The sequence below is a fragment of the Schistocerca nitens genome, chromosome 2, assembly GCF_023898315.1.
Source record: "Schistocerca nitens isolate TAMUIC-IGC-003100 chromosome 2, iqSchNite1.1, whole genome shotgun sequence".
Taxonomy (NCBI): domain Eukaryota; kingdom Metazoa; phylum Arthropoda; class Insecta; order Orthoptera; family Acrididae; genus Schistocerca; species Schistocerca nitens.
In genome coordinates this window covers 1,002,244,081-1,002,388,259 of record NC_064615.1, presented here as the reverse complement: position 1 = coordinate 1,002,388,259, position 144,179 = coordinate 1,002,244,081, and positions in this window count along the sequence as shown.

Here is a 144,179-nt window from a genome sequence, read left to right as displayed (position 1 = left end):
TCCACTTCTGTGATGCACGAAGTTTAAAAAGTTTCAACACATGAGTTTGTATCACACTGTTCAAATATTACACAATACTAGCCTTCACCTGGGAAAATACTGAGTAGTGTTGTATACCATACCACTCCATTACCCTTTTGAAAATGTCTATTATAAAATACACCATTATGATTGGTTTGAAGGTTTACAAGACATTTCATCCCTCTCTGCAGCAATTGTTTAAACATCAGTGCAATTTCCTTCCTCATTTTGTTTCCACAGCTAAGGATAGGCAGATTAAGACTGTATATCAATACCCAATAAAATATATTGAAACCTCTATTTTCCCATGAATATTGTCTCATGTCTACAAGATCTGCTTTCCATGTATCATACAGACCTGATACTATAGCACCCCTGCACAGGAATGTTTTGTGCACACATTTGTGGAGTTCTTTAACTACTGCCTCCATAATTATTCAATAATGCATCTTGCCTGAACTTCTGAAATGATTGATGTGACTTCATTTGTGTGAGCTGCATTCCTGGCAGCAGCTGATGCCATGAGCTGCCATCACCATTCTGTTATTTCGTTGGGGTCTTCATAATGCACATATAGCAGAGATCGAGGGTTCTTTTTTATGTTTTGTGTTGGTATCATTACCTGCGTTATGTCTAACAGTTAACTCTGGACTAATAATATTTCTGTATTTCCTACAGTTTGGGCTTTTTATCTATCCATCTGGAATTTGTTTTTCCTGGGTGTATTAGTTACAGATCATTTTAAGCATACATTTGTATCACTTAGATCCACTAAATCAGGCATTCTTTCAAATTTTCTATTCCCAAACTGTATGTATGTATGGTTAAACGTGTACAGGCTGTGGTAAATAAAAGTGGCCCAGATGAGTGGATACAACTGGACTTGAATGTATGTACATAACAACGCCCCATGTATGTACATAACAACGCCCCATGATGCACACGCCATGTGTATGCCTTCCATGTGATCGACACCAGTTCAAAGCCTAATGCAGGCTGTGTAAGTGTGAGTGGAGCAGTGCAAAGGGAACGATAGTGCTCACAGTGGAGCAGCAGATATTCGTTGTGGCAAGTTATGTGACAACCAAGTCTTGGAAATGGTGTGGTCAGTTGTTTTCTGAGAAGTTAAATGGTGTCAAAGTTCCAGCAAAGAGCTCCACGCAACGCCTATTCGGAAGATGGCGTCAGACAGGATCTATTTTGAACAAGTCAAAAAAATTATGAAAAGTGCCCACTCACCGGAAAATGTGGCTGCAGTTCACCAGAAAATGCTGTAGAGTCCTACCAAATCAACCTGATGCCTGTCGCAAAAGACCAGCATATTACGTTGATCATGCGGACGAATATTCCACCTGGACCTGCACATGCCTCCCTTCTGAGTATCTGTGGTTCATACATTAAACCCAGCAGATGCTCCTCAGCGCCTCCAGTTTTGTGAGTGGTTGTTCACTGAGATAACAGTGAATGGCTTGGACATGGGCCTCTTTTTTATGTCTGATGAAGCCTTGTTTCACCTGAGTGGTTATGTCAACTACAGAATCACAGGTTCTGGGCAGTGAAGAATCCAAATAACTTCCATGGAACACTACTGCATGATCAGAAGGTTAGGGTATGGTGTGCACTGTCTGCACGCCGCATTATGGGTCCCATCTGCTTTCATCAGACGCTGACTTTGGCAGGATACATTTCCAACATTTTGAAACCATTTGTGGCAGCGTTGACGGAGGAGGAAAAGATCTACAGTTACTTCCAACAGGATGGAGCAACTGCCCATACAGTTGGCAAAACCTTGGGGCACATTTACACAATCTTCACATTTGACAGAGTTGTTAGCAGACGTCAGTCTGGTTGCAGCCATAGCTGGCCCCCAGGTCACTTGATCTGCCAGTGCACAATTGCTTTGTGTGGGGAGTCCTCAAGTATAAGGTGTATCGCAACGGCCCTAATAGTCATCAAGAACTGCAGCAGAACATTTCCGATGAGTCTGCAGCAATTCCAGCAGCCCAGCTTCGATCCACCTTCAGCAATTTGCCGACTGGGGCCCAGATGTGCAAAGAGATGTATGGCGGTCACTTTGAACATCTGCTATAGTTAGGTTAGTTCTGTATTTCCTTTCCTCTGCTGTTTTTCTTTTTACTCTGTTCCCCAGGCCACTTTTATTTGCTCTATACTGTAGGTTCCACACGAAGCACATACTGTTGTTCCCTGCATACTCCATTTGTTCCATATACCTCAGTATCTCTGAGATATTTAATCAGAACGGTAGTAGTGTGTCCTCTTTCTTCTTATTTTCTGCCTCCCTCTGTCTTACCAGGTATGTTTGTGTGTGTGTGACAGAGAGAGAGAGCGGTTCAAGATTTTCAGTTACAGCTTCCAATGTTTCTGAGAGAGAATTATCTCAATCCGACTGTTCTAATTTGGCCAATCGTAATTTCTGCCAAATAACCTTTCACACCTCGAAAACTTTGCATTGTGTTGACATGCTAAACAGTCTTTGAGACAGTATACAGCTTATATTCTCTCAGACTAGTTGTGCAGAAGATCTCCCGTTACACCTTTTTGCATTTTTTCTTTTTTTCCAATTTCACTTACCGTATTCAAGTGAACCAAAACGCTTCTAGTATTCTTCTCTTCTTGAACAATAATAGCCCTAAGTCTTTCACAATGTAATCAAGTTACAATATGTCCAGAGAATTTCCCTGTTCGTTTGAATTTCCATATTCTGACATATAAGATTTTTGTTGAAAATTTTAACCTCTTGAATTTTCCTAATCTATTTTTTGATGCATTGCAAGTGTCCCAGACTAGGTTTACAGAAGTTCGTCGATCGATTAAAATTTCAGATTCTGATTTTCAATACTATCACTAATCATTTGCATCTCCATAGAGAAAACATTTAACACATTCATTGAAAGGTTCAGTTTTTGCATAAATATACAAACTAACTGTTGGTCTGTCTACTGTGTGTCACCCTGTCAGAGTGACTGCAAATTTGTCTGTAGTGTGAGTGTTCATAAAAGAAAGTCCTGGGAACTTCATCCATATTGCCCTTCATTCAGTTTTGTTGTTTTGCCAATAATTAGAAACCTGTACTGCATGTGATTCTAACAGTCTCTGCATAAGGTCACAAAATTCGTTGAATGTCATGTCAGTTCCTGTATGTTGTGCTTGATAAAAGTGTTTTAAATTATTATTGTTTTGTTTCGGAGCTTTAATAAGGTTTACTTTGTCACTTACCAGCTGTTTCAGAATCCTAGAATATGTGGTTGTTGTGTGGTCTTCAGTCGTGAGACTGGTTTGATGCAGCTCTCCATGCTACTCTGTCCTGTGCAGGCTGCTTCATCTCCCAGTACGTACTGCAGCCTACATCCTTCTGAATCTGCTTAGTGTATTCATCTCTTGGTCTCCCTCTACGATTTTTACCCTCCACGCTGCCCTCCAATACTAACTTAGTGATCCCTTGATGCCGCAGAACATGTCCTACCAACCGATCCCTTCTTCTTGTCAAGTTGTGCCACAAACTCCTTTTCTCCCCTATTCTATTCAATACCTCCTCATTAGTTACATGATCTACCCATCTAATCTTCAACATTCTTCTGTAGCACCACATTTTGAAAGCTTCTATTCTCTTCTTGTCCAAACTATTTACCGTCCATGTTTCACTTCCGTACATGGCTACACTCCATACAAATACTTTCAGAAACGACTTCCTGACACTTAAATCTACACTCGATGTTAACGAATTTCTCTTCTTCAGAGACGCTTTCCTTGCCATTGCCAGTCTACATTTTATATCCTCTCTACTTCGACCATCATCAGTTATTTTGCTCCCCAAATAGCAAAACTCCTTTACTACTTTAAGTGTCTCATTTCCTAATATAATTCCCTCAGAATCAACCGATTTAATTCGACTACATTCCATTATCCTTGTTTTGCATTTGTTGATGTTCATCTTATACCCTCCTTCATGACACTGTCCATTGCGTTCAACTGCTCTTCCAAGTCCTTTGCTGTCTCTGACAGAATTACAACGTCATCGGCGAACCTCAAAGTTTTTGTTTCTTCTCCATGGATTTTAATACCTACTCCGAATTTTTCTTTTGTTTCCTTTACTGCTTGCTCAATATACAAATTGAATAGCAACAGGGAGAGGCTACAACCCTGTCTCGCTCCCTTCCCAACCCTTGCTTCCCTTTCATGTCCCTCAACTCTTATAACTGTCATCTGGTTTCTGTACAAATTGTAAATAGCCTTTCGCTCCCTGTATTTTACCCCTGCTACCTTCAGAATTTAAAAGAGAGTATTCCAGTCATCATTGTCAAAAGCTTTCTCTAAGTCTACAAATGCTAGAAATGTAGGTTTGCCTTTTCTTAATCTAGCTTCTAAGATAAGTCTTAGGGTCAGTATTGCCTCAAGTGTTCCAATATTTCTACGGAATCCAAACTGATCTTCCCCGAGGTCGGCTTCTACCAGTTTTTCCATTCGTCTGTAAAGAATTTGCTTTAGTATTTTGCAGCTGTGACTTATTAAACTGATAGTTCGGTAATTTTCACATCTGTCAACACCTGCTTTCTTTGGGATTGGAATTCTTCTTGAAATCTGAGGATATTTCGCCTGTCTCATACATTTTGCTCACTAGATGGTAGAGTTTTGTCAGGACTGGCTCTCCCAAGGCTGTCAGTAGTTCTAATGGATGTTGTCTACTCCTGGGGCCTTGTTTCGACTTAGGTCTCCCAGTGCTCTGTCAAACTCTTCACGCAGTATCATATTTCCCATTTCATCTTCATCTACATCCTCTTCAATTTCCATAATATTGTCCTCAAGTACATCGCCCTTGTATAGACTGTCTATATACTCCTTCCACCTTCTGCTTTCCTTTCTTTGCTTAGAACTGGGTTTCCATCTAGAATATATTTCGTTCAATTAAAAAGTGTGAACTCTCATATGACAACCAGAAAAGAACAGAAATATTTCCATATTTGATCCTCGTTTTCCACAGCAACATCATCAAATACAAACACAGTGTTCGGCTTTACTCTTCTGCTGTTGAGATATCACTGCTCTTGCTGATGTTGTGTTTGTTACACCATTAATGCTAGAAAATATCTTTTGTAGTAGCTGGTATGAGGGTGGAAATAATGTTTCTGAAAACAGATACACATGCCCGAGATGAATTCCATCATGGTGTGTTAGCAATGACATAATGACATTCATTTTGTCACAGTCAATTTGCTGCACCAACAATTATCACTCCTCTATCATTGGGAAGGAGTGTTCCTGCTCCTCCTCCTCCTCCTTCTCCTCCTCTTCCTCCTCCTTCTTCTTCTTCTTCCTCTTTTGGTTGTCAGTAGCATTGCACGACTAATCAGTTACTACAAAGTCCTTATGATGATATTTCGTTCACTCAGTCTTGGTGATGACTGTATGTTTACATTAGCATACAACAGATTTTATAGAGAAAGAACACATAGATGTGGCTCTTAAAATTTGTTATTTGTATCCTCTTAGATATAGTCTGATATATGAAACTACTTAAATAAGAACATAATTCTGTGCCTATATCTGGCATGTTGGGTTCATACATATTTTCACGTATTAACGCATAGCATGTGTTATTAAGTTGAGCGACGATTTCTTCCGAAAGATGCAGTGTTTGGCACATTAACTCCATCAAATTGATGCATATTTCCTCGTAGAATCTGTACACAAATGGCTGCCAGAACATGCTGGATTGTGTAACTAACATACATTAAATTTTAAATGTGTGCTCTTGCAGAAGAGTGCACAATTGTTCGTGGTAAGTCCTGTGCAGGGACCATATGGTCTCATAATACCACTGATGGGGCTTGAGCACTTCCTCTGAACATGGCAGCAATCGCATTGAAGTATCACATAGATGAACCCAATCACCCAAGGATAATGTTACTTTCGTATAACTATATCAAGCATTTTCGAAAACCACCACTGTGTAGAGCTCACGATCCTTCATTTCCACACTGACACCTTTCTTCTCACTGCTGTTTGAACTGTATATTGAATTAAATAGGATTATTTTCACATCACATGGTTGTGATGGCTTTGTCTCATATACAGGAAAAATATCAGTAATGAGTTATACATTTAAATGACTACATTCTACTAACTCATCATCTTCACTAATACTTACATTGCATTGCAGTACATACTGCATTGAGGATGAAGGTGCATTGCTGCAGCATGTCGCAACATGTTCACCCTTTGACAGTTCTTATGTAACTGAGAAAATGCTTTTTCAGCTACTGTTAATAAATATCATTCGTTGCAGTATATGTAACTTTAAAACTCAAAACCATCTCTGCTTTGGGTATAAAGAAACATACAGTGCGTTCTACAACCAGTTCATCACCATTGCTTGTGCTGCCACTATAGATACTGGTGAAAATTAATAAGATTATGAGAGTGACACCAAACGTGTTAAGAGAAGAATGATAGTATTACTTCTTTATTTACGTGGTGGCAACGAATTTATACTGCAGGTTCTGCACACTGATACATCTTTCAGTACACTGAACTCAACCATTAAGTCACTGCTACAAGAGAATGATGACAGGTAGATGTTAGTGTTTTCATGAAATCTACTAAGCCTAGTGGTACAATTGTATGGAACAAATTATTCCCAAATATGTCATGATGATGCAACTGGAAGATTATGTATCAATAGTGTCAAGCTCAAGAGCAGTTTCCTCAACAGTTACAAAAGGTGACACAAGGGGTATAGGAACTGAGAAAAAGACAAGAAGAAGTACGAATTGCTGTAGCACAATTAACTGGCACATTTACAAGTTTGTCTTGTGATTGTGATCAGCTGATCGAAAAACAGTCTGATGAGTATCAATTAAAATTTTCATCAAAATTAGACGATTGGACATACCTTAAAAAACAACAAGTTGTTCCCTGTGTTAAACAATGTATTAAAGAAGCAGCAGCAAATCTTTCAGCGGCTAATTTACCTTCCACTGATCAAATTGAACAGCATCTTCAAGAAGTCAATAACCAATTAGGATCCTATTTCTTGCAGTAGTAGTTAAAGAAGCTCCAGTCAATCAAAACATTCAAGTAAGACATAGAAAAGATCTGGATGAGCAATAAAAAAATGTAGAAAGGAATTTCGCGATGAGGAATGACAACAGACCTTGCACCCTGGATCTGAATACGGCAATGTATGTTCTTATAAACAGTGTAACAACATCCAGATTCCGCCCATACTATGCCTTCACCAACGAATCTTTATAGGACTATGTTGAAGGAGGAAAAACTTTTGAGACATAGACAGTTACAGCCATTCGCACCTTATAAGAAAAAAGTGAATTCTGGTGTCTTTATATGAGGATTTAAATGAGGATCATCAAGATCCTGGACCAAAGCCCAAAAGATAAGTTATGTGTCAGGATGCATCCAAGGAGATGCTTCATTATGAGTTACAGATATGATGGACTCATGTGAAACATATGAAGAATTCGAACGAGCATTCCTGGCCAAATATTGGTCTCGTGGAATTCAAGAATGCCTGAACAAGGATGTTCTCATTCTGGATCTCTTCTCTTTTAAAACCAGTAGCCTACAGAGATACTTTAAAAGTATTGAAACGAAGCAAGATACTGGGATGAACCCATTACTCGTGAAGACATATTATGAATACTTAATGCGAAACTACCAGCTGACATTCTTGAGAAATTAATACACATCTCAGAAGAAACTCGGGAGGAATTTATGTCTGTCCTCGATTCTATTAACTTAATACAAGGAGATATAAAATGGAGACAAAGCAACTTTTAAGTGAACAGTGGTAGCTCACATAATGGTCATGCAAATGATTCAAAGAAACGTTAAATAAGTGCTAGTTGTACCACCCAGCAAAATTACACCAATGGACAGCGTGATACCATAGACAAAACGGAAACTTTAAAGATTTCCATGCTAACGGAGGTAGACAATAGCGAACGGAAAGAAGATTTAACCCAGGATATAATTCCAATGTCAATAACTCAACTGCAATCGTAACCATAATCAGATTATCAGCCACCACCTACAAATAATAACTGGCGAGAGCAACCATCCATAATAACGGAAGTTTTGGATAATGTGGTTCGTTCAAGTGGTCAGCGTTTGTTAAACGAAGTCATGGTCTGAAATATGGCTTTGAACCTGTCATTCAGTTCTTTCGTTATAATGACGGAATGTATATTAGGGGGGAAATCCATACAGATGTTGATAAATGTGAAAGAGAATATCCATCACAACCGACATCAGCAATTAAAGCTACAGTGGAAAATATTCTCATCAGTAGATATTCCCATTTTGTTGAACACTGGAGCATCAGTGAATACTATTTCTAGCAGCTTCTCTCAGAAAGTGTCCTAAAGGACCAGGTTACACACTTTTCTCGTTCATAACCGTTAAATTGTTGGACACATAGGCACGCAATCACAAAGAATAAGAATACAGATGCAACAGGAGATTAAACTAGGAATTGCAGTGATTAAATGCACATTCCCCGTTGTAAATAAACTGCTAGTCGATAGTCTTCTAGGCCTTGAGATTATCCAGATGAGAGACATAAAAATAGATCGACGGAGCTGTCACCCAAGTAGTCTTGCTATGGTAGGAGGGTGGTCATGGCAGATATTGCTGAAAGGCAAGAATACTTTTGTTTACGAAGCAGAACATGCGAACCCATACATTTCCAGTAAATGTAAATAGTGTATTCGGGTTTTCTGGTCAAGTACAACAGAAGTTAACTGAACCAGAGCACCTGATGACTGAACAAAGAAGTCAGATTGGACCCCCTGAACCAATATTACAAAGTGTTCAAGAAATTACCAGATATTGTGATAGAATATAGCTGCAATTTAGATGTTTTCCCTCATAAAATGTATTGCCACATCTTTTCATGGACAAGGGGCAGGTAGTAGATGAAGAAATGCAGATTATTATAAATGGGATACAAACGAACCATCAAGTAGCTCCTACTGCAGTTACTTGCTAGTGGTACCCAAGCCTGAACTGTGTGTACGACTTGTTCTAGACGCATATGTGATTAATAAAATAATAGCATCAAATAAGCAAGCAGTGTGGATTGATTATTTAAATAGTTTTGAGGAAATCTTGAATAGTCTGCATCACACGTCAACACAGTTTACAACAGCTGAGCTGATGTGTAACTGAGGGGAGACGAGCAAGTGGGTGCAGAAAACTGTGAAGGCGTCAGTTAAAGATTTTCAATAGGATGGGAAAGTTAGAACCGCATTAGTCAATGTGACCGACAAAGCAAGGAAAAGGAAGACTGATTTTGAAACGAACAGGGTGCGGATTCAAAATTTCAAAATAGGAGAAAAGGCTTTATTACGAATTCATCCACATTCATTATTGCTAGATAAGAAGAACAAAAAGTGGCAGCTACTGTTTGTTGTTCCATATTTCGAAAATATCTCACCCTGGATCATATTTGTTAGGATATCCAGATACTCGTGCAAACCGAGTCAATGGACTGTACCCTCATCAAGACCTCAAAATGTGCTATGTTTGACGCAGAGAGGGGAAAATAAATTGTTTTATGATACGGAATAAATATGTCTATATTTCTAATAAGATATATTGTGTTATTCACTGTATAAAAAAATTTCTTTAACTTTGATTCGATTCAAAGCCGGTAATTTTAGTATTTTTTTAATGTAATGTGACTTACAATGTATGGAACTTTCTATTTGTGAAGTCTGTGAAATGAAATGACAAGTGAATGAAAAAAACCAATAACGAACTTTATCTGAAGATGTTGTCAGGTGTAGTACGTGAAAATGCAGCCAATACATGAATACATGTGTCTGCAATGACATGAGAGTATCAGTGCCATCAGTGTGCATAAACTGTGAAGGACTCAGGCTTATTTGTGGCACGTCACTCTACCATTGGCCAGTGCAATAAATATTATTGTTGCCAAATACTTAACCAGTGCATTTACAGTTATAATAAGGGCTGAAGTTGTAAAACTCATGTGGAACATGTCAGTTTAACAAATGGTTTCTTTACACGCCATAATTCAAGGATTTTTTTGTTGAAAAAGTACTAATTTATGAGTGTATCTAAAGATTCCTCTATTGACAAAAAGGAGTTGTCATTCAGAAATTCTTTTAATTTGTTTTTCGCTGTTGGTTGGCTATCTGTCAGACTTTTCATGCTGTTTGGTAAATGACCAAAATTTTTGTGGCAGCATAATTCACCCCTTTCTGTGTCAATGTTAGATAATCCAAAGTAGCGAAGATTGGCCATTCTCGTAGTTTTTAAGCTATGCACATTGCTTTTGTTCTTAAACTGCGATGGGTTATTAATAACAAACTTCATAAGTGAATATATATATTGCAAAGATACTGTAAATACCTCTAGTTCCTTAAATAAGAATCTGCAAGATGATCTTGGCTCGAATCGAGCAACTATTCTGATTACACACTTTTTGTGCAATGAATATTTTTTTCTCCTTAATGCTGAATTGGACCAAAATATGATGCCATACAAAAGCGGTAAATGAAAATAGGCATAGTAAACTAATTTATTTATATGTTCATCTCCAAAGCTTGCAATAACCCTAATAACATAAGTAACTGAACTCAGCCTTTCAGTAGATCATCAACGAGATTCGTCCAATTCAGTCTCTCATAAATACACACATTCAAAAATTTGGAACCTTGGCTATAGACTTATGTTCAGACTCTATATCTATTAATGGTGTTGTGCCATCTACTGTACAGAACTATGTATTCTGTGCTTTATAAAAATTTAATGAGAGTCCATTTCTGGAGGACCACTTAATTATTTTCTTAAATATATTATTTACAATTTCCTCGGTTAATTCTTATTTGTTTGGTACCATTACTATACCTGTATCATCAACAAAAAGAACTAGCTTTGCATCTTCTGAAAATAGACTGATAAGTGGTTGATATATCCACACATCAAAAAAAGTTTTGCAAAATGCCAGTTCCCAAAACTCCTGACGACAGACGTTGACTGTCGATATTGTATCACAGACACAGTTCATTTGGCTGTTCAGAGATGTCACTAAACTCGGCCAAAGATGTAAACAACCATGCATGAGCAGCACCTATTAGACAGAGGGGGGTCCGACAGCCGATCAGTTCCAGTCATTCCATCACGAAGGAGGTATATGGCTCGTGTTGTCTGTAGTTCGACCATGCCTAGACGGTCAGTACCGCGGTTAGATCGCGTCCGCATTTTTACTTTGTGCCAGGAAGGGCTCTCAACAAGCGAAGTGTCCAGGCGTCTTGGAGTGAACCAAAGTGATGTTGTTTGGACGTGGAGCAGATACAGAGAGACAGAAACTGTCGATGACATGCCTCGCTCAGACCGCCCAAGGGCTACTACTGCAGTGAATGACAGCTACCTACGGATTATGGCTTGGAGGAACCCTGACAGCAACGTCACCATATTGAATTATGCTTTTCGTGCAGTCACAGGACGTCGTGTTGCGACTCAAACTGTACCAGTAGGCTGTATGATACGCAAATTCACTCCCGACGTCCATGGCGAGGTTCATTATTGCAACCACAACACTTGGCACGTGGTACAGATGATCCCAACAACATGCCGAATGGACTGCTCGTGATTTGCATCACTTTCTCTTCACTGAGGAGTGTCGCGCATATGGCTTCAACTAGACAATCGTCAGAGACGTGTTTGGAGGTAACCCAGTCAGGCTGAATGCCTCAGACACACTGTCCAGCGAATGTAGCAATGTAGAAGTTCTTTGCTGTTTTGGGGGGGACATTATGTGGAACGGACGTACGCCGCTGATGGTCGTGGAAGGCGCTGTAATGGCTGTACGATATGTGAATGCCATGCTCCAAACGATAGTGAAACCAGATTGGCAGCATATTGGCGAGGCACTCGTCTTCTGGACGACAGTTCGCGCCCCCATTGTGCACATCTTGTGAATGACTTGCTTCAGGATAACGCCATCGCTCGACTACAGTGGCGAGCATGTTCTCCAGACATGAACCCTATTGAACATGCCTGGGATAGATTGAAAAGGGCTGTTTATGGACAATACGACCCAGCAACCACTTTGAGGGATCTACGCCGAAACGCCATTGAGGTCTGGGCCAATCTGGACCAACAGTGTCTTGATGAACTTGTGGATAGTATGCCACGACGAATACAGGCATGCATCAGTGCAAGAGGACATGCTACTGGGTATTAGAGGTACCAGTGTGTACAGCAGTCTGGACTGCCACCTCTGAAGATCTCGCTGTATGGTGGTACAACATGCAATGTGTGGTTTTCATGAGCAATGAAAAGGGCGAAAATGACATTTATGTTGATCTCTATTTCAATTTTCTGTACAGGTTCCGGAACCCTCAGAACCGAGGTGATGCAAAACTTTTTTTGATGTGTGTATTAAGAGCAAAAAGGGACCCAAGTCTGAACCCTGTGGGACTCCATTCTTGATACCTCCCCAGTTTGAGGTACCTGTTGATTTTTCTACATTATGTGAATTGATTATTTCCTCCTTCTGTATTCATCTGGTTAAATATGAATTAAACCATTTGTGCACTGTCCCACTCATACCACAATATTTAAAGCTTATCTAGAAGAATTACTTGATTCACACAATCAAAAGCCTTTGAGAGATCAGAGAAAATCCCAATTGGTGATGTTAAGTTACCTGGAGCACTTAATATTTAATCAGTGAAAGCATATATACATAGCATTTTCTGTTGAAAAGTCCTTCTGAAAGCCAAACTGATATTTTGTTAGTACTTTATTTTTACAAATGTGTGAAGCTACTCTTGAATACATTACATTTTCAAGAATTTTGGACAAAAACAGAAGTGATATTCGAGAGTAGTTGTTGGCATCAGATCTATCCCTCCTTTTATGCAATGGTTTAACAACAGCATATTTCTGTCTGTCATGAAAATGTCCTGTTTCAGTGAGCTATTACATAGGTAGCAAAGAATCCCACTTATTTGTTGGGAACGAGCTTTCAGAGCTTTGTTGAGATGCCATCAATTCCATGTGAGCCATTATTTTTGAGTGAGTTTATTATTTTCCAAACTTCAGAAGGAGAGGTGGGTAGGATTTCAATTTCATCAAACTGGATAGTTATTACTTCTTCCATATATAGCTTTGCCTTTTCTAATGAACATCTAGATCCTGTTTTCTCCACAACATGTAAAAAATGATTATTAAAAATATTTTTAACCTCTGTCTTTTTGTTAATAAATGTCTGATTCAGTTTGATGGTTATAGAGTCTTGTGATCTTGGTTGCCCTGTTTCCCTTTCAACAATTTAATTTTATTGTCAGTGTTGCTAATCTCAGGCACAATACACATATTTCTGGACTTTTGAATGACTTTCTTTAGTATAGTAGTTTTTATATTATTTGACTCTTTCCTGCTATTAGATTCATCTTCCTTTTCTGGTTACAAGATATTTTTACCCCTTCAGGAAGCCATAGCTTTTTATATGGTTTCTTACAATTATATTTCACTGCTTTCTCAGCGAAAATGTTTTCAAAGATTCCAATAAACATACCACGAAATAAGTTATAATTGAAATTTGCGTCAGCTTCCTGGTACACCTCATTTCAGTCTAACTGCTGCAAGCTTTCCCTAAAATTTTCAATTGTTAATTTAGTGCACCATTTTGGAGGACTGTTTTGAATTACTATATGGAGCTATGTCATATACTCTAACTAGATGTGCACCATGATCAGAACGACCATTCTTAACAGGATAAATGTTTATTTGATTGAATTTATCTTGATCTATGAAAGTATTATCTATCAGTGTGCTGCATTCCAGTTCTACCCAAGTAGGAAAATCAAAAACTGATATCAAATTGAAAGAACTGAGTGATAATTTAAGATCATTCTTTCTATCAGAGTCTTTCAGAAAATCTACATTGAAATCCCCACAAATGACAATTTGCTTCCCTCTGTCTGGCAGATAGCACAACAAGCAAATCGAGGTTTTTCGAAATAGTTGAAAATATTCCTGTGGGGACCTACACACATTTACAATTATAAAATTACCAGTGTTTAGTATAAGCTCGCAGGCATATGCTTCTATACGTTGCTCTACACGAAATTGTTTTGTTTCTAAATTTTTCACTCTCTGGTAACTTTTAAGATATATGGCAACTCCTCCTTTTTCCATATTGTATCTACTTATATGTTCTGAAAGCTTATATTCACTTACATTTACCTTTTCCATATCTGTGACTGTATGGTGTTCAGACAGGTGTAATACATGTACTGCATTCTCTACTCCGAAATCTTCCAAACAAACGAGAAATTCATTTACTTTGTTTTTTAATTCTCTGATATTGATGCAAATACTAACTCTTTTTTCACTATGATTTTATAAGAACCTTGTGACATTTTAATTTTCTAGTACCTGCCTCTGAGCTTCGCATTATGCTTGATTCCTTTCGTGTTGTATCACTCAAAGCTGATCTTAGCCGAAAGATGTGGTACTCCCATGAGATTCAATGCCCACCCCTTAAGGACGTTGCTATCAACCCAGCCAGTTTACACTTACCCTTCGTACTGAGATGCATGCCATGCATAGTGAAATCCCACCTACCAATAGCATCAACAGGAACCAAACCCATGTCTGACCAGTAGCTGCCCAAAGCAGCAGGTCCAACTCCATGTTGACCTTCCTTACAGAGTTGATCATACTGCATGAAACCAGGAACCAACCCAACAGTTGTATGGTTCGTTGCAGACGTTATTTTTACCAGGTCACTCTCAACATTGTAGCCCTGATCTCTGTCAGTATTGTTTCCCACTCCATCTAGTATCACAACATGATCCTGCTTTGTAAAGTTCCTGCAGAAAAATCCTACATCCTCAACTATTTAGTTTAAACCTGCACTGGGCCTGAAAAAGTTTGTGACCTGGTACCTGTCACCTAATTTTTCTTGCAAAATCTCGCCTGCACCTCTTCTATGGCTACTTCCTAGCAACAGAACTTTCCTTCCTCCTACTTTCTACTCTTTTTTTTTTGAAACAGTTGGATTGCTAATTAAAGTCTATGGGGTATTCACTATGCCTACATCTACTTGAGCCTCTTCCTTACTCAACGCAGGTAGCAGGAAAATCTATTTCTTGTGCCAATAATGAAACTATCAGATACTGTTCTCTTTCTGTGGCTCATTCCTGAGTACCACATGTCTTCACCCTTTCCCCCCTTTATCCCCTACAGTTCCTCCCTAGCACACCTAGCACAATCCAGTTCAGCCTTAAGGGCTCTAATCTTTCCTTACTGTACAGCCCTTTTCCTGTTTCTTGAGTACGCACTGCAAGAAATACTGCCTCTTGATTCACACTCAAGTAATTTTGTAACAAACTTCTTGCAAATAAAACAACTGATAACAGATATCAATCAAATGAACTGTTTGCACTAACCCATTTTTTCCAACGTTATATGCTAAAATTAAGAAGTTATATATGTATGGAATATGTTAAATGTTCGCACACTTTCCCCATGAGTGTAGCTCTATGAGACTGTGATCCCAGCTATTTCCCCACATGAGGATCAACCCTGTTCCTGTACGATTCAAAGCTGTCACAATTCCAAGAAGGACTCCCTTCAACACCACACCCTGATCTTCTCCAACGATCCTAGAACTCAACCTGGTGTCCTGACACATCGTTTCCAACATATTATGCAAAATAACATAGTGTTTCCATGTGTTGTTTTCACAAATGACTGCATCAAACAGTTTAAACCAAAATAAATTTTACACTGGTTCTCGTCACCCCATGTAACGATGTGAATGCGTACAAACTACTCTAATGTCAATATCTACTATCATAATCATTTTTACACAACAAAGTACTCTGACAAATACTGTTGCAGTAAATGAACTTTTCAAATCTGTTTATAAATTCCAGACATGTATAACCAATCCACATATCTCTTTTGTGAATTACTGAGTGAGGATCAAGGCTGAAAAAGCTTTGTTCCTGGTTTTCAATGGTTTTCCTCAGAACCTGCACCCAAGTGGTAATTAAAATTCCATTCACTTAAAATGTAAATAACGTGAATAGTGCTTCTATTTGTCAACCCTGATAATAAAGTGGTGGTGTGCTATTACTAGGTATCTAATTCAAAGTTCCAATTATTGTCATACACAACCGGGTCAGTAACATTCAGTGAAAAATTTCACACAAATTACAAGCTTAGAAACTTCACGAACCTTAGTGGTCACAAATTGTTGCTAATCAAAATTTCATTACCACAGGGGTCTAGTAATATATCCTATAATCTAATGAGATTAATATTGTTATCATCATTCATTTAATGAGCTAATTTCACTTCTGTGTGACAAAGAACAACAAAATTTTTTCTCTAAGTAAGTATTCGCTCAGCACATACTTCAAATATTTAACACATTAACTCATTTGTAAAGTAATTAGAAGTTTGAAGCCTTTTATAAATTGGAGTTCGATTGTTAAAAGAACTGGGGGTTTACTGGTCTGTAAGAAATCAAACATGCTGGTTTATTTTTTATTTTGCTTCCATACAAAAAGTTATTTGGGGTGTTCAAGATAAATGGGACACCCTGTATACTGGTGTAAGCTGCACCATTTTTTATTTTTTGCCTGATTGTTATGGGGCACACATGCCTTTTATCTGTGGAATACCTATTAATTTCTTAGCACACACCAAAAATATTTGCTGATAACATTCCTGGCAGTTACATAATACACAATATTCAAATTTATACTCTGGTTACTACTGTCATAATTAGATTATATGAGTGTTACCAGAAAACATCTCTGCTATACGCTAAGAAACCAATACACTATCTGATCAAAAGCATCCGAACATCTATTAGTGGACATATGGATTGTCAACCCTTCGCTTTATGCCAGCTTGAACATTGCTGCAGGCACTTTCTTTGAGGTATCTCAATATCTGTGGAGGAATGGTAGTCCATTCTTCCTCAAGAGGCAAAACAAGGGAAGACTGCGATGATGGACGCTGGGGCCTGGAGTGAAGTTGACGTTCTAACCCACCCCATTGAGTTCAGATAAAGATTCTGGGCAGGCCAGTTCGTTTCAGGACTGTTATTGTACACAAGGCCTTGTATCAAAGCTACTGCTTCATGACGGTGTGCATTTCAAGATGATATAATCATCATCTCCGATTTCTTCCTCTACTACATGCAGTTCATAATACTACAAAATGTGTGCACATCCTTCTTCATGTAGCGTTTTCTTTAGTGCTATGAGGGACACAACCACGAAACACATCTACTTACAATGACGCCACCACCTCCATATCGCACTGTTGGCACTATACGTTCTCCTGATGTCTTCAAACCCTTCCATTGGATAGCCACAGGGTACAGTATGATTCATCAATCGAAATCACTCGTTTCCAGTCATTCACTATCCAGTGGTGTCGTTTTTTACACAACCTCAAGCATTGCTAGGCAGTGACTGCAGAAACATGTTCCAAATGAGGAGCTGCCCGACCATTGTATCCCATTCTTTTCAACTCCCTGTGCACAGTCATTGTGCTAGCTGCACTGCTGACAGCTCTTTGGAGCTCACGAGTGAGTCCTTCCACTGATCCCATGCGACTTTTTATAAACACCCTCCATAATATTTGATGATCCATATCTGTCAGTATATTATGTCTGCATGGTCTTGCTTTGGCTGTAGTTGTGTGTTTGCATTTCCATTTCACACTCACATCACCAACATCCGACATGGACATCTAAAATCTCCCTGATGAATTTGTTGCTCAGTGACACCCAAAGACTAGTCCACATTCAGAGTCACTGATCTCTCCTAACAAACCCATTCTGTTATTACTGCTTCTCCACTGACAACACACAGTCGCACTCGGGAGGGACAACCTCCTTAGACTTGAAGTTGCCCATTTTAAATAATCTGGTGCTGTTCTTGCATGCCTGGCGTCTTCCGATGGTTATTTGGGTCTTGATTGGATCGACTGTCATCAGTGATGAGTGCTGGCCATATGGTAATCATCAGATGCTGTAGGCAAAGCTCATGTCTGCAGCAAGCTTGGCTATCGCCATATGGTGATAACGCTTAGATGAACCTGATGACTCCTTTGTTTTTTCATTCTCCACTTATAGGAGTGGGGCAAGCTGTTCTAGATCTGACCCATTAAGGGTTGCAGTTATATTCAACCAATTATTAGAAAAGCTGACAGTGGGATAAATGGGGAATCCCAATTGGGAATAAAAGGGAGAGGACTGTCGGCTCCAGCATACACTTTACAACCAAGGGACACTTTCCAAAAACCTTGGTAGGAACTTGGTGATTGGAACCACATTAATTTATTTCTGAAACATCGTCCTTCGTTGAGGATGTTGTCCCAGCCAAAAACTAAAATTCTGTGTAGTACTCCCCGCCTCCTTTTATACTGGTGGGTCCTTCTTTCGTGACATCTAGTGGTCAATTACGCATAACATAGGGCTGTCAAGATACTGTCAATTATATACTGTATATATAACATGCCACTGATCGTGCGCATGTGAGCCAGCTACTAATCCGGCAATAAATAAATGAAAAGTAGACTATAGTTGGCACCTTATGACATTATACATATTTAATAAAATGACACGTATTCTAAACAAAACGTTTCTGTGCAATTGAAAGGGGCAGCATCATTTGTGAGAGAACATACGACTACGATGCAAAATCTCTTATGGATCCAACGAAGCAGATCATACTCTTATTTTTTCACTGAAATAAAGACAAGGATCTGAATATTTCACTGTAATTCCCTCGCAACATTCATTCACATTTTTGAAAATTCTCACCCGATGATCAGTAAAATATGACTGTGTATTTACAATGCTTAAAATGTAGTTTTCTCGGTGCTCAAACAGCACATTGCTCAAAGAAAGAGTTACACAATTTCAAAAATATATACAAATTTTTATTTCATTATTCCAACAAGTAGATTATTTTACAGATTCTGCATTGCTCAACTTTAACAATTGTGGGATGTCGTTTTCCGTGTAACATAATGACAGCTTCTTGCTCCTCCACATCTTTTGTAAAATTTGTAGGAATGAACAGTTCCTCAGTAGTAACAAAATATTGGGCAGGTACTTCCGGACTCATCTGTAAATACAAAAAATGTTTGTGAAGATGAACAACCATACCACAGAAAAGTATAATATCATGCACAAAAAGTAATTCAGAAAGTTCTCATAATTTTAATTTTCTGTATTTACCACTATCACAGTCGGCTGCTATAATTACGTCAAATTTAGACATATTTACATTTGATTTATCAACCAACTCTGTTAGAATGTTTATATCGGTTCTTACAATAACCAGTGAATATAATAAAGACAGTACAATAAATTTCAGCTGCTTTAAGTACAGTGCGGTTGATTAAAGTTCTCAGATTTATATGATGTAAACTAGATTTATATGACGTAAACTATAGCTAGTTTGGACTCTCCAAACGACAAATTTGTGGATGTGATGTATGAGGGGCAGTTAGGTGAAAACCAAATACCCGCCACAACGAGATCATGGAATGGTTCCATTCAGAAGTATTTACCACAAGCATTAAGACATGTATCCCAATGGGAGACGAGACGATCGAATCTCGTTTCGTAGAACGCGGTCGGCCGCTGACTGATCTACCTCCGCAGCATTCTGACAGCCCGAGGACAAACGGCAAAGCCGACAGTGGAAGCATCCCAAAGAAATCCAAACCTGTTCACACAAGCTCCAGTGAGGTAATGATGACCTTCTTCTTCGACTGCAGGGCCGTCTGTTCGTCGACGTCCTCCAGCATGGAACCACAATCAATACACTATGTGATCAAAAGTATCCGGACACCTGGCTGAAAATGACTTAAAAATTCGTGGCGCCCTCCATCGGTAATGCTGGAATTCAATATGGTGTTGCCCCACCTTAGCCTTGATGACAGCTTCCACTCTCGCAGGCATACGTTCAATCAGGTGATGGAAGGTTTCTTGGGGAATGGCAGCCCATTCTTCATGGAGTGCTGATTGAGGAGAAGTATCGATGTCGGCTGGGGAGGCCTGGCACGAAGTCGGCGCTCCAAAACATCCCTAAGGTGTTCTATAGAATACATACAATATATATAAATATATGACTGTATATACGCTGTCAGAATACAGGTCACGACTCTGTGCAGGCCAGTCTACTATAGAGATGTTACTGTCGTGTAACCACTCTGCCACAGGCGGTGCATTATGAACAAGCGCTCGATCGTGTTGAATGATGCAATCGCCGTCTCCGAATTGCTCTTCAACAGTGGGAAGCAAGAAGGTGCTTAAAACATCAGTGTAGGCCTGTGCTGTGATACTATCACACGTAAAACGACAAGGGGTACAAACCCCCTCCATGAAAACACGACCACATCATAACACCACCGCCTCCGAATTTTACTGTTGGCGCTACACACGCTGGCAGATGACGTTCACCGGGCATTCGCCATACCCACATCCTGTCATCGGATCGCCACATTGTGTACCGTGATTCTCACTCCTCACAACGTTTTTCCACTGTTCAATCGTCCAAAGTTTACGCTGCTTACACCAAGCGACGCGTCTTTCGGGAATTAATGGCGTGATGTGTGGTTTATGAGCAGCCGCTCGACCATGAAATCCAAGTTTTATCACCTCCCGCCTATCTGTCATTGTACTTTCAGTGGATGCTGACGCAATTTGGAATTCCTGTGTGATGGTCTGTATAGATGTCTGCCTATTACACATTACGACCCTCGTCAACTGTCGGCAGTCTCTGTAGGCAACAGACGAGGTCGGCCTGTACGCTTTTGTGCTGTACGTGTCCCTTCAAGTTTCTGCTTCACTATCACATCGGAAACAGTGGACCTAGGTATGTTTAGGAATGTGGAAATCTCGCATACAGACGTATGACACAAGTGACACACAATCAGCTGACAACTTTCGAAGCCCGTGAGTTTCGCGGAGCGGTCCATTCGCCTCTCTCACGATGTCTAATGACTACTGAGGTCGCTGACGTGGGGTACCTGGCAGTAGGTGGCAGCACAATGCACCTAATATGGAAAACGTATGTTTTTGAGGGTGTCCAGATACTTTTGATCACGTAGTGTATGTAGCGCTATGAAGACACAGCGATGCGCCATAAAGAAAAAATGCCCACGAAAGCTGTTGGACGGAACCATTCTGTTGCACAATAATACCCGCCCCGACACCTCCAAACAGATGAAGGCTATGCTTCAGTGGTTTGTTTGGGAAACACTGCAACATCCCCCGTACAATCTTTCATTCTGTGATTTTTACATCTTTAGCGATCTAATGAAAGACGCGTGGATGTTGGTTTCAGTCGGACGAGGAAGTACAAGAGTGGGTGTAGTTGTGGATCCGTTAGCGGCTGACCGCGTTCTACGAAACAGGAATTGATCGTCTTGTCTCCCAGCCTGATAACTTCTTGACCCTTGTAGTGATTACTTTTGAATGGAACCATTCCGTGGTCCCATCGTGGAGAGTGTTCAATTTTCATTTGACTACCTCTTATACTTTTGAAGATGGTTATCCCTTTTGTAACGCAGGTACACTTTCTATAAATACAAAAAATACAATGACTGAAATAGAGAGTGTTACCCCACAAAGCACCAGTTCGATATTTACCAAACACTGTAGAGATCTTCATCTCATAAAGGGTATTAAATTACTAAACTTGCATTCCATTCAGAACTGATGTGCATCAACAACATCCATATGAGGTTTGACCCTCATGGGCACGAATTCACTCTTCAGTTCAGAGTGGCTTGGAATCAAGCAGCCTCCGAATGTCATCTTTAGGAATATCCAGCTACACTCCTGGAAATGGAAAAAAGAACACATTGACACCGGTGTGTCAGACCCACCATACTTGCTCCGGACACTGCGAGAGGGCTGTACAAGCAATGATCACACGCACGGCACAGCGGACACACCAGGACCCGCGGTGTTGGCCGTCGAATGGCGCTAGCTGCGCAGCATTTGTGCACCGCCGCCGTCAGTGTCAGCCAGTTTGCCGTGGCATACGGAGCTCCATCGCAGTCTTTAACACTGGTAGCATGCCGCGACAGCGTGGACGTGAACCGTATGTGCAGTTGACGGACTTTGAGCGAGGGCGTATAGTGGGCATGCGGGAGGCCGGGTGGACGTACCGCCGAATTGCTCAACACGTGGGGCGTGAGGTCTCCACAGTACATCGATGTTGTCGATGTTGTCGCCAGTGGTCGGCGGAAGGTGCACGTGCCCGTCGACCTGGGACCGGACCGCAGCGACGCACGGATGCACGCCAAGACCGTAGGATCCTACACAGTGCCGTAGGGGACCGCACCGCCACTTCCCAGCAAATTAGGGACACTGTTGCTCCTGGGGTATCGGCGAGGACCATTCGCAACCGTCTCCATGAAGCTGGGCTACGGTCCCGCACACCGTTAGGCCGTCTTCCGCTCACGCCCCAACATCGTGCAGCCCGCCTCCAGTGGTGTCGCGACAGGCGTGAATGGAGGGACGAATGGAGACGTGTCGTCTTCAGCGATGAGAGTCGCTTCTGCCTTGGTGCCAATGATGGTCGTATGCGTGTTTGGCGCCGTGCAGGTGAGCGCCACAATCAGGACTGCATACGACCGAGGCACACAGGGCCAACACCCGGCATCATGGTGTGGGGAGCGATCTCCTACACTGGCCGTACACCACTGGTGATCGTCGAGGGGACACTGAATAGTGCACGGTACATCCAAACCGTCATCGAACCCATCGTTCTACCATTCCTAGACCGGCAAGGGAACTTGCTGTTCCAACAGGACAATGCACGTCCGCATGTATCCCGTGCCACCCAACGTGCTCTAGAAGGTGTAAGTCAACTACCCTGGCCAGCAACATCTCCGGATCTGTCCCCCATTGAGCATGTTTGGGACTGGATGAAGCGTCGTCTCACGCGGTCTGCACGTCCAGCACGAACGCTGGTCCAACTGAGGCGCCAGGTGGAAATGGCATGGCAAGCCGTTCCACAGGACTACATCCAGCATCTCTACGATCGTCTCCATGGGAGAATAGCAGCCTGCATTGCTGCGAAAGGTGGATATACACTGTACTAGTGCCGACATTGTGCATGCTCTGTTGCCTGTGTCTATGTGCCTGTGGTTCTGTCAGTGTGATCATGTGATGTATCTGACCCCAGGAATGTGTCAATAAAGTTTCCCCTTCCTGGGACAATGAATTCACGGTGTTCTTATTTCAATTTCCAGGAGTGTATTTCTGAAACTCATGCTGTATCAGTTCATGGAGTCTGGTGTCTGAATGCTGTAATGAATGTATAAGTCTTCCCATCGCATTCCAGATGTGTTCTATAGGTGACAAACCAGAGGACCCGGCATGCCAGTCAGAGATCCATATACTCTTTCTGGAATATGCCATTTAGTACCCTGTTCATGAAGTCTGTGACAACAAGGTTTCCCATTCTTGCCACATACTTGCGATCATTCATCCTCCCTTCAACAGTTATCAGATCAACCCTGTTGTCATATCCAACAGCTTCCCACACCATGATATCAAGGACTGGAGTGGTGTGAGTCTTACGAACCGCTGCTTCCTGTGACCTTCCACCAGGTCGTCTATGGACTCGGAGGCGCCGATCTGACAGCCACAAACAGTGTGAGACTCATCACTGAAAACCACAGAATGACGTTTAATGTAACAAATAGCTCTTATACCATGCGTCTCTCTGTTGTCAATGGCATGCTATCAGCGGTAAACGACGCATGACGACTCGAGAGCTCAATCCAGATTCGAGCAATCTGGTTTCCCGACGGTTCGTGGTGACGCTCTGCCTGTGACCCCTTCCTGGATTCCATCTCGTCTGAGTTAGTCGAACTGTTGTATCTGCCTGGTGGTCGTTTCTTCTGCTCACCAGGAAGACCATGTTGGTAGCTGCCCACGCCCAGGACACGTTTATGCACTGGAGTTGAGACTATATAAAATTATTTTGCACTCTTAAATATAATGTTCAGTCAGAAGTATACAACCAAGTTACTCTTTATCAATCATGTTATAAGACTAAACAACTTTAAACACAATAAATGTACCCAAAATAATTGAAAAATATTCCGAAAAGGAAACCTGCGTAAATGTATCACAAACTCCCCTATGAATATTTAACTTCCTGTCGACAACACGTTTAGAGACAAGCACAAAAAAGGAGATGATGTGTGACCAAGTCCTTCCAAAGAAGGCACCCTGGCAGTCTCCTTTATCTCATGAGCAAAACCACGGTAAACCGAAACCTAGATGGCCAGATAGGGATCTGAACCTCGTCCCCCTTGAATGCTAATAGTTCCTCGAGAGGGAGAACACCGACATTGGCATTGGCTAAGGTCGTGATGAAGAATTCGTAGCAGAATTTACTTGAAAAGATTTGACATATATAACAAACGTAAATCAAGATGGATGGAAGAGGGATTTGAACTGTACTAATTCTGAACGAGTCCAATACATCAACGAAAATTCAGTCTTCCCCCTTACGCAAAAGGCAGCACGGAAGAAGAGGAGCAGATGTGTGTAACTTAGAAACAGCTGTTTGTGTAGCTATTCCAGGCAAAACTGAGATGACAAGAATTGTCTTTCTCTACCCATAATTTATCAGTGTGTAATGAATGGACCATGCAACATAGCCTATTCTTTTTTTCCGTTATCTTCGGATTTATTTTTGAGTTTTTGTGACCAGCAATCTGTTTGGTGTTCATACGAGTGTAAGGATTTTGACGCTTTTCAGGAACTGTATAAAAGCCTACAGTGTCCCCAAAGTATGAAGGAAGTCACGTGTGATTCATATCTGAAAACCTGGAAAATTGTCAGATTAGTCCAAAAACTTGCCGTGCCAATTGATCCAAATCATCGACAGAATATTGCTGAATCGTTTGATTCATGTTTGATTCTGTTCTAACACAAGAACAAGCAGGTTTCAGGTCAGAAAAAATCTGTATGGGTGAAGTCCTCAATCTCAGAAAATTTACTTAGAACAGATTTGAAGCTCAGAGAATTACAGCAGTAGCTGTTATCGATCTCACGGCTGCTAATAGCACCGAGTATAATGACAGAAGTTTTGTGAGATAACTAAAGATTACGTTTCTACCGAACTATTCAAAGCTTACTTCAAAACAGAAGATTTTATGTGAATTTCCAGTATCATCTTAGTCGACGGAGATGTCAAAAAATCGTTACCAAAAGTAAGTGTTCTTTCACCAATGTTATTTAACATCTATACCAATGACCAACCACTTTCGGCAAACACAAGCAGTTTCTTTTATGCCCATGATCTGGGAATAGCAAGTCAAGGGAAATCTTTTCAAGATGTTGAAGCCCACCAGATAGATACGTTTGTAGAGATTATTGTCTATTTCCCTAAAAATCCATTTCATTCAAACCCAGCTAATACCCAACTGAATGCGTACCATTTTAAGCTCAATCAAGGCATGACACAAACTTAACACAACCTGGCAAGGGTACAGTTAGTAAATATGCCCTATGCAAAACACTTGGAAGTCGTCCCTTTGAATCTTATTCCGACATACAGGCAGAACTGCAACGATACGAGAATGAAAGCGAAAGCCAGACACAATATCCTTCGCAACATCGCTGGTAGCTCTCGATCATAAACACTACGGACGACAGCACTAGCAACGTTTTGTGATGCTGCAGAGTATGTGCGCCTAGTCTGGTATAAATCCATCCATGCAAACATAATTGACAAGGCTCTAAATGAAACGTGTTCGCTTATTAAAGGTTACCCACACCACTTGTAAAACTCTATCAAACAGCAGAGATAACACCACCAAATACTCATCGTGAAGCAGCTCCCAACGTGAAAAGAACAAATCAGGCTCATCGGGGAACTCATCCATTACATGGGCATGTGTGTGAATTCCCAAGGGACCAAACTGCTGAGGTCATCAGTCCCTAGACTTACACACTACTTAAACTAACTTATGCTAAAAACAACAAACATACCCATGCCCGAGGGAGGACTCGAAATTCCGGCTGGAGGGACCGGGCAATCCGTGTCATGGTGCCTCTAACCGCGCGGCCTCTCCGTGCGGCACATGGACATGTTCCACCAGACCAAGGTTGAGTTCCATAAGAAACTTCCTCAAGACCACTTCAACCTTGCAAACACCAGCAGCTACAGCAAGGAAACAATAGTGGATTTCTCGACTTGAGAATATTTCCACCTATCATTTGGAGGTTATTCAACCGTTTTTCTTCTGGAGTTGGAAGATCCAGGATTAACCTCCAGAAATGGCACTACCCTGTGGATACCACAAACTGGATCGTGGAACGTCTACTGGACCGTCAACTGTCCCCTGCATCTTGCAGTAAAGATCTTCTGCTTGCGGTTCCCAGCGCAATTGGAGTTGCAAGATTTTGTCCAACAGCAGTGTAACTTGATAATTCTTTCTTTCACTAGCTTTGAAAGGTAATAACCATGTATTGTGTTTGTATCTGAGTCGAACAAATTCTTGTTTGAAACTTTTCAGGGTTTCTATATTTACTTTCCTTTGCAAAGGTGTTATTCAGATTTAACAAAGGCCTATCATAACGATCACCTCTTCAGTAATCACGTATATCTGCACCTTTTCAAGTGGAGCACAAAAATTAAATGTTTGGGTTGAAACGATTAGTTGCATGTTCATGATAATCATAATATGGAATATGGCAAATGAACAAAAACTTTCTAAAAATGTAGAAATTGCTACACACTGGCAATTTACAGATTTTTAATTACTGACTATTTCTATTCGAAAATTCCTCTGCGGTATAAAAGGACTGTTAAGAAGAAATAACACTGATTTTCATATAAAAAAAAAACAATTACTCCTCATGAGATATTTTATTTCCTTGGTTAGATTGTGCTAAAGTTAGATTCACCTGAAGCTAGTACAGATCATTTATTCTTCTAGCGTTGTCCTTGTGAATACATCTACTGCTCTCTGAATAAAATAGATTGTAGTGAAAAAATTACACAACTTCATAACTGTGCTGGTGAAATTTTTTGGGCAACTCACCATTTCAGTTTGAGAGTAATTCAGATATACATGAACCTAATCTTAGAATATTTACGTCAGCTCGTAGTACTTAGCTTTCTTAAAATAAAGTGCATAAGTAAAATTGTGTTTAATCCCGTTATGTGTACCAGTGCTCAGCTTTTTTCATTTAATTGTCTGTCTTAAACTGCACAACTTGTGCTGTCCGTATGAAATATTACACACATACATACCTCATATTAGGTTTATGTGAGCCACATTCAAAGTATGGTACCCAAACCATATGGTAAATGTGATAGATAGTCTAAGTATCCTTGAGCTACTTTTCTGTCCCATTCATAGGTGGAACATAGAGTTAATATACAGTTCTGTTCATGGACGAGTACCAGTTTCAGTACCTATATTTCTCCACATCAGAAAAGTCAAAGGTCAGTGTCCTATTAGGTCAATGTGACTTACCTCCAAGGTCAATCGCCCACCTATCGCCGCTCCCCTCCCCAGTCCCACACCACTGCCTCAGACGAGGGGTCCAAAGTTCTCTATAAGACAGCCACTTGGCCTAGCTTCCTCATCCTTTTCATAAATGATCCGTCACGTTATTGCTATCATTCACTATCCAGTTAGTATAATTTACGTAATTTATTACCCAATTATAATGATTTTTCTCCACCACCACTACCAATGTCTTACTAACCATCACATGTACTCCTACTCACTCGTGTTCTATCTACACTCCTGACATGTGTATCTATCTTCTATGCATTTTTTTTTTTTTTTTTTTTTTTTGCGGCAGAGTGTTGTGTTCAATGCCATTTCTGCAAGCACACCACCACCTTCTTCCAACGGTATTGATAGTTATGAAGCTATTATTTACAATATTTCTGATTTTCCATAATACCCATTTGTCGAGCACATAAAGACGAGATTGTAAATGTTTAACAATGAACACAACCCATTATTTAAACAAATTACACTGAGATACCACATTTAAATACAATCTAAGACAAAAAAGACGCACCACGAAGGAATTACCCGAATGGAATGAAAATCGGTAGATGTGATGTACACGTAAAAACAAACAAATGATTACAATTTCAGAAAAATTGCATGATTTATTCAAGAGAAAGACCTTCAAAAATTGAGCAAGTGAGTAACGTTTCATCGAGTGGTTCTAGGCGCTTCAGTCCGGAACCGCGCGCCTGCTGCTACGGTCGCAGGTTCGAATCCCACCTCTGGCATGGATGAGTGTGATGTCCTTAGGTTAGTTAGGTTTAAGTAGTTCTAAGTCTAGGGGACTGATGACCTCAGATGTTAAGTCCCATAGTGCATAGAGAAATTTCAACCATCCGCCTCCGCCCATTATGCAAGCAGTTATTCGACTTCGTATTGACTGAGTTGTTAGATGTCCTCCTCAGGGATATAGTGCCACACTCTATCCAATCGGCCGCGTTGTATCGTCAGAATACCGAGCTGGTTGGAAAGCCCTTGGAGGGTCCTGGCCGTAATGCTCCTAATGTTCTCAAATGGGAAGAAGTTTGGTTACCATTGCCGTGTGTGAGTGGGCATTATCTTGCTGAAATGTAAGCCCAGGATGCCATAAATGAAGGGCAACAAAACGGGATGGAGAATATCGTCGACGTACCGCTGTGCTGTAAAGGTGCAGCGGATGACAGCCAAAGGGGCTCTGAAAGGAAATAGCACGCCACACAGTTACTCCCGGTGGTCGGGCTGTTTGGTGGGTGACAATCAGGTTGGTGTCCCGTCACTGTCCGGGGCATCTTCAGACACATCTTTGCAGGTCACCAGCACCTAATTGACTAGAGTATAATTGTCTCCAGATGACCAGCGAAGACGTGTCTAGAGACGCCCCAGACAGCGGTGGGTTACCAACCTGACTGTCACCCAACTTATAGCCTGCCAACTACGGGGTGTTCAACATGTCTCTCCGCAGTGCCGTGTGATTGTTAGCCGTGCGTGCCGTCTGCCGCAGTAAATATACCGAAATGAAACTCAGTGAAATACAAGTTATTAATTTATTGAAAATTCATTTTTACTAACAAATTTTCACATTAAATGTTGAAAGTGTCCTCCCTGTTGTTGAATACACAATTCAATTCGTCTAATCATGTTTCCAAATACAAGCTGTAACATTTCTTCTCTAACAGAAGCAGTGAAAGTGGATATTACAGTTTCCAATTCATAGATGGATTTTGGACGGTTTTTATAGACAGTTGCTTTCGCTGCACACCAGAAGAAAAAGTCAGATGGTTGTTAGGTCAGGCGATCGTGGAGACCAAAGTCCCTGCGAAATTATGCGATCACCAAAAACATCAACAAGCAGTGACATTGAAACGCGAGCTGCATGCGCGGTTGCACCATCTTGTTGAAAATAACCGTTCAGTATTTCACTTAACACAAGTTCTCCTATGAATGAATACAAGATATCACTGCAGTATCGTTGTGCGTTTAGTGTTTCGTTGAAAAGTATGGGACCCACAATCCTACGTCTATAAATTGCAATCCAAACTCATATTTTCACAGAATGAAGTGTTCCTCATGAATGCACAATGGATTTGCAGTACTCCACATACGAGAATTTTGCGAGTTCATGAACCCGGATAAATGAAACCACGCCTCATCAGTGAAAAACGTTTCATTTAGAATATCCCTTCCATTTTGTTGAACGAAATTTGTGAACCATTGACAATAATGCAGTCTCTTACCATGATCAGTATTTTTCAGTTCTTGCACAACTGTCACTTTGTATGGGAAAAGTTCTAATTTTTTGCTTACAGCTGTGTGCCCGTTCCGACACTAACATCGATTTCGTGGGCGAGTTTTCTGACTTGTTCGGACTCGTGGACATTTTATCGGAAATATCGAGTAGTTTATCCTCAGACAAAACGCTAGGACGACCACTTCTCGGTGCATCTGTCACTGAACCCGTACTTCGAAATTTGTTAATCAAATTTCGCGCAGTATCGCGATGCGGGAGTGTTGTCTCCGGGAAAACTGAATTAAACATTTGACGAACTGAAAGTGTGTATTTACGACCAGCTTTGAACACTTGTTCGACTAAAAACACACATTCTTCAATGGTTAGCATTTTAACAGTGACAAAAACGAAACAAATGAACAAAGGAACTGAACTTAAATGTTCACGTCAACACGTAACGACACACACCAACGGTACTACTGACGCTGGCTGAGATAAACGAAACAGTGGAATGTTGGGAGAGTCCACTTGAAGGGAAGTAACCCAGGCAGGCGAACAATCATACGGTACGCGCGGCTAACAATCATACAGCACTGCGGAGAGACTTTTTGAATACCCCGTAGGAGTGATGGTCTGGCGTGTCATTTCTTTTCATAGCAGGACCCTTTGATTGTCATCCGCGGCACCCTTACAGAAAGGCGATACGTCGACGATGAACTACGCCCCGTTTTGTTGCCTTTCATTTTATGGCATCCTGGGCTTACATTAAAGCAAGATAATGTCCGCCCGTACATGGCAAGAGTTTCTACTGCTTGTCTTCGTGCTTTCCAAACCCTCCCTTGATCAGAAAGGTCGCCAGATCTCTCATCAAATGACAATGTTTGGAACATTATGGGCAAGCCCTCCAACCACTTCGGGCGCCAATTGAACAGAATTTGGTACGATGTGATCAGGAGGTTCAAATGGCTCTGAGCACTATGCGACTTAACTTCTGAGGTCATCAGTCGCCTAGAACTCAGAACTAATTAAACCTAACTAACCTAAGGACACACACACATCCATGCCCGAGGCAGGATTCGAACCTGCGACCGTAGCGGTCATCATCAGGAGGCAATCAACAACTCCGTCAATCAATGCGAAGCCGAATAACTAGGTGCATTAGGGCCAGGAGTGGAGCAAAGCGTTACTGACTTGCTCAATTTGTAAAGACCTTTCTACTGAATAAATGACGCGCGTTATTAGCCGAGCGGTCTTAGGCGCTGCAGTCATGGACTGTGCAGCTGGTCGCGGCGGAGGTTCGAGTCCTCCCTCGAGCATGGGTGTGTGTGTGTGTGTGAGTGTGTGTGTGTGTGTGTGTGTGTGTGTGTGTGTGTGTTTGTCCTTAAGATAATTTAGGTTAAGTAGTGTGTAAGCTTAGGGACTGATGACCTTAACAGTTAAGTCCCATGAGATTTCACACACATTTGAACATTCGAACTGAATAAATCATCCAATTTTTCTGAAACTGTAATCATATGTTTTTCTATACATGTATATCACGTCTACCGATTTCCCTCCATTCGCATAATTCCTTTGTGGTGCGTCGGTTTGTGGAGTGAGCAAGAAACAAAACGAACAGAAATTACAGAAGAAGAAGACATCAGCTCTGGGAGTTACCTATGAAAACAAAATTAGCAGGGTAAACCAGAAACCAACAAAACGTCGAACACAATTACAAAAGAGATGACCGTTCATACTGCGAACCGAGACGGTTATCGAAGAGGAAAAGAAATGAAGACGAAAGTTCTAGCGAGGAAGAAGAGATAGAAAAGTTCAAACCTGAAGGATCGTGTTGCGAAAGAAGTTCCTGAAGAGGGTGATGCACACTGTTCATTTTGTGACAAGACATTAAAAAAATCAAAATCTGGGGGACTTTGGGTTCAGTGTACTAGGTTATTTAGCTCTTTAGTCACATGAAGTGTTGACTGCTATTGACAACGGATTTCAGATCGATTCCGTATTTCTGGATTTCCGGAAGGCTTTTGACACTGTACCACACAAGCGGCTTGTAGTGAAATTGCGTGCTTATGGAATATCGTCTCAGTTATGTGACAGGATTTGTGATTTCCTGTCGGAGAGGTCACGGTTCGTAGTAACTGACGGAAAGTCATCGAGTAAAACAGAAGTGATTTCTAGCGTTCCTCAAGCAGTGTTGTAGGCCCTTTGCTGTTCCTTATCTATATAAACGATTTGGGAGACAATCTGAGCAGCCGTCTTAGGTTGTTTGCAGATGACGCTGTCGTTTCTCGACTAATAAAGTCATCAGCAGATAAAAAAAATTTGCAAAACGATTTAGAAAAGATATCTGAATGGTACGAAAAGTGGCAGTTGAACCTACATAACGAAAAGTGTGAGGTCATCCACATGAGTGCTAAAAGGAATTCGTTAAACTTCGGTTATACGATAAATCAGCCTAATCTAAAAGCCGTAAATTCAGTTAAATACCTAGGTGTTACAATTACGAACAACGTAAATTGGAAGGAACACATAGAAAATGTTGTAGGGAAGGCTAACCAAAGACTGCGTTTTGTTGGCAGGACACTTGGAAAATGTAACAGATCTGCTAATGAGACTGCCTACGTGTACGATCCTTACCAGATAGCACTGACGGAGTACATCGAAAAAATTCAAAGAAGGGCAGCACGTTTTGTATTATCGCGGAAATATGGGAGAGAGCGTGTACAGAAATGATACAAGATTTTGGCGGACATCACTAAAAGAAAGGCGTTCTTCTCACGAAGTTCCAGTCACCAACCTCCGAATGCGAAAATATTTTGTTGACACCGACCTACATAGGGATAAATGATCGTCACGATAAAATAAGGGAAATCAGAGCTCGTACGGAAAGATATCGGTGTTCATTCTTTCCGCGCGCTATACGAGAGTGGAATAATATAGAATTGTGAAGGTGGTTCGATGAATCCTCTGCCAGGCACCTAAATGTCATTTGCAGGGTATCCATGTAGATGTAGCTGTAGATATCCTGTGGATGTGAGACTAAAATTTTCATTAGCGACTTTTGTCCATGAAGAAATTTAATTGTAAATTGGAATTATGGTTTATAGGTCATAAAACAAATTTATAATAATTTTACGATGTATTTTGTTGTTTTCTATCAGGTTATGCCAATATATAATTTAATAATTTCATTAATAAAGACATAAACCGGCATGTTCTTACAATTTGTTTGAAAATGCATTCTACATTTGCCATTCCAATTCAAAATACTTGCAAATTGGCATGTTAAAGAAAATGTTATAATTACTGAGTATGTTCACTTTTCGTCACGAGTTTTATTAATACTTGATTATAGACAATTAAATTAATGCAGGTGATATTTCTTATGGAATAGCCTTAACTTAAATTCATTACTTTGTTTTAAACTAAAAGGGTGTTTCATACGAGATTACCACCTTCTCCGCTATCTTTATTTTTTTTATATACATTGCCTGACCGAAAAACTGAAGCTCTCAGAAGGGAAGGAGAAAACGAAATGAAACTTCATCGGTTGACAGGGCGTGTGAGGTTGTTTCAGTGATTAGAATAACCAATCACATTTACAAAGAATTTGGCGGTGGAGGCCCTCTTACTGCGGCACGCCAGAAACGGCACTTCTAAATTTTCCCACCGGTGCGCCACCAGGCGAGCATCGCTCTTCCAACGCTGACTGTTCTCTGCCAGGAGGCACCAGGTATACATGCCACTGGAGGACACTAAAATCACGTGACCTCGCTGCGTGTAACTCTGATTGGCCGGTATGTCTTTTTTAAGCAGCCGCACGCGTAGCTTCGCCCAGAGATCCACGGCATCGGTAGGTTTACCAACATCAGTGTAGAAGACTGCAGCGAGGACATTACGTCAATGTAGCTTGACGCTACCAAACATTACTTGTGTCAGTGATTTACACCGGGTGCCTCTACAAAGATTCGTCAGGAAGATGTTCCTCTGGTTTCTCAGCAGATATTTGCAATTGATTATTTATTTCAAGTTTCTGCTACCAGTCACTTTTTATTTTATGCTTAATCTAACACAATTCAACGCGTTTCGAACATGTTCTGTTCATCTTCAGGTGTTTATACATACATACATAGGGAAATGTTACTTAAAAATAAACAGTCTTAAACTAGATTTTTTACTGTAGCTGCTAGTGTGGCATTTTGGGGGGAAGGAGGGGGGCAGTGTATGGCTAGAAATCGAAATCAGTGATGTCTTCTGCTGATTTTCTTCTTTGTGGTTGACTGTGTATATCACAGCAATGTAATCTTCTTGCTGCTTCACTTGCATCACTGGTGTAATGGCTGAGCTGTTGATTGACATTACACTATTGCACATTATATTTGTCACTGATTGCCAACGTAATTCACTGCACAAATTGCTTCGATGTTATATAATGTGCAATAGTGTAATGTCAATCAACAGCTCAGTCATTACACCAGTGATGCAAGTGAAGCAGCAAGAAGATTACATTGCTGTGATATACACAGTCAACCACAAAGAAGAAAACCAGCAGAAGACATCACTGATTTCGATTTCTAGCCATACATTGCCCCCCCCCCCCCAAATGCCACATTAGCAGCTACAGTAAAAAATCTAGTTTAAGACTGTTTATTTTTAAGTAACATTTCTCTATGAACAGGGTGATCAAAAAGTCAGTATAAATTTGAAAACTTAATAAACCACGGAATAATGTAGATAGAGGGGTAAAAATTGGCACACATCTCTTGCGCGCGTCGTTTGGTGATGACAGTGTGCTCAGCCGCCACTTTTGTCATGCTTGGCCTCCCAGGTCCACAGACCTCAGTCCGTGCGATTATTGGCTTTGGGGTTACCTGAAGTCACAAGTGTATTGTGATCGACCGACATCTCTAGGGATGCTGAAAGACCGCATCCGACGCCAATGCCTCACCATAACTCCGGACATGCTTTACAGTGCTCTTCACAACATTATTCCTCGACTACAGCTATTGTTGAGGAATCATGGTGGACATATTGAGCATTTCCTGTAAAGAACATCATCTTTGCTTTGTCTTACTTTGTTATGCTAATTATTGCTATTCTGATCAGATGAAGCGCCATATGTCGAACATTTGTTGAACTTTTGTATTTTTTTGGTTCTAATAAAACCCCATGTCATTCCAAGCATGTGTGTCAATTTTTACCTCTCTATCTACATTATTCCGTGATTTATTCAGTTTTCAAATTTATACTGATTTTTTGATCACCCAGTATGTATGTAAGTATGTATAAGCGCATGAAGATGAACAGAACATGTTCGAAACGCGTTGCATTATGTTAGATTAAGCATAAAATAAAAAGTGACTGGTAGCAGAAACTTGAAATAAATAATTATCCCCCACAGTCACGGTTCACAAACATAGCCATTATGGCTGAAAATAATTTGCAATTGAGTTTTTGCAGTGTGTAGCTGGAGTCAGCCCAAACAAGCTCTGTTCGTCGCGTCTTTCATGCAATGCCTGATGTCAACGGAAAGCGACGATTTGTTTCCGTTTCAAACAAAATTATTTTTAAAGCGGAATTTCACGTGCCTGTTCGATAGATTAGTTTGGTGCGATATACGTTTTATCGATGTGTTTTAGCAGAGACAGTAAAACTGGAGAAATAACGGGTATTGTAGCAGCGCCTGTGTAGCGCTGCTGCACGACAGTAGCAAGCAGCTCGACCAAGGATGGTACACGTGTTCTAGCTGGAGTACTGGTTATCTCCGGTTTTACTGTCACTGTTAATACATATCGGTAAAACGAATATCGTACTAGATTAATTTGCTACCGCTTCATCAAATGGGCACCTAAAATTGCGCTTTTAGAGTCATTTTGTCTGTAACGGGAAACAAACCGACACTTTCCGTTGACACTGGCCGTCGCATGCAAAAACCATGTACCACCAGAGGTCTAAGGTTCTACTGATTTATTTTGCCTTTTGTTTATTCAACATTCTGTCGTTAAGTTGTTGTAAATATTGTTTGATTGTATCGATATCACAAGGGTGTTTGGTCTTTTTTCTTTATTTGTAATAACTTTGATGTCCTGGTTTAATCCTATGCAATGTATTGTCTTTATTAGTTAAACACTTTGCCTCATTTGGAGGGAGGCAAAACTTACTATATATAATTGGAATTTGGGTGAATATTTTTTGGAGACATGTCAATATGTGCAAATGTTCCGTTTTATGTAAAATATTTGGTTGCTGCTATGTAATTACTGACCTTCACTTAGGGCTTTCATTTTCTTGTAAGAGGAAAAGGTGGTGTAGTCCCCATCTGGAACGAAAAGTTGCAGCGCGCGCCAAATGCGGTTGGCAGGGATAGATATGGAAAAAAAGAGCTACCGAACCGCCAACAGCGTATGTTCAAACAGTGTGTTGTGCTGGTGCCGAGAGAGGCCTTTTGTGCTGTTTTCCACTGCGCCAAAGCCTCGAATGGGTGGATTAATTGGCTGGTTCTGTTCTGGAAATTGTATTTAATAATCTGAGGATCATCGCCACCAAGAAATGACAGAGCTTTACATTACCGACTGCAAATCCACCTGTCAAGATGTACTCGCCACCACACTGCGAAATCACTTCAACGAAGCGAAGGAATTGAAGAAATGTAAAGTGAAGGATCAGCTTATATGGATGTTTGTTTGGTTCCAGTAATAAGATAATTTAAAACAAAAACTTTGATAACTTACCTTGAATTATCCCTTATCACATAACCACTCTGGGTCCTTTCCTTGTTAACTATGCTTACCGAGTGTCCTTGTTGTGAAAGTGAAAGTATTAAAGCCCAATTATTAATTGAATAATGCTGTTTGAACACAGTAAAAAGAAAGTACTTAAATTCAATGTAAGTATGGCTAAATTGTGTAAGATAGTTAATGCTGTTTACTGAAAGTATCTCAGTAACTGAAACTGCTTACTTTAAAGTTTTGTGGGCTTTCTAAAGCACAAAGTAAATCATTGATCTTAAAATAACAGTCTGAAGCAATAAAGACAGGCATTCATTCTATTTTAAGTAAGTTTCAAAAGTATTTACTTTAGGAACGTAGGCTTAAAGTGTTCTTCATAGTAATCAATCATTGCATAGTCTGTTGGAAAGAACAAAAGGTGAGTCTGTGTTGTATAAAATTATGTTAGTTTGTGTCTCACAGCAGTAAAGTTCAAATACTCTCACTGTTAAAAACTAATTACTCAGGCTTGCTAAATTTATGTTTCTTGTGAGTGCAGTAAAGGATATTTTGCCAGTTTAAGAGGATCCATATTTTGCCTTTTGTGCTCACTGAGAAAATTATTAACAGAAAGACCATTACCTATGAAAATAGTAACTTCTTTTCTTTAGAAGACAGTGAGAATTTGTTTGGCAGGGAACTATATTTAATTTTCATGCCAAATAGAAAAACGCTTGCTAAAGTGAGACTAAATCCATGCCCAGATTTATAATTTAGCAGTGAAATTTAATAGTAATGTCACTGAAGCTATTCAGTTAGACTAAGCCTTGAATATGAAAGTGTGTGACATTATCTGTTGTGTTAATGAAAATAGGCTTGTTCTGCTATGACTGTCAGCACTTTCTTTAATTTTATCATATGCTTGTGACTCGGTTCATTACACTCTCGTGTGAGAAATTATAGTGAGTGTCTTTCCACTGAATTTACTAATAGCTATATTCTTTGAACAGGAATGTTGCACACTCCTATGTCTAATTAGGCTGGCGACCGTTTTCCTTTAGTATTTGAACAGTTTAAATAGGTAAAAATATTATCTGTTACTTGTTGTATAATTACGTAATTCTGACTTTCACGCCCGATAGGCAACCTCCTTTAGGCACATCACGGTCAAAACAACAAAATTCCTATCAGAGGGTAACATTGCACTGCTTCTTTATACAATATTTGATTAATAAAATAGTTTCATTGCGTATTAAGAGGCAGCATGGATGTCATACATAGTTTTGTTTCCTGGAACAGTACTGCATGTATGTTGTGTTGTAAAGAGCAGTATACGTAAAAGTTAATGATACCACATTTGGTAATACAAACTAACTCAAAAAAAAAAAAAAAAATGGCTCTGAGCACTATGGGACTTTGAGGTCATCAGTCCCCTAGAACTTAGAACTACTTAAACCTAACTAACCTAAGGACAACACACACATCCATGCCCGAGGCAGGATTCGAACTTGCGACCGTAGCGGTTGCGCGGTTCCAGTCTGTAGCGCCTAGAACCCCTCAGCCACCCCGGCCGGCCTACTAACTCAAGCCTGCAGGGTTATGGTAGCAGTGGAAACGTTATAACCATACTGCAAATATTTGCCAAAACACCAGAGAAAATGTGCCTGGAAACTCTTCGGAGAGACACCCTGTATAAGTCAGCATTGGTTTATCTGAGGGAGAGGACCAAACAGCGAGGTCATCGGTCCCATCGGATTGAGAAAGGATGGGGAAGGAAGTCGGCCGTGCCCTTTCAAAGGAACATCCCGGCATGTGCCTGAGCGATTTAGGGAGATCCCGAAAAACCTAAATCAGGATGGCCGGGCGTGGGTTTGAAACGTCGTCCTCCAAAATGGTACCTCCAGTGTAATAACCACTGCGCCACTTCGCTTGGCGGTCAGCATTCAAGACTGTTCGTTGCAATAAAGAATGTGACTCGAATTGGCTATGACTCAGCACCATAGAAGAACCTACACCATTCAAAGTTATTTGTAATTCGATCATTAAGTATATCGAGTGTAAATAAACTTATTAATGTGTTACCTTTTTGTAGATGTCTGACTGTATTTATTGGCCATCTCAACTACAGACATCAACTGGCGACGAGTCTGGTTCTTCTTCCATCAACTGGTGACGAGTCAGCTTTTACCGTGGCAGTGATCGGCAAGTTGTGGGTAACATTTTCATAGTTTTAAGTGGACGTCTTAGCTACTTCAAGCGTCTTTAATTTGTGTATGGAATGGCAGCTTCTGGAGAGCAATCCCTCACTGCAGTTATTCAGGTTCGGAGTTAACAAACTGGATTATTATTAACTGCTTCTGACAAATTGATGGGAGCGCAGCAACCTCAGCACACGACGACGACTGCAGCAAAGAATGCCAGCGGTCAGGTGCTGCCTCTTCCACCCTTCCACTCATTTGATGCACAACAAGTGGAGTGGACGGAGCATCACATGCAGTTACACAACATCTCGCTGCATAAAATACAGGGTGTGGCTCAAATGGCTAAACACTATGGGACTTAACATCTGTGGTCATCAGTCCCCTAGAGCTACTTAAACCTAACTAACCTAAGGACATCACACACAGCCATGCCCGGGGCAGGATTCGAACCGCAGCGCGGCTCCGGACTGAAGCGCCTAGAACCGCTCGGCCACAGCGGACGGCAATACAGGGTGTATCAAAAAGAATTATCCGATTTTAAAATATCATAACTTGTAAATTATAGATTGCAGCGATCAGGCGTCCTTTTTAAATTTTATTGTGAAGTTCTAGATTTCGGCTACAAGCTAGCCATTCTCAAGGCACTATAATTTTCGCTCAATGCATGTAATGCCTGTTGGTCGGGCTTCATCCATAGTTCATTGAATACTGAAAACAGTAGTATTCAATGAACTGTAGACACTATGTCGACGGTGGCCCCACAACCTCCGTCATCAAGGTGAGCGTCGGCTCGAAACGTGCAGCGCACCACGGACCCAGGCTGGTGGGTGCAGTATTATGCTATGAGAGACATTCTTCTGCGCTTGCATGAGACCTGTTGTAGTAATCGAAGCCACTCTGACAGCCGTGAACCACCTGCATCTCTTAATGCTTGACTCTTCTCCGACGGCGATTTCGTCTTTCAGTGGTATAACTGTCCGTGTCTCGAAACCATAACCGTGCCACAGTGGTTTGAGGAGCATTATAGTGAACTCAGGTTATCCAGAAGTGTAATCTTCGCGTTTTCCAGCATCTCTATCCGTTATCGAGAAACACCTCAAAAACATGGTTTTTGTGTACCAAAACCGAGTCGCAGATTCTAAGACGGTTATGCACAGAAAACCGTTGTAATTTTCATAATATATTCCTAAGATCGCGATCTCCAGCAACCTTGAAAATTTTCGTGATATGTGGATCCGTTTTCGAGATACCGAGATTCAAAATTGCCCAACTTCTACATATAAAATCCGGTGTGAGGCGAAAACGTAGTTTATAAAGTGACATGGCACGGAGAAATACGCTGTACTGTGTCTCCGTTATCATCAAAAGGGTTCTGCGAACCCCACGTTCTAGTACTGGAACACGTAAAAAAATTTTTGCTCGTGGAATTTGGTCTAAGGTGTAAAATTAGTACTGTGTTATTTCGATTTAACATAAGTATACCATCAACATTTTACTGACCCGTGAAAAGGAGTAACATGATCTGTCTTACCAGGAAAAAGATGGGAACCAGAGGGAAAAATGCTCCTATCAGAGCACAAAAAGTGTTAATGTGTTCGCCGGCCGCGGTGGTCTAGCGGTTCTAGGCGCGCAGTCCGGAACCGCGCGACTGCTACGGTCGCAGGTTCGAATCCTGCCTCGGGCATGGATGTGTGTGATGTCCTTAGGTTAGTTAGGTTTAAGTAGTTCTAAGTTCCAGGGGACTGATGACCTCAGAAGTTAAGTCCCATGGTGCTCAGAGCCATTTGAACCATTTTGTTAATGTGTTCCTGCTTATTTAAAAGACTGTGAAAAGTGGGGTACCAGATGCCTCATTCACCTTCCTCAGCACCTTTAAAAATTTCCCCACAAAATTTTGGCTTGCGAAAATTTTCGCGTGTTTTTTTTTTTGTGTTGAGAGAGAAGGAGACAGTGGCAGTGGGAAGGAGACGGAAAAGTAATAAACACTGAAAGGTAGTACAAGTGGTTGAGGTATAGAAAGAGTGAAGGAGAATGAGTGAGAGCCAGTGATAACTAAAGACAGAGTCTACGACAAAGACAACGAGGACGAGTGGGATAGTGACAGCGAAAAGCGACAGCAGTAGTGGAAAGAAATGAATGAGATAGTAGCAGTAAGAGGAAGCAAGAGAGAAATAGTGGCAATGAGAGGAGACAGTAGTAGTAGGACAGAACGAAGGAGACTGTGGCTGTGAGATGGGAGACAGTGACAAAGAGACACAAAGAGATAATGACAACGAGTTGGGCTGAATGAATGCGTGAGAACGGGCAATTGTGAGTGGATAGATATGAGCGACTTTCAGCGATGTACTAGAGGGTGTGAGCGAGTTACAGTTAGGGGAGTTTGTGGGAATGAGAAGTGTGCTGCATGTTACAAAGAGTGCAAATAGGAGTGTTCGCATGTTAAAATTTTTAAAGGTGCTGAGGAAGGTAAAATAACGCAGCTAGTACCCCACTTGCTAGTCAGAGTCTTTTATATAAGGAGGAGCATGTTCGCCTTTTCATGCTCTGATAACAGCATTTTTGCACTGGTAGCACTATGATGCATAAAGAATGGTTCCACGCTATGCAGTAAAGAGACAGCTGTTATAATGCTCGAAGTGTGCAGGTCTGCCGGCGATAGTCAACCGAGGTGACCATCTCTTTGGAACAACAGGGTGGAATTGTCCAGGTCTCTGGACAAGATCGCGTTTCTGCACAGAGGTCACGTCAATTTGCTCAAGCTCTAACGGAAATGGCCAGGTAACTTGAATGAAAATCTGTGGAAGACGGCGTTGTTCTCGCGAAATGCTGTTGGGTAAATTTAGAAAACCAATATTCGAGGTAGGCGTCTACGTACATTCGTACGTCGCTGGGAATCGTTGGAATAGGAGATTATGGCGCGGACAAAGACACATACACGACTCAGTCACATTAATCTGACAGCCATCTATGTTCGACGTCATCGTGCAGTAACCACTGACAGACAGCAGGTGGCAGCACTAGCAGAGGAGGGTATACAAATCCCATCTGTCGAACGCGGAACACAGTGCAGTCGTCATAACGCGGAAACGGAGTGATTTATGTGACATCAAAAAGGGCATGATCATTGCCTTTGGGCAAAACGGCTAAGTCTGTAAACAGTTCGTGGGCCGCCGTGATTAAACTATACCATACATGGCAAAATCACATTATCCAAAACCAACTCCGTGGCAACTGTTGTGCACCACAGTCCATAGATGACAAGGTTGAAGGACAGCTGTATAAGGGTGAATAGACGTGCAACTATTGAGCACCTGACCACCCACATAAACCAAGAGGCTACCAACGTTGCCATCTTAATGACCGCTCAGCAAACGTTGCCACGTTTCGGGCTCCGAAGGAGGCGCCTGGCTCATGCAACCATGCCGAGTGCCTGTCATTGGCGACGAAGGCTGAAACTTGCACACGAGTACCGTAACCTTACGTCCACTGAGTGGCGGCAGGTGGCCTTTTCAGATGAGTCACGCTCCATCGGAGTGAAACGTCTGGAAGCAAACACCCTGCAACAATCGTTGGAAGGTTCCGGGACGGTGGAGAGAGCGATATGATCTGGGGAATATTTTCGTGGGACTCCTTGGGTAACCACGTCATTCTTGAAAGTATAATGAACCAGTACAAGTGTGCATCTATCTTTGTGGACTATGTCCGTCCCTACGCGCAGTTTGTTTTTCCTTCTCACAATGGCATCTACCAGCAGCACAATGCAACATGTCATATAGCACACACTGTACATGCGTGGCTCGAACAGCACCGGGAGAGTTTACCATACTCCCCTGGCCATCCAATTTCCCGTATTTAAGCCCAATCAAGAATCCGTTTGATCACCTCGACCGGCTGTATGCGTCATAGAACCTAAACCGAGAAACCTAGGGCAGCTGGCCACCGCATTGGAGTCAGCACGACTCTACATTCCTGTCTGTATCTTCCAGAAGCTCACTGACACTCTTCCTGCACATTTCGCAGCGGTCTACAATGCATAAGGTGTTTATTCAGGCTTCTGACAGGTGGTCACATTAATATGACTGGACACTGTAGTTTACCTAATCATTTTTCCCTTGCGTAATAAGAGGACGGAATAGGATATAAAATCGCTACTTTCGCTACAAATTTCCTCCACAAGACACTGTACAGTGGCTTTAGGATACATATATGTTGATCTACTGCATTGTTAGCAGGTCATTAAGAAAACGTACTTTGTCGTGCTCCACAATTTTCGTTGTTTTCTAATGGGATACACTGACGCTATAGCGTTTACCTTTGGCACGACGGTGTAGAAGGTGTTAAGAAATCAGCTAAGAGAAAAATCTGTGCATTTCACACGTTTATTTACATATACGAGGGTGAGTCAAATGAAAACCTTAAATTTGTAATAACAAATCGAAATTTCGCGCCGTTATCCTGTAAGATACTAAGCATGCCACAAACAGCGTGCAGAATGGCCTGTAGGTGGCAGCATAGTGCAGATGCACACATACTGTCGCAGTGTCAGTATAAAGATGGCCGCCCCACCTGCGACTTGCACCAGGGAAGAACAGCGTTCTGTTATTCGGCTTTTGTGTTGTGAAGGTGTGAAACCGATTGAAATTCATCGACGAATGAAGGTTCAGTACGGTGAAGCATGTTTGTCACAGCAGCAAGTCTACGAATGGAGTAGGAAGTTCCCAAATGGTGTGACTTCAGTGGGAGATGCTCCTCGTACAGGTCAGGCACAACGCGTGGTGACTCCACAGAACATTGCAGCAGTTGAAGCCATAGTGAAGGAAAACCGCCGAGTGACACTGAGTGACATTGCAGCATGTTTGCAGATTAGTCATGGGTCAGCACACCACATTGTGCATGATGTGCTCCAGTTTCACAAAGTGTCTGGAAGACGGGTGCCACGGCAGCTGTCTCCTGAATTGAGAGAACGACGTGTTGATGCTTGTGAAGAACTTCTTCGGCGCTTAGAACGAGTAGGTGATGGCTTCCTTGCGAGAATCGTTACTGGGGACGAAACTTGGGTTCACTTCCACCAACTGGAAACGAAGAGAGCGAGCAAGGAATGGCGCCATTCCTCATCACCAAAACCAAAGAAGTTTCTAACAGAACCATCAGCAGGGAAGGTTATACTGACTCTCTTTTGGGACTAAAAAGGCGTCATTTTGGAGCATTACATGCCTAGAGGGAGCACTGCCACCAGAGCATCAAACACAGATCTCCTAAAAAATCATCTGCGACCTGCAGTCAAATCAAAGCGACGTGGATTGCTGTCAGCAGGTGTCCTTTTCCAACCTGACAGTGCAAGGCCCCACACTGCTCATACAACAGTTGCAACTATCACAGACCTACATTTTGAGTGTCTTCCTCATCCACCATACTCACCAGACCTTGCCCCAAGTGATTTCTATATGTCTGGACCACTCAAAGACGCAGTGGGAGGAAAGAAGTTCCGTTCTGATGAAGAGGTACGCCACGCGGTGCATGAGTGGTTGCACGGACTACTAAAAGAATGTTTTTTCTAAAGGAATTTATGCACTTTGTAACCGCTGGAGGAGTGGCATTGAGCGTGGAGGAGATTATGTTGAAACGTGATACAGCTTTGTACCACTTCTGCACAATAAATAATACTTAAAAAAATATTTAAGGTTTTCATTTGACTCACCCTCGTTTTTAGGTGTATAAGTCGAGTCCTGGTATTCCTTTGTATTCGGGTGAAATCACATGTGTCGAATAATTTCACTTCGGGAAACTATATAATAAAAAAGGAATATTTGGGGCCATCAGCTTAACAATTGTATATTTAGTTATAAGAACAGTCTTTACAGGAGGAAAGCAACATATATCACTGGATCAAAAATAAATGTTCGTCAAATACGACTCAACCAAACGTAGAACATACATAATTCTCTTAAGAATCAGTCTGAACATCATCCATATAAACGTGGTGTGCAGTAGCACAGTTACAGTAATGTATACTTCTTCCCTAGAACTTTACATTTATTATTAAACATGTTATTAAGTGTGAAGTTCTCCGTAAACTATACGTTACTGCTGAAGTACAGCACGTTTATATGGATTATGTTCAGACAGACTCTTATGACTGTTATGTATGCTCTAATTTGGTTGCGTCGTATTTGACGAAAATGTATTTTTGATCCATTGATGTATATTGTTTTTCTCCTGTGAAGATGGCTGTTATAATTGAAACCAGTAGAAAAAATATGTACAACTGTACAGTTAATGGGGCGAATATGCTTTTTTCAAAATACTTAATAGCCATATACGGTCCCGTAAGAAAAGTTTTATGGTCCTTAAAACTTCACCTAAAGTTTACACATGCTTTTCTTGTTGATTGTATCAAAGTTCGTGCCTGTGTCATAAAGTATTGCACATTTTCGAGCGGTACGTGCCGCGAGAAACGTATCTTGTGCTATAAGACAAGTTACAGTCAGCTTTTGCGGAGTTGTATCCTTGCACAAAAAATCGTCCATCCCAAATTTCAGTGTTAATCTATTTGAATACATGTGTATTTTTTAGCAATTTTTGGTAGTTAGGAGGTACAGACGTTATACCAAACCACGGTTTGTAAATTACTGTTACAGTAGTGTATATCACGAGTATTATACCGTGTTACATTTAGTTTTCTCTTTCAAGATAAATGTATATTATCCGCATTATTCGAAAATATTTGCTATTTTCGAGTTTGTTACTGACCATAACCTCGCAGAAAATAAGTAAATTTTATACGTACCAGGTTTTGCTCTTGTCATAATGGAAATACTTTAGTTTGGTGTAAAACAGTTTACTTCTTGAAGGGGGCTTATACCACGTAGTCCATAACACATCGAGAAATGAAAATGGAATCGGCAAGCTTAGTTCGAAGTTATTTGTTTACTGTTCTAAAACACATTGCACCGCCCACAATTTCGTCCCACTGCCAATATTCTTCTCGAGCATGGCATAGGTTTCTACTGTTCATAAGCAGCTGGAAATCGCCCAGATTACTATCACATGGTTGGACGCTGCTGTGAATGGATGTGATAGGAGGGCTACCAATATACAGGACGGAGAAAAAATGCCGCACTTGGCGGACGGCATGCGATTCCTCATCCCAGTTCAAGACAAAAGTGTATCTAGCAAAACCTAGTCCCACCACTATGTTTAATAGAAATGCGATTTAAAAAAACGAGGCTATGGCAATGTTGTAACTGCGTACAGCGTGGCCAAGAACAGGTAGCATGAACTCTGCGCTTTGCCGGAGCTGTTTCCATTAGCTCAGTATGACCAGGTAAGGCCGTGGGGAACAGATATGCGGACTTGCCTATGTCCGAGTGGCGTTCGCGCCAAACATTTTATATCAGTTAAAGCATCAAATTGTATCCAGTTTACACCTCCACAATGTATTTGTTTCTGTTACTGTTACATTAAGATGAACTTCTCACAGATATAAATGACCACATTGTTTCGTCCACGACAGAAACAAAGGTATCAGAAAGTAACAGTGGATACCGTGACATCGTGTGCATCCAGTATGAAGCACAAAAAACGCAATACGTAGGCTACACTGGATTGCACGTTGTGCTATGCAGAATAATTCCTTTCTATGCATTTGACGTCCATGCTTATCTTCACAGAGCTGGTATATACACGTACGAGCAATGTTCACTTTAGAGAAGATGTTCAAAGCGACCACCTTGCATTTGCAAGCACTTCGCCACTCGCTGGATCATAATTTGCTGGACCATATGCAACACACCTGGATTCACCATTGCCGAAGCGGCATGCGCGCGAGCTATTATTTTGTGCACGTCCAGGGGTGGAGTACTACAAACTTGTTCCTGTAAGTGCCCATACAAATAAAAATCTAATGGATGAAAATCCAGGGAATGTGGAGACAAAACATTGGACCTCCACCACCAACCCATTTCCCTGGAAAGGTTTCATTTAAATAGTTACGCACAGTCATTCCAAAATGTGGCGGCGCACCATCATGCTGAAACCATAGCTGTCACAAATACCAAGTGGAACATTTTTAATGTGTCAGGAAGAGTATCGCAAAAAAATGTACAATACAGCGGCGCATTCAACTTGTCCAGCGATAGGTAAAGGCCCAAAAGCGCTCCTCCCACGATTCCAGCCCACAGGTTTACACCAAAGCGTGCCTGAAAGCCACATTCACCGATGACTGTGGGCTGTATTACGACCAACAATGGCCGTTGTGGAGGTTGACAATACCTTCACGAGTGAAGGTAGATTCATCAGTCCACATCACGTTATTTATAAAATGTTCGCATGTTCTACTTGGTGCAAAAGCCATTCACAAAACTGTACTTGTCGAATGCGGTCTTCTGGCCGCTGGCGTTAGTCAACATGTAATGATATGGATGCAGTTCTTCACCATCCAACACTCCCACAGCTAGTCTTGGAGATATCCGGAATTGCCTTGCAATATCACAGATATTTCGCCGAGTTGATTGTTGAACGGTTTCAAGAATCTCGTCCTCAGTTTGTGGAGTACGTCTAGTCCTTTACTTGTGGACGAAGATTGGACGACCTCTGTGCATTGCTTCTGGACGAAGATTATGTTTCCTGAAGGCGTTGCTCCAGGGGGCGAAAAACATTCTTATCGGGATGGCGCCTTTGAAGGTACCGTGCAGCACACGGACGAGGAGCAGCTTGGTTATCAGATGCACCCAGCACCAAAAGCATATCGACGTATTCGCCGTCTGTGTATTCCATCGGGATGCCGTCCTACATGAATTTGACAGGACCAGTTAGCGTTGGTAGAAACATGCACGCAGTGTAATCGATCCGACTGCCACCTCATAGGCTATTGTCAGGTGAAAAAATTATGTGCCGCTTATAAATGACGAGAACTAGCGAACAAATGTCTAGAAATAAGAAAGAAACCTGATGAGGATTCGAACCATAGCTCCATAATGGAGTGAACTACAGCGGCTTATACAGCCGTGCAGGGTGACACAAATTGCTCTGTACATTCCAATTTACTGCACGATATGACAGTGTTGCCAGCTCCTCGTTCTCATACATGCGTTTTCAAAGTGCACCCGATCTGAATTTGCTAGACAAAATTTTGCCTTGAATCTGGATGAAGATTTGCATGCCGACCTCCTAGTGTGGCATTTTTTCTTCAGCCTATGCATATATCAGAGGTGCCAAAGGTACCTCTGTGCTCTTCTCTGCTGTGGATACTGTCTCATCTACGGGCAGTACAGGATCTGTTAACACCCATCCGCTTTTTTGTGAGTGGCGTGTCAGTATTAGGTTTAAAGGACTTGTACAGTGGACACAGGGACCAGAATATTACACCCATTCAGCCTAGCCAATAAGTCTGAGGTGCTGCCTGCTACCGAAAATGAAGCTGAGCCAGTGGGACACAACTCAGCTGTTGAGAAACCTAGCGTGTTGTGATGAGACGAAGCGAATGCAAAAGGGTAGGATGTCTATTAATTGTCTGGCCGAGCGGTTTTAGGCGCTTCAGTCTGCAACCGCGGGACCGCTACGGTCACCTAATCCTGCCTCGGGCATGGATGTGTGTGATGTCCTTAGGTTAGTTAGGTTTAAGTAGTTCTAAGTTCTAGGGGACTGATGACCTCAGATGTTAAGTCCCGTAGTGCTCAGAGTCATTTGAACTATTTTTTTTTCAATTAATTGTCTATCGTTCAAATTTACGGTGAATGACGCTACCACTTACGGAAATGGCGATGAGGAATGGAAAGCGCACATGCCTGGAGGACTCTTTCAACATTCTGAAGATGCCGTTCTGGTTGCAACCAACTACAGATTGTAGTACTCATTGGAATAAATTATGGCTGTCGTCTTGGCTCCAAGGCCACACTTTATCATTCCAGCGTGGCAGGGAAGATAGAGAAGACCACTGACTACCCTTGTTCACAGAATTTCAATGAAATTAACGGTCTGCAGCATTGTCCCCAGAACTAATTGTGACCTCCTGGTTCTGAGTCGAACGGAAGGCTTGAACCAAAGACTTTGTAGGTTCTGTGGCAAGCTACGCTGAGACTTCCTAAACTTCGGCCGTAGGTCTGAAACTTGTGGGGTCCCCCTGAATGTGATAGATGTTCATGTCACATCGGAGGCAGTTATCCAGGCAGCTGACTGTGTGTGTGGAAGGGGGGAGGGGGGGGAGGTAAGGGTGCACACAAGAATGTTTTGGATTAGGCGACTCTGCGTACAGCCCGGGTAATACGAAAGCGGATCGGAAAGTAATGCACAATAATTTTTTTCTCCTCTGGTATTGCAGTTTGTGTTGGAATTTCACAACGATTTGCGCTATGGATGAAATTTTGTTTTCGCGCAGCTCTAGCGAGAGGAGCCTGAACTGCGAAACAAACATGGCCTGCTACCGTCGTGAACTTGTGAAGAGCAGCGAAGTGTAGTTCGATATTCATGGGCCAAAGGGCATACACCGAGTGAGATTCACAGGGACATGAATGGCGTGTATGGGGACGACTGTATGGATCGTAGTAATGTCTCCAAGTGGTGCGCATTCTTCCAAGAGGACCGAGTGAACCTTAAACGATTCGCTACGCTCCGGGCAGCCGGTAACAGCTGCAACTCTGCAGAAAGTCGGAGCCATTGAGGCAGCAATTTTGAACGACCGGCGTGTGCGACTGCGAACCTTATCGCAGCAGTTCAACATTTCCTATGGTGCAGTGTACGATGTTATTCATGAGATGTTGAAAATTCGTAAAGTTAGTGCTCGCTGGATACCTAAGTACCTGACGACAACCACAAGGGCCAGCGAATGATGACAGGCTTGGATCACTTAACTCGTTATGACTTTCTGAAAGGATCGTCACTGGTGATGAGTCGTGCGCATACCACTACACGCCCTAAACTGAGCAAGGCTCTATGGAATGGTAACATGCTGGTACTCCAGAGCACGAAAAAAAAAAAAAAATCAGAGTGACTCAACCTGCTAGGAAAGTACATGTGACAATGTTCTGGGATATGCATGGTGTGTTATTGGTGGACTTTGCTCACAAATTTGGCTGGGAGTTACTCCAGCAACACTGGACTTTCGGCTGTTTGGTCCCATGAAGAAATTCTGGCCAGCCAACACATAGCGTCAGATGTGTAAGTGAAACAAGTAATTCACAGATGGCTATACTCCACTCAAATGGACTTCTACGATTTTGAAAGCATCCCCCCTCCGGAGCTCCAGTGGTGGGTGTACTTAAGTTCGAACATTCCTTCACACGGTCCATTTTGTATTTTTTCCAGTTGAATAACATTTGCAGGCTTTCATTGTGGCAAGGGTTCGACGTCTTCTGAATAGGCATTACATTGAAGGGTGGCAGATTTATAAATACAGGGTGATTCAAAAAGAATACCACAACTTTAAAAATGTGTATTTAATGAAAGAAACATAATATAACCTTCTGTTATACATCATTACAAAGAGTATTTAAAAAGGTTTTTTTTTCACTCAAAAACAAGTTCAGAGATGTTCAATATGACCCCTCCAGACACACGAGCAATATCAACCCGATACTCCAACTCGTTCCACACTCTCTGTAGCATATCAGGCGTAACAGTTTGGATAGCTGCTGTTATTTCTCGTTTCAAATCATCAATGGTGGCTGGGAGAGGTGGCCGAAACACCATATCCTTAACATATCCCCATAAGAAAAAATCGCAGGGGGTAAGATCAGGGCTTCTTGGAGGCCATTGATGAAGGCCATTTAATCTTATCAGCTAGAGACAGTCCTTGAACCAATTTCAGACGATAAGGTTTCATAACTAACCTTTTTCGTAGGACTCTCCATACAGTTGATTGTGGAATTTGCAGCTCTCTGCTAGCTCTGCGAGTCGATTTTCCTGGGCTGCGAACAAATGCTTGCTGGATGCGTGCTACATTTTCATCACTCGTTCTCGGCCGTCCAGAACTTTTCCCTTTGCACAAACACCCATTCTCTGTAAACTGTTTATATCAACGTTTAATACACCACCCATCAGGAGGTTTAACACCATACATCGTTCGAAATGCATGCTGAACAACTGTCGTCGATTCACTTCTGCCGTACTCAATAACACAAAAAGCTTTCTGTTGAGCGGTTGCGATCTTAGCATCAACTGACGCTGACGCCTAGTCAACAGCGCCTCAAGCGAACAAATGTACAACTAAATGAAACTTTATAGCTCCCTTAATTCGCCGACAGATAGTGCTTAGCTCTGACTTTTGTCGTTGCAGAGTTTTAAATTCCTAAAGTTGTGGTATTCTTTTTGAATCACCCTGTATTTTGCATCCATATATACACTCCTGGAAATGGAAAAAAGAACACATTGACACCGGTGTGTCAGACCCACCATACTTGCTCCGGACACTGCGAGAGGGCTGTACAAGCAATGATCACACGCACGGCACAGCGGACACACCAGGAACCGCGGTGTTGGCCGTCGAATGGCGCTAGCTGCGCAGCATTTGTGCACCGCCGCCGTCAGTGTCAGCCAGTTTGCCGTGGCATACGGAGCTCCATCGCAGTCTTTAACACTGGTAGCATGCCGCGACAGCGTGGACGTGAACCGTATGTGCAGTTGACGGACTTTGAGCGAGGGCGTATAGAGGGCATGCGGGAGGCCGGGTGGACGTACCGCCGAATTGCTCAACACGTGGGGCGTGAGGTCTCCACAGTACATCGATGTTGTCGCCAGTAGTCGGCGGAAGGTGCACGTGCCCGTCGACCTGGGACCGGACCGCAGCGACGCACGGATGCACGCCAAGACCGTAGGATCCTACGCAGTGCCGTAGGGGACCGCACCGCCACTTCCCAGCAAATTAGGGACACTGTTGCTCCTGGGGTATCGGCGAGGACCATTCGCAACCGTCTCCATGAAGCTGGGCTACGGTCCCGCACACCGTTAGGCCGTCTTCCGCTCACGCCCCAACATCGTGCAGCCCGCCTCCAGTGGTGTCGCGACAGGCGTGAATGGAGGGACGAATGGAGACGTGTCGTCTTCAGCGATGAGAGTCGCTTCTGCCTTGGTGCCAATGATGGTCGTATGCGTGTTTGGCGCCGTGCAGGTGAGCGCCACAATCAGGACTGCATACGACCGAGGCACACAGGGCCAACACCCGGCATCATGGTGTGGGGAGCGATCTCCTACACTGGCTGTACACTACTGGTGATCGTCGAGGGGACACTGAATAGTGCACGGTACATCCAAATCGTCATCGAACCCATCGTTCTACCATTCCTAGACCGGCAAGGGAACTTGCTGTTCCAACAGGACAATGCACGTCCGCATGTATCCCGTGCCACCCAACGTGCTCTAGAAGGTGTAAGTCAATTACCCTGGCCAGCAAGATCTCCGGATCTGTCCTCCATTGAGCATGTTTGGGACTGGATGAAGCGTCGTCTCACGCAGTCTGCACGTCCAGCACGAACGCTGGTCCAACTGAGGCGCCAGGTGGAAATGGCATGGCAAGCCGTTCCACAGGACTACATCCAGTATCTCTACGATCGTCTCCATGGGAGAATAGCAGCCTGCATTGCTGCGAAAGGTGGATATACACTGTACTAGTGCCGACATTGTGCATGCTCTGTTGCCTGTGTCTATGTGCCTGTGGTTCTGTCAGTGTGATCATATGATGTATCTGACCCCAGGAATGTGTCAATAAAGTTTCCCCTTCCTGGGACAATGAATTCACGGTGTTCTTATTTCAATTTCCAGGAGTGTATTTCTACATTCAGTTCTACTATTAGCAACTGACACTGCAACTACAGCAAGAAAGTTATGTATTCTTTTTACTACTTGATTAGAATAAATTAATATCTGAATTCTTTGTTCATGAACAGCATCTGTTCATTGCCCCTGTATACACTGAAGAACCACGCAACGCGCAAAGGAAGTTATAACACTTCGTACCTGTAGCACATCCCCAAAAATGAGATCCAAAGGAATGCCCCCCAAAGACGTGAGAATTAAAAGCCCAACGAAAACCTGCTGAAGCACTGACGACAAAGTGCCAGAGTTTGAAGCCCTCCTAAGAAGCAGTTAGGTTTATATTATATTAGGTACAGAAAGCTGGTTAAACCTTTAATTAGTAGCAGTGAGATTTTTTTGATCGGAAGGATAAGTTATGGGAAACAGAGGTGGCATATTTGTAGTAGTAGATAATGAACTTAAATCCACCGTGATATAAACTGAAGTTGTATGCGACACTGTTTGGGTAAGGCTCAGTACTTTAAAGTGAAGATAAACTTGTAATTGGATCGCTTGACTCAACCGCATATGTAAACGAAAATTTTAGAGAAAATCTCCGTTCGTTAGTATGTGTGTCTTCTAATCACACTGTCATCGTTGGATGACTCTTTAATAAGGCTGCCAGGTATCCGGACAAGTCCTGCCTTTTATGGTCGTGTCTCGCCAAATACATACAAGTCCGGCTTTTGTCAGGCTTTTTAGGGATGAAGTTGGGAACGCACAAATACGGTGCTGTCCTAGATAACGTGGACTCGCATTCGGGAGAACGACGGTACAAACTCGCGCATCCGACCACCTGATTTAGGTTTTCAGTGATTTCCCTAAATCGCTTCAGGCAAATGCCGGGATGGTTCCTTTGAAAGGGCACGGCCGACTTCTTTGCCCATCCTTCCCCAGTCTGTTGGGACCGATGACCTCGCTGTACGGTACCCTCCCTCAAACCAACCTAGATAACGACGTAGACGCGAGAAACTGGTATAAGGGGGAATAAGGAGATATACCGTAAGGATATATAGGTACACAAACCAATACTACTCTTATGTCTGAATCCTATAGTTGTCTTCGTAGACTCAACGAGCCTAACATGTAGTGTCACAACCACGCTCCTTGCAGAGCGAGAGAAACTAGGCGGAATGTGCCTATCACCCGATCCAATCCCTCCTGCTCCACTACTATCGCGAACCACTCGTGTGCGCACAAGAATTTATCTCTGTTGCGCCTTCGCTAGGAAAGCGTGTTGCCTGTGCTACTGAAATTTGTAGAATACTATTTTACACATCCAGGTCCTATGATGATGATGATGATGATGATGATGATGATGATGATGATTGGGCCGGCCGAAGTGGCCGTGCGGTTAAAGGCGCTGCAGTCTGGAACCGCAAGACCGCTACGGTCGCAGGTTCGAATCCTGCCTCGGGCATGGATGTTTGTGATGTCCTTAGGTTAGTTAGGTTTAACTAGTTCTAAGTTCTAGGGGACTAATGACCTCAGCAGTTGAGTCCCATAGTGCTCAGAGCCATTTGAACCATTTGATGATGATTGGTTTGTGAGGCGCTCGACTGCGTCCAGGTCCTAATGCCAAAGTCGGTGTTCTCTTTCGTAAGCGCTCAAAGAACAAAGGAACGTACTAATTGACAACCGAGACAAATGTAGGTGTTGTTGCTGTGTAACATAAAATTTCTGTCAAGAGTTCCATGAAATGTTGTTCAAGAGTTCCATGAAATATCAAAGAGAAATAACATTTCTGGTTCAAATGGCTCTGAGCACTATGGGACTCAACTGCTGAGGTCATTAGTCCCCTAGAACTTAGAACTAGTTAAACCTAACTAACCTAAGGACATCACAAACATCCATGCCCGAGGCAGGATTCGAACCTGCGACCGTAGCGGTCCTGCGGTTCCAGACTGCAGCGCCTTTAACCGCACGGCCACTTCGGCCGGCTAACATTTCTGATAAAGTGGATTTAAATGATAAATATTAATACTTAACAAAATGATGCAAGTTATTTAATACTTTTCATTTTTCATTGCAGAACAATAGATAATTGTTTCTTTTTAGAGAAGAACTTGTCTTTTATTTTAAAGTAAGATTATCTAGGGACAAGACTAAGCAGTTAAGAAGAATAAGATCTTAGTCGCTGTCATAACAGACAAATTATAAGGCTGTTTACTCAGTGTCCCTATCAATTTAAGATTGAGTTCCAAAAAAAAAAAAAAAAAAAAAAAAAAAAAAAAAAAAAAAAAAAAAAAACGCTAATTCATTGTTAATAAATGGATGAAAACAGACCAACTGACTATATTTTTACTTAAAATACGTAGTCTGGCTTTTAGGGCAAACTTCAACAAATGCCTTCACAGTTGCAAATATAGACAACCATCAGTTGGATAATGGAATTTCGAAAATGAAAATTTGTACCGGATCGGGACTCGAACCTGGATTTGCCGTTTATCACGAGCGGCCGCCTTACCGTTAGGCTATCCGAGCACAAATCTCGTCTCACGGGTAGACAAAACTTTCACATATCGTCAAGCACAGCCTGTACTCGTACACCCATTACGTATATTCCCGTACATGGGAGACATTTTATTTGAAAGTCAAATGGTTCAAATGGCTCTGATCACTATGGGACTTAACATCTGAGGTCATCAGTCCCCCTAGAACTGAGAACTACATAAACCTAACTAACCTAAGGACATCACACACATCCATGCCCGAGGCAGGATTCGAACCTGCGACCGCAGCAGTCGCACGGCTCCGGACTGCGCGCCTAGAACCGCGAGACCACCGCGGCCGGCTTACTTGAAAGTCGTTTGCAGGTGTTGTAGGATAAATACACTGAAGTGCCAAAGATACTGGTATAGGCATGCGTATTCAAATACTGAGATATGAAAAACAGGCAGAATACGACACAGCCGTCGGTAACGCCTAAAAGACAAGTGTCTGGCGCAGTTGTTAGATAGGTTACTGCTGCTACAATGACAGGTTATCAAGGTTTAAGTGAGTTTGAACGTGGTGGTGGTGTTACGGTCGACACATGAGCGATGGCACGCAACATCTCCGAGATAGCGATGAAGTAGGAATTTTTCCGTACGACCATTTCACGAGTGTATCGTGAATATCAGGAATCTGGTAAAATATCAAATCTACGACATCGCTGCGGCCAGAAAAAGATCTTGCAAGAATGGGACCAACGACGACTGAAGAAAATCGTTCAGCGCGACAGAACTGCAACCCTTCCGCAAATTGCTCCAGATTTCAATGCTGGGCCATCACCAAGTGTCAGCGTGCAAACCAATCAACGAAACGTCATCGATATGGGCTTTCGGAGCCGAAGGTCTACTCGTGTACGCTTCATGACTCCACGACACAAAGCTTACGCCTTGCCTGGGCCCGTCAACACCGATATTGGACTGTTGATGGCTGGAAACATGTTGCCTGGTCAGACGAGTCTCATTTCAAATTGTATCGAGCAGATGGTCACGTAAGCGTATGGAGACAACCTCATGAATCCATGGACCCTGCATGTCAGTAGGGGACTGTTCAAGCTGATGGAGGCTCTGTCATGGTGTGGGGCACGTGCAGTTGGAGCGATATGGGAACCTTGATACGTCTAGATACGACTCTGACAGGTGACACGTACGTAAGCATCCTGTCTGATCACCTGCATCCATCAATGTCCATTGTGCATTCCGATGAACTTGGGCATTTCCAGCAGGACAATGCGACACCACACGTTCAGAATTGCTGTAGAGTGACTCCAGGAACACTCTTCTGAGTTTAAACACTTCCGCTGGCCATCAAACTCCCCAGACATGAACATTATTGAGCATATCTGGGATGCCTTGCAACGTGCTATTCAGAAGAGATCCCCACCCCCTCGTACTCTTACGGATTTATGGACAGCCCTGCAAGAATCTGGTGTCAATTCCCACCAGCACTACTTCGGACATTAATTGAGTCCATGCCACGTTATGTTGTGGCGCTTCTGCATGCTTGCAACCTACACGAAACTAGGCAGGTGTACCAGTTTCTTTGGGCCTCAGTGTATTTTGTAAGGCATAACACACATGCCCGCCTGTGACTGGTGCTACTGCAAACCACTTGAAACTTTGCACGTTTCTGACTAATTATGGTCGGTGCACTACAGTGACCTCTTGTTTTACAAGGTCCTGCCCCCCTGGGTAACCTTAACCCTTAAGTCACGAGGTGTGTTCTCTCAGACCGCGTGAAAATTTTCGAATTCACTCTGCAACGCCAGTTGTGATGGAATGATTCTATACTCCCCCTACCCTCCTTAAATTGCCCCGCCTACTATGTTTTGGTGCCGGTTACGTTATCGCCTTCTGTGTTTATTTTTGACACGTGTTATTGGTAAGTGTTGGAGTCTCCTAGACAGCACCTCATGAACTGTGTGTACCATATAGCTCAAAATGTGTTGGCATGAATGTATCATTTTTAACTTTCCTGAGTTGATGAAATTATTAGTCTATGGAGGAAGGTATCAGTGATACAGATCAAGTAATAAACGAAAAAGACGACGATTTTACATTAGCCAGTGATCACAGTTCTGCTATTGAACAAGAGTATCATTCAGAGGAAGAACTTCAGGAAAGTTGTGATGGGGATCTGTCTGTTTCTTCACTGATATACTTGCAGTGTCTGTTAAAATCGAATGTGCTCTGAGTGATGATAAGAAAAATGTAGTTCCCAGCAATGAATGTCAATTTCACAGACTTTCTTTTTGTGTCTATCAGGAGGAATTTTTGTGTGCAGATTTAAACCTGCAATTTAGTTTTATTTGGAAATTTATTTGCTACAGGTATTGTATAATTTATTTGCTACAGATATAATTTATATATGTATATATATATTATAATTTATTTGCTACAGATATTGTATAATTCCCCCCATGAACCATGGACCTTGCCGTTGGTGGGGAGCCTTGAGTGCCTCAGCGATACAGATGGCCGTACCGTAGGTGCAACCACAACGGAGGGGTATCTGTTGAGAGGCCAGACAAACATGTGGTTTCTGAAGAGGGGCAGCAGCCTTTTCAGTAGTTGCAGGGGCAACAGTCTGGATGATTGATTGATCTGGCCTTGTAACATTAACCAAAACGGCCTTGCTGTGCTGGTACTGCGAACGGCTGAAAGCAAGGGGAAACTACAGCCGTAATTTTTCCCGAGGACATGCAGCTTTACTGTATGATTAAATGATGATGGCGTCCTCTTGGGTAAAATATTCCGGAGGTAAAATAGTCCCCCATTCGGATCCCCGGGAGGGGACTACTCAAGAGGACGTCGTTACCAGGAGAAAGAAAACTGGCGTTCTACGGATCGGAGCGTGGAATGTCAGATCCCTTAATCGGGCAGGTAGGTTAGACAATTTTAAAAGGGAAATGGATAGGTTACAGTTAGATATAGTGGGAATTAGTGAAGTTCGGTGGTAGGAGGAACAAGACTTTTGGTCAGGTGATTACAGGGTTATAAATACAAAATCAAATAGAGGTAATGCAGGAGTAGGTTTAATAATGAATAAAAAAATAGGAGTGCGGGTTAGCTACTACAAACAGCATAGTGAACGCATTATTGTGGCCCAGATAGACACAAAGCCCATGCCTACTACAGTAGTACAAGTTTATATGCCAACTAGCTCTGCAGATGATGAAGAAATTGATGAAATGTATGACGAGATAAAAGAAATTATTCAGATAGTGAAGGGAGACGAAAATTTAATAGTCATGGGTGACTGGAAATTGTCAGTAGGAAAAGGGAGAGAAGGAAACATAGTAGGTGAATATGGATTGGGGGGAAGAAATGAAAGAGGAAGCCGCCTTGTAGAATTTTGCGCAGAGCATAACTTAATCATAGCTAACACTTGGTTCAAGAATCATAAAAGAAGGTCGTATACCTGGCACAATGCTGGAGATACTAAAAGGTATCAGATAGATTATATAATGATAAGACAGAGATTTAGGAACCAGGTTTTACATTGTAAGACATTTCCAGGGGCAGATATGGATTCTGACCACAATCTCTTGGTTATGAACTGCAGATTGAAACTGAAGAAACTGCAAAAAGGTGGGAATTTAAGGAGATGGGACCTGGATAAACTGAAAGAACGAGAGGTTGTAGAGTTTCAGGGAGAGCATAAGGGAACAATTGACAGGAATGGGAGAAAAAAATACAGTAGAAGAAGAATGGGTAGCTCTGAGGGATGAAGTAGTGAAGGCAGCAGACGATCAAGTAGGTACAAAGACGAGGGCTAATAGAAAACCTTGGGTAACAGAAGAAATATTGAATTTAATTGATGAAAGGAGAAAATATAAAAATGTAGTAAATGAAGCATGCAAAAAGGAATACAAACGTCTCAAAAATGAGATTGACAGGAAGTGCAAAATGGCTAAGCAGGGATGGCTAGTTGACAAATGTAAGGATGTAGAGGCTTATCTCACTAGGGGTAAGATACATACTGCCTACAGGAAAATTAAAGAGACCTTTGGAGAGAAGAGAACCACTTGTATGAATATCAAGAGCTCAGATGGCAACCCAGTTCTAAGCAAAGAAGGGAAGGCAGAAAGGTGGAAGGAGTATATAGAGGGTTTATACAAGGGCGATGTACTTGAGGACAATATTATGGAAATGGAAGAGGATGTAGATGAAGATGAAATGGGAGATACGATACTGCGTGAAGAGTTTGACAGAGCACTGAAAGACCTGAGTCGAAACAAGGCCCCGGGAGTAGACAACATTCCATTAGAACTACTGACGGCCTTGGGAGAGCCAGTCCTGACAAAACTCTACCATCTGGTGAGCAAGATGTATGAGACAGGTGAAATACCCTCAGACTTCAAGAAGAATATAATAACCCCAATCCCAAAGAAAGGAGGTGTTGACAGATGTGAAAATTACCGAACTATCAGTTTAATAAGTCACAGCTGCAAAATACTAACGCGAATTCTTTACACACGAATGGAAAAACTGGTAGAAGCGGACCTGGGGGAAGATCTGTTTGGATTCCGTAGAAATGTTGGAACACGTGAGGCAATACTAACCTTACGACTTATCTTAGAAGAAAGAAAAGAAAGGCAAACCTACGTTTCTAGCATTTGTAGACTTAGAGAAAGCTTTTGACAATGTTGACTGGAATACTCTCTTTCACATTCTAAAGGTGGCAGGGGTAAAACACAGGGAACGAAAGGCTATTTACAATTTGTACAGAAACCAGATGGCAGTTATAAGAGTCGAGGGGCATGAAAGGGAAGCAGTGGTTGGGAAGGGAGTGAGACAGGGTTGTAGCCTCTCCCCGATGTTATTCAATCTGTATATTGAGCAAGCAGTAAAGGAAACAAAAGAAAAATTCGGAGTAGGTATTAAAATTCATGGAGAAGAAATAAAAACTTTGAGGTTCGCCGATGACATTGTAATTCTGTCAGAGACAGCAAAGGACTTGGAAGAGCAGTTGAACGGAATTGACAGTGTCTTGAAAGGAGGATATAAGATGAACATCAACAAAAGCAAAACGAGGATAATTAAATCGGGTGATGCTGAGGGGATTAGATTAGGAAATGAGACACTTAAAGTAGTAAAGGAGTTTTGCTATTTAGGGAGTAAAATAACTGATGATGGTCGAAGTAGAGAGGATATAAAATGTAGACTGGCAATGGCAAGGAATGCGTTTATGAAGAAGAGGAATTTGTTAACATCGAGTATAGATTTAAGTGTCAGGAAGTCGTTTCTGAAAGTATTTGTATGGAGTGTAGCCATGTATGGAAGTGAAACATGGACGATAACTAGTATGGACAAGAAGAGAATAGAAGCTTTCGAAATGTGGTGCTACAGAAGAATGCTGAAGATAAGGTGGGTAGATCACGTAACTAATGAGGAGGTATTGAATAGGATTGGGGAGAAGAGAAGTTTGTGGCACAACTTGACTAGAAGAAGGGATCGGTTGGTAGGACATGTTTTGAGGCATCAAGGGATCACAAATTTAGCATTGGAGGGCAGCGTGGAGGGTAAAAATCGTAGAGGGAGACCAAGAGATGAATACACTAAGCAGATTCAGAAGGATGTAGGTTGCAGTAGGTACTGGGAGATGAAGAAGCTTGCACAGGATAGAGTAGCATGGAGAGCTGCATCAAACCAGTCTCAGGACTGAAGACCACAGCAGCATTGTATAATTATTCAGAATGTAAAATTCAGTACTCTAACAGTCTATTTATGTGTACTATTTTAAAAAAATTATGTTCTTTTTTGTGATAAATAGTAAAATGCTGCAGGCTTTATTTAGTGCAATAATATAAACTAGAAGCATTTAAACAACACTTAAATAATTGTAAAAATAAATGTTATATACCACAAATTAAAGATTTCAAATGATTTTTGCCTTAAATCTCGGTTTAAACATAGTGGTTGCAGAAACCCCATTTCGCGACATACGTTACAGAAAGTCACCTCACGAGTTAAGGGTTAAACTGAATTACCCATATGCAAACTAGGGTGACAAGTTCCCTGGTGGTTGGTCCAGTTGGCTCTAGTCCACCCTTTACTCAAAACTGTTTCTTTATGAGCTACTTATCCGATGCTTTGTTACTTCCTTTTTAGCTTAACATAACTTACAGTTACAGTTCCTTCTACTCCTCTTAGGTTCTGGGAATCCAATCCAGCAGGACTTGAACAGTGGCTGGGTCCAAACTTTATCCTGTGTTTTGCTTCTTGTACATGCAAACAATGAGTACACTTAGCAGAGGAAGTGTTGCTGCAGTACCTGGTATGACAGTGGTCAAGATTGTTTCTCTCAGGTTCTAGTTATCCCTGTACTGATATACATGCTGCATCAACGTCTGTACTGAGACTCACCCCTACTGCCCATTAATGAATTTGTCTATGGATTGAATTAATTCAGGACCTGAAGCCTGGTTCAACATGCCCAGATTAGCAATGGTAACGTTTCCATACATTCCTCTAGGCAATAGAATTGAGGCTGTGAAATGATCAGATAGGCTGTTCTCAAAATTGTGGCTGGTATACAGAAGGTAGATCCCACTATTTCACACAATGTTCCATTTATTAGTTATTCTGGTTAGCTCTAGCCCTTTTGTTGCCATGAGTTTACCATGTTCGTAGCAATCAGACACTACTATCACTTTATTGAGGGAAGAGCATAGCCACTGTGCCTCAACCTGCTCGAAGTACAACTCTAACCTAATCACCTCTTTCTTGCAATCCTTTTCAGTTTTCTGACTCAGCAATAACTTCACTTTGCATGAGTCCCTTTCTCCCTAACCTATTTAGACAAATTGTAACTACACCACTGTAACACTTTTGCCACTCCATTTCTTTCATTTCCACATGCCCTCTCTTGTCCTCTGCGATTAGTAACAACCTGTGCACCCTTACCCTGACAAACTTCCTTAGCATCTGCCACTTAATGGGATATGCATGGACTATATAATACTGGTACTGTGCCTGCTTCCCTGCTACTGGAAAGGAAACTGAAATGTACATCTTTGCTCCATTGGTCCTTGCTTCCACCATGGCTAGGTTAAAATAGAAAAGACAAGCTTTTGTGACTAGGTCCCAAGACCAAATTTATTTGCATGATAGTTCTTTTTACACTTTCCATAGCCTCTCAAAGTACTAATATGGTGACAACAAGTTTACTCCCAGTCATCCTCAAATAGCCTGTTGGATAGCATACCGCAATTTTGATACTTGTCTCGTGTGCTTCCCCCACACTCTTCTCCAGGGACTGTAACCACTTCATTATCACTACTTCCCTATCCAATATCTGTACTTTGGCTTGTAACCTCTTAATGTTCCAGTTCACTGGTTCTTCTACAGTTGTCACATAGTTCATTACTTCTCCAGTGAGTTGGCATAATAATCGAGTACTGTTAAAAACATCTTTCTCCAAACTTGCAATGTGTGTTGTGTGTCACTCATTTGCTGCCTTGTTTCCTTTTACCCATCGCTTTACTACTTCCACCATGTTGTTCATCCTCCTGATTTTCTCCCCATCAGCTCTCCCAAACACAGTTTCCAGAAATCAGCCTCCCATGTCAGTCCAACATCTCCTCCTCCCTGCATGTGGTATTACTCCCAGAACCTGTTTCATCTCATCTCCCAATTTCATATAAGTCCCATATATCCTCATACATGCCTCATAATGCCTTTATGCACTCTGTGATTCTCCGCACCCTTCAAGAAACTGTTCAATGCCTCCTCTAATCTTCTCACCTTGGTCCGCATTTCCCATGCATTAAATACCACCTGTGTCACCCAGCAGTGACTGGTGATCACCACATCCCTTGCTTCGTGAATGGCACTCCCCCTTCCATGAGCTGGTTTTGCAAAGCTTTTACTCCAACAGTGACCAGTGCCACGGCTATGGTCTGCATCTTCTCCATATTGTCTCCTAACACACCCAAACTGAGGAAAGTAAAAGTCACCTGCTGCCACACAGTTCATTCTGCTTAAGCTAAACATTATGCTTTACTTATACTGTCGTATCGGCCGCCGCACAGCAGCCGTCAACTTGGCGCGGCGTGCTACAACAAGCGCTGCACACAGCGAGTACCGCTGGCGCCGCACACACTGTCTACAACTGGCGCAAGTGAATGCGTCGTCGCGGCGTCAGCGGCAGCGTACACACCACTATCGATACGGATTACCCTGGCGGCGCTGCCCTTGCCACCAGAGTGAGCAACCGTATAAGGGCGCCATCTACCAACACTCTGATTGGCCGGACCTGCGGATTTAAGCGAACTCCCTGAGCTCGTTTAACCAGTTCAATCTTCGCCGATGACTGTGTTACTACCCGGCTGCTGGATTCACGACGACCGAACCGTACTGTGGTCTCCCTGGCTTGAAACTTGCGACTCGTCGGTATCGACTGGTTGGCAGTGGTTTGGACTTGTATTCTCTACTAGTGACTCTGATTTCTCCTTGGCGCTACAGCCAGCGAAGTGTTGTGTAGTCGAACTTAAGTTTTGTTTTGAGTGACAGAAGGTCAAATAAATTTGGTTATCACGGAATATTTGTTGTGTTATGGTGCGGACATAACATATGCCTAACAAACACAAAACATAAATCTACTCTATCTCATAGGTCTTAAAACATATGGATTTCTTCTCTTTGATTCATCTACAACCTCTTGCTCACTCATTTTTTCATATTTTCCTTCTGTTCCAAACACACAATTCCTGGAACAACTTCTGCACTGCCACAAGACAGTTTCAAATGTCCCACATGTCCAACAGTTGTCCTCATTGGCAATTTGATCTTGATGTTCTCTGGTGACATGGTTTCCATGATTTGATATTTTGCAAAAAATTTCTTCGTCTTTCCCTTTCGAGTATAAGAAGTCAATAACATTACACTTTGGCCAACCCTTTACTGTGGCATTCTTGTTGCAGAGCTCACTGCTTCTTCCTGCTTTTCTGGTGCCCTAGTATTAGCCATGTGCATCCGGTTCCATACTTCCCTTATTACTCTCACAAACTGTTTTAACAGATTCCCTTTCTTACTCTTCTTGGCTCTTAACATGTCAAACAGCAATGGCATCTTACAATCACATACCACCTCATACAGTGACAATCCTGTACTTGTGTGTATGACAGTTGACTGAAAAGTAATGCCTCCTCCTTCATAACTCTTCAACAGTTGGCAGCATTGGTATTCGGCACGTACTGACTTGTTCCGTAGCCTCTTCTCTACAGCTCCACTTGGCAGGAAGCCTTAGCATTGAACAGTTGTGTTGTTACAGTGTAAAGTACGGAACCCTGCACAGATGGTCGGTCAATGCGATTTAAGCGACGTGCAGTCATTGAATTCTTGACAGCAGAAGGTGTCACCCCACAGGAGATTCATCAGAGAATGAAAGCAGTTTATGGTGACTGTGTTGATGTGAGTACTGTGCGTCATTGGGTGAGTAAGTTTAAAAGATATTGAGGTGGGAGCATATGACCTGTGTGACAAACAAAGAGTTGGACATCCCGTGACAGCAACCACCGAGTTTAACAAGCATAATGTTGACAGACTGAGTAAGGACGATCATCATATCACTCGGAGAGAAACTGCAAGCACAATCGGCATTTCACAAGAACGTGTAGGTCACATTATTGCTTTGCTTGGCTATCAGAAGATCTGCGCATGATGTGTACTCCGGATGCTGACTCCTGAAATGAAAGTGCACAGATTTGAAATTTGCCAGGAACTCCTCTCGCATTACGAGAATGAAGGTGACGCCTTTATCCATTCAATTGTAAAATGAATAATGAAAGACAATCTGTGGGGTCATCATTATGCTTCTGATGAAGACGAGAACTGTGAGACTGTGATTGCAGAAACAGTGTGTCGACTTCTTCCGTGATGGCTTCAGAAAACTTATTCATCGTTGGCAGAAATGCATGCAATTGGCTGGTGTTTATGTGGAGAAGTGAATATTGGTAATTCAAGATCAAATTCTAAGGATTATTTCTGCGTTTGATTTATTAAAATATTCCCATCCAAACCAAATTAACGAAGGTGGAGGCATTACTTTTCATTCAACCCTTGTAGTTTGAGTTTTACACCTTAAATAAACATTCAAACTGGTACGGTGTTCGTACACACAAGTGTCCTAGCATCTTCCCTACAATTGTATGAACTCTCTGTTCTTCCATTAGCTTGAGGATGTCAAGGAATAATCCTGAGTTGGTTTTTTTTCTTTTTTTTTTCTCCACAAACACAACAGCTGGCATAATTCCTTGAACAAATCTGACATAATGTTGGTTCCCTTATCCATCACTATCATCTCAGATACCCTGACTTTCAATATCCAGTTTTTTACTAGAACTTGTGTCACTGTTGCTGCCTGTTAGCTGGTTACTGCGACCATCTTAAAGTCCTACATATGTTTTGTTATAAGGACCTAAGACATCAATGCCGAGCAACTGAAACAGTGTTAAAGCTTCAGGTAAGCCCTGCAGTGACATTCTCGATCGACAAAAATCCACCCTGTGCACACTATATGCAATTCCGCACACACTTGTGCATACCTAACTTCCTATTCCTCCATCAAAACCTCTACACTACTCTCCTGTTCATAGACCTACATCTGGGAGTCTGCTAACACATGGTGAAGAGTCTCCTGTAATACTCACTCTCTCTCTCTCTCTCTCTCTCTCTCTCTCTCTCTCTCTCTCTCTCGCTCTCTCAGCTTTGCTAGCACCATCACTCATGGTCCCAACTTAGTTTTCCCTCACAGCAACCCACCCTGTACACCAAACTGTGATAGCTCACAAAATTGCTTACATTCGCCATCAGAATCTTGTACTGCTGTCATTGCTTAAGCTCATTATCTCCTATATATAGGAACACTACTTTACTAATCCATCCTTCCATCCATCCATGTTTCTGTGTTTTAAAGTCAGTCAACTGAAGGTGCATTCTGTCAACCTACTAGATGGATCCTTCAACCCTAGAAACCATTTAAACACTGCATGATACATTCATTATCACTTGAAATTTTTCCCATATAGATAACACTTCAAATAGGTGATTCCATAGGTAAGGCTCACTATTTCTTTTCCTGTTGCGGAGTGATTCCTTTATGCGGAGTTCATCCACCTTGTTGTATAGGCCACCCGGTACTCTATGCCTTGAGACAACACACAACTAAGTGCATGGCTGGATGCAGAGCATGATGGAATAAATTCCTTACTGAAATCTGGAAACACAAAAACTGGACTCGATATCTAAGTTCTGAGAAGGAATGGAAAAACTGGTAGAAGCCAGCCTCGGGGAAGATCAGTGTGGATTCCGGATCCACCGCCCGGTAAAATTAGATGCAATATGCAGAAGTGAACTGCATGGTTAAAGGAATCGTGGAGAAAAAGAATTACAGGATATTGTTGGACACAGGGGTACATGCGTCAGTGGAGATCTGGTGGAACATAAGTGAATCCTATCAAATATACCTGGGGCAGATTGAAAAGGGCTGTTTGTGGACAATGTGATCCACCAGCCACCCTGAAAAATCCATACCAAATCGCCACAATCTGGACCAATAGCACCTTGATGAACTTGTGGATAGTATGCCTCGACAAATACAGGCATGCATAAATGCAAGACGACGTGATAATGGGTATTAGAGGTACCGGTGTGTACAGCAATCTGGACCACCGCCTCTGAAGGTCTCACTGTATGGTGATGTAACATGCAATGTGTTGTTTTCATGAGCAATAAAAAGGGCAGAAATGATGTTTATGTTGATCTCTATTCCAATTTTCTGTACAGGTTCTGTAACTCTCCGAACCAAGGTGATGCGAAACTTTTTTTGATGTGTGTAGTAAAATTTTACTTAGTTTGCACATACAGCATAAAATGAAGGATACATGATTATATTTTAGGTGATTTGGTGATTCCAAAATTTAGTATATAGAATTGACACCCATGGCAGCACCAATGGTTCAAACTCAGTTGGGCATCAAGTTCAGCTAGGTTTGGAAGATACATACAGGTACACCATTCCATGCTGCTTCAACTCTATGCCAAATTCATCAATCGTAGTGGTTGCCAAATGGTGGCATGCCATTTATTCTGCAACACATCAGTATTGGTGCTTAGAGGTGAGAGACCTGGAAAAGATGCTGGCAAGGGCTACAGTCGAACACTGTCTGAAACAATTTATTGGATCTTCATCCAGCCATCCTGATTTACGTTTTCCATGGTTTCCCTAAACTGCTTCAGGCAAATGCGGGATGGTTCCTACTATAAGGCCACTGCTGTCTACCTGTCCCAGCCTTGTCATACTAGACCTCTTAGTATCTAAATTTCTGTATATGTGAATTTTATTTTTCAGCAACAACTACAGCTACAACAACAACAACAACAACAACAATAATAATTACTACTACTACTACTACTACTACTACAAGGTAGATCAGGGCAGCATTTGCAACATGCAGTCTGTTGTGCTGTAAGAAAAAACACTCATCAGCACTTTGGTGGGTTCTTAGAATAACAGCTGGAGCAGGCAAATTGGATACTATAACACATACAACCCCCCTATGAACCATGGACCTTGCCGTTGGTGGGGAGGCTTGCGTGCCTCAACGATACAGATAGCCGTACCGTAGGTGCAACCACAATGGAGGGGTATCTGTTGAGAGGCCAGACAAACTTGTGGTTCCTGAAGAGGGGCAGCAGCCTTTTCAGTAGTTGCAGGGGCAACAGTCTGGATGACTGACTGATCTGGCCCTGTAACACTAACTGCAAACGGCTGAAAGCAAGGGGAAACTACAGCAGCTTTACTGTGTGGTTAAATGATGATGGCGTCCTCTTGGGTAAAATATTCCGGAGGTAAAATAGTCCCCCATTCAGATCTCCGGGTGGGGACTATTCAAGAGGACATCGTTATCAGGAGAAAGAAAACTGGCGTTCTACGGATCAGAGTGTGGAATGTCAGATCCCTTAATCGGGCAGGAGGAACAAGACTTTTGGCCAGGTGAATACAGGGATATAAATACAAAATCAAATAGGGGTAATGCAGGAGTAGGTTTAATAATGAATAAAAAAATAGGAGTGCGGGTAAGCTACTACAAACAGCATAGTGAACGCATTATTGTGGCCAAGATAGACACAAAGCCCATGCCTACTACAGTAGTACAAGTTTATATGCCAACTAGCTCTCCAGATGATGAAGAAATTGATGAAATGTATGATGAGATAAAAGAAATTATTCAGGTAGTGAAGGGAGATGAAAATTTAATAGTCATGGGTGACTGGAATTCAACAGTAGGAAAAGGAAGAGAAGGAAACGTAGTAGGTGAATATGGATTGGGTCTAAGAAATGAAAGAGGAAGCCGCCTAGTAGAATTTTGCCCAGAGCATAACTTAATCATAGCTAACACTTGGTTCAAGAATCATGAAAGAAGGTTGTATAAATGCAAGAACTCTGAAGATACTGACAGGTTTCAGATAGATTACATAATGGTAAGACAGAGATTTAGGAACCAGGTTTTAAATTGTAAGACATTTCCAGGGGCAGATGTGGACTCTGACCACAATCTATCGATTATGAACTGTAGATTAAAACTGAAAAAGGTGGGAATTTAAGGAGATGGGACCTGGATAAACTGAAAGAACGAGAGGTTGTAGAGAGTTTCAGGGAGAGCATAAGGGAACAATTGACAGGAATGGGGGAAAGAAATACAGTAGAAGAAGAATGGGTAGCTTTGAGGGATGACGTAGTGAAGGCAGCAGAGTATCAAGTAGGTAAAAAGACGAGGGCTAATAGAAATCCTTGGGTGACAGAAGAGATACTGAATTTAATTGATGAAAGGAGAAAATACAAAAATGCAGCAAGTGAAGCGGGCAAAAAGGAATACAAACGTCTCAAAAATGAGATTGACAGGAAGTGCAAAATGGCTAAGCAGGGATGGCTAGAGGACAAATGTAAGGATGTAGAGGCGTAAGAGGGGTAAGATAGATACTGCCTACAGGAAAATTAAAGAGACCTTTGGAGAAAAGAGAACCACTTACATGAATATCAAGAGCTCAGATGGAAACCCAGTTCTAAGCAAAGAAGGGAAAGCAGAAAGGTGGAAGGAGTATATAGAGGGTCTATAGAGGGGCGATGTTCTTGAGGATAATATTATGGAAATGGATGAGGAGGTAGATGAAGATGAAATGGGAGATATGATACTGTGTGAATAGTTTGACAGAGCACTGAAAGACCTAAGTCGAAACAAGGCCCCGGGAGTAGACAACATTCCATTAGAACTACTGACGGCCTTGGGAGAGCCAGTCCTGACAAAACTCTACCATCTGGTGAGCAAGATGTATGAGACAGGCAAAATACCATCAGACTTCAAGAAGAATATAATTCCAATCCCAAAGAAAGCAGGTGTTGACAGATGTGAAAATTACTGAACTATCAGTTTAATAAGTCACAGCTGCAAAATACTAACGCAAATTCTTTACAGTCAAATGCAAAAACTGGTAGAAGCTGACCTCGAGGAAGATCAGTTTGGATTCCGTAGAAATTTTGGAACACGTGAGGAAATACTGACCCTACGACTTACCTTAGAAGAAAGATTAAGGAAAGGCAAACCTACGTTTCTAGCATTTGTAGACTTAGAGAAAGCTTTTGACAATGTTGACTGGAATACTCTCTTTCAAATTCTGAAGGTGGCAGGGATAAAATACAGGGAGCGAAAGGCTATTTACAATTTGTACAGAAACCAGATGGCAGTTATAAGAGTCGAGGGGTATGAAAGGGAAGCAGTGGTTGGGAAGGGAGTGAGACAGGTTTGTAGCCTCTCCCCATTGCTATTCAATCTGCATATTGAGCAAGCAGTAAAGGAATCGAAAGAAAAGTTCGGAGTAGGTATTAAAATCCATGGAGAAGAAATAAAAACTTTGAGGTTTGCCAATGACATTGTAATTCTGTCAGAGACAGCAAAGGACTTGGAAGAGCAATTGAATGGAATGGACAGTGTCTTGAGAGGAGGGTATAAGATGAACATCAACAAAAGCAAAACGAGGATAATGGAACGTAGTTGAATTAAGTCAGGTGATGCTGCGGGAATTAGATTAGGAAATGAGACACTTAAAGTAGTAAAGGAGTTTTGCTATTTGTGGAGCAAAATAACTGATGATGGTCGAAGTAGAGAGGATATAAAATGTTGACTGGCAATGGCAAGGAAAGCATTTCTGAAGAAGAGAAATTAGTTAACATCCAGTATTGATTTAAGTGTCAGGAAGTCGTTTCTCAAAGTATTTGTATGGAGTGTAGCCATGTATGGAAGTGAAACATGGACTATAAATAGTTTAGACAAGAAGAGAATAGAAGCTTTTGAAATGTGGTGCTATAGAAGAATGCTGAAGATTAGATGGGTAGATCACATAACTAATGAGGAGGTATTGAATAGAATTGGGGAGAAGAGGAGTTTGTGGCACAACTTGACTAGAAGAAGGGATCAGTTGGTAAGACATGTTCTGAGGCATCAAGGGATCACCAATTTAGTACTGGAGGGCAGTGTGAAGGGTAAAAATCGAAGAGGGAGACAAGAGATGAATACACTAAGCAGATTCAGAAGGATGTAGGCTGTAGTAGGTACTTGGAGATGAAGAGGCTTGCACAGGATAGACTAGCATACAGAGCTGAATCAAACCAGTTTCAGGACTGAAGACGACGACGACAACAACAACAACAACACCTACAAGATATTAGATCTTATGTAACTTGAAGATGGAGTGGGGGAGGGGGGGCGGAAGGGAAGGTAAGTGAAGCAACTGAAGACATCAGCTGCATCAGGACTTCATGTGAAATCTGTGGCGAAGAGTGAAAATGTATGGCGGACTGGGACTCTAACCCGGGATCTCCTGCTTAACTAGGCAGTTGAGTTAACCACTGCGCCATCTGGACACAGTGTTTATTGCTAATGTGTGGATATCTTGGTACGCAAACCAGCCAACTCACATTCACATCCAACACAACCTATCTGCAGTCCCTGTCAATATCCTCCACGCTTGCTAATTTTTAGATTCCTAAAGGAAGTCAGAAGTAAATGTGCATATGCACTGAAGGTCATGGATTCATTGCCGATTGAGGTAAATCAATTATATTAATGTCTTGTGGCTGTTCTTCCTAGCGTCCCAAAGAACAGATACCATGCACTCATATAAATATTAGACCAACAATATTATGACAAGAAAAGTTGCCATTCACCATATAGCGGAGATGCTGAGTTGCAGATAGGCACAACAAGGAGACTGTCACAAATATAGCTTTTGGCCATTAAGGCAATAGACCAATAAATGTAGACACACACACACACACACACACACACACACACACACACGACTGCAGTCTCAGGCAACTGAAATCACACTGCTGGTAGCAGCACCAGTGCATGATGGGAGTGGTGACTGGGTGGTGGTACGGAGGAGGCCAGGGGGGGAGGGGAAGGGATAGCATCGTGGGGTGGCAGGCAGTGAAGTGCTGCAGGTTAGATGGAGGGCAGGGGGAAGGTGGGGAGGGGGGGGGAGTGGTGAAAAAGGAGAAAATTAAAAAGACTGTGTGTGATGGTGGAACAACGGCTGTGTAATGCTGGAATGGGAACAGGGAAGGGGCTGGATGGGTGAGGGCAGTGACTAACAAAGATTGAGGCCAGGAAGGTTGCGAGAACCTTTGTTAGTCACCGTCATCACGCATCCAGCCCCTTCCCCATTCCACCCTGGATTTTCCATTGTTTCATTATAAACTGAACAATATGAAATATTTGATTTTGAAACAATCCATGTCCACAGGAATGTCGTGTGTATTTGTTACCGAACTGGACACTACCTTATGATTTGATACAGTGAAACATAATAATCCCTTCTCTATAGGTGCAATTGACAGTAAACTGTGCCACATAGTTCTGTCTAATGCAATTCTCACACTACTTGCTCTGTAGTGAGACAAGGCTGCCATCTTCAGCGATGATTGCCGAGTAAGCTGAGCATCTCTCCACTCTGATGGAAGCAAGTATGTGCAGCAGTGGTGTATGGAATTCTGCTGGTGTGGCTACGTCAGTTTGTTTAATTGTCACTGTGTCTGGCAGTGACTATACTTACTTGTGCTTCAATCATGAGGTACCAATTTTACCTTGGGTCCATGTCCCTTGGATGACACCACATAGCCTTGCATTATCTTGTTGAAAGATGAGGTCACGGAGACCTTGAGTCTAGGAATCGTGCACCAGACATAAAGTGTCCTAAATGTAATGGCCGTTGTCAAAATTACTGGCTATGTAACATGCCAATTTCCATTCCAATTGAAGCCTCCACACATGGATGTATCCATCATAATGCTATACTATATTTTACAAACTATAGACATTACAGACTATAAAATGTGCCTTAATTTTAAGCAATTTTTAAAACAATTACATTTTTATTATTAGATTGCAAAGCCAGACTAAAAAAAATCCTAATTTACGAAACTAAAGTGACCTTTAAAATCCCTTCTTCTTCTTCTTCCTCTTCCTCTTCATCTTCATCATTGTTGTCGTCCTGTTCATATACGAGATGGTCTCGACTGCCATCGAAGTGTTACTTGTGCCACACTTCTTGAAAGATTTAACAATAATGTCTTCTCTCATTCCAGACCATGGCTGGTTTATCCACTGACACACTTGTTTGATTGTAGGTCACTTTAAAGCCCCCTTCACCAGGAATTCATGTTGGGTTTCATCCATTATCCATTTGTTCCATTCCTCTCTCATACCGATATACACTTTGAATTGTTTATTTATCTAGAAATCAAGAGGTCGCAATTTTTAAGTCAGTCCTCCCAGAAGCTCTGTATTTCTCATGTCTCAATTTATCTTTCACAGCATTTTTCAAATGAGTTCTAAACTGATCTAGCACAAGATGAGAACTCGTCTTCTAAAAAGTACCTTTCCTTCTCTCCGACATTCTCTTGATCCATAACTTCATACCACCCTTGTCCATTCAAGTCTTGTCATGTATGGCATTTCAGAAGGTTTTGGCATTATTTTGCACTTGAAAATGGTCATAGGGTTAAGTTTAGTACTGTCAGCACAACATGAAAGGACAATAGTGTAGTGCATTTTTTTTTATATCCACTTGTTTTTATAGTTATAATAATATGAGAAGGAAAGTTGCTACTCACCATATAGCAGAGATGCTGAGTTGCAGATAGACACAAGAAGAAGATTTCCACACTTAAAGCTTTCGACCACTGGTTTTTGTCAACAATAGACACACTTACGCGCAAACACACACACACACACACACACACACACACACACACACACACACACACAAACGCAACTCATATGGTGGGGATGGCGGACAGTGCAGTGCTGCACGCACGGGAAAAAACTGCAAAAAGGTGGGAATTTAAGTAGATGGGACCTGGATCAACTGGCTAAACTAGAGGTTGTACAGAGTTTCAGGGAGAGCATAAGGGAACAATTGACAGGAATGGGGGAAAGAAATACAGTAGAAGAAGAATGGGTAGCTCTGAGGGATAAAGTCGTGAAGGCAGCAGACGATCAAGTAGGTAAAAAGAAGAGGGCTAGTAGAAATCGTTGGGTAACAAAAGAAATAGTGAATTTAATTGATGAAAGGAGAAAATATAAAAATGCAGTAAATGAAGCACGCAAAAAGGAATACAAACGTCTCAAAAATGAGATCGACAGGAAGTGCAAAATGGCTAAGCAGGGATGGCTAGAGGACAAATGTAAGGATGTAGAGGCTTATCTCACTAGGGGTAAGATACATACTGCCTACAGGAAAATTAAAGAGACCTTTGGAGAACACAGAACCACTTGTATGAATATCAAGAGCTCAGATGGCAACCCAGTTCTAAGCAAAGAAGGGAAGGCAGAAAGGCGGAAGGAGTATATAGAGGGTCTATACAAGGGTGATGTACTTGACAATATTATGGAAATAGATGAGGATGTAGATGAAGATGAAATGGGAAATACGATACTGCGTGAAGAGTTTGACAGTGCACTGAAAGACCTGAGTCGAAACAAGGCCCGGGGAGTAGACAACATTCAAATTAGAACTACTGACGGCCTTGGGAGAGCCAGTCCTGACAAAAGTCTACCATCTGGTAAGCAAGATGTACGAGACATGCGAAATACTCTCAGACATCAAGAAGAATATAATAATTCCAATCCTAAAGAAAGCAGGTGTTGACAGATGTGAAAATTACCGAACTATCAGTTTAATAAGTCACAGCTGCAAAATACTAACGCGAATTCTTTACAGAGGAATGGTAAAACTGGCAGAAGCTGACCTCAGGGAAGATCAGTTTGGATTCCGTAGAAATGTTGGAACACGTGAGGCAATACTGACCTTACGACTTATCTTAGAAGAAAGATTAAGGAAAGGCAAACCTACGTTTCTAGCATTTGTAGACTTAGAGAAAGCTTCTGACAATGTTGACTGGAATACTTTCTTTCAAATTCTCAAGGTGGCAGGGGTAAAATACAGGGAGCGAAAGGCTATTTACAATTTGTACAGAAACCAGATGGCAGTTATAAATGTCAAGGGGCACGAAAGGGAAGCAGTGGTTGGGAAGGGAGTGAGACAGGGTTGTAGCCTTTCCCCGATGTTATTCAATCTGTATATTGAGCAAGCAGTAAAGGAAACAAAAGAAAACTTCAGAGTAGGTATTAAAATCCATCCAGAACTTTGAGGTTTGCCGATGACATTGTAATTCTGTCAGAGACAGCGAAGGACTTGGAAGAACAGTTGAGTGGAATGGATAGTATCTTGAAAGGAGAATATAACATGAACATCAACAAAAGCAAAACGAGGATAATGGAACGCAGTTGAATTAAGTCGGGTGATGCTAAGGGAATTAGATTAGGAAATGAGACACTTAAAGTAGTAAAGGAGTTTTGCTATTTGGGGAGCAAAATAACTGATGATGGTTGCAGTAGAGAGGATATAAAATGTTGACTGGCAATGGCAAGGAAAGCGCTTCTGAAAAAGTGAAATTTGTTAACATCGAGTATAGATTTAAGTGTCAGGATGTCGTTTCTCAAAGTATTTGTATGGAGTGTAGCCACATATGGAAGTGAAACATGGACTATAAATAGTTTGGACAAGAAGAGAATAGAATCTTTCGAAATGTGGTGCTACAGAAGAATGCTGAAGATTAGATGGGTAGATCACATAACTAATGAGGAGGCATTGAATAGAATTGGGGAGAAGTGGAGTTTGCGGCACAACTTGACAAGAAGAAGGGACCGGTTGGTAGAACATGTTCTGAGGCATCAGGTGATCACAAATTTAGCATTGGATGGCAGCATGGAGGGTAAAAATCGTAGACGGAGACCAAGAGATGAATACACTAAGCAGATTCAGAAGGGTGTAGGTTGCAGTAAGTACTGGGAGATGAAGAAGCTTGCACAGGATGGAGTAGCATGGAGAGCTGCATCAAACCAGTCTCTGGACTGAAGACCACAACAACAACAACAACAACAACAACAACATGAAAGTATTTATGATAAACCGAATGCCCCAGAGAGCCGTCATTCTTTCACCTACCTAAGATATCCAAGAAAGGCAGACAACCATCTTTCTCTATTTTCACAGTGAACCAAATGTTGTTATGGGCAGGGTTCAGGTGATGAAGAAACTCCATCAATTTATCTTCCCCATGAGGATACACTATGGAAGTATCACCCACGTATGTCCAGAATACAGTTGGTTTAAGGGTAGCTGATTCAAGCACTCTGTCCTCGAAATCCTCCTTAAAAAGGTTGGCCACCAAGGGTAACTGAGGACTGCCAATGGCAATGCCATCAATCTGTTAAAAATTTTCGCCATAGGTCTGCTTCAATTTTTCAGAGGTCACACTCATCAATTCCCCAAGTTTAAAACAAAACCTGATGACTTAACATTGCCCTTAACTTCACCGTTCAGTCTTCATAACACACAACAAAACTACAACTTCACTGATGGTGAGCTGAAATTTGAACTCAGCATTGGGAGGGATGAACACAGGTCTACAAAAGTAAACCAACAGAGCATTGCCAGATCACTCGCAGTGTTGTCAGTCTCGTTACTTTTCTCACGTACCTTGTAGGTGTTTGCTAATGGAACAACTCATTTTGATAGCTGTGCACTGAGCAGCTGTGTCAAATCAAACTAGCAAACATTCATTAATGGCTCCTGCAACATTACTAGCAATTAATTTTTGTGTCATTAAAAGTAGTATCGTACAACACAATGACGTTCTATGTATGAGCAACATAAGTTTTTGTCTTTATAAGAGAGAATATTGAGAAACACCTCAATGTATAACACAAACGGTACTCAGTGTTCATTTGTCAACATGGTACACATAAATAATACACATGTCTGACATTGTAACACAGCTGAATACCAAATTCAGTTTTTTGTGTGTTTCTATGTTTATAGTGAGTTTTATGTGAAGATTGGCTGTAGTATGAAATACATTTCTGTTAACATCTGGCATGAATGTGCACATCGGCTATAGTGTGAAATACTTTTCTGAAAAAGAGGAATTTGTTAACATCTGACATAAATCTAAGTGATGTCTGTGTACCCTTGTGCAGAAGTGAAACATGGACCATGGGCAGTTCAGGCAACAACAGAAAAGAAGTTTTTGAAATGTGGTACATCTACATCTACATTTACATTTATACACCGCAAGCCACCCAACGGTGTATGGCGGAGGGCACTTTACGTGCCACTGTCATTACCTCCCTTTCCTGTTCCAGTCGCGTATGGTTCGCGGGAAGAACGACTGTCTGAAAGCCTCCGTGCGCGCTCTAATCTCTCTAATTTTACATTCATGATCTCCTCGGGAGGTATAAGTAGGGGGAAGCAATATATTCGATACCTCATCCAGAAACACACCCTCTCGAAACCTGGCGAGCAAGCTACACCGCGATGCAGAGCGCCTCTCTTGAGTTTATTAAGCATCTCCGTAACGCTATCACGGTTACCAAATAACCCTGTGACGAAACGCGCCGCTCTTCTTTGGATCTTCTCTATCTCCTCCGTCAACCCGATCTGGTACGGATCCCACACTGATGAGTAATACTCAAGTATAGGTCGAACAAGTGTATTGTAAGCCACCTCCTTTGTTGATGGACTACATTTTCTAATCACTCTCCCAATGAATCTCAACCTGGTACCCGCCTTACCAACAATTAATTTTATATGATCATTCCACTTCAAATCGTTCCGCACGCATACTCCCAGATATTTTACAGAAGTAACTGCTACCAGTGTTTGTTCCGCTATCATGTAACCATACAATAACGGATCCTTCTTTCTATGTATTCGCAATACATTACATTTGTCTATGTTAAGGGACAGTTGCCACTCCCTGCACCAAGTGCCTATCCGCTGCAGATCTTCCTGCATTTCGCTACAATTTTCTAATGCTGCAACTTCTCTGTATACTACAGCATCATCCGCAAAAAGCCGCATGGAACTTCCGACACTATCTACTAGGTCATTTATATATATTGTGAAAAGCAATGGTCCCATAACACTCCCCTGTGGCACGCCAGAGGTTACTTTAACGTCTGTAGACGTCTCTCCATTGAGAACAACATGCTGTGTTCTGTTTGCCAAAAACTCTTCAATCCAGCCACACAGCTGGTCTGATATTCCGTAGGCTCTTACTTTGTTTATCAGGCGACAGTGCGGAACTGTATCGAACGCCTTCCGGAAGTCAAGAAAAATAGCATCTACCTGGGAGCCTGTATCTAATATTTTCTGGGTCTCACGAACAAATAAAGCGAGTTGGGTCTCACACGATCGCTGTTTCCGGAATCCATGTTGATTCCTACATAGTAGATTCTGGGTTTCCAAAAACGACATGATACTCAAGCAAAAAACATATTCTAAAATTCTACAACAGATCGACGTCAGAGATATAGGTCTATAGTTTTGCGCATCTGCTCGACGACCCTTCTTGAAGACTGGGACTACCTGTGCTCTTTTCCAATCATTTGGAACCCTCCGTTCCTCTAGAGACTTGCGGTACACGGCTGTTAGAAGAGGGGCAAGTTCTTTCGCGTACTCTGTGTAGAGTCGAATTGGTATCCCGTCAGGTCCAGTGGAATTTCCTCTGTTGAGTGATTCCAGTTGCTTTTCTATTCCTTGGACTCTTATTTCGATGTCAGCCATTTTTTCATTTGTGCGAGGATTTAGAGAAGGAACTGCAGTGCGGTCTTCCTCTGTGAAACAGCTTTGGAAAAAGGTGTTTAGTATTTCAGCTTTACGTGTGTCATCCTCTGTTTCAATGCCATCATCATCCCGGAGTGTCTGGATATGCTGTTTCGAGCCACTTACTGATTTAACGTAAGACCAGAACTTCCTAGGATTTTCTGTCAAGTCGGTACATAGAATTTTACTTTCGAATTCACTGAACGCTTCACGCATAGCCCTCCTTACGCTAAGTTTGACATCGTTTAGCTTCTGTTTGTCTGAGAGATTTTGGCTGCGTTTAAACTTGGAGTGAAGCTCTCTCTGCTTTCGCAGTAGTTTCATAACTTTGTTGTTGTACCACGGTGGGTTTTTCCCGTCCCTCACAGTTTTACTTGGCACGTACCTGTCTAAAACGCATTTTACAATTGCCTTGAACTTTTTCCATAAACACTCAACATTGTCAGTGTCGGAACAGAAATTTTCGTTTTGGTCTGTTAGGTAGTCTGAAATCTGCCTTCTATTACTCTTGCTAAACAGATAAACCTTCCTCCCTTTTTTTATATTCCTATTAACTTCCATATTCAGGGATGCTGCAACGGCCTTATGATCACTGATTCCCTGTTCTGCACATACAGAGTCGAAAAGTTCGGGTCTGTTTGTTATCAGTAGGTCCAAGATGTTATCTCCACGAGTCGGTTCTCTGTTTAATTGCTCGAGGTAATTTTCGGATAGTGCACTCAGTATAATGTCACTCGATGCTCTGTCCCTACCACCCGTCCTAAACATCTGAGTGTCCCAGTCTATATCTGGTAAATTGAAATCTCCACCTAAGACTATAACATGCTGAGAAAATTTATGTGAAATGTATTCCAAATTTTCTCTCAGTTGTTCTGCCACTAATGCTGCTGAGTCGGGAGGTCGGTAAAAGGAGCCAATTATTAACCTAGCTCGGTTGTTGAGTGTAACATCCACCCATAATAATTCACAGGAACTATCCACTTCTACTTCACTACAGGATAAACTACTACTAACAGAGACGAACACTCCACCACCGGTTGCATGCAATCTATCCTTTCTAAACACCGTCTGTACCTTTGTAAAAATTTCGGCAGAATTTATCTCTGGCTTCAGCCAGCTTTCTGTACCTATAACGATTTCAGCTTCGGTGCTTTCTATCAGCACTTGAAGTTTCGGTACTTTACCAACGCAGCTTGACAGTTGACAATTACAATACCGATTGCTGCTTGGTCCCCATATGTCCTGACTTTGCCCCGCACCCATTGAGGCTGTTGCCCTTTCTGTACTTGCCCAAGGCCATCTAACCTAAAAAAACTGCCCAGCCCATGCCACACAACCCCTGCTACCCATGGAGCCGCTTGTTGCGTGTAGTGGACTCCTGACCTATCCAGCGGAACCCGAAACCCCACCACCCTATGGCGCAAGTCGAGGAATCTGCAGGAGAGTGTTGAAGATTAGATTGATAGATGTATTGATTAATGAGGAGTTACTGAATCAAACTGGGAAAAAAATAGAAATTTATGGCACAATTTAACTAAAAGAAAGGATCACATACAGAGGCATGCAGGAATTTTCAGTTTGGTACTGGAGGGAGGTGTGGGAGTAAAACTTGTAGAGGAAGACCAACGGATGAACACAGTAAACACGTTAAAATAGATGTAGGCTACAGAAGTTATTCAGGGAGGAAGAGGCTTCCAAGGATAGAATAGCACACAGAGCTGCAGCGACCTAGTCTTCAGACTGAAAACTAGAACAACAACATTATATAGTATCAATGATGTTCCTGTATCTCTCATGTTATCATCACCAGAACTCCAAGTAGAGTGTAGTGGCTCACATACATAAACAAATGGCACATAAACCAGTACAAAAACAGCAGAAAAGCCATCAAACTGGTAAAATCTGTTTAACAACAGTTTGTAAAGTGTAACTGAAGATAGAAATAGCTGTCACTTGGAAAAAAAATGATCATTTGAATGAATTAGCATAAATAACGGCCAATGGTCTAGCACACTCATATACTGTTTAATTAGTTTCCAGATTGAAACTTGGATGTAATTTTTTTCCTCGGTGGGTGGTTAATAAGTATGACAACAGCATTTTGAAAATGTTAGTGCTAGAAGAAACCTGAAGGTAGCTCACATTCGAGTGAGTGAAGATCATTGTGTGAAGGATCTGGCAACTTTAAAGTAAATTTCCACCATTTTGCCTTCAGATGGGCCAATCGGACACAACTGACCACCATGTCATCCTCAGCCAATGGCATAATTCGAATATGGTAAGGCAGAGCCTATAGTCAGCACATCACATCCCGATCATCAGCTTTGCAGACCTTCGAGTTGCAAGTAGTTCCTCAACTGGCATAATGAGGCTGAGTGAACCCCGGTTGCCTAACAGCAGAGATAGTAATCTAAAACATGAAGATAATCATTGTATTCCTTCAATTTTGGAAATGAGAAACATCACTTGGTTCATGCTCTAGAATCATGATAGATGCAGCTAAATGAAACATCTAAAGGACCACACCACTTTGTGTGTGCTGTATGTGTAATTTGAATGGATGTTGTTTTACAGAAAACAAAGTACCTGTAACAAAATTCATCACTGTTTGTTGTGAATAGCCTGATGTGATTTGCACAGTCTCTTGCAGTAGCCTTCAGCACTGACAGTGTCAATCTTGAAACAAAGTTTCGATGATTAGTGATCCAATTTCTATCCTATAAAACTGTTAGCACTTTTTTTTTTCCCTAACTTTTTTATGATGTTCAACATGTGTGGTGCCACTCTTTTGAGTGCTAATTATTTTCAGATCCACAGTAAAGTACCCAAGTTTAATCACCCCTCCATAATGTAGTCCAAAAAATCATCTGTTTGTGCTTCATAGCACATGAGAAATACCAGTGTGGCTTTTAAGCACTTAAACGGATTTGGAATTGATGTGAATATATTCTACACACTTTTTGGACACAGTTTGTCATGATTAAGATCTACTGAATAGATGTGCATTATTTAGTCAACAGCAGAAATGCATGAATGTGAGCAGAGAGAAAACAATAACTCACTTCCATTTTTATTAGATACATATCCCTACTTTCCTGATAAAGTATGACCTAAGGTGAAAGCGAGCTAGGGAGTAAATTCTTAACTTAAGAGATAAAATGTTCTATTTTGGTTTATGGAACATAAACATGTCGTTAAGTGGCTACTGAGAAGCATAATCATTTCAGGAAAGAAATGTTTAATATATATTTTTTTTAGAGGAGGTAATGTCATAACTGTTTTCGTGTCACAAATTTACAGTGGAAGGGGAAAATACTATTATCTCAGAGAATTAGTCTGTCTTGGACAACCATGAGTTACTTACTGTACATAAGCTTTTCTCATATCCTATTCTATTCCCAGATAAGCATTACAGATTGAAAGTTATTTAACCATAGTTACTCATATGTATTGAAAAGCATGAATGTAGCTATTTATTTCTGGTCAAAAATTCATTCATGTTAAATTACTGATGACACACACCTTAACTTGCATTTAGGAACCTATTGCTATTTGTGCAATACTAATTTCGAGGATGTACGGTCACACCTATTGACTGTCATACTTGAAGTAGGTGATAACTGAAGACTACTTTCAGAGTGGCTTTCTGTAGAGGTGTGAGTGCATGTTCCAAGACAGAACTGCTAATTGGGTAAGCTACTTTCAACATTTATTTTGTTTTGATATATTTGACTACTTTGCACAGGTAGAGGGCTTTTTCCGCTCTTGTGCATACATTGACAGGGAACTGACAGTTCTTCAAGGCTTAAAACTCACACAAAGAGATGGGGTAAGCAGTGTTAACCCAATGGGGACGTAGCCTTGGTGGGCAGATTTTTTTTTTTTTCCAGTTCTGTCAATTAAACCCTACCAATGATGTGTATGATAACAATATACCAAAAAGGTTAAAAGTTTAGCATAACATATCGAACAGGGAACAGACTACTAAAAATTAATACACAGAATGAAACACAAAGCAAAGTTTATAAAACTGTTGGTCTCCTTACACTAAAACACACAAAAGTGAGTCGCGGTTTTTCAATTATGGAAAAAAGAAATAAAAAGAACCACACGCAGGCACGTTCAAAATGCAGAAACAAAATTTGTCAGAGTTACCAAAGGACATGAAGAACAGATGAAATAATAAATTAGAAATTAAATTCAGACACGGAGTGTCCAAAAGGTTAGAAGAAAACAGTAGAAGATGGACAGAAAACTTGGAGAGAAATGATAAAGAGTGACAGTTAAAAAGCTGATACAGCTCCCTTAATGTTCAAAACCGTTTTGGTATAGGTCTTGCAAATACTGCAGAGGGCATCAAACTGTAAGTTATTTTTGTGAAGATGATTTTTGCACATGCTTTCTATACATTAAACACACATTTGGTACACACACACTACTGAATAACTGAATTGTGATTATTTTCATATCTGTAACACTTACTTTCTCCCCCAATCCCCCTCAAATCTCTCTCCCCCTTTTTTGTGGATAAAAACAATGGTATAGGAAGGAATTCTGAGGTAACTGAGGCTCCCAAATAATAAAATTTAGTATTCTAATGTATGGGAAATTCTGGTTGAGAATTTTATTTAGGAATAGAGGAGACAACTCACCGAAAGGCAGAGGTGCTGCTTCGGTGATAGGTACACAAACGAAAGGTACAGGGACTGGCTAGCTTTCGGAACACATGTACTTCTTCAACTTGTAGGAAACACACACACACACACACACACACACACACACACACACACACACACACAAAATAGGGGAGGTGATGGGGAGGGGACAATGAGTTACCTTGGGTTTAGGACAAGAATGTTACAGGAGTGAAGGATGTGCCGTAAGGACAGCTCCCATCTGTGCAGCTCAGAAAAGCTGTTGGTGGTGGGGAGGATCCAGATGGCATAGGTTGTGAAGCAGCCATTTAAATCTCGCATGCTGTGCACTGCTGCATGTTGTGCCACTGGTGGTCTATCTTGTTTTTGACAACAGTTGGCGGTGGCCATTCATTCTAGTTGACAGCTGGCTGGTTGTCATACCTATCTAAAATGCCGCGCAATGGTTGCAGCAGAGCTGGTGTACAACATGGCTGTTTTCACAGGTCTCCCCATCTCTGATGGGGTAGGATGAGCCTGTGAAGGGACTGGAGTAGGTGATGCTCGGTTAGTTGACTGGGCTGTTCTTGCATCAGGGTCTTCCTAATTGGTACAGTCCTTGTGGCAGGGGACTGGAGTAGTGGGTGGCATAGGAATGACCGAGGATGTTGTGTAGGTTGGGTGGGTGGCAGAACACAACTTTGGGGGAGTTAGAAGCATCTTGGGTAGGATTTCTATCATTTCAAGGCATGACAAAAGATGTGGTTCAATGGTTCCAGTTCGCGGTGGTACTAGGTGACGAGGGGGTGAGCTTGCTTTGTGGTTGGGTCTTGTGATGGAAAATGTGTGTGAAATCTTATGGGACTTAAATGCTAAGGTCATCAGTCCCTAAGCTTACACACTACTTAGACTAAATTATCCTAAGGACAAACACACACAGCCATGCCCGAGGGAGGACTCGAACCTCTGCCGGGACCAACCACACAGTCCATGGCTGCAGCGCCTTAGACCGCTCAGCTAATCCTGCGGGGCCTTGTGATGGATATGAGGATCAGGTGTGTGTGAGGATATGGCATGGGAGACCTGCTTTCGAATTAGGTCTTAAGGTTATTGCCTGTCTGCAAAGGCCTTGGGGAGGCCTTCACCATCCTGGACGAGGGAGTTGTCATCACTGCAGATGCGTCTACCTTAGGTGGCCAGGCTTTATAGGAGGGATTTTTTAGTGTAGAAGGGAAGGCAACTGTCAGAGTGGAGGTACTGTTTGGTGATTGGTGGATTTCATGTGGACCGAGGTGTGTGGATGGATCTGAAGGTGTTGAGGTTGTGGAGGAATGAGGATAAGACATCCTAGCCTTGGTTCCAGATTGTATGGATATAATCAATACACCTGAACCAGACCAGGTGTTTGGGGTTTTGGAATGCTACGAATGTTGCTTCTAGGTGGCCCACTAACTAAGGAAGGTGCCATGCGAGTAAACCCAAGGCCAGGAAACCTTATCCTCATTCCTCCATGACCTCAACACCTTCTCTCTCATCCATTTCACCTGGCCGTCCTCCACCCATCGTGCCACCTTCCTTAATGTCCATCTCCTCCTCTCAGATGGCTCCATCAACACCTCGGTCCACACCAAACCCACCAATCACTGACAATACCAGCACTTTGACAGCTTACACTGCTTCCAACCAAAAAATCCCTCCCATAAAGCCTAGCCACCTGTGGTAGATGCACCTGCAATGATGAGAACTTCCTTGCCCAGTATGCAGAAGGCCCCACAAAGGCCTTTGGAGACAGGCAATATCCTCCAGACCTAATTCACAAACAGATCTCCTGTGCCATATCCTCACACACCTGTTTCTCATACCCGACTGGGTTTTGATTATGTATCATCAAGACCTGAAATGAGAGAAATCCTACCAGAGATACTCCTAACCTCTCTGAAAGTGGTGTTCCACCACCCACCAAACCTCCACATCATCCTAGTCAGTCCCAATACCATAGTCACTCCCTACACCATTACCATGCCACAGAGATCATAGCACCATGCAACACCCACATGCAAGACCTGCAAATATCCACCCAACCAGCACCACCTATTCCAGTCCCTTCACAGGCCTATCCTACCCCAGCAGAGGCCAGGACATCTGTGAAAATAGCCATATTACATACCAGCCCTGCTGCAACCATTGCACGGCATTTTACACTGTATGACAACCAGTCAGCTGTCAACTAGAATGAAAGGCCACTGCCAAACTGTTGCTAAAAGCAAGGTGGATCACCCAGTGGCACAACATGCAGCAGAGCACCACATGGGAAATTTCAATGGCTACTTCACAACCATTGCCATCTGGATCCTCTCTGCACCGCCAACAGCATTCTGAGCCGCGCAGATGGGACCTACCCTTACAGCACGTCCTTCGCTATCATAGCCTTCCTGGCCTAAAATTTAGGTAATGCATTGCCCCCACCCCCAACCTCCACCAAATAATGTGTGAGTATGGGTGGAAGGGGGGAGGCACGCGTGCACCATCCCCTGCCCCCTCTAGCCCCGGCCAATTTGTCCCCTGTATCAGCTACACGTGTGCTGTTATCTCGTGTCCTACTCTATGGCATCACATGCTCAGCTGTCTGCCACCTGGCCTCTCTAGCTGCCTCACCGAGGACCAGGAAAAAAGCTGGCAGTCGACTGAGCATAACGTAGGGAGACGTGTGTGTGTGTGTGTGTGTGTGTGTGTGTGTGTGTGTGTGTGTGTGTGTGTTTACAAGCTCGAAAAAGGAAGTGTACTACGAAAGCTAGCCAATCACTGTATCTTTCGTTTGTTTACCTATTAACGATACAGCACTTCTGCCTTACACCGAGTCATCTCCTCTATTCCTAAAAAAATTAGATTCTTTTGTTGTAATGACATGTGGGTATTGAAATTCTTCAGTTCTCTTTATTGGGTCTTAGTTTTATAAATTACATAATGCACAAAAATTCCAAAGTATTTGGAAGCCACAAAGTTATTCTGATACTGTTAGTGGCACCAGCAAAGGGTTTACAAAACCATTCCTTCTTCCCTTTCTTTCGTTTTTTGCAATTGGGCACTCAACACATACAGTATTGTTTTCCTAGGAATGGTAAACCTGACTATGATGAGAAAAACATACCAAGCAAATGGTGTCTTCGGAGGAAAGAAAAAAATGTATTAGAAACTAGAGAGTGTAATTTTTTGTAACTCTTTTATTTTATCACTGTTTTCTGATTTTAAGGCAGACAAGGCAAATACTGAAATAAATTTCTATTCACAATTTTTCAGTCACCAAATGTTGCAAGTTAATAACTTTTTAAATAAGCTGATCAACAACATGGAATGGCACATCACTGATACAATGAATATTTCAGTGAGTATGGTAATCAAATATGCCTTGCATTCTGACAAGGGTTTAAGTACAACAATCTAATAGATAGTTAAAAAACAGTAAATAAAAAAATTGAAGCAAAGGACAAACACTGACAAACATACAGTAGAAACTGTCATATTCACAAATCTTTAATAGCAGTATTAAAAATGAATAGTAAAATTTTGGCACAAGTGAAACAATTTATAGGAGAAAAATTAGTAACTAAAGTCAGAACTATTTAAGACTCAAGTACAATCAATCATTTCTCAGAGTAAAAAAAAAAAAATAAAAAAAAATATATATGCAGGCAAGTTTGCACCTCAACAGTTGCATAATGGCAACATCACAAAACAGTACATACATCAAGAAGTTATCTATTGTAATTAGCATTAACATCTACTCTATTTCCTAGCATTGAGATCAAGTTAACAGCTTTGTACTTTCTAGGTTGAACACTACATTACAATCAAGGCACACTTCTTCTCTTCATTGACACAAAGCACAGCAATACAATACTATACTGTAGTCATAAACAAACACAACACAAAAAAGATATAATCAGTCCTGTTAAAGTACATTTACATCATTTTGTCAAAGTAATGCATCTTTTAAATTTTGCACACAATGAAGAGTCAATATGTAAATATATATTTTTGAGTAAATTACTATGAAAGTATATCAGTGATTGAGATTCGATTTTCTATGACGACATGGAATAACAATTTGACATAGCAAGTCTGAGTGAAATATATTCATTGCCTTTAATGTTGATTACTTTTGTGCAATTTAGTTAACAATAATTAGAAACTCACTCAAAAAAGCAATATAGCAGAACCCATCAAGGAACTGTTCCGTGAAGAGGACGTTAATAATTTCTTTCATAATAGAATACTACAAACAACTGTGGAACAACTAGAACAACTGAGTTGTTATGAAAGTAAGAAGGGCATTCCTTAAACTTCTGCACTTTGAAATTACTGCAAACATCATTCATAAGTACAGCAAAGTACTGTTTGCAACAAAGAAGCAGTTCTGTTCTTGGAAATACGATCAGAGCACTGAACTAGCAGTTGTTCCATCATAGATTTCTTAATCTTTTAAATCAATCACACAAAAAACTTATCTATAGTTCTATGGCAATGTAATTCAGGATCAAATAAATTCACATCTACACAATGAGGCAAGTAGCAGTCAACTTTCCATCACAAAAGACACAATGAATTTTATTTATAGCTGATAGCTGGGAGGGACAAGGGGGTTCCATTTTGGCACAGGAATCTTTCACATTATTTCCAGTTTCAGTGTCATATTTCCCCCCCAACAGATATTCCTACTTTAATTTATATACATTCTGTTGGAAATTAAAATATAAAATTAATGTGAACATTGGATATTATTTTGTATACGACAGGACTTCTCAAATTTTATGTTTAAGGGTAGGGTAAATCAAAATAGTTGTAGGGCATTATACAACACAGTTTTCCAAATCAACTATACTTTAACTTCTGATAATAAGAAGGTGTAAGAGGAGTTGGGATAAAAAGAATGAAGGAAAGCTAACTGTAACTGTCAATAAGAATGAGTAACCTGGCATGGAAAAACATAGGTTTTACCACTATGGTACCAAAATCAACAGGCCGCGCTCTTCTTTCCTGGCACACTGAGGTTAGATGAGGTTTCCATAACAATTTAAGTTGGATGTTCCATTATGTCTTTGTTGTTGCTTTCATTTAAATATTTTATCAAAATAAAAGCAATGTTAACTGAGTCTGATTCTTCAACCGCCACTCGTTTCACGAGTAGCCAGCCACAAGGAGGAATCAAACAGTGACAAAGAAGCAAACTATACAGTCACCTTATCCTTCGCTCAACCACTGTAAGTACCAGGTACCACAGCCACAGTTCGAGACAACTGAATGTGAAGTTCCTCGATATGCAAGTGAAAAAAAAAGAGAGAGAGAAAAAGTGTACAGAAAACAACAAGATGTTATTGCAATTTTCATATCCCAGAAAACTGCTTGGATACAATGGCTTGTTACAGTCTTTAAATGAGTCTTGTACTCCATCTTCAAAGATGACACCTCTCACTAGGAAACCTATGCCCTCACAAATTTAATTTCTCACAAACATAGAGCTTTTAGTTAATCTATTGTTGAACATATAAACCTAGACACAATACACAAGCCTTGTAGAATATTAGCTCTGAAAATGCTACACAAGTAAGTATCAGACTGTAGAAACACAGTTTTCATCAACAACAGAAAACAAAAGTTCTGTATCTCCCAATCCAAATACATTGTGATACATCCTCAGAGTTTAATATGCCCTAGACAAAATTTGGAACAGTCAGTTTGACAAAGACATTTACAGAAATTTTGTTGTGCACAAGTGCAAGCTTCTGTATCTGTCAAGAAGAAAGTTCTTCCATTCCCTGCAGATGAATGGCAGTGTGACTGTGACTTTATGGTTTGCAGAATATAGAAATTATTCAACAGTCACTCATGTAACTGAAACAAAACACAATTTAATGAGGAACTGCCTTTCTTTCTTTCATTTCTTGTTCTGTAACATCTACCTCAGTCACACAACAAATGTACTCAGCCTAAATGTAAGGTATCTAGCACAAATGGCGAGGAAAAGAAAATTTAAGTATAACAATACTGTAGTTTCAAGTGAAGTGGAATTGCTACATGTAATGGATGCTGTGATGGCATATTTAGTAATTTCTTATATAATAACACTACAGTCCTACATGAAATGGAAGAAAAAAAAAACAAGTAATGAATATGAAAATTAAAAAAACTGCAGCAAGTGAATAACATGCAGTGGATAACAGTAGTATAAAATTTGAAAAACTTGTGCATGTTGTTCCTGGGACATACTCTTGAGCATGTATGACAAAAATAACTTTGTTTATGTCAAATAACAGGCACATATCAGATACAAAAAGGCTTGAGAGTGAGTAAATGAGAAAGAAACAAAATGAAAACAAACATATCCAGAAGCTGAATCAAATAATAAATATGATCAATATAACCTTATTATATAATCTGGTAGTAAAATCTGAGTTGTTCTGCTGATAAATTAGCTAAAAATTATATTTAGAAAAGGAACTTGTGTGTTTAAACCAAACATATGGAAAAATTAAATAAAGTTTTCATGTTCATAAATTCCTCGGCTTTTACGAATCATAATTCTATTACACCAACCAAAAGATGTAAGACAGATTGAAGGATCAAACCAGAAAACTATAGGCAAAAATTTTTGATCAGAGTCTTAACAATCATATTGGAAATTCTCTATGAAAATGTCCGTTCTCAACTATTTATAGAAATAAGTGAAAATATATCTGCCTTAACTTTCTTTACAGATATCAACCTCTTGGTTCAAATTAAGTATCTTTAACGTTCATATTTTGTTCACGTCAACTTTGAAAGTTTAAAGAAATTATGACTGTGAAAAACAAGTGAGAGAAGTTGTATACTATAAATAAATAAATATTTGGAATTAAAAAAATAATGGAAGCCTTAATGTATATGAAACAAGCTCCTTTTTTTTATAAAAAAAAAGTACTATGCAAATGTTTTGTGACCACAATTATATTTTTTGACCAAGTGGAGATTTTCATTAGTTCCATCTTAAAAAAATAATATATTTCTTTTCCAACTCCACTGACATAACAATCAAAAATATTTCAATAGCTGTAAGATAATTATAATTTTCTAGCATTCTAGTGCTTCTTGGGAAACGAGGAACATACTTCACCTAGCATCTTACCAAACAAAAACAAAACACTGATTTCTATAACTAAACTGGAATTGCTAACATCAACCATGTTTGTATATTTACAAAACATTTATGCATAACAACAAAATACACATTTCAATGAAATTACTATTACTGTTAAATGCTTCTTCCAATATGTATGTGATGAATATATAAAAAGGATTACAATGTATTTAGTTATTGTACCATGTATATATGTTCTGTGTGATTGTTATTGCAACACATTTTCAGGAACCTTTATCACATGCAGTCAACTACAAATAGCACAAATTCTACATTCCAAAGTAACGAATCTAACCCAACTGAATGTATCTGTGCCAACAGCAGAAACAAGCTAAATGGAGAAATGAAAACAAAAATGGGAGCACACACAAGACTACATATACTATGCCGATAATGCATTTTCACACATATATAATAAATAAGAACATATTATATTGCAACACATAAATTACATAACTTGGGATATTGCTAAAGGTACACCATGTTTTAATTTTCAGACAAAGAAAACCACTGCTCAGCAAAAACTGTTTGTAAAAGAATCATGAAGACGTGATGCAGCTCCTACTGCTGATCCACTATGGCTTGAAGATATTTCTGCCATCGTCCATCAGCATGTGCAAGTTCCTCCAAACTCTTATGAGCATGTGATATTAGATGCGCCACCTGCTAGCCAAGACATAATGGAGCAACAGTAAGATATACAGCAGAAGGTAAGTCAACAAAATCCACACAATGTAACAGCACAAAACAGAATAACTTCTGTAACTTCCTTAGTGAGAAACCATAAAACATTGAACAAAAAAGTGCCTTAATATTCATTTCATAGCAGGTATGACAAAGAATACTCTTACTACTGAATATAACAATTAGTGAATATACTGTTTACAAAGGTTACGGAGCTGTAGAAAGAAAAGGTAAAACTCAACAACAATCACACACTACATTGAAATAAGTATTTTTGGACACATTTTTAAAAAATGATTGAAGTATGAAGATACAATTTATGTCACTATAGCATGTAAAATCAATAGTCAGGCACCATGGAAATTACTATCAAACTTGAACTCAATCACTCTAAATGACTGACATTGATATTAATGTGCTTGTGAAAATTTTTGCAACGTGTTAGTGCAATAGTCCTCCTCCCGTATTTTCCAGAAGATCCGAGGAGACAATAATGCTTCCCACAATGTTATGGTTACCCTGGAGATTGACGTGGTTAGTAACATGAAAAGATTTTACTGCACCAATATCAATATCCCTGAGTGTATAAACAAAACAGCACTTTTGTCTAACCCTGTTCAACATAAGGTAAATATAGTGCACATACCGTAATGGAAAATTTAATAAAGAAAGAAGATTTAATAAATAAATTATTTCTATCAAAGTGCATGGAGTCACAAATTCCAAGAATCATAACCAATGAGACTGCAGTCAATCATTTTGTGTAAATGCTATTTTCAGACTCTCCCATTAATTCAAGAAACTGTACTTCACTTATGTCATTATCTACACGTTATAATTTAAAGCCCCCACGACATTTTTTTTGTTCGTATTGTGAAAACTAATCTCGGGAACTACGGTACAAATTTTAGTTCAGCTTTCATTATTCAACAGACTGATTCAGGTTTGTTTACATAATTTATTACTGCAGCATCACACAAATCGTTCAGCCATAAATACTTTGCGCTACGCATGCAAAGTTAGGGCTAGTTTATAATAACTGTAAAGACAAATTAAGAAACAAAAAGCAAACCATTCTAATGATTTGTCATAAGACTTGCCAGTGTCAAAAATCTCCACAACAATAAAAAAACATTTGATGGTAAGACTTTAGAGCTGTTTATGAGCTTATTAGAAAAATGGTATGTAGGAAAGCCACAGCAAATGTAGAGAAAAGGATATGTCACACCAAGCCAGAGTCCAGGGGATTAAAGGCCAAAATCTAATGCTCTTCATGGCAATCAACAAACTTGGATGATGGATTGTGTTATTTATTCCTACCAATATTTACAATCTAAAGCTATGTAGAGCAGAGAGAGTCAGACCATACTGCTTACTGACCAATCAGAAGGTTGATCGTGATTAAAAACAGATTCTAATTGTATAGAAATGAAACATATGGATGTATTAAAACTACTCTGTTTACTCCCATGAGAGCAGAAAATAATGAGCCGATTCTATGGGTAGATCACTCTCCTTAAGCTGTCATTCCTGTGCCAGTTTTAAAGACTCCCTTACGCATATCAATCACCTACAAAAGTGAAATGGGAGGAAAAGAAGAAGAAGAAGATTGGGCACTGTGATTTTTTTTAGCTATTAAAATTAATACTCTATTCCCAGCAGTAAACAAGGTGATGTAACTGACTAAGAAAGTGAATTATGTTACTTTGACTGCTTTTTTAGAAAAGTATCTGCAGTCTTCAGAAACACAGAATCATTAAAAACAAATCCTGTGACGTAACGATCACCCATGGGCAGGACTGCAAGATCACTTTTTCCCTTGCTCTGTAGGTCTCATCATGATATTTTTAGAATTATTTATCAATACTGCAAAATAATTTTCAATATAATTTGTGGAGGTAGTGAAAGTATTGATACACGTTTCCAGCCTAGTAAGACAAATAATGAACTTGTGTTAATGCAAACTTAACTCTTAACTCATTATCACACTTCACATAGGTATCTGACTTGGAAAGCAACCAGGATGGTAATAAATGCATAATGGTGATGAAATGTGCAATGTCTGGGGACAGAGTGTGAATACAGATGATTGGTGACAATCCATGTGTGTAGCACATCATTACATGAATATTAGTGTGAAAATAGAGAGAAAAAGAAGCCAGATAGAGGAAAGTGATTTATAAAAAAGAGGGAAAAGAGAGAGACATGATATGTAACAAATTTAACAGGAAATTAAGACAAAGATTAAGGATCAAAGAAAATTAGGATGTGTGCTACAAGAAGAGAATTGATGGTTAAGGTCTAACATAAATAAAACAAATGTAACATAAAATAAAATAATGGTGAAATATTCATGGTGATTCAAGCTACATATAACTTATGGATATAAAGGTTTTTTAATAATCCAACATATTTTCAGCATAGGCTTCAACTGAAAGACTGAACAGTCCTCTTTCGTGACAACCTGATGTTTAACATGTTGCACAACACAGAATTACTATGTTAACAGTGAACTCAGATTTCATCTCCCTCATTAATACATATTTCAGGTCTTTGTTAACCATTTGGCATAAACCTTATAGCTCTATCACTTCAGTGGCTCCCTATTTCTCTTTTCTTCATATACCCTTTTTTATATCCTCTAATTACACTCTCCTCATCTGAGTTTTCCCCTGTACTTCTGTGCTTTGTATCATTCCATATTCTCCACTACAACATAATAATTAACATAACCAAATTAGTTGCCTTTTAGCATCAATGCGATAAGTATGTACACCTTAATTATCACAGTTACATTTACTGCAATAAATTATAAATTAAATGTTGATATACCAAAGAGATCATGCTCACTCTAATCCACAATCACACACATAATTTCATGAGATGATTCATTTGTTCTTAAAACTGCAAGGATTCAGAAACTATCACAGATCCATATACTGGAATTCAACAGAAATAATCAGACAAAAGTGCATAAATAATGAACAGGTAATCTTACACGTCTCTGTTAAAAGGGACACTACAATCTGTATGGAATATGAAATAAAATATGCAAGTAGGCACAATACATAAAGTGGACCTGATGATATAACTACATCACTTGAAATGAACATGCTGCATAGCAAAAAACCGTTCATGGTTACACATTATATCAATGCCATTCAATACGCCAATTAATACTGATAATTGCACTACACAATCATTAAAAAATATGCCACACAGCTATTAGCCATTGTTAGGCATCTTATTGTTGCTTTGCCATCCTAATGCATGACATACATCCCTATGTAATTCTATACATGTTATGTACTACCATACATTTAACACACACACACACACACACACACACACACACACACACAAGTTCAAAATTTCACACAAAATATTCAACCACCAAACATAAAACAGCACAAATGAAAATAAGATGTGATTTCAGAACGTCAGCTGTGACCACTGAAACTCAATATAACTACAAGGAAATGGACATTTCGCATAAAAATTTAGCACACAAAACCCTGCAGGGACTGCTGTTACAGAATCTTAAAACAATGAAAGCTAATATCAAAATTCACACTTGGAAGCACAACTTCAAACACGAAACTGACATTATCAGTTGTACGCTACTGTATTATTTAAGCGAAAAAGATAAAGTACAAACACAGTCAAAGTGAACATATAATGCTTTTTACAACTTTCTACATGTTATATGAAGGAGAAAGTAAAGAAAATAACAAAAAAAGCAGAAGTGCCATAAGGACTATTGCTGTACAGCTTGCTTTCTGGAGAAGGATCCCATGCACACCCCACAGCTCGTGTTAGTGGCCAAGCACCGCTCCAGCGAAGAAGGAATTGGGCACAGGGATCACAGGTAGGTTGACTCTCCTGTAATATAATAAGCCACAGTCAGAAAACACTCACCAGAAAGACAACTTTTTATGGAGATAGGTTCACTTATGAGGAGAAAATGGAAGAAGCATTTGAAAGTAGATGCCAAAAGGATGAAAGTTCACTGATGGCAGGGCAAAAAAAGCACAAAAATCAGGAACCACATCTCATGACATGACATGACATTAGGCCACACAAAACCCCAGATACTGCAACAGCTGCATCTCTACCATTTTTACATTCCAGTTAAATCATTGGCTCATGCCTGCCAACATGCTAAGCATGGATAAAAAGAATCTCAAGAGCATAACAGCTGTTTTGGAACTGGCGCTTAGAGGAAATCTATGAGGAGGGAGCAGGCTGAATGTTATACATATATCCAGTACATTTCTTGTATTTCCTCCTTGTATCCTACAAGCATAAGAATGACACACAAAAAAACTCTCACAAATTACTTGAAAAATGACAGCTGCTCTATTTAAATGTGAGACAAAAGGCATTGACACAGGTGCCCCGGAATTTTCAATTTTTACACAATGCGACATCAGTGCTAAGTCACTTAGAGAAGCACACTCATCCACTTTAAAAAACAATAATGTAACACACCATATGCAAAGCAAAGAGTACATATATCATAAATTACAGAAAACTGCGATTAAAGAACTGCACTTCTTTTTTTACATTCATTATCCTTCCAAATACATATACATGTATATGTATAATGTTTTGCAAATATAAAAACAATAAAAATCAAACATCCATTTCATCGCATAATCTACATGTCTGATAAAAAAGAAATATATATTATGCTGCCGAATTACTACTACCTGCTGTTTTTTTAAAAGACAGTGTTTTATATCTGGAAATGAAACTGCTTTTGTTTCTAATTAAAATCTGTTTCATTTTACTGTGAAAAATAACCATTTCCTTTGGAGTCTTCTTTGCAGGCATAAGAAGTGCCAGTTTCCTTTTGAAATGTAACTTAAGAAACAAAAGAAAATAAATGGCTTACAATGTTTGCAAAATGCTTTTTTACATTAAGTAAAGGGCTGATACCAAACTTTCAATAGAATTACAGATAAAAAAAAGAAGGAAGAATATGTGAGTGACAATGAGATGATTACTGAAGAAGCACAACCTTGGATAGAGGAAGGAAATCGATCATCTCCTTTTCAAAGGAACTGTTTTTGCATTTGCCTAAGTGACTTGGCACATTACAGAAAAATAAACTTTCCAAGCAGGTATTTTAACAAAATTATACAAAAAAGGCATTTTTTGCTACAGCTATAAACAAAGAAGGTGGAAAAATGATTTTACCCTTTACAAAATTCTGGGACTGCTGGGAAATGACCAGTAGTCTACTGAATTAGGTATCAAATGTAGGCAAGATATTCCAACCTCAGGAAAGAAGAACAATGCTAAGGTTTGTACAAGTTGCAAATAGTCACTGTAATGACTAAGCAAACACAAGGAATAAGAGTGGGGGGAGGGGGACAGATGTTCACAACAAAAAAAGAGAAAAGTGAAGGAAGAGGAAATGACAACAGAAAAAGGAAGTGAGTGGATGGTACCACATTGGAAGGGCACATTCTATAGCGTTCACTACTATACATACAGTCAATGCTACGTGAAGAATGTAATAAAAGCTTTCTCATATCATGAAACATGAGACGCAAGAATCTTGAGGAAAAACTCTAGCAATAAAGCATTTACTAACACTATAAATGCTATATTTATTCCATCATTGTGGAATATCTACGTTTATAAAATCCCCAGAACCAACTAATATAGCACAGCAACAGATGATATACATTCAGACCGAAGTTGTCGCATAATCTTTAAATGAGATAGGTGAATTACCACTTGTAAGCCCAACAGTCTGTATGTCATAAAATCTTGGTAAATATGTACTCTTGCTTTATATGCAATAATTCTATCATCACTTGCATCAAATAAAAAGACACAACCAACAGAAGGAGGGGGTGGGAGTGTCAAAAGCCCTAACCCTTAGCTTCTATTAACAGACTGATGCTACGTACACAGAGAGCAAATGTTTAGTGACATACATGAGTCTCTGTTGCTTTTCATTTGGCTTATACAACGCAACAGAAATTGTGTTCAAGGGGAACATCTAAACACTGTTTACTCTGGTCTTCTTTTCTTTCTTTTAAAACTGTTCAAACATTCTGAAATTTGGCAATAGCGAGCATTAGTCTTAACTTGGGTTTCACTGAAACTGATGACATGATCATCACTGTTTGCCCAACTTCTCTATCTGCATTGTCTCTTTTGCTCCAGTATATCATAGTAAACAGAAGAACCTGCTATGTAAGCACACACTAATACGTGTAATGGAATACATTTCTGGTGCCACAACATTTATTATTTATCTTTTTCCAAGCACTTACTAAACTTTTTCACCAATTTAATGAATTTGTGCATGTTAAATGCAAGAATAACTTCTACAGTAGCCTCCTTTCCTGAGACTTCTCTCTCTCTCTTCCTGTGTTTAGAGTGTAAATTGTATATTACATTGATTTATGTTACAGTCTGCCACCAGTAATAGAGGGTGAATCTTTGACAATGGCAGCCATTTGTGCTGGTGAAACCTCAGAAAAATCATTAAACAACAATCAGCCAAAGATCACAAGACAATAGCCAACAGACGGTACGTCTGTATGTTACAAGTTCACACTGTTTATCACATCAGGACAACAATACAAATCTCTGTCCTAGATGAAGTTTGAACGTAGCAGTTCAAGTTTTAAGTCAGTCAACAAGACATCCCTGGATAGCATAATTAGTCAGACACAGCCTCATTCCGTAATGCGTGATTTTTTTTTGCAATGGTTTTTTTTTTCCCTCATCAGCAGAATACCTTGTTTAGAATTTTCATCACCATAAGGGGCAGATTTTCTTGGATGGTAATGTAAAAAAACTACCACAAAATGAGAAGCAAATACTGACAAAAGACAGACGGATTTACAAACTGATTGGCGAAATTTGTGAAAAAATTTATTAGAGTAAACCATGGAGCATGCAACCAAGCTGAAAGATGTATCTCAACAATACCTTTAGTATCTCCATACACAAAATACAAGTTGTTCCACTCGTAGACTTTCCAATATGTGGAATATCTTGTAAATGCAAAAATTCTGTGTTAGCGAAGGGTTCTGACAAGGCAGGTTTGGCAGCCAAGAAACAATGTTTCTAAGGTGAAATTACATCTTTAGAGCTATAATATGGAAAGATAATAAAATATTTTTAAAATTCCATTAATTATTTTTCCCTTTCCTTAGAAAACTTTACAACAGGCCGAAGGAGACATGGAAATATGTCATGAACCAATTGATTCAAATGTAACTCACACTCCTTCAATGAAATGCTGACCAGATGAAAAGATGTACGTTTTCCTACTGTCTGTCAGTCAACCCAACATAAGAAAGCCTCTGGGTTGTTTCTAACTTGATACTCAAAATTTAAAAACTTTAAGTACTACCTTCACACAGGATATAATTTCTTACAACATGTTGTTTGGTTACTTTCCTGAAGTTAAGCTATATTAGCTTTACTTTTACTTTACTACCTTCTAATGCTATTACTGTCAGACTCTTGGAAATCAGCTTAATGGCTTGTGCATCCAGTTGTGACAAGAATAATAAAGAGAAGAATGGTAAAAAAGCTGAGGATCTGTTAGATGACAATCAGTTCAGGTTTCAGAGAGGTAAGAGCACCAGAGAGCAGATCTAACACTGACAATGAAAGCATTTACATTCATTATGATTTTTTGACTTACAGAAAGTGTTCAATAATGTAAACGGTGCAAGATGTTCAAAATTCTCAGAAACATGAGAAACAAATAACAGGGCATCCGGAGCAAATAAATAAATAAATAAATAATGCTACTACCTTCATTGCTTTATGAATTGTAATCTTATTGAAACATAACTGCAGAAAAGTCACTCCTTGTACATAAGTACTAGAGCTGGAGCATTGCTAGAGTAATGCTAACTACCTGTGACATTAAAATCTGCAGACAGTACCTTCTGACTACCTGAACTATTGACAACATTTCCAGAATACTTGAGGAAACTCTGTACATGAGATGACCACACCAATGTACATTTACCGTCCACTTGTTCATACAAGCATTTGAGCATTACAATTACCAAGTACAACTATTTTAAACAACTGAGAAAGACATAAATAAAATGAAAAGCAACTAAAGGCACAAAAAATTGAAAATTCATAAGGTAAAATCAATTTGAATGACACAATGTCTATGCACATACTTGAATGAAAGCTACAGCACTGATGTGCAATATACTAACTTCAGTATAGTGACATAGGTGAATTAATGCTTTGTTTCTCATGTTCTACTAGTACAGATTTTGTTGGAACCAACTCAAAAGATTTCTCCACATTTAAGAATCCAATACCAAGACGTAATACACACCCACTGATACATTCTAAAATGTAATTCCTAAGTTGTAAATGGTTTGTTATAATGTAATTGGCTGGATAAAAAATCTACTCACCAAGTTGCAGCAGGAGCAAACACATACAAACGTTCAAGAAGTGTGCATGCTTTTAGAGCCAGTGGCTCCACCTTCTGGTAGAATGGTTGAAGGAGAAGGAAGAGGGATGAAGGAATATAAGGATCGGCGAGGTTTCAAAAACAGTGAATTACAGAAAAGTCACCCTGACTACAAGGTCAGGAGAGACTTATCGGATGTGATGAGAAGAAGAGACTTCTTATCCCATCCATTAAGTCTCCCTGACCAAGGGCACTGGATGACGTTTCTGTAATTCTCCCCATTTTTGAAATTGTGCCAGTCCTTTTCTTTCACCCTTCTTACTTGCCATCAATCCTCCTGCCAGGAGAAGGAGCCACTGACTCCTAAAGCTCACAAATTTCCTGAACTTTTGTACACGTTGTCACCACTTGGTGAGTAGATTCTTTTATTTATTCAATTATATTTTCAAAAATATTAAAGACATTTTGGACAATATTAACAGTAAGCTCAGACTTTTTGCAGATGGTGCAGTTACCTATGGTGAAGTGATATCTGAAAGAAGCTGGATAAATGTTCAGTCAGATCTTGGTTAGATTTCAAACTGGAGCAAATATTGGCAACTTGTTTTAAATGTTCAGAAATGTAAAATTGTGCACGTGACAAAACGAAAAAAGTAGTATCCTATGACTATAATATAATGAGTCACTGTTGGAATTGGCCAACTCATACAAATACCTGAGTGTAAGACTTTGTAGGGATATGAAATGGAGGGATCACATAGGTGTAGTCATGGGTAAAGCAGGTGGTAGACTTCAGTTTATTGGTAGAATATCAGTCCACAAAGGGGATTGCTTACAAATCACTCATGCGATTGGTTTTAGAACATTGCTCAAGTGTGTGAAACCTGTACCAAATAGGACTAACAGGATACTGAACATATACAGAGAAGGGCAACATGAATGGTCACGGGTTTGTTTGATCCAAGGGGGAGTGTCACAGAAATACCAAAAGATGATATGTACTAGTAGAACTTGGGAAACAAAGAATTAATTCACCTATGTCAGAATACTGAAGTTAGTATATTGCACATCAGTGCTGTAGCTTCCATTCAAGTATGTGCATAGACATCGTCATTCAAAATGATTTTACCTTATGAATTTTCAGACTCTTGAAGACAGGTGTAAACTATCCCAAGAAAGTGTATTTAAAAAGTTGCAAGAACCAGCTTTAAATGATGACTCCAGGAATACACTACAGCCCCTATGTATCCCTCACATATCGTGAGAATAAGATTAGAATAATTATTGCATTCACAAAGGCATTCAGTCAGTCATTCTTCCCATGCTCCATACATGAGTGGAACAGAAAGAAACCCCAATAACTGGTACAATGGGGTGTACTCTCTTCACAGTGATTTGTGGAGTATAGATGTACCATTGAAATGGTTTGTAATGACTGAATTAATTCTAATGTATGCTTGTTCGTTCATGCAGTCTTGTTCGTTCATGCAGTTAAAATCCAAAGTGTTTCCTTTGGGGACAGACGATAAGTTTAATGAATATCTATATATCACAGAGAGGGCCAATAGGTCTATAGTTTTAAATGAATCATCCAACTGCAGAAGCAAAACCCTTACAGCACCATTCAGGTTCTCAACAAATGTCTTCATCTAAGTAAATTCTGTAAATAATTTTACAATATCCTTTTATATTCTTCTTCTGCAATGAACCATTTCTCATGGAAAACCATCACTCCAAGCAACTTTTTTTAAAACTTGAATAGCAGTACCTCACCTTTTGATTAATCAACTCCATATTTTAGTCACACTCGTCATTTGCAGTGTAGCCATACCAGATAATGGACAGATGCTGCCTTACCAAAACACAATAAATTTGTGGGTGTGTAAAACATCTATTACCATGTTGAATGCCCGAGGATGAAGCCTTTTCAGCTTTTAAGTCAACCATGCTTAATAAGTTAGATATAAAAAACTTAACGTAATAAGATACTTATCAGCTAATGTCCCTGTCTCTTGCACTGCTATAGAAGCAACAAAACTGTCATCGTTTCTTCTGGTATTCACCAGAAGACAATTTCAGTTAATTGGTTTAACTCAGAACATTTTGTCATGTTCTTGTTGTCATTTTCTTGAACCTTCACTCTCTCTTTAATAGTAATCATGTTGAGATTTTTGTTTCTTTCCTTTTGCCTTCTGTGTGTACACAACATATTTTGCTTTTTACATTAATAATTTCATCAATTAAATCTCCTGGCAGGTTAAAACTGTGAGCCTGATCAGATTCAACCTTGGAATTTCAACTTCTGCTGGCAATGCTCTTACCGATAAAGCTATCTAGACATGACTAACAAACCAGCTCAAAGTTTCATTTCTATCAATTACTCTCTCTTGCCTTCCACCTAAGCCTTTTCCGCATAATTCTCCACAACATTCCTTCTCCCAGGAAGGATACCACAGAAAGGTGTGCAGAAGCTTCTATGAAGTTTGGAAGGCTGGACAGCAGTACTGGCTGGTAAAAGTTTACTTGTGACAGGTTGTGAGTCATGCCTTGATACTACATCATCACTAAGAGCGCTGTCCGTAAAAGCAAGGTTCCGGGTTTGAGTCCTAATCCAGAGCAGGAAGGTTCACAAAACTGTGCACCCTCCAGTGCAGAGAGTAAGTATCGGCTTGGAAACTTCATTAAAAGAACTACCAATTTCATCTCTGTTTATACTACCTTCATTTTTCTAAGAAGCTGAACTTACTGTTTAATATGATCAGCTATACCTCACTATTCTCGTATAATTGCTCATAACCTGCATTTTCCATTTTCTTCTCTGATGAGATTCTTTCTTTCTTTCTAGATTTCTACACATTTTTACTCTGAAGCTTAAATTCTATCACCTGCAATTAAAAAGTACTTTAGGAATATCACATCTTGTATAATTTCTTTGTTTAAAATATGTAATTACATTCTTAGCTTCACTGGGTCCTTGCCAGGTCTATTTTCTATGGGAATAATGTGTTAAGGACAAACATGTTCTTTATGGTAAATTCTGTTAACATAAGACCTGTCCAACCTAATATTCCACTGAAGAATCAATTTATTAGTATTTCTCCTACTTTCAAATTAGATCACCCACTGTCATCTGTTAAGGCACATTTGCTGTCTTTTTTTTTCTGTTTCTATAACCCTTCATAGGTATGTTCTTTCTGCTCATTGGAACGTGAGCACATTGGTGCAATACCTGAATTTCCACGGTACACCTTAAATTAACTATTTGAACAAGCTTTGCTATTAAGTCTGAGATTCCTTTAAAAACAAATATATCATGTTGAATATCAACTGAAGTTTTGCAGTTTCTTGCCCCAAAATATAAGTAACAGCAGCAGTTGATTTCTAAAGCACAGTCTATATAGCAAAGTGTCACATAGCCAGATGAGGATGCAGAAATAGCTACACATGCCCCATGGTCTTAAGCCATTGCTTCAAGTTTCCTTACTCCCAGAATTCTTTTATCAAGGCCGGAAAACTGATTTCTCAGAAACTTGCACACTGCAGAATGGTTTCCAACAACCAAACCCACAATGCACTTATTCCGCAAGAGCCTGGAAAATATAGTGAGACACACAAACATTGCTGTGCCTGGGCAGAGTTACGCTCATAGCAGTTTCAGCCTCTGCCCGAGTGCTTTTAAATCTCAGAGCCTCTGATCAATAGAATCAGTTTCCTTGCCGACTACATATGAGAGAAGACTTAACGTCTTTAATTTAGCAGTCTGCCTTGACTAAGAAAGGGACTGGTTGATAGGATTCATTCTGAGACATTAAGGCATCACCAATTCAGTACTGGAGGGAAGTGAGAGAGTAGCTATTTGAAGAGGAAGAGGCTTGCATGGAACAACAACAACAACAACAACAACAAGTTGGTTGTCCTGTAAGTTCAATCAGGACCTCTGCCTAGCCAGGCCCTCAGGACCCTAACTTCACTCATCCTGTACCCACACCCTCACCCCTGCATCCTCCCTTCTCTCTGTAATACCTCCCCCCCCCCAATGCCCCCCCCCCCCCAATGCATTCCTCCACATCACTGTGTGCTGCACAAGATAAACTGTGCAGTTTCTGTTGCTGAATTACTGTTATGTGCACCTGCTTCCTCTCCTTCCTGTGCATTACTACCCTGTGCACCTGATGCCTCTCCCTCCTAGGCATCTTTCCCGAATCTGCCCTCCTGCTCACTACCACCATTCTCTCCTCACCTACTCCACCCAACACAACCCATCACCACAGTTGTATTGCAGAGCTACTGTGCTGGCAGTATAGTCAGGTGGCAAATGTAGCTGTAGATGTAAAAGAAATAAGTTTTACATTATTCCCAGACCAAATTCTACATTGTATCAGTGGAACAGCAAAACACAAAATGTGTCATTTTAGTTTAGAGTTATTAGTTTATTCTTTCTACTTAGCACAAGCCATGTAACAATTTGCTCTTTTAATTGATGAACACTTGTGTCTGTGAACAACTACCATTCAGACAAAGAGAAGGCAATGAATTTGCTAATAACTAATTGTCCCCATAGGCTGCTTCTATAACAAACTCGTGCAAAGTAGGCTAAGGAATGAACAATCTTGAACAATTAAATGCGAATTTTCTGATAAAGATAAATATTTAAGTTTACCTCCTTCCCGTTCTGGAGGGAGGTAGATAAAGGCGAATAACAATTTCTGTTGTGTTTCAGGAACTTAGTAAGCTAGATAACAGGTTAATCCGCATATTTCAAAATTGATTATCAGTCAATCCTAACGTAACAGGATTTTCACAGGTGGCAAGACTTACACATATTCATAAAAAAAATAAGAACACTGTCCTTTCAGTTTCACCTTAAGTTAAAAGAACCTCACAACAAATTGGGTAAACTGGTTGTCTGGTGACAGGAAGATTAAGGCATCTGAAATCAACAGAACCAAACCTAATAAACCAGTGTGGTTTTTAAATTAACCACCAAACAACTGCATGCTTTACTTTCTACTTCATTTAAAATTACCTTATTAAATTTAATGTAGTATCCTGTATATCTGGTAAGTAACAAAAAAAATAAGTAGTCCAAGATTCATGAAACATGGCTTTTTCATGTGTTGTTTGAGGCTTTCCCGGTGCTGCATCTGCTTGATAGGTTCCTGGGAATTACGCCAGATAATATTATTATATAATATAATAATATTATTATTATATAATAATATTATTATATAATATAATAATAATATTATCCCCCGTGAGGGGATTGCCAACCCCCATCGGGCGCGTCCCCAGGTGGCGGATAGGGGAATGCTCGGCAGATATGCCGGGTAGGTGGGAAATAAAATACCACCCGCGGACCAAATGACAACCAAAACCCGTGCTGCGTCTGACTTGGAACAAGCGGCAGTATGGTCAGCGTCTGTCCACCAGGAGGTGCGGCTGCAAACATGCTCCAGGAACTTACAATCCCTGGTTCTAAACCACTAGCGAAAGCTAGAAAATAAATAACAAGCAAACATGACTCGTACAAGTAAAGACAAAATTACCCCAGGTGGACAATCCACCCACTGCAAAGTGGCAACCAAGCATTCGGATTCTGGGGAGCTTGGACTTATACGAGAGAGCAAGTCGGAGTGCTCTGGTAAACTACCGCAGAAAACACATACTTACATTGGCACCTTTAACATTCAGACGCTCATTCAAACAGGAAAATTGCACAACCTCACGACAGAATTAACTAAACAGAAAATCCAAATCCTCGCCGTACAAGAAACACGCTTCAGGGACTCAGAAACAGTAGACTATAATAATTACAGAATTTTCAAAAGTGGAACGAACAAGACAATTTGTAAAGGAGCAGCACTATTTGGCATGGCCTTTATTGTGGACAAAAAAGTTCTAGATTCAGTAAAGGATGTAAAACCCATCAACAATCGTCTTATGACAATGAGAATTAAACATGCAAACAAAAACTACACTTTCATCAATGTACATGCACCAACAAATGGGGACAACAAAAAAGAGCCCGAAAAAACGGAAAGATTTTGGGAAGAACTCGAAACAGAGATGTCAAAAATTCCAACAGAGGATGTGAAAATTTTGCTTGGTGACTTCAATGCACACATTGGCAAGGACCGCAAATATAAGAAGACAGTAGGGGACTACCCCGCACACAAATTTACAAATAAAAATGGTGTACGATTTGTGGAGTTATGCCAACAAAACAATCTCAAAATTATGTCAACCTCATTACGAAAAAAACCCAAAAAACAAAAAACATGGCGATCACCCATCCATCATCTAGGAGAATTCCAGATTGACCACATTGCAATATCATATGAGTACCAAAAAGAAATTCATGATGTACAAGTGCGCAGAGGCGCAAATGTTGATTCAGACCATTACTTAACTAGAATTAAAATTAAATTCACACCTAAAAGGAAATGTAACAGGAGAACACCCGTGATCCCGAAGTTCGACCTACACAGAATTAAAGATTCGAGGATCACAGAAAAATGGGAAGACCAACCTGCAGAAGAGTGGCCAAAATTTCGAACTAAAATCCTCAAAACAGCGAAAGAACTAATCCCACTACGTAAAAAACCAAAACACCCATGGTGGAACCAGGAATGTGAAGACGCTCTAGAAGAGAGAAAAAAAGCGTTTCAAAATTACAATTGCAACAAATCAGAAGAAACCCACAAGAAATTCCTTGAAGTCCGCAAACAAGCATCCAAGATTTTACGGCAAAACAAACGGAAATATGTAAATGACCAACTAAAATCGATAGAAGACAACTTTAAAAATTACAACACACACGATTTCTATAAAACCTTTGCAAACCACATTAAAGGGTACTGTCCACAGAACCTCTGCTTCCGAAAATCAAATGGTAAACTGGCCTTAACAAATAAGGAAAATTGTGAAGAACTAGCGAAATATTTTTCAAAGCTTTTAAACTGTCCAGAACCTAAGGAGAGGTTTCCGAAAATACAACCAGAAACCGTATCAGAAAACTCAGCACCACCAACAAAAGAAGAAATTTATTCACATATCCAGAAGCTTAAAAATAACAAAGCATCAGGTGAAGATGGAATTGTAGCTGAACTCCTGAAAAATTTAGGTCCAAATTCACTCAGAGAAATCACACACATTATCCAAAATATTTGGCAAACCGAAAAAATCCCAGATGACTGGAAGATCGCACTAATTCACCCACTACACAAAAAGGGTGACAAATCAGATGTGAACAACTATAGAGGGATCTCGCTTTTACCAGTCACCTATAAAATTTTGTCAGCCTGTCTCCTGAAGAGAACACAAGAACAACTAGAATCAAAATTATCTGAATACCAAGCAGGATTTAGAACAAACAGGTCATGCCCAGAACAAATTTTTAACCTCAAAACCATAGTCAAAATGCGAGCTCTCAGACAAAAGCCATTAGTATGCACATTTGTAGACTTTAAGAAAGCATACGATTCAATAGATAGACCCTCATTATTTCAAATTTTAGAAGAAAGGGGATTAGATTACAAGACACGAGAACTAATAAAACAAACACTAACTGACACGAAGTCTAAAATAAAATTCATGGGAGAAATTTCGGAGCCCTTCGGCATTCAGACAGGTGTGAGACAAGGCGATGGACTCTCTCCTCTTTTGTTCAACATCGTTCTTGACAAAGTTATGGAGGAATGGGAGAAACAACTACGGAAAAATGAGTGTTGGAAACCAATTTCACTTGGCTTTTCCAAAAACAATCTTTACATTCCATACCTCGCTTTTGCAGATGATCTAGCAATACTAGCGGAGGATGAGCAGACCGCCATTAAACAGATTGACACACTCAAAGAATGTGCTGAGAAAGTTGGGCTACAAATCTCATTTGAAAAAACTGAATTCCTATGTTCAAAAGTAGAAATTGCAAGCTTAAAAACAAAATATGGCAAAATCAATAGAATCCCGTATTTTAAGTACCTCGGAGAATACATTGAACCAACAGGCCAAGAAATAGTATCACAGCAAAATCGTTTACAAAAAGTCAAAAAAGCATTCTGGTTAGTCCACAACCTCTACAACAAGAAATCCTTGTCAAGACAAACTAAAATTCGGCATTACAATACCGTCATAAAACCAACAGTCCTCTATGCAAGTGAAACACTAGTACTGAACAGAAAGCGAGAACTCGAAGACATCAAAAAAGAAGAGAGAAAAATCATTAGGAAAATTTTAGGAGCGAGACAGACTAAAGATGGCTACAGACTGCAAACAATCAAAACAACAGAAAAGTTTTCAAACATAGAAATTGATTTTAAGAAAAGGCGACTGAAATTCTTTGGTCATCTTAGCAGATTACCAGAAAACCGTTTGACCAGAAAGCTAATAAATTACGTAACCTCACTTAAAGCTTCAACACCTTGGATGATCGAAGTTAGAAAAGACCTCACCAACGCGGATATAACAGCAACCGATATTTCAGACAGAGATACTTTTAAGCACAAAGTAGAGAAGTGGAAAGTTTTACCAGAGCAACCAAAACAAAAACAGTACAGACCGAAGTGGTCAGAAGAGCGAAAGCAAGCCTTCTCAAAAAGAATGAAGATCTATTGGAGCAACAAGAAGAACCAGAAAAAAAGTTGATTGTCATTTGCTTAATGTCATTTGCTTAATGTCTTCCGTTATTGGGAGAATTCATAAATAATAATAAATAATAATATTATCCAGCGTAATTCCCAGAAACCCATCCAGCATGGCTTTTTCATATTTATGTGACCAAGCAAAATATAGCATTTGAATTCCTATTGGGATGGCACCACCTTTCAAATCACAGATAAATTGCAGAACTTCTTGCCACCACAAAAAACCTACAGCAGAGACAGACAGTCTTGAACTTGAACAGTAGCATTTACGAAGTAAGTTTGCAAAGAAAACTTTTCCCAGAAAAGTAAAATTAAATGCTGACATATTCTTATAATGACCTACAAGAACAGAAAAATTTGAAAGGAACTAAATACATTAAATGACATTCTCCATACATTTAACTAGTGTTTCCTGAACTTCTAGAAGTTATAGAAATGTTTAATTTCTTTTTCAGTTCCTTTTTCAGTTTATTGTGATAATGTAGGAACAGAATTATACAGTTAGAACTAATAGATCTACAATTTGTCTGAGTGCTATGACACAACAGAGAATTTGTGTAATTAAAGTAGCTACCATTTTACACATTCTATTGTGAAAGTTTTTCACATGTTTATGGACAGCCATTATGTTCATATAGCATTTTCTAGAAATTCTAGCTGTTCTATGGGCAGTCACTAAACTGCAGTGATGCAGCATCACTTAATTTAAAATTAATAAATCAAAATTTCCATAGTAAAAAAAAGTTTCCTTAGTTGAATTTTGGAGAATTCTGTATGGTATTAAGGATATAATCTATAATTGATTTATTACATAACTTACTGGAAGTCAAAAGCAATAATAGAAAAATATCAACTTGGAAAAGTGAGGTTCTAAGTGAGGATAATTCACTACTGATGTGCCACAGGATTCATACTAGATCCACTTTCATACTTGTGTTATTAAATGACTTCAGTCTTATACTGATAATGCAGAAAAAGTTTTCTTTGCTGCCTATGCCAGCATCAAAATGATGCTTGATGAATGGGATGATAAATGAATTTTTTACTGTAATTATTGAATGGTTTTCTGTGAACAGCATGCCCCCATCTTTCCTACACTTGTGATTGCTGACTTTGGCAATAACAGAGTCAAAACATTAGCTTACTTTGTGTATATGTTCACATAATACACAATGTAATTTCTTTGTGTATATGTTCACATAATACACAATGTAATTTATTGCAGAAAAGCATGTCCCTACACAAGTATGACAGGACACTCTTACATCCCTTCTTGTTTGGTTTTCTTTTACAGTTTTACTTTTTTGTATCATATTGCATAATTTTTAATTTCATGTTCTTATGTTTATCATTTCATTCTTGTTAGCCAAAGTCAAGAGATCAACAAAACAATGTGTTAAAAAAGAGCCAATTATTTCATTTTCATAATGATTAGGATTGAAAGGCAGTTGTATTTGTGGAGTGACTGAGCGAAGGAGTATTGACATGTTTCATATGTGTTCTTTCCATAATGAATGGTTAGCAGATAAACAGTTCAGAAGTTGGTTAACTAAAGTAATTATGATGAGGGGATAAGCGAAGTGTACAGCGCATCCTGCTTCCTTTTAATAAAAAAAGTCATGATACTGGGGTCGCGAAAAGCATTTATCAATAGAGAAACAGGAATTTTGTCATGCATCAACTTCCAGAAGTAAACAGATTGCAATTTTTTTTTTTTTTTTAGTATGAAACAGTGTTCTATTGACAATGAAGTCTCAGCAGCCAAACTGTCACTTGAGTATCATGGACTTGCGCATAATCATAGTTATTTTTGTACTGACTGTGGTAGTAAGCTAGGAGGTACAATTCTCAAAGAGTAAGCTATGTCATAAACTTCATTGTGAGCATACAAAATCTGAGATACTGGCATAAAATTTGTTGGTTCCACATTCAGTAAAACTCACACACTTATCAGCCAGAACATTATGACCACACACTTACTATCAACATAAACCCTTCCAGGCAAAAGCATCACCACCTGGCAAGGAATGACTGCTAGTCAGACACACACGGAGTGCATGTAGTTATGACTGAAATGAGCACATGACCATCAGCACTGGATGTTGGCGCAGTGGCAGAGCATTGCACTGTTCAATGAATTCCCAATACCTTATTAATCATGCTGATTGGAGGGCATAAATCCATTGTCTTCTAGGGAAACAGCTCCTTGACACCTGTACTGCGGGATGGAGACAAGCTGGCAGCAGCTCCATTACGCTCTGGGGAACAGTCACATGGGCATCCATGAGCCCAGTGGAGCTCATGCAAGGAACCATGACGGCCAAGGAGTATCATACACTGGTTGCAGACCACCTACATCCCTTCATTTTGATAAAGTTTCCTGATGGCAGTGACACTTTTCAACAAGATAATGCACCAAGTCACAAGGTCAGGAGTGTGATGAGTGGTTAGAGGAACACAGTGGCAAGTTCCAATTGATGTGCTGGCCACACAACTCACAAGATCTGAACCTGATCAAACACATCTGGGATGTAATTGAACATCATGTTGGAGCTCATCACCCTCCCCCCCCCCCCCCTAATTTGAGGGAATTAGTGATTACAGTGCCAACTCCCTCCAGCAACCTGCGAAGGCCTCCATTGCTCCCATGCCAGGAGGTGTCGCCACTGTTATCCATGGCGAAGGTGAACATACCAGGTATTAGGTAAGTGGTCATAATGTTCTGGCTGATAAAGGTAGTACTGAAACAGCTGATGCTATCTTCGGAAACATTAAATTCATTTCAGATGAACACACCTTCAAAGTTTCTAATATATCAAGTTTTGGTGCAGACAGTGCTGCAATGAACTCTGGAAAACATCACTCAGTTTTTCAAAACTTAAACGCTTTAAATAGAAATATAATTAAATCTAATTGTTACTATCATGTTATTCATCATATGGACAAAAACACATTCAAAATGTTCAAATCTGTCATTGTTTGTCTAGTATTGAATGCCTGCAACAAGTTCCCATCTTCTAGTAAGAATACTCATGAACTCAAAAAGATGTATGACTTTGTTGGGGGAAAAAATTCAACCATTTTATAGTACATTCATGTGCAGTGGTTGTCCTTGTCACAAGATCATGAGCATTTACTGAGACACTGGAAAGCTACTCAATCATACTACTCTATCATGGGGAGGAAGAGGCCAACACCGTAATGTGGACTTTCATAAAAGGCACGGATGAAGAAAATGAATGGTCATTTCCTTTTTTTATATGCAGTTCCTACATAATTAAATTAGTTTTATTATATCAACAATTTCACAACTTGAAAATCAAAAAACAAAACCTGCAGATCTACAAAATTTCAGGATTCTTGAAGAAAAACATTGAATCTAGATTAAAAGATTTTATTTTAGCGTGAATCAAAATTTGAAGACTGAGCAAATTGACCAGGTAAAGCTTAGGACAGATACTGCTAATTATCAGACACGCCTAGACTAAGTGGTGTAATTTCAAAACCTCGCCTTTCAAGCTGTTGTGAGCATGAACAATGAGATGACCTGTGCCTTACACAAACCGTAAATGACCACTGTATAAAAGTATATGGTGATGAACTGTACAATGAATTCACAGCACTGATGAGTGTCACTGAACCTTAAAACTTCAGATTTACCAACAGACCAAAATTAGCTTCATTTATTTAGTATAACTAAAGTCCCAAACTTACTTAAGATAGTTAAGTTTGCTTCATTTCTTTACTAAAGCTGAAACCCCAAATTTACTAAAGATAGTTACCTTCGTGTTTTCTGTTCCTGTGAGCAACGCACATGTAGAACAAGTGTTTTTCCTGATGAAAAACTTGGGGATTGATGAGCAAAACAAATTTCTAATGAAATCTGTGGAAAGTGAACTCGTTTAAATAAACTATAACATGAGCTGCTCAGATTTCTATCAGCATGTTCTACATGAGAAGAAACTTCTAAAGTCTGCTACATCAGACAAAAAGTATAAGTCAAAGCCCCAGCCCCAATGTACAAGGTAAACAATGTTAAGTTTCAAATATGGTATTTGCAGTTTGTTTTGGTGTGAGAACAAAAACTGACAAATGTTAATAAGAATTGCACATTTAATATATTAAGAGCTACCTTGTATTTAAAGTGTCTCAACTTGTGACTTGCCAAAGGAGGCAACACTGTGTCAACAACTGTTGAAGTAATCAGGCATATTAACAATAGCACCACAACACTCTGATACACTTATGAAGTTTTCAGTACATCAGAATTGTGTAAGAGCATCAATATCCATACAATATGCAAGCAAAAATTATTTGCAAGTTTTAAAAAAAATGGCTAGCCTCCACAGAGGTAAAGCTTTCTACTGTATCTGTCCAATTATTTCCTTTGTTGCTAGTAATTACATAATGTTAACTTTATAGAGAACCTATCATTTTTGCAACAAGTAAATGCACTAACACAGCAGCAAATACATTTCACTTTTACTCTGAAAACACTATAGTGCTCTGAAATATTTGCTCACTTACCAAAAAATTTTATATTCAAATGTGTTGTGACTCAAACTGATGATAAATTTATAAGTATGAGTCATGCAGTCCACCTCCACAGCTGAGCAGTCAGCACACATGACTCCCATGTGTTAGCCCGGGTTCGATTCCCAGTACTACCGGGGATTTTTCCTGGGTGGGAGGGTTGTAATGGGCTGTGCTAAGCCTCATGATGCCAACAGAGGAACTGTGTGAGTAAGTAGTAGCAGAACCAGATCTGCTAACCTGAAATCGGCCGGGAGTGCGGTCCGCAGACCCCCACCCCTCCATAATGCATCTACATGATGCCACTGGCTGATGAATGACACGGTAGTTGGTCGTACCCAAATGGTCCATCTATGGCCAGAACGGCAGTGTTTGTTGTAAGTCATGCACCTATCTTAAGAATATGTACTGTGGCATTTATATGTAAACACTTCCAATTACAGTAACTGGAAAAGTATGCTATAGCACATTTGAACAAATGACTTTCTAGTAAAATGCGTGCATATTTAAGACCACTGCTGCTTTCACCACACATGTGAAGCCCATTTGGTGGAACATTGTTTATATGAGATAAGTGTTAAAATACTCAAACATATGAGAAGACATAGCTTAGTACAAGTATAAGTATTAAAATTTAGAAACAGCATTTAGTTATGAGTGTGGTTTAACCATTACATTTAAAAGGATAAAAATTAGTTTTATAACACATATAACATGTGGTATCATTTGTGTATTTTATGATATTGTTTATCCCCTTAACAATGACATCTTAATGGTGTATATCTGGGTGTTCTGCTGAGTTGTTTTCATTTTATGTACAATACGCCAACAACTGACCCAGCCCTCTACATCTGGTGTTGTAGGCCTTGCTGTTATATATACAATCTGCCTGGACTCCAGTCAGACAGGGAGTACACACAACAGCAGAACTCACAACACATGATGATGGCTCATTTGGTCTTTAAAATATTGTGCATAAAATGGAAACAACTCAGCAGTACCCCAGGAATCACACTTATTAATAAACGGGATCAAGAGAACTTGAGAGAGCACATGACATAAGATATTTTATTATGTCTATATTCCTTACACAGTTTCTATAATACGTTTGGTGCACCAGCCTCTTTGAGTCTGCTGTTTCAAATGGTCCTTGTTACAACAATTTTTAAGTGAACTTCACAGCCACAACTTTTGTGCACATGCAGGAAAATACATTCTAACTATATCTAATGTATATGACAATTGTGTCATTCATGTATCTATGCCATATAAGTCATCAATCCAAAAGTTAATTGCAAGAATGTAATGAGAATGATTAATGAGTTATAACACACTTCCAATCGACATTTCATTTTAAAGGGCAAAAAAGTTTTGTTCATGTCAATGTATTATGCCACCAAAAAACACAAAGCAAAATCTCAACAAAGTCTGTAACAGCCATTCAAAGAAAAATTTCATCAAATCCAGAACCTATTACGCTGACTTTTAAATACAACATTTAAACATACCTTGTCTGGTTGCCTATTTCTTAGTTACAGCCCTTATTAATTGAGTGAGTTGCACAAAATGTGATTAGTTCAAAGATATTAAATAACAGAGAAGTTTTCTTTTATTACATCAAGATTATCAAATTATGAAAGTCAACATTATGAACAATTCAGTTATCTATTGCAGCTCGGATTGGTTTCTTTTAACACTATTGTAGTTTACAGTCCTAATGGGGTAGAGTTCATCAAATTCTTCAATCCATTTGGAGTAGGTGCTATGCAGTGTGAGGGAACAATAGCTATCTCAAACACCCCAATAGGGTACAGTGTTAGCTACTGATTAGCCCATTTCTGAGCTACTCTACTGGCACAAAACTTACTTCATATTAATTTGTACAGATAATAATTACTTAATGCTTAAATTACTACATTATCTAACAAAGATCTGTGTCTACAGGTGTATTGTCCTATATATGAAATACCAGAGAAACTTAAAATATCATCATTACGTAAGGTGATACTTGCCCCTTTTTGCATATACTTTTAAGTAATGAAAATATACCAACTGTGCAAAAAGAATTAAAAATGCAAGAGCACATTTTCTCATGTAATTTTTTTTTAAACAAACAATATTAACCATTTCTGTAACAGTCTAGAAGAGCAGAAATGGAAAAAAGTGCTTCATTATGAACCTAGAGCCAGATGTTACCTTCCATATTTACACACACTACTGAAAGAGATAACGAGAAACTAATTGTGTGGTTATATAATAAAAAAGTGTCTCGTATTCAAAACAATGATCAACAAATGCTATTTGTAAACTACTCCTCATTTGAATAAATAAAATATTTTAAATTCAGATACTAATGGGTCTTTTCATAGCATTACACGTACTACATTATCATAAAAAGAGTAGTTCCTGTTCACCCAACAGTGGAGACGCTGAGTCACAGATAGGCACAACAAAGAGACTGTCACAAAATAAGATTTTGGGCAAAAAAGCCTTTGTCAAAAAAAAACAAACACACACACACACACACACACACACACACAGTCTCTCTGGCAGCTGAAGCCACACTACAAGCAGCAGCAGTAGGAGAAGCAATTGGATGGAGGTAAGGACGGGGCTGGGGCGGGGAGGGGGGAAGGATAGCAGAATAGGGGTGGATTACAGTGAAGTGCTGCTGGGGAGCATGCAGGGACGAGGTGGAGAGGGGGGTAGGGCAGGTAGGTTCATTCGGGATGTTAGACAGAGGACAGGAGAGAGGTGGGGCTAGCAGAAAAGAAGTAAAAAGACTGGATGGAATAGAGGGCTGTGTAGTGCTGGAATGAGAATGGGGAAGGGGCTAGATGGGTGAGGACAATGACTAACAAAGGTTCAGGCCAGGAGCATTACAGGAATGTAGGATATACTGCAGGAAGAGTTCCCACCTGTGCAATTCAGAAAAGTTGGTGTTGGTGCGAAGGATCCATAAGGCACAGGCTGTGAAGCAGCCATTGAAGTGAATAATGTCATGTCCGGCAGCATGCTCAGCAACAGGGTGGTCCAGTTGCTTTTTGACCACAGTTTGTAGATGGCCATTCATGCAGACAGCCAGCTTGTTGGTTCTCATGCCCACATAGAATGCAGCACAGTAGTTGTAGATTAGCTTGTAGATCACGTGACTGGTTTCACAAGTAACCCTGCCTTTGATGAGATAAGCGATGTTTGTGACTGGACTGGAGTAGGTGGTGTTGGGATGACATATGTGACAGGTCTTTCATCTATGTCTATTACAGGGATATGAGTCATGAGGTAAAGGGTTGGGAGCAGAGGTTGTATAGGGATGGATGAGTATATTGGGTAGGTTCAGTGGATAGCAGAATACCACTGTGGGAGGGGTGGGAAGGATAGTGGGCAGGGCATTTCTCATTTCAGGGCACGACAAGAGGTAGTCAAAACCCTGGTGGAGAATGTAACTCATTTGCTCCAGTCCTGGTGGTACTGAGTTTCGAGGGGAATGCTCCTCTGTGGCCAAACGGTGAGACTTTGTGAGGTGGTGCATGACTGGAAAGATAAGGCACAGGGGATTTGTTTTTGTACAGGGGATTTGTTTTTGTTTTGTGAGACCCTCGGTATATTTCGAGAGGGAGAGAGACCGCTCATCACTGCAGATGCAATGACCACGAATGGCTAGGCTGTATGGTAGGAACTTCTTGGTATGGAACGAGTGGCAACTGTCAAAGTGGAGGTATTGCTGGTGGTTAGTAGGTTTCATATGGACAGAGGTACTGATGTAGCCATCTTTGAGATGGAGGTCAACATCTAGGAAGGTGGCTTGTTGGGTTGAGTAGGACCAAGTGAAGTAAATGGGGCAGAAGCTGTTGAGGTTCTGGATGAATGTGGATAGCATGTCCTCACTCTCAATCCAGATCACAATGAATCTGAACCAGGTGAGGAGTTTAGGATTCTGGGTGTTTAGGAAGGATTCCACTAGATGGCCCATGAATAGGTTGGCACTGGATGGTACCATGAGGGTGCCCCCAGCTGTATCCTGGATTTGTTTGTAGGTAATGCCTTCAAAGGAGAAATAATTGTGTGTGAGGATATAGTTGGTCATGGCAACTAGGAACGAGGTTGTTGGTTTGGAATCTGTCAGGTGTTGAGAAAGGTGGTGTTCAATAACAGTAAGGCCATGGGCATTAGGGATGTTAGTGTAGAGAGAGGTCCCATCAACAGTGACAAGTGTGATGAGATACTACTTCCATAGACCTGAGGGGCAGGAGCACGAGGCGGCACTGTGATTACTTTTGTAAGTTCACACACACACACACACACACACACACACACACACTGGTTGATCATGCATTCTTTAATACTTCAGCATCACAGCCTTGATTATCTCCTGTGCTCCATTCCTCACAAACCACATTGGGATACATTACCACTTTATTATTCAGACTACTGCATGACCTCATAAGTGGAGATGCCAGGAAATGTGATCACTCATACTGTTGTTTCCCACTCAAACTTCAATGAACAAAGAACTCTGGTATGATAGACCCAAACACAAGCAATGCAGTTTTCTGAAGATGCTCATCAGGATTCGATAAGATGGTTCAAGGATACAGTCAAGCTGCAGAATTCAGCTTTTGAACCAACAAAGTGTGTTCCTAATAATTTTTAGCTTGTACAGTACACCAGCACAAAATTAAAAGGCACTCTCATAAGATGGAAAAATTCTAGCCTTACATTCAGAGAGCCGTTACTGATACAAAACAAGGACACTTAGCAGAAGAACGGCTGTAATACCGAAATGTAGCTCAATGAAGTAGTAGATAACCTTGCATTAGGGACATTTTGTGCAAAACAGTTAATCCTAATATGATAGATGGAAATAATGGACTAAAAAAAAAAAAAAGTGTCATTGTAGATATCTGCAAAGCCCTATTTTGAAATAAGACACTGGACCAGAGAACTATATAAAAGATCCCCAAACAGATTGAGGTTACGGTAACTAGACCCTTCCCAGTTCTAGCATCTTAACTGCTGACTTTCGTATTTGATGCTTTGTTGTTTCGATACATCACCAAGACACTTTCTTATTCTTTCCTTTTTCTTTTTTTCCTTTTAAAACCTTGAAGTAAACTGACCATTACACCAAAGACGGTAACACAACACTGCCCATGAAATTCCCCATCTGCATATATAGGCATCGTCAAATTATGCTGCAGTTAAATAGCAAGCTCTCGTATAAACCAGCCAGAATTCCATTCGTAAGATGAGTCGTGGCCAGATGTTGTACAACAAGGTGGTGATTTAATTTTGGAATTCAGGTGACTGGCTGCAAAAACTTATGACCATCACCATGAAGACCATCTAAAGCTTAGCAGTTTTCAGGGAATGGACAATGGGAGCAGTTGCACCTCACAATGTCTAGCTAATAAACGAAACAAATGAGCTATTACAAATAAAAGAATACATCACATTACTGCAGGTCGTATTCTTACAAACAAGGGAGGCTCCAGTTTGATGAAATCAAAAACTTGCAGCACGACTGTGGGAAGAAAGGAGAGCAACAAATAATGATAGAAGGAACAAGACATAATGGGTGCACTATAGGAGGGTCCACAATTAGAGGAAAACAAAATATCTATCAACTGCAAAGAAAAAATACTTTAACACTGCAAAACAGCGCAGAAGGATGGTAGGTAGTTTCATAAGAGCAGCAAACATTAAGAGTTGCTATTTGAGCTATATCTATGATCCCGTCTATTTGACCATCTGTGACTTTTTCACCTCGTTGAGTACATACACTATGTGATCAAAAGTATTTGAACAGCTGGCTGAAAATTACTTACAAGTTCGTGGCACCCTCCATCAGTAATGTTGGAATTCAGTATGGTGTTGACCAACCCTTAGCCTTGGTGACAGCTTCCACTCTTGTAGGCATACGTTCAATCAGGTGCTGGAAGGTTTCTTGGGGAATGGCAGCCCATTCTTCATGGAGTGCTCCACTGAGGAGAGGTATGGATGTCGATCGGGGAGACCTGGCATGAAGGCAGAATTCCAAAACACCCCAAAGGTGTTTGATAGGATTCAGGTCAGGACTTTGTGCAGGCCAGTCCATTACAGGGATGTTATTACTGTGTAACCACTCCACCACAGGCCATGCATTATGAACAGGTGCTTGATCATGTTGAAAGATGCAATCGCCATCCCCAAATTGCTCTTCAGCAGTGGGAAGCAAGAAGGTACTTCAAACATCAATGTAGGCCTGTGCTGTAATAGTGCTACACTAAACAACAAGAGGTGCAAGCCCCCTCCATGAAAAACACGACCACACCATAAAACCATTGCCTCTGAATTTTACTGGTGGCACTACACGTGCTGGCAGATGATGTTCACTGGGCATTCGCTATACCCACACCCTGTCATCAGATTGCCACATTGAGTACCATGATTCGTCACTCCACACAATGTTTTTCCACTGTTCAATCATCCAACACCAAGAGAGATGTTGTTTGGCATTAAGTGGTGTGATGTGTGGCTTATGAGCACCCGCTTGACCATGAAATTCAAGTTTTCTCACCTCCCGCCTAACTGTCATAGTACTTGCAGTGGATCCTAATGCTGTTTGGAATTCCTGTGTGATGGTCTGGATAGATGTCTGCCTATTACACATTACAACCCTCTTCAAATGTCGGCGGTCTCTGTTAGTCAGCAGACGAGGTCGGCCTGTATGCTTTTGTCCTGTACATCTCCCTTTACGTTTCCACTTCACTATCACATCAGAAACAGTGGACCTAGGGGTGTCTATGAAAATCTTGCATACAGACATATGACACCTAATCACCTGACCATGTTCGAAGTCTGAGAGCTCTGCGGAGCACCCCATTCTGCTCTCTCACGATGTCTAATGACTACTGAGGTCACTGATGTGGAGTAGGTGGCAGCACAATGCACCTAGTATGAAAAATGTATGATTTTGGGGGTGTCCGGATACTTTTGATCACATAGTGTAAATTACATTCCTAATCAAGAGAAAGGATAACAGAATATTTTGGACACTGAAAATACATTTTAAAAGGTGTAAAAAGTTTACTGTTTCAATTTCTTAAACATTGTCTTTGAGGGTACATCACGCCACTTCCTTGGTCACAATACGCCTATAGCTGTAGCAGTTGCCTGTTGTTCCACAAACTTGAGAGCAGTCTTTGATGCATCCTTTTTGCTGCAAAGTGGCCACTATTTTCATCTTCTTCCCTTTCTTCATCATCTGACTCCACTTGCTCAACACTATACTACTGCAAACACTGTCAATGAATTGATCATTAAGTTCATTGCTAACTGCAGCAATGCCATCATCTACTAGCCATTCCTCTGCATCGTTAGGCTGGACATCATTCTGAAGAGAATTAATCTGTAGTGTCTGACTCATTAGTTCCTAGAAGTTCTTCTTTGTGGGTTATAGTTTTTTTAAGCTCTTCCAAAGCATGAGGAACTGTGCAAATTCATCTTTTAATTTGATGCTTTCATTGCTTCAAAAATTTTACAACCCTCTTTCAATTATTCTAACAACATGCTGCTTATTTCCTCCTGCAATATTGTTTTAACCAATCAGTAACACCCAGATCAATTGCCTGTATTATTGACGTCACTTGGGAGGGGGAGGGGGAGGCGAAGAGAGGGGGGCGGGGGGGGGGGGGGGGGGGGGAGGCAGAAACACAGGTTTTATGTCACCTTGTTGAAGTTCAGAACACAGCTCAACACTAGAGGCATTGTTTAGAAATACAATCCCATGGGATGTCTGGTTTTAAGATCTTGAGTATTTTTTAACAGTTGGAATAAATGCATCAAAAAACATTCTTTAAAGAAGTTACCATTCATCCAAGCACTTTTTGTGCTTTGTAATAAACAGTAAATGCTGAAATGTTTATGTTTTTGAAGGCTCTTGGTTTCTTAGATCTGCCATTTTCAAACATCAATTGATGGTCACCACTTGTGTTGCTGCATGTTGATTTTAACTGATCAGCTACCGGTTTATTTTCTGACAATTCTTTTTTCCAAAGTTTTCAACAAACTCCCTACCTACATCATCATCAGCAGAAAGTTTTTCACTCGAATAGGAACTTGCCCAATGCAACAATTTTTCTACCAATGAAGCCAACTTCACTTGCTTGTAATTCATGACAGGAGCAATACTGATCGATGACACCAGCACGCTGTTCAGCACGGAGTGCAGACTGATGGTCAGACACATGGTCGGATAACCCGAGGAGTCGGTTAATCGAAGGTCAGATAATCAATGTTTCACAGTAGTCCTTTCAGTCGCTGTCCTATGCACATCCCTTACTTTGACTCTCAACTCCCCCCCCCCCCCCCCCCTACCCCCTCACCTCTTTCTAAACAGATAGACAAATGGATAGGTAAACAGGAATGCCGACCGACAAAATTATTCATCTCTGCGTAACGAGAAACAGATAATTATGACAAAAAAGTGGCAAAGATGTATTAGTCAAATTGTAACTGCTGTAAAAACATTATAGAAATTGGTAACTATATGCAATCTCTAACAGAATGTAACTAGTGTTACTGCAAACTCATAGGGCTATTCTTCAAAACACTGTAAAAGTAATTTAATTACACCTCCATTCCTTCATACGAGGCAAAAACAATACAAAATTAAAAGCGGTGGTGCACTCATGATTGCAGAGGAGGCATTATGCAAACAATAATTCCAATCTTCTTTCAGTGAAAATATAACAGACAAAAGCTGGCATCTCAAAAAATATCCGTAAAATAAGATTTCTCCTTTTACTCCAATTTAAAGAAGCACGTAGTATTATGAAACTACTGGAAAGTCCTGGTTGGAATACTAATAATTGGACACACACATTGCAACATTATTTCAGCACTATAGGCAAAATGGACTCTATAGCACTAGTAAAATGATGTAGCTGGCTGGGTACATATAGTGTGTGTGTGTGTGTGTGTGTGTGTGTGTGTGCTACCTCTGAGGAATGACATGGCCTGACAGTTAAGCAATGATTTCTACCTTATTTGTGTGTGTCTGATGACTGCTGAATGCTTCAACTATATAGCGCATGGTTACTTTTATTACTGTCATTACTTGTTCTGATTGTTATCATCAGTAACTACTAATCCTGAATGCCACGATTAAATTACATAATTGAAAGATCACTTGCTCTGCCACCAAAACTTTTGGAAGACAGTGAGTGTTACTCTGCTACAGCAGGTGAGAGGACAACACGGGAAAAGTTCAGAGAGCCTATTGCACTTAGAATCATGAAGTGTCACTAAATGTGAAGGAACTAATAATCGACCACAGCAAGCAGATGCAAAGGACAGCTGATGAAGCTGTATGAAAGATATAAAAATATAACCAACTAGACATGCAATATCCTTGACCTTAATTTTATCACAGTTATTTCCTGATCAAAAGCTTTAGAATCAAAGTAGTTTCATTGATCAGGCTCCTGACAACAACAAAAAAATCGAGAAGGAATTGCCAAGAAGATAATAAATACAGCTAATGTTGAAAAAGGCAGAGCACAGATTGTTTAAGGTTTTGGTGCTAAAGGGAAGCTGAAAGACGTGAAGAAAGATATGGATGTACTGAAGTTGGCCACATTACAAATAAATGAGCTAAACTGGATAAAAAATGAATAAATCTTCTGGACAAATAAATATAAGGCAACAGTCACATCAGTACCACAATGTGTAACAGATGTTTGCGCATAATACAAAAAATGACTGCAAAAGTGAGTAAATACAAATAACATACTGACCGAAAAATTATTCAACATTGAGATTTAACCAACAACTAGTACTACACCAGTTTGCATAATTCTCTCAGACATATTAGACATAGACAAAAATAATAATCAAACAATGGAAAATCCAGAATGGAATGTAACAATACTGAAAAGGAAAGTAGCTACTCACTATGTAGCAGAGATGCTGAGGTGCAGATAGGCCAACAAAAAGACTGTCCCAAATTAGCTTTCAGCCAGTATGGCCTTTGTCTCAGCAACTGAAGGCACGCTGCAAGCAGCACCACCAGTGCATGATGGGAGTATTGGGGAGGGGGGGGGGGAGAGAAAGAGCAAGAGAGAATGCGCAAGTCGTTTATTTTTGACAAAAGGCTATACTGGCTGAAAGCTAACTTGGGACAGTCTCTTTGTTGTGCCTATCTGGAACTCAGCACCTCTGCTATGTGGTGAGAAAAATAAAATATTTGAAGTTGATGAAAACTGCTGGTTAAGAGAGAAAAAAAGGAAGCAGTATCTTAAAGACGTTAATAACAACAGACACTTCTATTAATTAGCTATGGCAAACACTTCTATTAATTAGCTATGGCAAACACTTTTTATAACTCAGTGAGCAAAGGATATGCGTGGAAAATAAATTTGCAGCTCAGCATGGCACTTGCTCAAGTATAAACGAACACTGGCTGTATGGTGGAGGGGTAGTCAAGGGGAAAAACCATAGGGAAAGAAATCTTGGAATAGGTCACATTCACAGTGGCTCTAATTCAACTTTTTCTGCTCGAGACAGAGCAGACAGAAAACTATTTCCCATATGGGTACCAAACTTTATGAGAGTTCAATGTAGGATTGAAATACATGTGTCAGTGTGCATTACAAGTGCTCATAGTCAACATGAGTATGGACAAGGTGAGCAGGAGTTTACAAGAAAAGATGTTTTATCAAAACAACAGCAATAGTACTGCAGCTCTTCACAAGTATCAATACAATAATGGACTCAGAGGTGTCTTCTTTCCACATAGGGGTTGAAGACCATGATACGGAAATTCAGATTAACTTGCAATTTGGGAACTACTCCTGGGAGAGGCCGGTTGCCATTTGTGCCACCAATTGTTGAAGAAATTGCTGTTGGAATGACAATTTTGGTCGTAATGTGCAGTCTTCAAGCTGTGCACGAGCTGCATTGCAACAGCTGAATGTTCCATGGTCCACTGTGCTAAAAAATTGCTGTTACCCTCTCTTGTGGAAATTAAAATGTGTTTCTTTCTGTGGTGTATTTATTATTTCGCTTGTGAATGTCCTTACAAATGTTTCCACAAAGTTTATTTGCCCTACAATCACTTGCTTTTCATGGTAACCCTCTCAAGCAGCTTAAGTTTAATTATAAACAGCCTGCAGATTATGGAGGACGTTGTTTGTAATTGGTACAGACTGCACAAAAAAATAAGAACACAAACCTAATACAGCACTGGACCTCATAGGGCACCAAAACAACCAACACCATCCTGAGGATCAATGACATAAATTGTGAATGGTGATCAACTGAATTTTAACAAATTTCTCAAAAAGAAATTGCTACATGCCTTGAAAGAAGATGTTACAGGACCAAAACAGCATCATCATCATCATCATCATCGTCGTCATCATCATGGAGGATGTAATCACCATCTGATAATATTACTTACATTAGTGAAGCAACATTATCATCTAAATTGGTCTTACACATTATAACGGTTATACTGTAAGTTACTTTCACGCAAAATGTTAAACAACTATCCAGTATTTTAGCTACCATTATGCTTAATATTACTATGTATCATTATCTGATATTTAAACATGTGGGTGATAAAGTCGATGCATGAAATGATGTATTTTGATGGTATTTATTAATTTTTGCCTACGTTTCCATCAGAATATACAGAAAAGCCACTGAGACCGCAAGGGTGATGGGCCACACATTGGCAATTAGTACAAAAGACATTACAATGCTGCACAGTTTCAGTAGAAACTCCTTCCCATATTTACACAATCTTTAAAATTCCTAAGTGACAAATCTGTCACCTATAATGATTTCAAGATTTGTGGGAAAACTCTAAATATGAAATTTTCACTCACTGGCCAGGCACAAATTTTTTTATCCTTTTTCAGGTATGTAATGAAGCAGTTTCTTTACATCACTCAACTTCTCAGATTTTGGAACACATCTTAGGCTGGTTAGTACACTGGGCAAAGGTCATCCTGGTTCAAAAACTGGGAAAGCATATTATATCATACTATTAATGAAGTCTGCCAGCAATGTATCAGACAGATTGACGTGAGAAGATTAAATGCTGAAGTTAAATTGCATTTTCTGGTTTTAAGAAATGCTTCTTATATTATTTTCTTCTGACAGACAAGCCTTTTCATGGAAGATTTGTCAGATAGTTTGCAAATCTGAAGTATTGGTTGTCTCCACATCCTTGGCAAGACACTTGGTTTTCCTGCTGTTTACAATAACCTCTGACATATGAGGTACACTGTAGATTCGGTTACGCTTTCTTAGGACTGTTTACAAGACCAAAGACCTTCTCGCAAGGAACAAATCACCCCTGACTGGGACAGTGGTGTTTTATCTTCTGAAAGTAGGGTGTCAGGCAGGGTAAGGAGCATTCTAGCCAAATTGTGGTTTTTGTTATGCCTTCCCCAACCACCACACATCTGTTTGGGAATTGATGGATTTCACTTACTTCTAATAGAATATCATGATGTAATCACGAAGGAAAAAACGCATTGTCGGTCCTTTTCTTGCAACTTGCCTCGCATTGAATCTCATTTTTCTTCCAAGATGCATTTCTCAGTCTTTCTCTGAGCTTTTATCTACTGCTAAACCTATGAGATAAACAGTGGGAAGAGAGGACATAAAGACACCAGTGTTACCTCTGGAATAAACAGGCCTCGATCACATACAGAATCCTTTTCTCCATGTAGTTCAAAATGCATGTTTTTGAGTACTTCAAGCATATACGAGATGGCTAAGAAACTACTGAAGATGACTCACGCCCAGGACACACTTCAATATCAAAAACAGATGAAAATATCGAAAAGTAGGTAATCGGATTTAATCTTACCATCAGATGAGTATTCAACCAATTGCTGAAACTGTAGAAATAGACAAAAAATGCATAAGGCAAATTTTATATAATGAATCTAACACAAGAAAAGTGCATGCAAAACTGGTGACAAAAATTCACATGACTGAACAAAAACAAGCTCTTGGAAATGTTTGTGATGACACTTTGAATACCATAGAAAATGATGCTAATTTGTTGCAAACAGTGACAATGATGAATCTTTTATTTTCCACTTATGATCCAGAAACTAACTGCCAATCCATGCATTGGAAGGGGCCAAATTCACGAAGAGCAAAAGAATCTCAAATGATCAAATCAAGAATCAAATTGATGATTACTTTTTTTCGATATTCATCGAATTGTGTATCTTCACTGGGTTCCTGAAGGTCAAGCTATCAATTAACATTACTAACTTTAGGTTCTTGCTCAACTCCATGAGAAAATACGAGGAGGACCGAAATTGTGTAAGACCGCCCACCTTATTCACCTGACCTAACACAATGTGACTTATCTATTCCGCAAGGTCAAATCTGCATCAAAAGGAACAAGATTTCAGCCCCTGAAGCAGTGAAAGAGAAAGTGGCACTCTTCATCAAAGAGCTCACAGAGGAAGACTTCCAGCATGAAAAATTTGCACCGAGTATTTTATGAACAGAAGAGGACAGTATATAGAGGATGATAATAACTAAATACGTATGTTTTTGAAAGAAAATGTTTTACAGCAATAGTCTCATTATTTTACAGCCACATCTTGAATACATCAGACTAAATTAAGCACTTACGTTCAGGATAATCCCTGGATTGTATTGCTTGCACACCAGTGGATGTATTTCGTTTGACATTTAGCAACAGCAATTCTACCATGAATGTTCTGTTTCTGCACTTCATATTGCTCTCTTTTCATCGATACATACTCTCTAGACACATATTAAGACCAGTTGCGAATTTCTTAGCTGTGGGCTTCATAGCAGATGTAACAATCTTCCTTACTGTCCTCTTATCAACAAATTCTGTTTTTCTTATACTGTGTTTAGTAGAGGTTTTCCCATAAACTTTATGTACTGTGAATTATACAAGAACAGCAACCCAGCCTGGCTCTGAACAGGTAGCAATACATACTTATGGCCACAAAACTTGTGTGTCGTGGTACTTTTGTTTACAGGTCACTAAATTATGATTAAAGCTCAGAGAACAACGTTAGGTAACTGAATATCATCACTTTCATATATCTTAAATGATTTAAGCAGCATACAGCAGGAAAGTTCTCAGTAGGCACGAATGTCATCTGTTCCATATTTAATTGACCTTAAGAGTGACATCTTACAACAATGATGGGAGCCGAGAGCTACAGTGACATCCGACTCCAGTGCCAGTTTAGTGTGAGTAATACTTTCTGTGACCTATTCCTGCACGTTCCTTCAAATCCCTTAAACATTAACTCCATATCAAAAACTCTGTTCATATTACCTTGATATCTCACACATCCTGCAGCATTAGTCACTTAGAAAGTTGGTGTGAATAAAGCTATTAGTGAAAAATCATATCTAAGTTCTTATAGTAGTTCGTGAGACTAGCCTTCACGTATAAACAGAAAAAAGTGGCAGGGGACTTCAGTTTATAATATGTATGGCTGATTCCAAAGAGTTCTGCCATTCACTGCTAGACAGCAATAGCATCATTTTCACAATGTCACAGACTTTAATTCATTGTAATTCACAAAATCTGAATAAATATTTATAAATTATTTGGACAAACCATTCTTGTGAATAAAAGTTTGTAATACTGAAAACATTATCAAAATCCCTGCAGTAGTTCCTGACATTAGCATGAACATACAGACACAGCAATGGTGGACTTATATTTGGTTGGTTGGTTGATTAATTTGGGGAAGGGGACCAAACAGCAAAGTTGTCAGTCCAGAACTTCAATTTATATATGCATAGGTAGAAGACAGATACAAGAAACTAGCAAATATCATCAGAGTTGTACCAATTAATCAAGTCTTGACTGTTATTAGGGTGTTAACATAGTGGTAGATAAACTCAATGACCACAGGAACAGCCGCAACTCAGAATTTATCCAAGAGATTTCATATGGTTGTGATCTTCACCCCAAAGAACGGTTTGATACAGCTCCCCGTGCTAATCTATCCTGTGCAAGCCTCTTCATCCCCTAATAACTACTGCAACTCACATCCATTTGAACCTGATTGATGTATTTGTCTCTTGGTCTCCCTGTGGAATTTTTAAGATTACACTTCCCCCCAATACTTAATTGGCAATTCCTTGATGCCTCAGGATGTGTCAATTCCTTGATGCCTCAGGATGTGTCAATTCCTTGATGCCTCAGGATGTGTCAATTCCTTGATGCCTCAGGATGTGTCAATTCCTTGATGCCTCAGGATGTGTCAATTCCTTGATGCCTCAGGATGTGTCAATTCCTTGATGCCTCAGGATGTGTCAATTCCTTGATGCCTCAGGATGTGTCAATTCCTTGATGCCTCAGGATGTGTCAATTCCTTGATGCCTCAGGATGTGTCAATTCCTTGATGCCTCAGGATGTGTCAATTCCTTGATGCCTCAGAATGTGTCAATTCCTTGATGCCTCAGGATGTGTCAATTCCTTGATGCCTCAGGATGTGTCCTATCAAATGGTCTCTTCTTTTAGACAAGTTACATCACACATTTCTTTTCTCCCCAATTCTACTCAGTAGTTCATTACTTACTAGATCTACCCACCTAACCTTCAGTATTCTTCTGCAGCACCACATTCCAAAAGATTCTACTCTCTTCTTGTCCAAGCTGTTTAGTCCATGTTTCACTTCCGTAACAGGTACACTCCATACAAGTACCTTCACAAAAGACTTCTTAACACTAAGTCTATATTCGATGTTAATAAATTTCTCTTTCTGAGAAACACTTCCCTTGCCACTGCCAGTCTACATTTTATATCCACTCTACATCGACCTTTATCAATTATTTAGCAGTGAAACTCTACTATTAGTTTTAGTGCCTCGTTTCCTAACCTAATTCCCTATGCATCACCTGATTTAATTCGACTACATTCCATTACACTTGTTTAGCTTTTGTTAATGTTCATCTTATACCCTCCTTTCAACATACTGCCCATTCCATTCAACTGCACTTCCAAGTCCTTTGCTGTTTCTGATGGGATTACATCACTGGCAAATCTCTCAGGTTCTTATTTCTTCTCCCTTAAGTTTAGTTTCTTCTCCAAATTTTTCTTCATCTTCTTTACTCCTTGCTCAATGTACAGACCGAATAACATTGGGATAGGCTACAACTCTGTCTCACTCACTTCTCAACCACTGCTTGACTTTCATATCCTTTGACTCTGCCATTTGGTTTCTGTGAAAGTTCTATATAACCTTTCGCTCCCTGTATTTTGCCCTAGCTACCTTCAGAACTTCTCATCAATGCTGTAAAAAGCTTTCTCTTTACAAAGCCTGTAAAAGCTCATAAACATAGGTTTGCCTTTCATTAACCCATCTTCTAAGCTAAGTAGCAGGGTCAGTACTGCCTCCCACGTTCCGACATTTCTCCAGAACGCCAACTGATCATTCCTGAGGTTGGCTTCTACCAGTTTTTCCATTCTTCTGTAAATCATTTGTGTCAGTATTTTGTAGCCATGAATCTTAAACACACAGTTCAATAGTAGTCACATCTGTCAGCACCTGCTTTCTTTGGAATTTGAATTATTGTATTCTTCCTGAGATCTACTTGCTCTTCCCTTTCTATAACATTGCCATCATGTTGAGTTCCCTTGTATATCTCCTTTGTATATTCCTTATCTCCTTTCTATATTCCTTCCACCTTTCAGCTTTCCCTTCTTTACTTAGTATCAGTTTTTCATCTGAGTTCTTGTTACTTAAGCAAATGCTTCTCTTTTCTCCAAAGGCCTCTTTAATTTTCCTGTAGGCAGTATCTACCTTTCCTCTATTTACACAAGCTTCTATAGACTTACATTTGCCTCCTAGCCATTCCCACTTAACCATTTTGTGCTTTCCATCAATCTCATTTTTTAGCTGTTTGTATTCCCTTTTGCCTGCTTCATTTGCTGCATTTTTATAAGTTTTTCCTTTCATCAACTAAATTCAGTATCTTTTGTGATATACACAAGGGTTTCTACTAGTCATATCTTTCAACCTACTTGATCTGCTGCCTTCACTGTGTCATTCTTCAAAGCTATATGATCGTCTTTTACTGTATTCCTGCCCATTTCAGTCAATAGCTGCCTGGTGTTCAATTCGAAACTCTCAACAACCTCTCATTCTTGAAACTTTAATTTCCTACTTTTCTTGCAGGCCGTGGGGGAGATACTTCCCATTAAATTTATTTCTTTACAGCATTTAAGGTAGTGTGTGTTACCTCTTCTGTACACTCTTGGCATATAGTAGCAATCCGCTGCACCAGCTGTAGTTTCTGTTTGTTGTGAAATACAGCCTTTGGGACTGTGGGAAGTATATATACCATCAAACAATGGTGTTTTAATGGTTCTTGGGAAGTACGGTTACCACCAAAGTAGTTTCTGAAGGAGCTTGGGAAGTATACTTACCACAAAATTACTGTCATTTGTGATCCTTGGGAAGCACACTTACCAAAAACTTAGGGGTATCCCAAAGCTTTTAGGAATAGATGTCAACACCTCTGTCTATTCTACACTGACCCAGGTATATGAAAACTGCAACAACAATCAGTTTCTGTTTGTTGTGGGATCAACTGTCATTGGAACACACTGCTTTGCTTTCGTAATAGTCATTATTGTAACATGTATCAGCTCATATCATTATTGCATAATAAAGTTTCCAGGATTGTTTTCACATTGTGGTAATTAAATTTTAAAATCAGTAACAAATATTTTTAAATACAGTAAAAGAAAACATACAATATAAACAGAAAGCTCTGTTGTCATGTTGATTAATCGGGTTTCTGCCAGTTATTCATGTCTTTCCTGCACAGTATTTCAACTGCATGACTCTCAGTCTTCTTCAGGTGCTGTCCGATTCTGATTCCAGTGTAGAACAAGTCTGGTATTTATGCCTATGTTGGGCTAGGCATTCCCTCTGCGGTCCACGCCGCTTCTGGCACTCTGTCCGTGGTGTGCGCCGCGCCGACCAATAGCAACGGTTGTGTCATTTTCTTCTAGCCATGCCGCAACTGCTACTATTGGTCGGCGCACACCATGGACAGAGTGCCAGACGCGGCGCAGACCACAGAGGGAACGCCTGGCATAAGGTCGGCATAAATACCGGACTCGTTCTACACTGGAATCAGTATCAGACAGCACCTGAAGAAGACTGTGAGACACACAGTTGAAATGTCATGCAGGAAAGACACAAATAACCGGCAGAAACCTGATTAATGAACATGACAACACCATGCCGGGTAAGCTTGAAGAATTACAGAGAGATCTGTGCATTATCTTTTTACATGTAATGGCAGCACATAACAGCTCACAAAAGGGAAGTGGGAAACTCATTTACCACCATAGTTTTAAGACACATAAAGGTACCATGGGGATATAGGACTACCATAGTTTTTGGTCCTAAATCACAAAAATAAAATTATCAAAAAATAAATATAGTTAGCCGATCACAATTCTAAGAGGTGAACAAAAGTTATTTTCACCAAGTTGCTACAAAAAAAGTGCTTGCGAAACGGTTAATCTACAGTTCATAACCAATCAATTATGGTCAGAGTGCACATCTGCTCCTGGAAATGTCTTATAATTTAAAATGTAGTTCCAAAATCTCTGTCTTACCATTACATAATCAATCTGAAACTTCCAGCGTCTCTGTCTCTTCCTTCTTGAGCAAAGTAGTAGTGATGATTAAATTACATTCTGTGCAAAATTTTACACAGTGGCTGCCTCCTTCATTTCTTACCCCCACTCCATGTTCTATCTCCTCCTTTTCCTCTTCTTGCTACAAATTCCAATCATCCATCACAAATTTTGCTCCACCTCCTCAACTATCTGAATAATTTCTTGTCTCTCATAATACATTCATTCAATCTCTTCATCAACTGCAAATCTAGTTGGCTTATAAGCTTTTACTGCTGTGGTGGGTGTTGGCTTTGTGTTTATCTTTGCTGCAATAACAAATTCACTATGCTGTTCATAGTAGGTTACCAACAGTCCAATTTCCCAATTCATTATTAGACCTAATCCTGCTTTACCTCTATTTGATTTTGTATTTATAACCCTGTACTCAGTTGGGCAAAAGTCCTATTCATCCTGTCACCTAACTCCACTAACCCACACCAAACGTAATTGCTACATATCTATTTCTCTTGTTATATTGTCTAACCTACCTACACAATAACTGGATCTACAATTTCACACTCCAATCGTTAGAATACTGATTTTGTTTTTCCTGATGACAGCATCCTCCTGAGTAGTACTTGTCTGGACATCTGAATGGGGAACTATTTTACTTCCGGAATATGTTATCCTAGAGCAGGGCTTAACAACTGGCCAGTTTTGAGTGCGAGTACTCGCGTCTGCTCAGGCACGTGCTCGCGAGCAAGTGCAAGGTCGCGTAAAGGGAGGGAGGGGAGGGATGGGAAATGCGCGCGCACGTTTGAATGTGATCTTGCGTTCTTAGCAGATTTAACTAGCCATCTGAATGCTTTGAACATTTTACTACAAGGTAAAGATGTGCTAATTACTCATTTCATAGATCGAATACGAGCTTTTAAAATGAAATTGACACTTTGGGTGAGTCAGCTGGAAACAGGAAACCTAGCTCATTTTCCTAAATTATCATCCATGCAAGATGTTCACAAAGACTGAACGTTATTCACATAGTTTAGTTGATCAGTGCTTTCAAGATCTGACAGCACTAGACAGTGATTTTGATATGTTCTCTCCATATTCAGCGAATATTTAAGAGATTCGTCCTGAGCTGCAGCAAGAAATTATTGACCTGCATTGTGACAGAGAATACAGAGACAAATTTCAGAACAAGGAAAACATTTTGGAATTCTACAGACACTTCCCTCAGCATAGATTTCCTCGTTTGCACAAACTGGCGGCTACAATAATATTAATGTTCGGTTCCACTTATGTTTGTGAATAACTGTTCTCTGCAATGAAATGTAAAAAGACACGCTTGAGAAACTCATTGTCTGATCGAAATTTAAACTACACGCTGCGCCTAAAATGCACAAGAACTATTACTCCGAACATAGATGCAATTGTAAAGGGCAAAAAGTACAAGATAACTGAGAATCCCACACTTCAGTGACACCTTTTATTGTGTAACAGTTCACAAATTAATGCGAATGTAGAGCTAAGCTAATAAAATTATGTGGCATGTGTACATTCTCCTTTATTTGTTTCATTTGTCGCAGTAATAATTCGTGAGTGATATCCCTGCAGGTGGCCACGGATTTTCATTGACTGGCGGCAGCTGTTGTGTGCCCCACATGACTTTCCCCACTCTCCGCTCTGGTCCGGTAGTGGGGGTAGCGTGCTCGCGCTGCTCCGTGCTCGCGCCTTGCTGCTCACAGCTTGCTCCGCGAGCACATATGTTGTGAAGCCCTGTCCTAGAGGATGCCATAATCATTTAACCAAATAGTAGAGCTGTTTGTCCTTGGGGGAAGTAATGGATATAGATTTCCCTAGCTTTCAGCCGTTCGCAGTACCAGCATACTGAGGCCATGCTGGCTGATGTTACAAGGCCAGATCAGTCAAACATCCAGATTATTACTCCTCCACCTACTGGAAAGGTTGCTGCCTCTCTTCTTGTCTGACCTCTTCACAGATACCCCTCCATAGTGGGTGCATCTACAGTATGACTAGCTGTATCACTGAGGCACACACAAGGCACAACGTATGTGGTTCAAGGAACAGAGCTATAGTATGACAGCAATACAATATCCAGTGTCAGTGTATTACAGGACATAAGCAAAAAAAGCTCAGTAACAGATTTGTTGATTTAGGGTATTTGAATTATTTTAACAGACACCTGTACACATGGATAAAGTGTTTGTCATAGACAGTTGTAGTATCCAAGTAATACACAAAAACTCTGAACAATAACAGAAATAAGGCTCTCGAGAATGGTACAACAGGATGAACACAGAGAATGTCAGTCAGCACTACTCCGTGCACATGAATGCGCGAGTCACCAGCAGATTGTGCAGCAAAGGCTGTGCCACACACACGGCTCCCACAGGTGCCCTCCAGTCGCAGGCTTGCACTAACACAGTCAGCAGCTAATTCAAACACTCGCCCAGCGACACCACACTCAGCGCACTCACACCTACATGCACACGCACTAGTAACACAACACAGCAACAGAAAAAAAAATGGCATCAAGTCACTGATTACTATTAAAAATGCGCCAATCATTTCTCAAGAGTTTAACAAAAGCCTACAAGTCCACAGCCACAAAAATGTGAATAAGCAAAGGAAAGCCACTTTCATACAGCTGCAACAATAGCATAACCTACTCCACATCTGAGCAATCAGCATGTCTGAATGCCACACACAGGAGTTGGGCTTCAGCCCCAGTACTACCAAAAATTTCTTCTTATAGGAGACTATATGTGGGTCCATGTTTTACAACAATATAAACACAGTGACACTTCTCAATCATTGCAGCATGATGATGCAATTCAGGGGACAATAGTTTCTGCTAACAACATTTTGCTGTTGGTAAGAGAATTGTAGTTCCAGCCTGAATGGTGTTTGTTAAAGTGATAAAATGCTATTAGCGAACCAAACTTCCGACTGCTCCACCAACATAAAATTTCTTATTGATTAAGGTAATTTACTCAATTGTAACACCAACTGAAAGCAAAGATGAGGGCTCACAGATACCACCTTGTGAAGCTTGAAATGACTTAACAGAGTGCAGGAAAACATTGTGAGAACTTAACAATATCTAAATATTTATTAATTATTACAATGAGACTACCCTCGGGCTTAACCGTTAAAAGCAAGAAGCAGCTGACTGTTAGTTACAAAGCAGGAATCTTGAAAAAATCAGATTTGGACTTGACTAACAAGCATTCAATATATCAAAAGAAAGAAAAGTAGTTGTTTATTCATCCACTGATATATAGCATCAGAACAGTAGAAACTGCAATGGGATGTGTTTCTCAAACAACAAATGTTCAAAGTATTCCCTATCCTGACAATGGTGAGCGATTGAAAGGGATACTTTTTTAACAAACAAAAACACTAACAATTTCCCAATGGGTATGTACCCAGCTGTTCCTCTGCTGGGTTAACAAATATCACAATCCATGCATTAGTCTGACAAAATTAGATATACTAAAGAATTTAACTGCTCGAAGGTCTGTAAAAGCTCAAACAGATTACAACAGAAAAGCAAATTAAATGTAGCGTAGCATAAATGCAAGTTTTTGAATAGAAGGCTGCCCATTTCCCCATAAAATTAGGGCATACTGTAAATAACTGCATTATGGCATTTTGCAAACAATTACACTAATTGTTAGAGAGGGCTATAGTTTTTCAAATACCTTGTTTTACACTTGTTAATAATGATGGTGACTTTGGATTAACTTGGGTCCCTATCCACCTATGGCAGGTATGGCAGCCTTCCTTATGTGGGGCTGGGAGGCCACATGAGTATGTAAAAGTAACAAAATCAGTTTCGTGTATGGAATACTGATAACACAATAAGCAGAATCTGTGTGTGTGTGTGTGTGTGTGTGTGTGTGTGTGTGTGTGTGTGTGTGTGAGAGAGAGAGAGAGAGAGAGAGAGAGAGAGAGAGAGAGAGAGAGAGAGAGACCATTGGGGGGCAGGGGGGGGGGGGGATTTCTTAAGGGGCAAGTGATATTATCAAATATATTTTTAAAAACTAGTATTACAAAATAGCAAAAGTAGTTCGTATAAAAAGACACCCAAATCAAGATTCTTTCCCTTCATCCACTATTCATGGGCTGAGTATGTGATGGCAAACTGCTTCCGTAGGTGCTCCAATATTTGTACTACATCTAACAAACATGCTTACATGAAAGAGTACATATTAATATGTATTAAAACCTATAAGAAACAGTCAAATGAAAATGAGAGAATGGGAAAAAAGTAAGTAAACTGTTCACAATTTCAAAAGTAATCACCATTAACTATTAATACATTTATCCTACTGTGAGACAAAGACGGCAATCCCTTCATGGAAAAATGACTGTGGCTAGACATGTACTTCTCTCTCTAAAGCAAATTGACGGCCAAATGTCGTCTTTGGGGCTCCAAAAACATTGAAATTTCATGGGGAAAGATCAGGACTGCATGGAAGATGTGTAAGGACTCTCCAGTCAAACTCTGGCAACATCTGGGTGGACGCGTTTTCATCTGATTGCTCATTCTATATCTCCGATATGCCTGTTGCTTGGTGCATAAAATTTTGAAACCCCAAAAATAGTTAGTTATTAAAATGTAGTTAAACTTTATTGATCAATCAAGCTGGAAAGAAAGGATCTTATGGCCAAAATGCTAGGGACAGTAATTAAAAAAAATTAGCTTATTTGAGAAGTTAACAATATAATTCTTGTCAGTAGATTTAATAGTATTTAACATAGGGATAATAATCTTCTGTAATTGTACTTCAACAATTATACAGATGTTTTAAGAATTGCATAGGTTTTCCAACAACAACAACAACAATAACTTTTGTAAATACATTGCAGGATGAATATGTGCATCTGCGAATGAGAGGGCACCTTCCACATTTGTTGGCAAAGTCTGGCCTCCAGCTAGCACCAATAGGACACAAAATCTTTTCATTTTACAAGAAATCAATTCCAGCAGCTGCAATATAACTTTTTATTTGCCTGTATTTGGAAATTTCAGCACAACAAGCATGCCTGTTTCAGCTTACAATGTCACTTTCCAAGTGCACGTCTAGATGGAGTTGGGAATCATATGGCATCTAGGGACCAACTGTGGGCTGTCTGTTATGAAATAATATTTTATTAATCATGAAGTTTTTATAATACAAAATTCTTTGTGATGATTGTTTGACAGCTAACTGATAGTTGGTATTCTTAGATGCTGTCAAAGAGTTATCACAAAAAACCATATTATAAAAACTACATGATTATTATAATAATAATAATATTTCCCAAAAGACAACTCACAGTTGGCCCACGTATGCCATACGACTGTCAACTCACCTAAATGTGCACTTGAAAATGGCACTGTAAGCCAAAACAGACAAGCTTATTGTGCAGGAATCTCCAAATAAAAGCAAATAAAAAATTATACTGCAGGTACTGGAATTGACTTCTTATAAAATTTAGAATTTCGACTTAGTTCAAACTGCAAGCCCCATTGACAAGAATTTTAGAAAAGAGTTGTGTGCACTGCTTGTCACTTGTAGTTATTATGTTGTGGTCCAAGGGTAAAACTGCATTTTGCATATGAAACGGTATTATTGGCCAAAAGATATACAGACAGTTGTACATGTGCAAGAAGTATCATACACAGAATCGAGAGCCAGACATAATTTGGCTCAAGTATTTCATGTCGAAAGCGAACATGGTGTTACGTACGCATTGAACCATGTGACTATCAGAAGCCACTTTCAACACATTACAGCGCCAAGCTTCTCCCTTCTGGCACTTCAAATATTGGACAACAGAAATGTAACAGCTCTGGTTCTTGCACTAAATGTATATTTTTAGTAATACAGCTTTTCTATTTCAATGAATGGTATGCATGACTTCTGAAATAACTTAATCACATCCCATGGAATAACCCATAATTGATATTCTGATTATCCATCTTCTAATTATAATGGACTAGAGCTTTATGGTTCTTAGACAAGTCCTACAGGTAATCAAATTCTGAAACAGTTGTTGTCTGCATAAAGTGCCAGCAGAAAAAATGCAAGTATTAATAACTAGTTTTTTTTTCCATGTTGAGAAATTAGAAGGAGTGGTCTGTTTTACTTGGTGAAGAAATTTCTATAGCCAAGATCATATAAATTCTTGTTTATTCCTGAGAATCGTTTTTGACAAATATGACTGTCATCTTCTGGTCTTCAAAAAGTTTTTGTAGCAAAATGTGTTCACTGTGAGTTAGAAACTCATCCCATGTTGTCATTATGGTGGATAAAATGTAGCACATTATACAAAGGTTTGTCAGATATAAAACATTTACAACTGAAAAGCACCTTACGCACATAGCAATGTCCATATACATTTGTGTACATGCACTGTATGCCTCATCTAACAAAGCTGGATCATCAATGTATGGAATATGGCATGCAGATTTAAACAGATGTGCACACAAGCATTTTACAACATTGTCAACAAGGTAGGAAAAGACTGACGGCTACTTACTATAAAGACGACACATTAAGTTACAGACAGGCACGATTAAAGACACTTGCATAAAGCTTTCGGTCACAGCCTTCATCACCATAATGACAACACAGCATGAGGTTCTAACTCTCAATGAACACATTTTATAACCAAAAATTTTTTGAAGGCCATAAGACTGCAGAAATGAAGAAGAATTTATGTGATCTTTTCTATAGGAAGTTAACATAGCAAACAACAAGTTGTGCTTCAGAATAGTGTCGGTAAACTTTTGATTCGTGTACATAGTGTCACTAAAAGTGATTTTTTACATCAACTTTCTGGTGCTTTGTGAAAGAAACTGCATCAAATGATTTAATTTTTACAGACAACACAGTAACATAAAATTTGTCAATTATGGATATAGTTACTATATTTACTAACTGGATAGAATTTTATTTTGAGAGTAGGTTTTGGGAACTGTTTTTCATTCAACTTAAACTTCTGCTGGACATGAGTAGTTAGAAAGTTCCCCTTGAGTACTATTTACTGTCTGCCTGGTGACACACCGTCTGTGATGTATCAATTGTTTTTCAATATTGAAACTGCCATAGGAGAAAGAGCTGGTAACCCAGTGTTGTATGAACAAGTCAGCATATTTAGCATATTTCGAGGAATAAGTATTTGGTTTGACTGTAATTGAATTCATCAGAGATTCTGACGTGTGTGATTTATGTAGGAGTGTCTAGTTACTATTGCCCCAGTATCAGTGGGGTGGAGACAGATTTCATAAGATAGGCAAAAAGAATCTTATGGACTTATGTGGGGTTTTAAGCAGCAAGTAAAGTTGGCCATAATCAGAGTGAGGTTGCTTTTTGCAATACAGAGGGTAGAAGCATTATTCAGTGACAGCAAATGCCATTTCCACCCCACTGACCATGAGGTTTAACATGTTTTCCGCAGGCTGCGGGTGCACACTGTAACACTTGTGACATACACAATTAGCTACAGACATCCTACATAATCTCTCGTTTACTGCGTGTCGTAAAAATCATCAGGTATTTGAACTCATACAAGACTGATATGTCAATTAGTACAGTTACAGAATTTTCCCCAGACACTTAAATCAGGAAATGTGGCTTACCCATCATCAAAAGCTCATTTCATACAATGTAACACAACATCTGACAAGCATACTGGAGGGGTTATATAGTTCCAGAAAGTTGCAGCAGCTTTTTCTGTAGTTGGAGAATCAACAGTCTGGATGATTGATCTGGCCTTTAAACATTAATCATTAATGGTTTTCCTACACTGGTACTGCAAAACAGCTGAAATCAATGAATAACAATAGCTGTTGTACTTCTTGAGAACATGAAACTCTACTATATGGTTTAATGATGATTGCAACATCTATAAAACGGTCCCCCATTCCCATCTCCATATATGGAATAACTGAGGAAGTTTTCATCAGAAAAAAATGAACTGACATTCTACAGGTCAAAGTGCAGAATGTTAGATTCCTTTATCAGGTAGATACGTTTCATTTTTTGTACAGAGAAATGGATAGTGTAGTCTAACAGGGTGTTTTATCAAATACCCTGGCCCACTATCGGTACTCGTGCCACCTAAAGTAATATATAGAAGAGGAACAGATACTATGAGCCCCACTCTGTACTTTATAACAACAAGGGCAGCAGTGAGCAGTCATCTCAGCAGTGAGCAGTCATCTGATGTACAGTGTTCACTTGCTGTATGAGGGTATATGTAGACTTTGGCACCGAGTTGGTGGCATCACAGACAGCTCAGAGTAAGAGGGCTACCAACAGTGTCAACAGGGACCCAAAACAAATGAATCATTCTTACGTTAAAAAATAACTTTGATGTACGGTGCAAGGATCACACATTACGTATCAGAATGTGTTAAATGTTTGGTTCAACTATTTTGTGTTACAATCGATTGGGTCTGCCACTGTGAGACTTTAAAAACTTTAAATATGGAGTATTGCAAATGAGAGTTCGGAGTTTGTTTAGTAGCTGGAAGTTGATCTAATATTCCAGCATCACCCATCAAGGACAGAATAAAAGGAAGTTTGTACACGATGGTGTGCAAAGTAGCTAGACCACAAAACAATTTCTAAAGATGACAGTTCATCAGCAAGATGTATAACAGGTAATTGACAGATCCGACACAGTGAAAACATATCAAGTGCAGATGGCAGCTAAAGTTTGTCGCTGCAAACCCATCTTTTTCGTCGTAATAGCTTGAAGTTAGATATAATGGGAATTATTGAAGTTCACTGGTGGGGAGAACAGGACTTCTGGTCAGGTGAGTACAATATTATCAACACAAAAATCAAATGGGGCTATCCAGGAGAAGGTTTAATAAGGGATAAAAAAAAATAAGAATACAGGTGAACTACTGAGAAAAGCATAGGGAACACATTTACTGTAGCCAAGACAGACACAAAGCCAACAATGACGACGACGATGATGATGATGTACGAATGTATGAAGAGGTAAAAGAAGTTACTCAAATAATTAAGGGAGATAAAAATTTAATTGTGATGGGAGACTGGAATTTGTTAGAAGAAAAAGGAAAAAAGCAAAAATAGCAGAACATGGACTGGGTGAAAGGAATGAAAGGGAAACCATCTGATAGAATTTTGCACAAAGCAAAATTTAATCACTGCTAACACTTGTTTAAGGATTCATGGAACATGATTTGTATATGAGGAAAAGACTTGGAGATGTTGGAAGGTTTAAGGTAGATTACATAATGGCATAAAAGAGGTTTCTTAAATACACTTTAAACTGTGAAGAACTTACAGTGGCAAATGTACACTTTGGCCAAAATTTATTAGTTACCAACTGCAGAACTCTAATCAATCACACAATTACTTGTAAATACTATAAAAATGATAAGGGTGGCACTGAAACATGTTATCTGCACAAAAATATTTTTGAAAAGACTGACTTGAGTAATACACACTTTCAAAAAATTTTTGGCGTTCTAGTTTTTGCTCTTCCATGGTCCAGATCTCTATCACAATCCACCAGTTGCTGACCATAGGTCTAAGGATATGAATGAGAAGCAATAGTTGAGAAACAAACAAACAAGACAAGACTGCAGCCTATCTGCCATGTTATTCAATCTGTACACTGGGCAAGTAGTAAAGGAAACCTGGGAGATGTTTGGGAAGTGAATTATATTGGATGTAGTTGTTTAAAGGCCACTTCTTTTTGATTTCCTTCAATAGCTCTAAAACCACAGCTTTTAGTGAAAATGTTTCCCAGTACAAAATTAAGCTATACTAAATTCCTACAAATAGGGGCCTTATTTATTTTTTTCTCTGAGACTAATAGTTTCCATGTTGCAGGGGATGCAAAACTCACACATGATTAAAAACAGCAATTACTATTAAAGGGAGTGGCCTAAGAACAAATATTAAATTGTGTACCACATCTACGTGCATTAGAGTCATACTATGAAATAAATTGTGTTCTGGCATTGTAAAAGGGTGGTGGAGGTGGCAGTGAAGCATAGAAGTGCGAGGGGAAAGAAGGTCACAACAGGTGGTTGTCATCTCCAATTCCCTCCTTTACAGATCTGCAAACTGAAGAGCGAGCAGGTGCTTCCCCACAATCTAGACCATTACATCATAGGAAGCAACTACAGCATGTTTCACAAAGTATACCAACCCTTGGCAGCAGCAACACACTGGGGACACAGTGCACAGACATACTGGGGGAAGGAGGTGAGGATAGAGCAGGTGTTAGCTTTCCACAAACTGCATTAACACTACATGGAAAACAGATGTGTGTTACTAATAACACTAACACAAGAAACATCTATGGATAAAAGCTACATAAATATGTGCACACTGTTGTTTGAATCTTGGTTGTGAAAAATTCTTTTACAGCCAATATTTGATCGGCAAGGGAAGGAGAGATGGTGAGGCGAAGAAGTTCACGATCACCAGACTTCGCACCAATGTCTGGTCTAAATCCCAAACCTCTCTGCATTTTCTAATGTGAGGGCACGCGACACTGCATGCATGCGCATGCACGCACACACACAGCTGTTCTGTTTTTCTGGGAAAGGCGATCTTTCCCACTTCAAGTGCCGCTCGCATTTCAGTTTACAGACAGACTATACTTCCCCAGCATTTCCTGTTTAGCTCTCTTATGTGAATAGATAAAAAGACTTCACTGAGCTCATGTTTATGTCATGAAGTTATTTTCAGCTTATTAAGTGAGCTTCAATTTAAAATATCTTCTCATGAACAATGGCTGAGAAGTGCATAATTTGTAAGTGTTATGTCAGCGACCTTTTTAGTGTTGGAGGAAGAGGATTTGATTGCTAAATGTGGCACCTTGCTGCTGCACGTCATTGACAGGGTACTGTAAAGCCGTGTGATTGTATTGTAATCACTCAGTGGTAAACTAATGACTGACCAGAAAGTCACTGAACTTCCCTCACTATTAATTGTGCTACTGGTAAACTGCATAAATCTCTTCCATTCAGGAATTGCTACCACTTTTAGAATGGACTGCACTGAGTGGAACCACTTACAACACATCCACTGTACATCTTGAAAGGTGGATGTGAATGTGTTTCAGATGGCAGTGGACTCAAGTCTAGAACAGTAATCTGCATTGTTTGATGTATGTTGAAATATCTGAAGTTTTCCATAATACTTAGGAGTCCTACCAGTGTTCAGAGGGAGATCATTTAAGTCTTTGAGTCTCTTCAAATGTTGGGTGATGCCAGAGAGAGTGGAAACAATAAAACTGATGTTGTTGACAACATGTTACACTTGGGACAGGCTCTTCAGTTTGGTAGACAGTTGATAGCTCAAGCTGTTGCTCATAATAGTTCACTTGACAAATGCAAAGAAGTAGCTATTTAATACACTGAAATAACTCCACTATATAAGCACTAGATCACTGAAGTCAGTTTGTCAACTCTCATAACAGAACTAGACAGAAAATGTTGGAGAGATACATTCTGCCTGTAAAATGAAAAGCAAGGAGTTCTGGTGACCTACTTTTTCTTGCACTTCTACCCTCCATTCCCTCCCATTCACCCTTTTACAAACCCACAACACAATTTTTCCCTACTGCACTTAAGACATGGAACACACATTTAATATTTGTTCTTAACCCACTTGATTCAAAAGTAAACTGTAATTTTATGCCATTACAACTCTATTTTTAAAATCTGCAATTTTTCCATCCCTTGGAGTGCAGAAACTATTAGCCCCACAGAAAACATGAATAGGACCTTTTTAGTAGGAAATTTAATATAAATTAATTTTGTACTGGGAAACATTTTTGCTAGAAGCCACAGTTTTCAAGTTATTCAATGAAAACATAAAAACAGTTACCTTTACATGTCCCCCAACTCCCACGCTTACAACATACCACCAATGGGTATTTTGCTTACACTGTTCATGAGACACTCTCGTACCATTGCACAAAAATTTGTAACTACATGAAATTTTTCCCGTATTCTACCTTTTTTGGTCTTCTGTTAACAGGCTATATCAGCAAAGACTAAATCTGATTATTACAAACATTAGAGTTTAGCAGAAGTTACATCCCCAAGCCCAAATCAAACCTTGTGAGTGGGTAATGGAGTAATTTGTCACCTTTTTTGAACCATACAACAATTTTCAATTTTCAGCGTGATATCAACTGTCAATCTGTACAGCCTTTTGCTCCAGAAGATATTCCTTATTGAATCCTTGATAGGTGCACAAAGTATATATTGAAATTATTTTGAATTCTAGTACTGTGGTATTAACTTAGCAGATCATCCAAAATTCACTCCTGTCATTAAGCACATATATTTCCACATGCAAAGTGGGCAGAACAGGTTTATTATTCATCTTTATGCCTAGAACTCCACATATGAAGCCTCATCCAATTTGTGCCAATTGGGTTCACTACTGGTGCAAGTATGTCATTTTTGCTTGTCTGGAATTGCATAATACGAGTCATCACAAGAGTAAGGGTTCAACTGTTTGCTGTGAACCAGTGGTAAGACCGTTACAATAATTGTCGAGCTATATCTTGTATCGGTGTGTCTGGGATGGAATGAAGGAAGTTAAATCCCAATTAACATCCCATCAATGACGTCATTTCAAGCACTGCACATTTGGATTGAGGAAGGAAATTTGCCACACTGAAATCTGCTGCAACCTTTCAAAGGAATCATTCCCGCATTCATCTTAACCGATTTCTTAAAGTCGTAGAAAACCTAAGTATGGGAGGCATCGTGAGTATTTGAACCACTATTCTCCCAAATGAGTTCAGTGGTTTGGATGAGTTTGGGCCCTTTATGAGTATACTTTAGTTTTCAGCAAACATTACAGTTCTTTAAGATTATCTGATGTTCTAGTTAAATCTTTTGTGTACATTAAAAACTACAGTAAGCCAAGACACCATATTTAACCCCCTCTGAATTTTATCTTATTCCTGTTACGTTATCTGCTAATGTGACCCATTTTCCACTCTTGAGATAAAGGCATGGAAAATGCCTTTAATGACGTGTCATTCTGGTTCTTCCTCTAACAACAACTTTCCATACTGCTGTTATTTGATCCTGAGCTATTTACTGTTTAGTTTCTGTCTTAGAATTTTATAATCTCCACAAAGACCTTG